The sequence below is a fragment of the Scomber japonicus genome, chromosome 22 (assembly GCF_027409825.1).
Source record: "Scomber japonicus isolate fScoJap1 chromosome 22, fScoJap1.pri, whole genome shotgun sequence".
Lineage (NCBI taxonomy): Eukaryota > Metazoa > Chordata > Actinopteri > Scombriformes > Scombridae > Scomber > Scomber japonicus.
In genome coordinates, this window is record NC_070599.1 from 6,183,023 (window position 1) to 6,327,201 (window position 144,179).

General features: G+C 40.7%; 6 protein-coding genes across 12 annotated transcripts; 4 read left to right on the forward strand and 2 right to left on the reverse strand.

The window, feature by feature from the left end:
• Positions 1-881: 881 nt before the first annotated feature.
• Positions 882-14,316, forward strand: LOC128384001 (equilibrative nucleoside transporter 2). Of its 3 annotated transcripts, none has more exons than XM_053343582.1 (13): positions 882-1,064; positions 5,884-5,940; positions 6,593-6,674; positions 8,433-8,575; positions 8,694-8,833; positions 8,909-9,043; positions 9,260-9,357; positions 9,615-9,684; positions 10,145-10,344; positions 10,441-10,543; positions 10,665-10,750; positions 13,268-13,467; positions 14,152-14,316. In XM_053343582.1, the coding sequence occupies exons 2-13, from the start codon at positions 5,909-5,911 to the stop codon at positions 14,261-14,263; spliced, it is 1,401 nt and encodes a 466-aa protein (XP_053199557.1). In that variant the 5' UTR covers positions 882-1,064; positions 5,884-5,908; the 3' UTR covers positions 14,264-14,316. The 3 variants fall into 3 exon arrangements, with proteins under 3 accessions (XP_053199557.1, XP_053199558.1, XP_053199556.1); XM_053343583.1 differs by lacking the exon at positions 882-1,064 and adding an exon at positions 5,574-5,760; XM_053343581.1 differs by lacking the exon at positions 882-1,064 and having other exon boundaries at positions 5,575-5,940.
• A 3,844-nt stretch (positions 14,317-18,160) lies between these two features.
• On the reverse strand, positions 18,161-39,520 carry LOC128384002 (serine/threonine-protein phosphatase PP1-beta catalytic subunit). The gene is made up of 8 exons (XM_053343584.1): positions 39,403-39,520; positions 24,280-24,411; positions 23,936-24,166; positions 22,984-23,088; positions 22,705-22,776; positions 20,560-20,711; positions 20,265-20,399; positions 18,161-18,765 (listed from the first exon to the last, which is right to left on the reverse strand). Exons 1-8 carry the CDS (start codon positions 39,452-39,454, stop codon positions 18,661-18,663), a joined length of 984 nt encoding a protein of 327 aa, XP_053199559.1. The 5' UTR covers positions 39,455-39,520; the 3' UTR covers positions 18,161-18,660.
• Positions 39,521-43,139: 3,619 nt separating this feature from the next.
• Positions 43,140-54,907, forward strand: rela (v-rel avian reticuloendotheliosis viral oncogene homolog A). Of its 3 annotated transcripts, none has more exons than XM_053343580.1 (11): positions 43,140-43,241; positions 45,022-45,054; positions 45,293-45,438; positions 46,679-46,824; positions 48,586-48,677; positions 49,798-49,932; positions 51,001-51,105; positions 52,395-52,610; positions 52,717-52,797; positions 52,905-52,988; positions 53,494-54,907. In XM_053343580.1, exons 1-11 carry the CDS (start codon positions 43,235-43,237, stop codon positions 54,321-54,323), a joined length of 1,875 nt encoding a protein of 624 aa, XP_053199555.1. In that variant the 5' UTR covers positions 43,140-43,234; the 3' UTR covers positions 54,324-54,907. The 3 variants fall into 3 exon arrangements, with proteins under 3 accessions (XP_053199555.1, XP_053199553.1, XP_053199554.1); XM_053343578.1 differs by lacking the exon at positions 43,140-43,241 and adding an exon at positions 44,481-44,709; XM_053343579.1 differs by lacking the exon at positions 43,140-43,241 and adding an exon at positions 44,481-44,709 and having other exon boundaries at positions 53,497-54,907.
• A 147-nt stretch (positions 54,908-55,054) lies between these two features.
• On the reverse strand, positions 55,055-57,208 carry c22h11orf68 (chromosome 22 C11orf68 homolog). Of its 3 annotated transcripts, none has more exons than XM_053343586.1 (2): positions 56,991-57,208; positions 55,055-56,482 (listed from the first exon to the last, which is right to left on the reverse strand). In XM_053343586.1, the coding sequence occupies exon 2, from the start codon at positions 56,432-56,434 to the stop codon at positions 55,694-55,696; it is 741 nt and encodes a 246-aa protein (XP_053199561.1). In that variant the 5' UTR covers positions 56,435-56,482; positions 56,991-57,208; the 3' UTR covers positions 55,055-55,693. The 3 variants fall into 3 exon arrangements, with proteins under 3 accessions (XP_053199561.1, XP_053199560.1, XP_053199562.1); XM_053343585.1 differs by having other exon boundaries at positions 56,987-57,208; XM_053343587.1 differs by having other exon boundaries at positions 56,995-57,008.
• Positions 57,209-58,383: 1,175 nt separating this feature from the next.
• Positions 58,384-63,715, forward strand: drap1 (DR1-associated protein 1 (negative cofactor 2 alpha)). The gene is made up of 7 exons (XM_053343301.1): positions 58,384-58,654; positions 59,259-59,331; positions 60,304-60,397; positions 60,580-60,705; positions 61,807-61,897; positions 61,995-62,083; positions 63,102-63,715. The coding sequence occupies exons 1-7, from the start codon at positions 58,613-58,615 to the stop codon at positions 63,286-63,288; spliced, it is 702 nt and encodes a 233-aa protein (XP_053199276.1). The 5' UTR covers positions 58,384-58,612; the 3' UTR covers positions 63,289-63,715.
• A 6,223-nt stretch (positions 63,716-69,938) lies between these two features.
• LOC128383382 (mitogen-activated protein kinase kinase kinase 11) lies at positions 69,939-109,812 on the forward strand. The gene is made up of 10 exons (XM_053343013.1): positions 69,939-70,695; positions 91,315-91,495; positions 95,543-95,691; positions 96,815-96,990; positions 98,193-98,439; positions 101,460-101,576; positions 105,267-105,438; positions 105,530-105,642; positions 105,842-106,462; positions 108,725-109,812. Exons 1-10 carry the CDS (start codon positions 69,939-69,941, stop codon positions 109,321-109,323), a joined length of 3,132 nt encoding a protein of 1,043 aa, XP_053198988.1. The 3' UTR covers positions 109,324-109,812.
• Positions 109,813-144,179: the final 34,367 nt, after the last annotated feature.

A 144,179-nucleotide genomic window follows, 5' to 3' on the forward strand; every position in this document is an offset into this window, starting at 1 on the left:
CATATTACTGGAATTTGGCCTATAGTTATAATCTACAGTCCAAAAAAAGAGTTAAAAAAAAGGGGGGGGGGGGGGGGGGGGGGTAAAAAAAACGAGTAAAAATAAATCTAATATTGATATATGACCTGATAATCTTATAGGCTGCATACATGATGCATCATGATAATTTACAGTTTAACTCTAAACACAAGGAATTATATAGTATATATGAATAGTAAAACACATACCAAAAAAAAAACCCCAATATGTACATGTATATGAAACTTGAATTAAGAATAAATACACATAAAATTCTATATAACTTTTTATAAAATAAATCAATGCCTATCAGACAACACATAAGCCAAAATCGGTCTATAATATCGGCTGACTGCTATATCGGTCTGGCTCAATCTGACATATTACTCATCTAATAACATGAAAGCATTTTAATGTTATTACTTTTAGTTATTAAGCCTGCACCACACTGTCTTTTGGAGTTACACTTAGTTTGCAATATCTTCATTTGGAAATGTAAGGCTGTAGAAGTAGCCTATGAAGTAGTATAACATAAAAATAATTAAAATAGTATTAATTAGACAGTTATAGATATTGCAGTAGTTATCTTACCGTGTGTGTGTTTACCTGGAGCAGCTGAACTCATGACGCAGCGTATGAAGATGTGCGTTCATGCTGTAATGATGTGAGTGTTTTGCATGCTTTTCCTACTATTCCCAACAGCTGTTATCTGATGCTGTCAATCAGGTGGGGGAGGGTTCGCCTATTAGCCCGCGAATCTCCTGACAAATTGCTGTGACGGGACTGACGAAATTCGACACAAACCGGAAGTAAGGTTCCGTAGGACGATAAAAAAAAAAAACAGCGCTCACGGTGCTACTAAACTACCGTGGCCATTGTATATCTCCGCCGCCACGTGCATGGACGACAAATAACAAATACACATAACGTTTAATATAAGCACCCTCATTCAACCACCGTTTGGACCATTGGGATATCTTTAAAGTGCTTGAATTGACGGTGGAAACATTATGAAAATACAGTGACAAGACCAGCATTTATCAAAGGTGAGTCTGTCACATTCCTACAGCACGTTAGCTAGCACTCACGTTAATATATGGCAACATTGTAGTTTATTCAGAAATGTTTTAGTCGTCGTTTTTTTTCATTTTATTTTTTTTTAAAGAAGAACAGATGTTTACTTCACACAGCTCGGTAATGAAACGACTCTTGTTTGCTTGTCTCTTGTATTCGTGAAATAGGGTTAGTATAAAATTAAACTCACTGACTTACATGGCTTTTAAAATGTACTTAATGTATAGGCCTATGTTATTATCACTAGTTTTATTGAGTTAGGCTACAATTGTGTAATATACACAGTTGCGTCTTTAATTTAGCCCCATAATACGTGCCCCCACATAGCGTAATAATATATTGCAACATTTCCTCTAATATCATTTTGCCATTCACATTTAATTATATGGTGTTTAACTACACCTCTAGGGATTCAGTTGCTTGGGAAAATGACATCTGTGTCTTAAATAGCCTACACAGTAAACTATTAAATCACTGCATTCAATATTACAATACACCTGTTTGTACCACTTCAGCCATGATTTGGACCTACATTGTGGGCTTCAGTGTACTCACTAGAGAATACATACTGTCCCCTTTTACTACTTATGTATTTATTACATTTATTACATATGTGTTCACATGTATTTTGGTGGTGTTGGGAGCTACATGGTATCTGATAGACACATGGTCTGTGTGACTCAGTCTGGATTATGGAAAGGAGCTCTAATCTCTTGTGACTGAACAGTGAGACGCTTTTTTGAGGGTTAACTGGTAAGGTGAGAGACTGTTATTACTGGGAACAAAAGCAGCAGGGAGAAGCTACTGAGGTCAGTTAACCTTCCTTGACTACTTTTACTTAAAGGGCAGGTCAAGTCATAATGACAGTCAGGTGATCTTCAGAACGTGGTATCAGCTTTTTCTCTTGCTGCAATCACTCTTCCTGTTCATACTAGCCATTAATATATGAAATCCTAATGTGCTTTCAATCTAAGTGAAAACCAGTCCTACAAGATTCAAAGCAATCTCAGTGCTAACATACTGTAAAGATTCCTCTGCTATGTGCGTTAAGGTTAAATGTGACAGGGAAGTAATCATTGGGAGAATGATTTAGCATGTGCCTAACACAACACACAACTACTAATTCAAGAGTATGGAGGGAAAACCTAACCAAGTGTTTAGAGACTACTAATGTATCCAGCATGCCAACACCGCTTTGCTGGTGCCATCAGAAGTGCCAAAAATAGGCAACACGGCACAATCACTTAGGTCAGTATTTTACAATAGCATCCTTCAAAACTTTCATCTGGCTTTGGTCAGAACATCAGCACAATCAGCGGCAGCTGGCATGTCACCTCCCTGGCAGCTTGAAGCTCAGTGGCAGCTGGAGGTGCCACCTCAAGTACCACAGCTACCTGCCGCTGCTGCTAAATGAACTCGCTCTCTCTCAAATTGTTTTCTTCAGGCTCCATCTTGCTCTCCTGCATCCTAATCTGGGAGGAACCGTTTGATATACTGTCAGTGGAAACGCCCACCAAAAAAAACAGGATCTTTTAACACAGACTGTTTTTTGTCACTGGAAAAAATGGCTGAGGGTATGTTATAAAAGTTTTTTAGAAATGAAAGTAGGTTGAGAGAGACGAGGTTTCGTAGTTAGCTGTCTGGAAGCAAATGAGATGTTCTCCTTTAATGAAAAGAGACACTTTGCTGCTTTTTCAGTCTTGTTTTGGTCCTTCATGCTCTCTCATCCCCCGCCTTGATATCTTCCTCAAAGCTCTCAATCTAAACAAGCACTATCTGCTGCACGGTAGTGACTTCCTCACTCTTACTGTGTATGCTGCCAAAACTATTAAACAAACTATAATTAGTAAGAACTTAGCAGTGATTTTCCCCACTTTAAAGTTTCCGTGTGAACCTTTCTTACGAGATGCTGGATTTGAAGTTTTAAAGCGGATCGACAGTCGCCCCACAAATGCTAATGCCTTAGTAAAATCCCACTTCAGAGTTCTCTCACGTTTAGTGTGTTTGTCTCAATGAAGTGGGAAGTCTTTCACATGAAACAATAAGGCTACTTATCCTGTCTGCCCTGAACATACTGCTGGTGACAGGAGGAGGAGGGGGGGTGCAAGGAAAGAATGGGAATAAGTTAATATCTATAGGATTGATGCTGGAAGAAGTTTTGCCTGTTTTTTAGGAGAGGAAGTTAATATGAGGTTTCAGCTGTCTGCTTTCGGCCAAATCAAGGGGTTCTCTTCCAAAGTTACAGTCTGACCTGAAAAACTGTGAGCCGTTCCTACAACAAGCTTACACCCTGACATTTTAAAACTTTGACTTCCGTCTATAATCTTACAAATAACCTGTTCCTATGACTGAGCTGTTTGTTTGTGAACCAGTATTTGTTTACTGGTGACAGAGATCTGTACTACTGGTTCATCTTTTTATGTCCAAAACACCAGATCATCATCAGCACTGTGCAGTGTGATAACCAACCTATCAAACTGCTTACAAAAATGTGGTGCACCCGTGTTCCATAAGAAAGGACACTTGTGGTCATAGACATATTTTAAGTAGCTTATATCAGGCTGAGAGTGGGATTACACCAGCTGACATTCCTGTTGACATAGTAGACCTGTTGAGAACTTGTGTTTTTTCAGGTTTCCCACAACCCCATATTTTTAGGCCCTGACTCCAGTCCTGAACAGGTCGGCTTCAGCGCGTCCCCCTTAAGAACCTACAGAAAAACGCCCAGAAGCAAACCAAATACAAACCAGCAGTTTGACTGGTTTCATTTAGAGACGTAATACTTCAGTCCAGAGCTCATACTGTGATATTACGTCTCTAACTCTCACCTCATGCTGTTTTCCCTTCATATTTCCTTCAGAGGAGCAGAGCTTTATTAGGAGAGCTTTGAAGCAGCAGGCAGTCTTCTAATTAAATTGTATCCGCTGTCTTTTTCTCCTCTGAGCATTTTTTATCACTTTCATAATCTCTTTTAATATAAAAAAGACACACACTCTTTGGTTGTTTTCTGTCAGGTGTATCTGTATAGTTTTTTGCCTCGTTCATGATTTACCAGCCTGCTCTAATTAGTTCTGCTCTGCTGCCTAAAACATGCTGTCTGGTTAGACTGTAATGACTTTTGGCCGAGGCGATACCCTGTCGAGGGAGGAAAAGAAATCTGCGTCCGATCAAGCCGTGAGCTGCCGTCTCACCTGATGAGAGAAAACAGGCTTTTCTTCTATTTGAGCTGCACATCACTTGTTCCATGAAAAATGAAAAGAACGTTCATATCTGTGTGAATGATGTTGACTTAACTGAGCTGTATGAGTTTAAAGCGTGAGCCCTTTTTTTTTTTTTCGTAATGCCCTTCGAGAATAACACAGCTGTGTTTGTGTGTCTGGTTACCAACGTCTGTTGTGCCACACCTGTTTTTGTGGATTGGCAAACTTTAGGGAAGCAAAACTCCAATGGAAACCAAAAAAACCCAGTGGACCACAGTTGGTGAATAAAAAGGAACTGGTCGTGTCACATCCTCCTCATCCTCCACAGCTGCAACACACACACACACATACACACATTGTCTTTTGATATACTATTCCTCCTGAATTTGTATTTGTGTGTGAGGGTTGTCGAGCTGTATTTTTAAGGATTCTTGCTGATTCCTAATGTGAAAACTGTGAGTGTAGCTTAATTTTCTTGTCTAGTCAGATCCTCTCAACAAGTCGAAACAAGCAGAGCAGCTGTACCTAAGCTGCCTGGGGGAATGTTGTTGGTGTGAGTATATGTGTGTGTGTGTGTGTGTGTGTGTGTGTGTGTGTGTGTGGGGGGGGGGGGGGGGGAGAGACTTTTCCAGTTAGTGAGTCAGTTTTCCCCTGTAATCTTGTAGGTCAACAAGGACTTCCAATCAGGCCAAAAAGGACATTTAAACTTAAAAAAAGGCATTCATTTGGAAATCAATGGCATTCATGAGTATGTATGCAGCGAGAGTCAAGCTCTGTGTTGTTGCCTGGGAAACGGTTGCTTACTCTTCTAAGGAATAGGGCATTGTGTAAAGTGTGCACATAGCAAGTGAGTGGTATAAAAATGATGATGAATGTGTTATCAGAGCAAAGGCAAAGGTTAGCAATAAGTGGTCAGTTAAGCAGTAAATGCACAGAACAGATTACAGTGTATCAGTTTATAAATGCTGTAGCTTCTCAAGGCTAAGAAGTCTCGTCTGTTGTTTCCACAACTGCCCGAAAAGTGACAATAACCAGGCTCGTTTAAAGTGGACCGACCCTTTGTGGTGGACCAGCTAATCTCATTTTAGTGTCAATCACCTGAGATTGGACACATGTTTGGCTGCTCAGCATCTCACTGTATACACACGAAAACAGACTTTCAGACTAAAGTTCATATTAAAGGGGAGCGGTGTTTGCTCACAGCCTCAGGGTTCTGGTTCCAATGTCAAAGCCTCAGCGGAAAATCACTGAAACTGCACTTAGTCAGGTCATTTGATTGGACATGTAGTACACTCAGTGGCTGATTGACATTAAACTACAATCGGTTGGAGAGTTTAGTTCATTCTAGTGCTCAAAAGTCAGTGTAATATAGCAGGCTTAAAGACTTCATGATCTGACTTCAGTGATTTTCTAATACTGCAGCTGCTCTGTTTGGAGAGAGCCGCCCCTCACACCCTCTCGCCAGAATGTACATAGATTCCTGCATCTCTAATTAGGAAAACCTTGGCAAAGAGAGTCAACATAACAAATCACGTGTACTGTAATCTGTGGAGATACAGCTGACTTTTCTTCCTGTATGTGGTCTCCGTAGTTTCACCTGAACTTCCTGCATCGGGATGAAGAGACGAACAGACGCTCCTGCAGACAAGTGAGTTGAAACCAAATATAAATAAGAAACTGTCACTTCTCAATATATTTGCTCTCGACCACAGTTTCTGCCAGAGTTTTTGCTCTCGACCACATTCTCTGTGTGGTTTCTAAAACAGGTTGATGCTGCGGATATTTTAAGAGATAAAATTAATAGGAAAAATCAAGTCATGATTAAACTAAAAGCAAATTTCAATCTAAAATGATCCTTTTAAAATTAAAATGAACACAGTTTTTTTTAATGTGAAGCTGCTTTATTCATGGTTTTTACTGGTTTTAATCAGGGGGTTTGTTTTGGAGGGCAGGAGACCTCTGTGTATAATTGAGCACTGACTGAATCCTAACCAGGACAAGATTGGTTGTTTAACAATGAAGACAACAACTACTTAGCAACATCAAACTTTTATTTTGATTTGAGAAAACCCAATTAGCAGAAGAAAATTACATATTAGGTATTTAAATCTAAATGCTTAAGTGTAAAGATGAAATAGAAAATTGACAATTGAAATAAGAAAATGGGGAAAAACCCAACAACAGTAAATGGAAAATCTGAAATGGATTTTTTAAATAACCTTTTTTGACATTTTTCAATCAATCTTTCTTATCCAGGCGGACACTTTTTTCAAATAACACCCTTTACTTGTCATCTACAGAGGCTACTTAGTGGGAGTCTTTTTCTTCATTCTGGGCTTGGGAACGCTGCTACCATGGAACTTCTTCATGACCGCTTCATTGGTAAAAAAAACAACATGGCAATTGCTTCAAATGATCTTCTTCTCTGCTGAAATGTTTTAATGCATTAAAACCTATAGATTCAGTCAATAAGATGGTCATATTTCATACTTTTTCCCAGTCAGATCTTCAATAATCTGAAGTGAGAGTGTGTAAGTTACAGCTCTAATGGTTCTAATGCTTATGAGCAGAAAGCTGTTTATCTTATTAAAGAAATTTCTAGTGGATCTACAGAATGAAACTTAAGTAAACATGATGGATGGGATTAGGTATATTGGTGTTATGTAGCGAGTGGTTTAAGTGATTTGTTGACGTCTTGCATGTTATGTAGGGTGTTAAGATGTCATGACCCATAGGGACCCATAAATCCACACAGTCTGTCATATGACCATGTGGGTCACTGCACATGTACCCATGTGATGCCTCTTTTCACACACAGTACCTGCATCTCCATCAGTGCCTCGTGAGCACTTTGATTACCGCTGAAAGTACTAACACTTCAGTCCAAGCTATTTTCAGCTGCTTTGCTGATAGAAAGCAGAGGGCTGTGAGAGTGGCCAGCATCACCGTCAATGTTAGCCTCAGGCAGCAACCCAAAAAGAGAAGCAGTGTTATTATATTGATGTGATGTGTCATATGCACTACATTATCTACATATCTGTTCTGATCAGCCAGCCGCACTGCCTCCATTATGGAAATGTTGGTTTATGCTGACAGAGAGCCACTGTGATCAGTGTCACAGACAATACACCCGTGTGTTTGTGTGTGTGTGCGTGTGTTCCAGTTTCTCAGCTGCTAATGAATAATAAGTCAGATCTGAAGATTAGTATTGCCTTCAGCTACAGTAGTTTATCACGTCCCTTAACCTGCTTTGCGGTCACTTTACAACCGTATTACAAGTCTGGATTATTTTATTAGAGCTTGGTGGCCTATTACATTGTCATTATAGCATATATAAGGTGCCTGAGGACTGTCTTTAAGTTGGGCTGCATTAAAACTGCATTAGTTCTTTTGGGTCTCTTTTGTGTTCAGTGTTCAGACTTCAGTCAAATCACATATGTTTCTCAAATCAGATCTTTAAGACAGACCGTCCCCACTATTACTTACAAGCAATCAGATTAAATGTCTGTGTCCAGGCATCAGTAACGATGAATGCATCAGTAACTACAGGGCGTGTGCAGGTGATGCTTTTCAACACAGAAGCATGAGAAATAGAGATCCATCATCCCCCAAAAAGTGCCAGCTGAAAGTTTATTTCATCATGTCTGTCTCTGTATTGCTGGTAGCAGCATGGAGTCTTCTCAGCTGTTCTCATGTACTTTCATCATTCTGGATTTGATGTTGTTATGTGGTGTGTCGCGACTCACAAGTGACACAAAAGACACCTTGGGTTTGTCTGACATGACTGAAAACAGCTGCCTGCATCAGGAAACACGGTTGGGTGGTGAGAGGGAACAAAAACAGTAAAGTCGAGGGTCTTAAAACCAAAAACAGTTGAAAGATGCTCCCCATCTTCAGTCAGCTGATCATTTTAAGTGTAAAAAAAAAAAGAAGTTTATTGGCAGTTGCACGGTTGTGTAAACTGGCTAAAAAAAGTTGCCCTGAGAACTGTACAATTTTTAAGTAACAATTGATCATAACATGTATTTCCTTTTTTTATTTTTATGTACTATATGTTATGCTTGCATGTACATGAAAAGGAAGCCAGCAGGATAACTTAATGATGTAATAATGTTTGTCTTGCCTCCTCTGGGTTTGCAGTATTTTCAAGGCCGCCTAAACAAAACAGAATGGAGCAACGGCACAGCGGTGCAAAAAGAATACTACTTCAACAACTGGATGACCCTGCTGTCCCAGCTGCCCCTGCTGCTCTTCACCCTGCTCAACTCCATCCTCTACCAGAGGTCAGCCATGTGCTGCTGTGGGAAGGCCTAAATAAAGAGGATTCCCGATTGAGTGTCAGAGTTCATACAGTTTCAAGTGTTTGCAATGATAAACTGAGTGTGTGTGTGTGTGTTTCAGGATATCGGAGGCAATGCGCATCGCAGGGAGCCTGGTTTTTATCCTGCTGCTCTTCATCCTCACAGCAGTGCTGGTCAAAGTGCCCATGGAGGAAGATCGCTTCTTCTCCGTCACCATGGCTACTATCTGGTTCATCAACTGTAAGTCAGAGCGAGAGAAAACTTGAAAGCCACAGATGAAGATGAGCGCATGTCTGATCAAAATGTTGTCCCCAGCGTTCGGAGCCGTGCTGCAGGGTAGTCTGTTCGGACTGGTGGGTCTGCTGCCACAGAAGTACAGCGCCATCTTCATGAGCGGCCAGGGCCTCGCCGGGACCTTCGCTGCCATCGCCATGCTGATAGCCATAGCCAGTGAGCCCACCCACACACACACCCACACAAAAAAAACAACAGTGGGTGCCTAATCCCCCAGTTGCCTAGTAACAGGGGACATTCAAAATTTATGTGGAGCTAGTTAAATCAGTATGACGCCACACAACACCACACAACACACCCTGCTCCATTTCAGACACGACAAGACCGGTATTGTAAGACTCTTAATTAGTAACGTGTGTATTTGTGTTTCAGGTGAAGCCGACTCTGAAACAGCAGCGTTGGGTTACTTTGTCACGCCGTGTGTGGGCACCCTGGTCACACTGTTCAGCTACCTGCTCCTGTCCCGCATGGTCAGTCAGCCCTTAGTTTACATGACTACATTACCCACAAATCCATTCAACCTCACCTCAGCTTATCCCTTTGAAGCTGGTTTAATTCAGATGTTTCTATGTATACAAAGCAAAGCAATATGATCACATTTTCAAAAGTGGTGGTATTTATTTTTTGCCAATGTATGAAATTGTATTGCACACGTTTCTAGATTTCTCTTATACTCTGTCTTAGTGTAAACATGTAAACAGAGGTATTTAATTTGTGTCATCTGCAGGAATTTGCTCAATATTATCTGGACAAAAGCATCAAATACGAGGCGGGCACTACAGACGAACTGCTGACAGGTGAGATTCAGACTTCTTCTCACGCCTGCTGGGTTTAATGTAATTGTTGTCCTCATTCTCAAGTGTGAGCTCTTCACAACCGGTGGAATTAAGATCATCAAGCATTAGTCTGAGCGAGTGAACCTCCGCTGGGTTTTTTTCCAGCAAGTTCATAATTCTGTCCTTCATAGTCTGGCCAAATCAAATCAATTCAGTGGAACATTATCTCGTTAAGTCAGTTGACCCTCTGTTTAAACAGTTAGAGTCCTGGCAGCACCCAGACAAAGACTGAGTCTGTTACACAAACAGAGGCCCACACACACACACTCACACACACACTCTTTGTCAGTGTTTTCCATGAATGCTAAAAAGGCCCAAAGTGGCGCACTTCCTCAAATCATTCACTAAACCAGACACCATGTTTGATATATGTCCTCCAAAGCACACGTTGAACAATGAGGGTTTTTTACTTTAATAACAGAGAGCAGCACAGTGGAGAACGGTAAGGTGAACGGCCACGCTAACGGCTCCGTGCCCGGCAGCACTACTACAGACAGCAGTCCAGCCGAGGCAGAGGTGGACCTGCACCCCAGTCCAGACGGGACCAAGCAGTCCTTCCTACCACTGGAGCAGGCGGAGAAGGGACAAGCCAAGGCCTCGGTTGTAGAGGTCTTCAAAAAGGTCAGACCCAACTCAAAACTGTTATTTGCATGTTAGTAATGAGTTAACTTTAGAAAAAAAAGTATTTAAAGAAATTGTTTTTCTTTGTCTTTGCAGATTTGGGTGATGGCGTTCTGCGTGACGTTTGTGTTCACAGTCACTCTGTCCGTCTTCCCTGCTGTCACAGCAGATGTCAAAACATCCTCCCCAGGAAATTGGGGTATGACTGAGTCATAGTTCACCTCCCTGATGAGATTACAACTTTGCTGCATTTAATACATACTTACTGAAGTCTAATTCTATTTATATCCTGTTGATCTTGTTTGTTATTCTCGGTCCAGAGCGCTTCTTTATCTCAGTGTGCTGCTTCTTGATTTTCAACCTTGGTGACTGGCTCGGCCGGACAATCACCACCGTAATACGCTGGGTGAGTATTGAGAGAAGTGCAGTTTTTCTTCTGCATCCAGTTTGTTACCACTAAAACTGATCATTGCCTTATTTCCTTAAAATATTAAAAAATTTTCAGACATCTTAACTAAACTGCACTTCAGTAAAGTACTGTCTCTGCACAGGCCTGCATTGTATTACAGCAGCTGTTTACCTCATTTACATGAGTCTCTAGTATGAAAACATAACTAATTTGACTACACATACATGCTGGCTCTTTGAAAACTCAAAACCAGCACAAGAGCAGGCAGTTATTACCTATCAATTCTGCACATTTTTACAGTGTTCATTTGGTGTTTATCACTTCCTGCTTCTGTAGCAACTTCATACAGTAGCACTGAAGGAAAGTAAACACAGTTTGAGATTAGGATGGATTTCCGTATTTTGGGGGCAGCAGTATATTTTGTATGTGGGAAATCTCAGTCTTCCTCTATAAACCCATTTGAATTGAATTCATTATTATTTGCTACTACTACTACTACTAATAGGAAAAAGGGAATTTTACAGTCTACCACAGTGTGTTTGGGTTGTTGTGTTTTTTAAGAAGCAATGCTTACTTGTAACCCCTCATCACTGGTTATCAGAGAATGATTTTATTCCTCGTTCAGTATGAATACTTTTTAGAAGCCTGAAAAGGAAAATTATGAGAGCTGGATGGCAGAAGAGGATCGGAGAGTGTGGGAAGGTTTGTAGATGTGATTAAGATATGATGGTGCCAGGTTGTGAAGGATCTTGAAAGTGAGCAGAATCTTAAAATCAATGTGGGATTTGATAGGGAGCCAATGAAATTGCTGCAGGGCAGGGGTGATGTGTTTAATAGAGGGAGTTCTGGTTATGATATGAGCGACTGTGTTCTGTACCAGTTGGAGTTTGTGGAGAGATTTCCGCGGAAGACCAAAGAGGAGAGAGTTGCAGTAGTCCAGACGGGATGTGATCAGGGTGTTTACCAGGATAGCGGTGCAGGTTGGTGAAAGTGAGGGACGGAGACGATTGATGTTGCGTAGATGGAAGTATGCAGACCGAGTAACACTATTGATGTGGGCTTCGAAGGATAAAGTGCTGTCTAGGATGACACCCAGTTTATTTACCTGAGGGGGATGGAGGAACAGTGGAAATGTTGATGTTGATGGAGAAAGTGTTACTGAGGTTGATCTGGTACCGATGAGGAGGACCTCGGTTTTGTCGCTGTTGGGTTTGAGAAAGTCGAGTGAGAGCCATGATTTAATTTCCAGTAAGCAGTCGGATAAAGCTGTGGGTGGCAGAGTGGAGGTAGGCTTAGTGGAAAAATAGAGTTGGGTATCATCAGTGTAACAGTGGAATTGAATATGAAACTTCCTGAGAATGTGACCAAGAGACAGAAGATAAATTATGAACAGGAGGAGGGCAAGGACAGAGCCCTGGGGAACACCACTGGAGACTGGAGAGTAGCCGGATCTCGTGTTCAGTTGAACAAACTGTGTGTGACCAGAGAGATCTGAATGAGGCCAGAGGGATGTCAGAAGCCACCAGGAGGTCATTGGTGATTTTCACGTTTAAGATGGGACGAAAGTTGTTCAGGTCATTCGGATCTGCGCCAGGTTTCTTGAGTGTTGGAGTTATTGCAGAAGTTTTGAGTGAAGATGGAACAATAACAGAAGTCAGTGAGGAATGAATGATTTCACTTATTAAGGAGGACAAGGCAGGTAGGCAGACTTTTACCAGGTGGGTAGGTAGGGGGTCTAACTGGCAGGTGGACTATGATTTATGGATAAGACAAGATATTTCGGAGACAGTTGGCAGTTTGAAGCTGGCCAGTGGAGAGATTCTATAATATATAATGATAATACATGTTTATTAATGAAGTAAGAAATGTCAGTTTCGTATCTAAATTAAGCAAATGAAATACTTATTTAATACTTCATCCCATTGATACAAGAATCATTTAAAACTTGAATACTGCCATAAATGATTTGCAACAATGCCTAGAATGGGCATCAACAGATACTAAATTCAGTCCAAGGTGAGAGTGGTCATTAAACTGCTGCAGGGAACATGACTCAGTGATTGAGTCCTAACTGGAAATGACCTCCTTCCTCCTTCACTGGAACAGTAATAACACATAAACATGAAGGTATGCTGTGATAGTGTGATTTGGTACTTGTTCCTATAATTGTTACTCTTGCAGCATAATCATGTTGTTTTTCCTGTGCCAGTTGGGCCTGTCTCTCCCACACAACAGTTTTTCTCAGCTCCCACGCCTACACATGAAAATCCCTCTCATGGCCTACATCCACATGATTAGACACTCCCCCTTTCTCTCTCCCCCATCTAGTTTCTATGCAAGCCCCAACAGAGTCATTTTCCCACCCTACATTGTTCTGTTTGTCCTCTATGAGAGATTTATATCGTTGTTGTCATTTAATCTCATACTCATTTTATGTTCTCACCTTTTCCAAATCCTCTTGTCACTCTACCTAATCTAGTTTATAACCCCGATTTGCTCTCTCTCTCTCTCCAGCCTCGTAAAGAGTCCCGTATCTTCCCGGCACTCGTCGTCTCCAGGGTGGTGTTCGTCCCTCTGCTCATGCTCTGCAATGTCCAGACCCGCTCCTACCTTCCTGTCGTCTTCGGCCATGACGCTGCTTTCGCCACCATCATGATTTTCTTCTCTCTGTCCAGTGGATACTTCGTGTGCCTCTCCATGTCCTACGCACCGCAGTGAGTGCACACGTCAACACTGAGCACATATGACGATAAATAAAGCCAGTGTAAATATCACTACATGATGAAAGCTGTAGCCTTATCAGTGCACAGCTGCCAGCATTTAAAGAGCTGTTTGATATTAGATCACAAGTCAAACCTGTTTAGCAGGAGTTGCTACATAATTGTGACATTTTAGTGGAATATTAACATGGGCACATCATTTATGGAATTTGTTTGCACATTCATCTGCTAAAATTACATGTCATTAAATCCCAAAGTGTCTACCTACAAGCAGGATTTGTCAAATCACAACTGGTTTGGAGTCTGATTGTGGTGCAGTATGGAAGACTTTTTAAAAATTTCAACCAGGGAAAACATATCCAACACATAATTATTCCAAGAGTGTTTTTCATGTCTTCAGACATGGGTGAAAGGAGTCTTTAAATCTTGCTATGCAGCAGCATCATAATTGTCAGATCTTGGAGTGCCCTTGAATGCACCATCAAGGTGGGTCCCATGGTAACACAACATAACGGAACACACAAAAAACCCCAGTAAAGGTGGGTGATTGTTCACTGTGTTGACTCACAGATGTTAGCATAGTGTGTTTATATGACACGAAGGTAGGGTTGTGATTTCTGATGTTTGTCTGAGACATTTGAAAGCAACAGAAACAGCTGACATCTGCTCTGTCTTCAGGTTGGTGGAGCCCAAGGATGCAGAGACCGCAGGAGCCCTGATGACCTTCTTCTTGGCTCTGGGTCTTTCCATTGGAGCCGCACTGTCCTTCCCCCTCCGAGCTCTGGTCTAGACTGTAGTGTCACACACACACACACACACACACACACACACACACACACACACACACACACACACACACACACACACACACACACACACACACATATAAATGTGTGTGTGTATATATATGGACGGGAAAATGTAATAAATGTCCACCTCCTGTTTCCCATTCATCTGTGAGGTGGTGTGTGTGTGTGTGTGTTACAGCATGACCGTCATTTATGCGGTAATACTGGTATCTACTAGCCTGGGTATACCCATGCTCTCATTCCAGCAAGATTCTACTTTGCTCAGAAAGTTAACATGGCGTGGCGGAGTTTAGCTCAGTGGGAGGAGCGCCTGCCACATGTGTTGAGGCTGTAGTCCTCGCTGCAGGCGACCCCGGTTCAAATCCCACACCGAGCGGTCCTATCCTGCGTGTCATTGCCCCCCTCTCTGCCTCCTGTTTCCTGTCTATCTCTACTAACCTGTCCATTAAAGGCAAAAAAAAGCCCAAAAAATATACACTTTAGAAAGTTAGCATGGCCACCAAGACAAAATTTTCACCTGAGAATGGGGAGGCGGTTTACATCCAGCATGGCGGCCACGGAGGTGCAGCAACCGTTCCAAGCAGCAATAGATTGTGTGCTAAATAAATTGGAAGGAAATTCACTTTGAAAATAGAATAAAAACTTGATCTACATGATTTTTCCTTCATAAAAAGGATGTGTTTGCGCTGCTCCCTACAGGCTCTGAATACATCATCGTCTATATGATTGGCTGTAAATTTGTCCAGTAGCGTACAGAAGCATTTGATCAACATTCCTTGATCCCGCCTTAAATACGAGGAAATGAACGCTCCTCGCCAGAAGGACACACACACACACACACACACACACACCTGGCAGTATTCCTTTTAGAAGAAGGGAAGTGTGTATGTTATTTTGTGACAACCTAAAAGAGGATAGAGCAGCTCCCTGTACAGTCAACTTTTTGTGTTAACTGTTAATTTCTAGATTTATTTATGTTTACTTTGTTGTTAGTAGTTTTTTTAGGCTTTATGCTAAATGCATATGTAGAAGGGAAACTTTAGAAAGACTGACATGATTGATTTTTAAAAACTTAGAGGCGCACCACGCACAGTAAAGTGAGTTTTGATATCAGATTGACTTTTTTTTTTTTAAATTCTACTTTGATTGATGGCTTGATTATTTGTTAGATGAAATGTTTTTGAGTTACTGAATTTTTTTGTATTTTCTAATGAAATAGCTGTATGATAGAGAAGTAGATCAAACAAAAAAAGTGTTGTACATTGAACTTTTGTACTGAAAATGACCAATGAGATACATTTGGCCAATTCCTGTTTTTCTCATCAGTCAACTGCGTCTCTAATACAGAGGCTGCTACCGCCATCTGCTGCTCAGAATACTTCAGCTGCATTTCCTGTTGCTTAAAAACCTCTAAGTTAAACATGACCCTCTGTCAGGACAGAGAAAACTAATAACTGACGATACAGCAACTGTTTCAACTGACAGACCTGTGATCACTTCAGTTTTTTTCAACTCCAGTGTGGTGCTGTTGTTGTAATCTATGAATGAACAATAGAATCACACGTGGACATTGGAGTAAATGTAAAGCACTACGTAATTCTTCCGTTTAGTATTGTATAGCTGTTGTATTGGTTACTTTCAAGCAATGTGCCATGCTTCAATGACAGATAACACTGTTTTTATTGAGATGTATAGAAATTAATATATTGCCCCAGACAGATGTAGATTTATCTTAACACTATCATCATTTATATTGATTGGATTGATCAATATTTTTTTAAAGTGCTCATAAGCCTTGTCTGTATGCTTAACATTAAAAGAGTGAATGTGTTTTTTATTTCAGTGAAAATGAGAAGCTTGTAACAGAAGTTTTCAAAGCTGCTGATGCTATAATGTGAAACTAAGGGCTGAATGGAGCAAACTAAATTAGTGGCATTATACAAAAAAAGGCATGACTTCTATTATGCTGCATTCACATCCAATTTACTTTACACTCATGCATTAAGAAATGGTTTGCAGCAAGCTAAATATGGTACGATGAGCCACAAACACACATATAAGGCACATGCTTTTTGTTTTTAACCATATTTCACACATCATGTAAATACAGTGTCAGAAATAGAAATATGTGAACTCAGGTCATGTTGCAGTGTTTTTTTTTGTTTGTTACATCAGGATTCTGTTGTGTCACTTTATACCATACGTCAACATTAAGAAACCAATAGAAAGAATGAAAACTGTGATTAGACTTTCCTCTTTTCTTTCTTGTTCTGAATATCTTGTCAAAGAATGTAGACTCATTTAAAATGATTAGCTATGGTTCAGTTCTGTCATAATCAGCCTTAATCATAATCCAACCCAGTTTCACAGGTTTGTGTTGTGTTTACATCCTCATCATATTGGACTGACTATCACAGCAGCATTAATACTTCATGTAGACTGTTATGTGCTCCATTTAAAAACCAGACACACACACAGAGGACAGTGATTGTGCTACTGGACCATGTCTCATGAGTTATAGTAAAGGGAATTGATACTTCTGCATGTTCATAATGTATATGTGTAGACTTCACTGTAAATAAATGGATTGTTTCAGACAGCTGTGTGTGTGTGTGTGTTTGTTGCCGATGGAGAATTTAATTTGCATGGAAACAAATGTCCTCACTCAGAAACCTGGAATTTATTTTTCTTCTTAAATGATCTTTTGTCTGAGCAACAAACAGGAAATAGACTTATTCTCAGTGTAGCTTGACTTTTTTGTTTGTTGATGTCCTTACAATCATAATTACCATATGTATTATGGGATAGTATGAGCAAAAGGATATTAACTCAAGTAACTTCTGTCTAAAGACCAAAACATGGTACAGCACCGTACGTGGTAAAAGTTAGGATGATTTCCAGTGCCCTAAAAAACATATTAGAACATAAGTTGTTTTTTTATTAATTATCATCATTCATCATTAATAGATACTAAATCAAATTGTACCTACATTGTACTCAAACACGGTTTATGTTTCTTGTTTTTGGCAGGAAACTAACCATATAAAGCCTCTGTAGTCACTAACCAGTGGTAGTATACTTATGTTTCTTACAGATGATACTGTTCATTTATTTTAAGAACTTATATTTATTATATTTTATATTCATTGTATGTCATCATGAATAACTGAATTTTCCAGTTAAGAATTTTACCATAAAGAATACATTTAGACTGTAAAACACAGTAAAGCACATCACTTCTAGAGGGTATCAGTCTTGTATCAAATAGTGAATTCCACTGTATGCAGAATGCTGCATGTGTCTGCAGTGTTATATTTCCACAGCTCAATGTCAGTGTATAATGAACAGTTAGTATTGGACTACAGGCCTGCACACAGGTAGAGTATGAGTAGAGTACAGCTGTGAATGGGTCAGTTGGGTTCTGGAGGTGGTGGTTGCAGCAGTTACACAGGGTTGGTGTGGCCTGTGTGAGGTGGTGGGGTCCAATATGAAAGTTTAACATGGGACCTAAAATCCCTGGTGACACCCTTGGCTGGTTTATAGTATCTTATAGTATCTGAGTTTGTTAAAACCAAACCTGCAAAAAAATGCTGTTTATTCAGTTATCTGGATAATGATCAGGAGCCTTTAAACCTAAACCACATACATGACGTCACATCCAAATGACTCATTTTTAAAAGGAAGCATCAACAGAAATGTGTAGATAAAGTTATCATTTTAACTGAGAAAATGTGACCTCAGTATGGTCAGATATAAGCAGTTCCACCGATTTTTATATCATAATACTCAAAAATCCAATCCAAATTTAGTCTGTTCTTTTCATAGATCATAAGTGTACTGGGTCTTTAATGATCTGGCTGAAAGAAACACACAACAGGTGGATTTCTTCCCTGTATTATTTATTGAAAACCCAGCAGCCGTCATTAATACCTGTTGTGTGTGTACAGGCAGGGGAGTCAAGAGATGTGATGAACTAAACTAGTTGTCATTCTGTTGTAAAGAAAACAAAAAGGCAAAAAGGACAAAAGACAAAAAGAAACACTCTGATATGCTACAGAATGACATCCTTGTACTGTTTTCTCATTTTTCTTTCAACACTTGTTTTTTTAAAAACATTTCAAGGTTACACAGATGCAGAGAAAAAAAGCATTGAGGAAGAAGAGGAGAGTGACAGCAGTTCAGAGGGAGATAAGAAAAAAAAAAAGAGTAAATGAAAGACTGGTTTGGTGTGTGTCTTTTTTTTAAAATAGTCGTGTTCGTCTGTTTCCTCCTCTGCCGAGTGTTGCTCTGACTTCTTTCGTGTTGTGAAAAGCCAACAGGAGACAATCTCTGACAATCATCTCTCTCGCTCTGCGTCTCTTCCTCCCTTCGTCCTTCTTCATCGTTTCTTTGGGGGTTGGGCTGTGCGAGGAGGGGTGACGGGCCGACCCGAGTTCATCCCTCCGTACTGGTACTTGGCTTTCTTCTCAGATGGCTTCAGGATCTACACACACACACACACACACACACACACACAACACAATTAGCTTTTAAATTCAAGAATGGAAATGCTTTCTGTCTTGTGATTGGTTCCTCTAAATTCAGTGGTATGCAGTCAGGTGAGACAGAGTAGGCAATGCCTCACCTAGGCTAATGAGAAAAAAGAAAAAGAAAGAAAAATTATATCATTTAAAAAAATATATATTAATTTTTTTTGTTGATTTATTGTTGTAAAAATTAAAAAAGTAAAACGTGAAATTTGTTGTTTTAACGATATAAGGAATGTCACTACTGAGGAGAGTAGTGGCAACCCAAGGTCTCACAATGCTCTCGTCACCGCTGTGTAATGAGTCCGGCTAGCGAAGATGGATATTTCTCATCTGAAAAGATTTTCAACCTTGACTTTTGAGGGGGGAAAAACATAACATTAACTGGGAACCCCTCCCCTGAACTAAAGGATGTAATCTAAAAGGAAGGGACAAAAAATTGTGAGGACTTTCCAAACGGAGAAAAAAGAAAGACTGGTTGTGTGGATGGAGTCAGGCTGCTTTCCATGTCTACTTTTTTTGGCGGGGAGTGACAACGTATGGGTCAAAGAGGGATATTATATTATGACCGCTGAAGCATTAAAAATCCACAAATCTACAAATAAAGTAAGTGTCCCCCCTACTTGCTTGCTAATGTGTTGTATGGTACGCCGACACCAAAACTTTTGTTTCCTCTCTCCTTCTTTTTCAATACTGCAGACAGCGCAGTTGTCCCTCTCTCTCTCTCTCTCTCTCCCTGGTTGTGAAGTCTTCCTATGTTGTGCCCTTATGTGAGTGATGTCATAAAATAGCTATTTTAGGCCAGAGAGAGGTTTAATGGTATGTGTTAAAGAGTTTTTTTGAGAGTAGAAGTTTATGATGGACCATTGAAAGTAGCAGGTCCACTTACTACTATTTATTTTATAGTAGTATTAACCCTTCTTTCCAGAGCTTTCAACTATATTTCCTATGGAAACGTTCACTGTGACCAACGTTCCACACTCCAGCTCACATGTTGACAACTGATCTGAACTACATATTGTGAGATGTGGTGGAAAACCCCAGAAGGGAAAAAAAAAAAAAAAGTTAGTGAACCTTTGACTCCCTCACTTTGGGTTTCGGAGTATACATTTGACAAAACAAGCAAGTGGAAGATTTATAAAAGACTTTTTTAAATGATTGTTATTGTCTAACGATAAAACAAGTTGAAAATATCAATTAAGTTGCGATCTAATCTGAAATTGTTTGAACGGAAAGCTCTGTGAGAAAGGAAATGATTGAATATACCGTCAGAATGTGGTTCAATGAAATGAGGAAGTTAACACAAGATAAGATATTCATAGTTTGTGTTTGTGCTACAAATGCAAAATCTATGTGGTAATGTCTCTACACTGCAGGAACACTGACACCATTCTGGGTCAAAGTATGATCACTAGTAACCAACGGTGCAGTCAAGTGCTGCGTGGTGACCTCTCACCTGGAAGGAGCACATCAGGGTTTCATCCACGCTCATCATGCCGCCGGCGTTGTCGAACTCTCCGCAGTAGTTGGGAGCTGAGAACAGAGTCACCAGCTGTCGCTTGGCAAAGAACTCATAACCGTCTTCTACCACCTGGGGGCGTCAGACACAAGCATTGACTCAGTATGGAGTAAGAACTTTACATGAGGCTCTGTGTTACATGGAAGTTCAGTCCTGCTTGAATGGTTAAATAATGAGTGAGTGTGTGGGGGAGTGTGTGGGGGAGTGGGGGTGGAGGGGTGGAGGGGTGTACCTGGTGGGCTCTGCAGATCAGGTCCAGGTCGTGACGGTTGAGGAACTTGCTGACCACATCAGCTCCAAAAGTAAAGGAGACACCGCGGTCGTTCTCTCCCCAGCCCTGGACGTCCTTGTCTGGGTCTGACCACAGCAGATCACACAGCAGGCCTGGAGGGGGGGGGGGGGCAAATTAAAAATAACGCAAAACATAAAAACACAACTACATTTCTACTTTTTGGATCAGATGAGACCTGCGATAAAACACTCAAATCTGGCTCACAGAACAAACCGTCACATTTCAGGCATTTCATTGGGCATTCAAACTTTAAGGCTGCCCTATGTATATAAACACACATACATTGTTAACATCCAGACACAGAGAGTCTCCCTCAAAGACCATAAGAGGATCTAAGAGGACCATAAGAGGATCTGAGAGACAGGAGCTGCCAAAGTCTGAACACTGCCAGCCTTATAAGGACAAGAAGGACCAGGTTTGATGAAGACGGGCACTAGGACTGAGAGGGGCTCAACTTCAACAAGTTTCCTTCAACTTCCAAACTGCTACACTAGACTTAGGAAGCAAAAGAAAATCAAAGTTACATCAAACTTTTTTGTGCCCTTATAAAAAGGAAGCACGTTATGTTTTTTTCTCATTTTCAATCATATGTTACAATGTTGGATGTTAATGTTAAAAGTGGCCAGCGTGTCAAAAAATGGAGGTAAATGTATCTAGAGGTAATCCATGTGAGGAAAAAACAGCAGCTTCACACTGCTCTGAACGCTCTGTTTCCAGCTGTTTTTTCTACTTTTAAGACGAGGTGATGTCAACTGGTGACAGATGTCTTTATATGGTCATCTGTTCCACGCAGAGCTCACCGGTTGATTCTCCGCTCTGCTAACATCATGGTGTTCTTTCACTATTTTGGGGGGGGTGGTCACACTGAGCCATGACCGTTGAGCTGGCATGTTGTGAGTGTTTTTCCTTTCCACAGCAGTGCTAAGTAAAATAAGTGTTCTACCTGTTATTGGAAGTGTGCAGCTCTTCATCAAACATCATCATCATCACTGTGTCTATTTCTGCTTCTACTATTCCTATTTTAGTATTTTAACTGATCTGCTGCACAAAGAGCTCCAGATGTCTTTATATGTTCATGTGTCCACTAGTTTTTAGCACCACTAACAAAACTGCTAATTTAGTGAGGAACACATTCATTTCCTGTATATTCTTCATAATAAAAGTCTACTATTCAGCAGGAAATGTTTGCATCAGCGGTAACTTAACCTGACACTGATACGGCTGCCACTCTGCAGGCTTCTGAATAGCTGGCGAATCAGAACAGAGTGGGTTCATTGGGAGGGGGGCCTTAAAGAGACAGGGGCTGCATTAATGGCTGCCAGTATAAGATAAATTAAGACTTTTTTTCAAACTGTGAATCATGCAAAGCAACTTTAGTAGAGTTCCAGAATAAAAATGTAGAGCTGGGAATGAACATAATAGGTTCCCTTTAAACAATCTGATACCCTCTGATGCAGTTAATAATGCATTATGTGTGACAGCTGAACAGTTTGCTAAATGACTTCCTATAGTAATGTGTATAAATGCCCTTTTTTAACCCACAGCAGCTCTGCTAACTAGTCTAACATGCTCTGTCACGTAGCACAGCATCACTGAGCCAAGCTGCTGGCTGCTGTTTGTTTATTCTGCCTGCTCGTGTTATCACTATCACTTTCACACAGTGTGATAGGACGTTTTTGGCAGCGGGTCTAACCAAAGCAAAGCAGCAAGATCGGAAGTGGATCAGGCTTTAAATAGCCAATAAATAATCCATTGTTTAAAAAAAAAACAAAAAAACGCCTGGATCAATCCTGATACCCATCCTGTGACAATCCTTATTTACAAGCTCTAAATGAACTAAAACTCCAATGCAGAAAAGAAAATACTTTTACTTTAGTAAAAATAGGAAAGGAAATATAAACATCCTTTACTTTAGTAGCTATGAAGTTGTGATACAGCATGTAAAAATACTCCATTACAAGGTGTAGTAGCTGTGATGAAAACTCTAAAACAACAAGAACTCTTTTTCTCCTCTGGAATTGATGACATAAAACATCTGGCCAGCTGTGTGTTTGTTTGTGTTTGTGTGTGTGTGTGTTGACCTACCTGTGTCAGGAACGTCTGTGGGTCTCATGATGCGTCTGATCTGTTCCATGGACTGCAGGTCAGGAGAGAGTCCTGTGGGGACAGCATGACGACACAAAACAATCAGTGTTTTAAATCTCTTTATCAGTCCGTACAGGTATTAACTGCAGCTTATATCTGTGAAGCAACAAACTTGTCCTGACCCATTTCCTTCACGGCAGATTAGTAAACTCCAAAAATATGCTGTGAATTTATAGTTTAGCAGTCAGTAACATGCAGCATGATCAGCAGTGTGTTCACCTCCGTGGCAGCAGAAGATCTTCTCGTCCACTATGGCAGCGATGGGAAGGCAGTTGAAGCAGTCGGTGAAAGTCTTCCACAGCTTGATGTTGAATCTGCGTTTACCTGCACAATGAATAAGACAGAGCTGATCAGTCTACACACACTGGGATTTATAATGCATCTGGATTCAAGTCTGCTGTCCTCTTTCAATTATATCCACAGTGTTTGCTGAAGAGCTTGAAGATGGAAAATGATGCTTGGCATGTGTGTAATACTTGTCATTACACATCTCGCTAGTTTACACTGTTTTACAAGACATGAGGAAGTTTTAAACATTTTTCAATAAGAGCTGCAATGAGAAGTAGACTAATCGATAAATACATTGACAGAAAAATAAAAAGGTTTAACAGTGACTTTATGAGGGACATCACTTTTGGTTTGGAGAACTCAGCATTTACTCTGAGTGCAATTAAATCATAACCAATAGAATGAAGACTGAGATACAAAATACAAGTCAAGTTGCTCCTCTAGTTTTACTTTAATGTATATTCACTGTTTGATTTAAAAAGAATGTCTTTGAAAAGGACCTGTTGTTGTGTGCCATTTTAACCATTAGAAGGTCAAAACTGATGAGTCACGCAAAAAGTGAGCTGGAGCCGCTCTGCTGAGACAGACTGCTGTATTTTGACTGCAAGGCTTAACTTTGACAAAATCTTGACATTTGTTGTCATCACAGTATTTCTGAGTGACGATTATCCACATTTACATAATAAAAATGGGATCGTCCTCTGCAGCAGGTTGAACTCCATACTAAACAGGGTTTATTTAAAGGTTTTTTTTTGGCCCACTTCTCTATAGAAACTTGTGCTTAGGTCACATGTTTGTGTGCTGTGCTATACATTATGTAACTGGATCCCCACAAAACGGACTGGATGGGGAACTGAAACCAGTCTGAGACAATAACGCTCACACTCATCATAGAAGCCGTAGATGCGGTTGATTGAGGCACACTCATGGTTGCCCCTGAGCAGGAAGAAGTTCTCTGGGTATTTGATCTTATACGCCAGCAGCAGGCAGATGGTCTCCAGCGACTGCTTCCCTCTGTCCACGTAGTCGCCAAGGAACAGGTAGTTGGCCTCTGGAGGGAAGCCGCCATACTCAAAGAGCCTCAGCAGGTCTGTGTACTGTCCGTGGATATCACCTGGGATGGAGGATGGAGAGGAAGTAGGGATGAATGGAGAAAAGAGGTAGATATGCTACAGTTTAGGAGAAGGAAAGGGAAACAGGAGGTTCTGGAAGGATGAAAGTACTGACCACAGATTTTGAGCGGAGCCTCCAACTCCAGAAGGATGGGCTGACTGAGGAAGATCTCCCGGGACTTGATGCAGAGGCCGCGCACCTCAGCCTCCGTCATCTGGACGATCTTCCCTGGACGACATCCTCGCACTAGAGAGGGGAGAGGAAGAGTGAAATAAGAGCATCATTAGTAAACTCATCCCGCTTTTCAGGCATACGGCAAAGCAATCGTAGAGTTCTCAGAATCCCCACGCTCGATTTCTCTTCTCAGGGATGAGTCTGACACATCACCTCCTTCAGGGTGAGCTTTTAAAAATGCTTCAAACTAAATATGGGAGGCAGGGTTGAGCCAACGGACGGGATGGAAATAGCCTGCATGTGGGTGTTGTTGATGTTGTCGGGAGTGTTTTTGGAAGCGTTTCCTGTTGTGTAACTCAGAGGAAAAGAGAAGGGTTGGAATCACTGTGGTCATGTGACAATGAGCGCCAAGACTCCAGGCTCTAAAGAGCGGTAATAAAAGTCTGCAGTGCAATTACAGATGTTGCTGAAAACTTTCACTTGTTTCCTGTTCCAACTTCCATCTTGAGTAAAAAATAAATAAATTCAATGGTGAGAGATTTTAAAAGCCTAAACTTACTTCTTATACTGTTTAGATGTATTATATGGTTATATTCTAGTATGTACACATACAAAACATGCAGATGTGTGAGCTTCAACAACACAAGTCTTCTCTAAACATTTCCTGCTTCTGTGTAGAATATTCAAATATTCCCTGGTTTAGTCCAACAATCTGCTATATGATGGAAACTAATTACAATATATACAAAACACACAACACAACAAGCATGTTTTAAAAAAAGAGAATTAAAGGAAAAAACTATAACTGGTTGATTAATTGATTAGTCAATTAGACTTTTGGTTTGAGTTGTTTTCTGTCATACATCATAGTAAACTGAATATTGGATTTTATATGGTTGATATGATAAAAACAAGATTTTGAAGATGTCTTGAAAACAATCATAAGTCACTACTCTATATGATTTTCTAAAAATATATAATATTAATACTAAGCAGTTCATGAGTTTTGTGACACCAGTTCCAATACAATAAGCCAGTCTCTGTACCAATACCAACATTATATTTTCAATAGCTTATTTGAAAGAAAACACCATAGTTAAGTTTAATGTTTAATCCCCATACAGATACAATGAGCATCTGTACAAGGACTCTCATTGGGTAGTTTTGCTCATTTTAGATGCTATTTTCCAGGCAAAGAACATTCAATGCCAACTCTCTGCAATAATGAACTGTGTAACTGTTGCTTCTCATTGCTCCTTATTTATATTTCATAGTATTCAACACATTTTTTAAAGTTCATATGGGTATGGGAATGAATGCGTACGTGTTATGAGTGAGATGTATTTGGCCTTGTGTGTGCACTAGTGTTATGTGTATGTGTATGTGTGTGTGTATATGTATGTATGTATGTATGTATGTATGTATGTATGTATGTATGTATGTATATATATATATATATATATATATATATTATATTTCTATGCATAAATTGGACTGCTCAAATAGAGTTTCATTGCATATACTTGCAAGGACAATAAAGATCTATCTATCTAACTTTAAATACTTTAGACACATTTCAGTGAGAAGTCCTGAAGGTGAACTATAATGATCTAACTTTATACACCACTCTGCTGAACGGCTGTTGGCTGAAAGTGTTTGGGGAATAAAGAGTGATACAGAACAGCTGTGCTACTTCATCATCTTGATAGACAAATTATGTAAAATAGTTTTCACCAAGCTCAGTATGTTCAGACACATACTGCACAGTCAGCACTGTAATAGAACAGTAAGTGAAAGCCAGGACAGTAAATATTTTATCAATATATAATGTGTATAATATAATGCATAAAAGTGGCCCGCTGAGTAAAAATGTTTTCCTGCTGAATAAAAAGTGTTGCACTATTCATGAACAAAGCTCCTGCAAGTCAGCTACTAAAAACTGGGAAAAAACTGTCGACTGTGTACAAGTACGGCTACTGTCCGCTGACGACACCGCTGCCTTTGCAATTAGAGATTTTTAACTTTCCCTGCAGTGTCTCCTGTGTGTTTTGTGACTGGCCCACGTATCTCCCCCGCTGTGCTCAACGTGAGCAGCAGGATCGCAGACTGCTTCTGTAAACCACCGCAGAAGTGGGCCAAAGCTGACTGAGACTGCTGCTGTCAGATGACACCTCGGGAACATGATGGAAATCCCAGCAGGCGTCACTTAATAAGTAAATCAAACAGACACGGGCGGAGGAATCCTGCAGCTCTGTGCAGTTGGAGGAGTTTGTTTTTGTAAAGAGGAGAGAGAGCGAGAGAAAAGATAAAAAGAAGTCTCCCTGTGAAAGTGTAGCACACTCCTGCAGGTGACTCCCTTGAAGCACTGAAGGCATTTTACATCCACTTTTAAAAGGACGACTGTGCGTGTGTGTGTGTGTGTGTGTGTGTGTGCGCGCACATGTGCAACGTGACCCTGCTATTTCTGCCTTAAGCGAGAACCATAAACACTCACTGCTCTGTCTCTGATCGCCTGGGACCAAACACAACCTGCTATCACACACACACACCCACCTGGAGGGTGAGACCCAGGCTGTATTTAGACTGTCTGAAGGAGGGATTTCACAGGTAAACACACACACATGAATAAATCATGTGTGGCATTAATGCTGCAAAAAAAGTCAGGGTCAGCATGCCCTTAAAAACTTCCTGTGGTTTCAAAATATACTCCTATGCAAAAACTTACCCTTCACTGAGCACAATATACAAGCAACGAGAGAGTGTGTGTGTTTCCTCCTAAATGTGTGTGTCGACTGTCAAGAGAGTGGATTTCACACCCCTCCCTTTCAGCTCTGCAATCTGTGCTGGCTCAGCTGACAGAGAGAAAGAGAGAGAGAGAGGCCTGATATAGGACACACACACACACACATACACACACACACACACCAGAACCAGCACCACTGACCTCACTTGCCTAGGAGGATACACTTTCATCATAGGGTTAAGTTCAGGCCTAGCCGGTAACACACACACAGACACACACAGTGATCCAGTGACCTTGACTTCAGATTGTACCGCCATGGGATTCTGGGGCGGTATCCCAGCATCCTTTACTCTACTGCCACTGCACTGCAGCTTCCCCAAGTGAAGAGGAAGAGAGGGAGCGGGAGATACCGAGGAAAGGGAGATACCGAGGAAAGGGAGATACCGAGGAAAGGGAGATAACGGGGAGGTGGTGATACCCCCCCCCCCCCCCCCCACACACGAACACCACTACCACCTCATCTGATCACCATGGCAACCCAGCAAGACCAATTTCCAGCCTGCAAGGTGTTGGTGAGCGGAGCTGCTGCTGAGAGAGAGAGAGAAATAGAGGGAGAGGAGCTGATTTGCAGATAAAGTGGCATCTCGGCCAAACCCACGCCCTGCATACCAACATGTAGCACATCTGACAGCAGTGATGGAAACAATCCAGTTTTCATGTGAACACTGCTGGTTCATGTCTGACCCATACAGAATTACACATTACTATTAAGAACTTCTAGCACAGTTCAAATAGTGCAGCGGTAATGATGAACACTGATATCCATCCAACACACATTAATCACTCAGCAGCAGAAACATTCTGTCCAGGCTGCTCGACACACACACACACGATCTCACGCACGTGTAGCAGGAGTGACAGCAACAGGTAGCAACTTGCTGACCAGCTAAGTGTTTTGGATAGATATTAATTATCTGGTTGGTGAAGAGTGTTTGTGAAGTTTGTGGGTGTGTTTGTCTCACAGGAAGGCAAAGTGATGCATCGTGAGGGTTTTCTGTGTCATAGAGCTCCACTGTTATCCGGAAGCTATTAAAAAAACACAATGAGCTGTTTTTAAAGAGAGGCCGGCCTCATTTAAATGAATGGCAGGGCCGTGTCCCGTCTTGTACGATCTGAACGCAGCCTCCTCCATTGATATGTGGTTTATTCTCCAATTACTTCATCGTGACAGATAGGCAGATAACTTGTAGAAACTAGACTGAATAGCGTAGCAGCATTGATGTGCAGCTGTGTGTTTTGATAGCTGCTAAATTTCAGGCTGGTGCTAGTTTGATTTTTTGATGAGGAGCAGTTTTTGCATTATATTATGAATGGATGCAAAGAGAAAATGACTTTAAAACACAGAGTATAATAACCTGTGTAACTATGATTCAGATGTATTTGTAAATAGAGCACATGAAGGCAAACTAACAGTCAAATCCATGTAAATAAAAGTTTAAAGCATATGCTGTGACAGTGACAGACAGAGCTAACAGATGCACAGTGTTTATCAGCCAGCGTCACTGCGGTCTCAGAGGCAGCAGTGGAAATGAAGCAGGTCTCTCTGGTTAAAAACAGCTGCCGGGCTTCATCTCATGAAGGCGGCCTCATCTCAAAGCCGACTGGGGGGACGGGAGGGGTGGACCGGTGTTCTCATCGACTGGCGCTTCCCAGCTGCTTCTTTATGTACGATTAGTTCAAATCTACCCCAGAGCCCATCGCAGTGAAACCTCTCCAATGTTTGTGAGTCATCTCTCCTAATTTGGTCAGGTGCAAGAGATGTTTTCTTAAGCTTAGGAGTTTGGGTTTGGTCACATGCGCACACACACACACACACACACACACACACACACACACACACACACACACACACACACACACACGGGAGGCTTGAAACTCAACGCTGTGCCCTTTCTGAAGCAGATCACTTTACTACACAGTCTACTGCTTTATCTCTTTTTCTCTCTCTTTCTTGCCTCTTCACCCCTTTCCCCCCCTTCATCTATTTATCTTTAGGCTGCATTCTTGGCTGTGCCTGAATTCCTGGGTCCTCCTCCTCCTCCTCGTCGTCAGTGAACCGCGCTGACGTCAGAGCCCCTGTCCTCTGCCTCACACTGCTCCCAGAGTAAGTCTTTGCATTCCAGGCAGCTCGGAGGCCGTTCAGACCTGGTCAGCTTGGGCTGCCTGACGCTACAGTCCACACAGGTCAGAGCATCTGCAACTACCGTCAAAACCCTTAAGCTGAGATGGAGCTGAAATGAAATCTACAAGTTTTCAATAATGGGTTCTTTGTAGTGTCAGGACTGGAAATGAGTGGAGCGCAACATTTTAAACAGAGCTACAGCTGATCCCTACACAAGAGCAGTTTTGAGGCATTGAATTTTAACTATTGCTATTCATACTCAACAACCAAAAAAAACTAATCATACTAAAAATGTATTATTTATCAAGCAAAAATACCCCAGAATTGGAGGATTTGCTGTTCTGTAACCCACATCTCAGGATCTTGTCTGTATTTAGACTAATTAATTGATGTTATTTTTTCCATAACAGCTATAAATTGTCGTTTCCAACTTGCATCCTTTCCTATAATCAATTGAATGAATCCTTATATGGTTATTAATTGGAATACTTTCTCCACTGTGAGAAGGAGGAAGTCAGTAATTACTTTAGAGCACTGCTCATTAACGTTTTGTTACAGTGGACGACCTTTCTCAGCTACAAATGAGCCAATGTTCCCGATTTACAGTCCAGCTGTCTGATAGTCACCAAGTCAACTCACTAAATATTTGGGGAGGATCTCGAGTGCTGCCCAACCCGTCATTGTGCTGTACGCGTTGAACCACAAACACCACATTATAGCTGTGCAACCTGACAGACTGAACACTCAAATGACGCTATGACAGATTTAAAGTTCTCTGGAAAACAACAAAAAACCCAGATGGAAAACAGTTGAGAACGAGCCTGCTTGTGTGCAGTGTAGGAAACACAGCTAAAAGTATTGGAGTGAGTCACTGAGGTTCACAAGTTTACTTTCCTTTGTCTTTACAGTTACCAATTCAAAAAACCCTACAGAAGCTAAGGATATACACAAATATACAGCTTGTAAACATAAATGACAAATCTAAATGACACTAGAGTGTAGTTCTCTAAAGGGAGGTTTGGTTTTCACTCATTTCTTCTGCTTCATTGGCTGCAAACTACTTACTAAAAGGGTCAAGGAGGTCAACTATTTTTCCATTCACTTAAAAAAAAAGAGCAGAGTTCACTTGAGAGAGAGTGAATTACAGACAGGATTGCTTCTTCGGGGCTTTACCATATATGGGCGTTACTGTATGGAGGGAGGAGGGAGGAAGTAGGCTGTCAGGACAAAGAGGGAGCGCTTGAAGGCTCTGCTGTATCTGATGGGAAAGAAAGGAAAAAAAAAGAAAAGAGAGAGAGAGAACAAGACCAGCCAGGCACGGGCCCAGAGCTCCATCACTGAGAGAGAAGGTCCACAACAATGTACCGGCTGTCAGCTGCAAAGAGCTGCGTAAGCCTGTTCACATCAACAGGAAAACACACAAACACACACACGCACACACACACACACACACACACACACACACTGAGGTCAGCGCAATATCAGCAGCATAAAAACAAGGCTGACCCGTATAAGTCAATTATTCAACTGGTGTGTTCTGGCTTGGTTTGCACTCTGTTCTTTGCTTTAGTTGCAATAAAAAGCGCTCCACAATGAAAACTGCATGACGATACAAAGTCTGTTGAGACTGTGTCCACTTCAGTGTGCTGCTGGGATGTTTGGTTTTTACTCTGCCCTACGACTTGTTTCATCTTGTCTTCATCTTCCTAAGTTTTGGATCAGAAAGCTGCAACATCTCTGCAGTGTAGTTATAAAGTTCTTCCAAACCTTTAGACTTTAGTATTACTATCAATATACTTTGACATTAACACTATTTATTGATGCTTTACTTTAGGAAATGTTACAGAGATACATGATGTCTTTTACAAGAGAGACCTGACCAAAATACACTATATCAATGATTATTGTAACTTCACAATAACTTACCAGCTAATAACTGCAGTAAATTCATAGTGGTATACTGTAAGTATCTTAAAATCATAGTTGTATTGTGTTGTGTTGCTATAGTAAACCCAACACCATACTACTGTGAAAATACATTTTAATGTAAAATTATAACGTACTGTAATTATTATCTGAAATTACTGAAAATTCTCAACAATTCATAGTAATAGTGTTTTCATGTTAACCACTACATGACTGTAAAACTACAGTATTTTATGGCTAAATGACTGTACAGTGCTGAACCCTAATCACAGTAATTACCCTTAAATTTGAATTCATGTAGCCTACTGTAACATTTGGAATAGTAGGTGTGATTACAGTAATTTATTATGAGAATTTAGTGTACTGTGAAAACCTGCTGATTGTTAACATGGCACAGTTACTTTAACAAGATAAGATAAGAAGTATATGAGAGATAAAAACTATTTAAAACAAGTGTATCATGTAAATGCAACATCTCTGGTTTGACTACAGCTTTTTTGTCCCAGTTATCTGTCAAATCTAAACAACTTTATTTAACAAAAGCTCTTGTAAAGACCTACAACAACTTTCCCTAAATGATAAAAGCCAGATTTCAATATTTTAAAGTGTGATCTGAACTACGAAGATATTTCTTTCAGCACCAAAAAAAAAAAAAGTGTAACATGAAGAGCATTCATTTGATGTTTCCAGTGTGTTTAACTGTGGTTTGATCCTCATCAACTACTCAGTAAAAAGTACCTGGTACTGGGCTGGAAGTGGAACTACTTTTTGTTCTGATTTGATGAGAGTAGGGAGACTGAAACAAAACAGTCCATTTGTGGGCACGTAAAACCAAAACAAAGCTGAGAGACGCTAAACCACAGATGAGAGCTGCACAGACTTGAAATGGAAAGTTCAGACAAAAAAAAAAAAAAAAACAGCATGATTTTTCATTTTTCTCCGAAATCGTCAAGCCAAGACATTCAGAGGAGCCACTAATGTGTCGAGCAGAGCCCTGAATTTAAAGCAGGTATGACTGTGCATGTTTTAGTCACTGCTTGTACCTCGCAGCACCGATAAAGATGCTCAGTCAGACCTTTTTTAGCTCTCCGTCTCCATTCTTTCCAACCCTGGGCACGAGTCCAAAACCTCTCTCCCTCCGCTCCCGCGTCTCACTCTCTCTCCCACACGGGGGCCGATGGAAAACAGTGACCCTTCAGTGAACGAGAAAACAAGAGAAACTCTGGCGAGGAGAGAGGGAGAGAGAGGGAATCTTGAGGCAGAAATCCCGACTGCGGTGGCATTTTCTGAGCGGCCTTTGCAATTTTCAGAGGACGTTTTGTTCGCCTTTAAGTGCCACGGGTGAATAGCTGTCTTTGTGGGGCTGAAGAAAGGATGAAATTGAGAGGGGGAAAGAGCGAGAGAGTGGGTGGGTGGGGTGGGATAAACAGGAGGCATTGGTATAGACACAGAAAGTGGGGAGAGATAGAGAGGAGGATGAGATGAGAGAAATGTTGCTTGAGAGAGAGAAAGTGAATAGAAGGAGAGAGGCGGAGGAGGGGGCGGGGGGTAGCTGAAAGGCCTGGGTGAGCTCTGTGCCACGTTCGGTGCCAGGGGGTGAACGCTCCCCCGCCGCACAGGCTCCACCATTGTTGTTTCCATAACAGAGTGCCACGCCAGCAGCCGGAGCACCACGTAACGCGGCGGTGGCCCTCCACGTCCGACCAAAACAAGCAGGGTGACACCAGTGTGGAACGAAGGGGAGAGAGAGAGTGAGAGTGAGAGTGAGAGAGAGAGAGAGAGAGAGAGAAGAAACTTATTCATATATTGCTATTTCACCTTTAAAGAGAAGAAGAAACTGTTCAGAAACTATGACAAACGTCTCATCTTTGTCCTCAACATTAATCCTCCAGTACAAGACCTTACACACAAACAGCTCTGGCAGTGAAACAGTTGTTGTCTGTTAGTGGTGTGGCTCCTGCTTGTATACCTCATAGAGCTGAGCAGACCTGACAGAGACAGTAATGTCATTAAGGGCTAATATTTAGTAGTTTCCCAGAAGTTACAGCGACAGAGGACAGACAGAGTGGATCAGAGTGGGCCTCGTTGGGTGACGTTATGTCTCTGGAAAACAGTATTAATTGAATATATTAATATCCAGGAAATCCACTGTCCTGTCTCACCTCCAAATGGATGCACCTCTAGGAGTACAGAAAGCTGAGCAGCTGTGTGAATTTAAGAAGATTCTAGGCTACTGCTTTGTTGGCTCTGATGGTTAGATTTTGACATTTTAGTTTTGGTTACTTGTTTTTCCTGTTTTCCACACGCACAAGTTTTCTGTCCAGAATTTTCACAATAAAATGCCAAAATTGTTGTCACACATTTAATTTGTTTCCTCTGCTGATGCCAAAACTGAGGTACAAACCAAACTGGGGTCCCCTCCATGCGCCATCACCACCTAATATACACAGCACCAGCCTCTATGTTTGGTCTTATTAAAAAGTCTTTATCAGGCACTGCTGGGGCTGCAGCGAGTGGAACGTGGACGCAGACTGTCCAAAAAGAAAAAAACTGCACAGATCAACAATAAAAGGACAAACTCCATTTCAGGAAATAAACACGAACCTGAGCAGCTCTTACACAGAGAAATCCTCTTAGGAGATTTTATGTACCCATACCGAGTTACAACTTGGCTCACGACTTAGCCTGTAAACCAAACCAAACCAAAAAATAAATAAAAGTATGGACCTGAATTGCTACTTTCCATCCAGCCCCCACCTCCCCTCTCCTCTGTGTTGCTGGTGGGTGTATGTGGCTGTTGTGTTGATTGTGCCACGGTGCTGGCGGGGTAAACAGAGGGCCTGTTGTGGCTAAAGCACGGGCCAACATGGGCTTAGCATGGGCATGTTGGGAGAGCTGGGGGCCCGTAATAGCCGGTGTGCTGGATGGATGGCAGCACATAGACAGAACACTAGTTTAAAAAAAAAAAAAAAAAAAAAAAAAACTAATGGAGGGAGGAAGAGGAGGGGGAGGAGTGTGGAAAACTCAAATAAACAGAAAAATATAAGGTTGGCCTCTCTCTGTAAACTGCACACAAACATGCAGTGAGTCCTTACAGAGGACTGACATCCAATGAGCAGAGCCAAGTGAAGGATTTCTGCAGATACTGTGAAAAACGTGACGGTGCTGCGACCGAGCGGAGATATTTCACTGTGAAACCTGAAACACGCGTACTGACAGTCATATTAAAAATGACAGATAACTGACTACAGTGTCATGCTATACAGTGTGAACCTGCTGGGAGCGGATTGATTACCTCTCAGCGGTGAGGAGGACAATCACTATAGTATTTAAACATCAATACACAGTGGATGAGATGAGATGAACATATATGGGTTGGGGTTACCTCTCATTTACAGTGTTGATATAAGTAATGCCAAGGGGACGATCTATGCTCTACTGACTCAAGACATCACCTGCAATCTGACTGCATGATACCAACATCCAGACTTATAGATATATAAATGTTAACTAGTCATTGTGAAAACACTCAGGCCACGTCGCTGATTGTAAACGGTGTTGTCAGTTGATCAGGTTTAGCCTGTCAACCAGTCAGACGACACCTGTCAACCTCTCCACCACACAAAGGACACGTGCGTAAAGAGATTCACATTTACAGTCATGTAGTCACACAATGAGCTCTGGTTTTGATTGGGCATTAGCAACACATAAATAGAAATACAGTCAGTTTACCACATGATATAAGGGTTCATTTGTGAACTAAGGTGTAGCCTGTGGAGTTGTTTTCGTGGTCGTACTGAAGGGTATGTGACAGGTATTTGTTTATTTGATAAAGGTCGTAGCGTCTTCATTGTAATCCTATCATCAGCGTAGTGAGACAATTAGAAAAGTTGAATACTAGAGATCTATAAACAACAACAACAACAACAACAACAACAACCACCACTGAGCTTGACGTCTACTGTATTAATGTATTGCCCTTTTTACACCCCCCCACCCCCGTGTTTGTGTGTCACCGAAAGGGTAGGTTAATTTCTACCAGGGACAGCTGTGCCTGTTGACATTTAATAAGACATCAGAGAGCTCCTGTATGTGCGTCTGTAGGTTCTCTACTGGCACCAGTGCACATGGAAAAAGTGACAGAAGCATCCCCTCTTGTTAACCCTTAAACAGGCCTTACTAGTTATGTCATTTGCACCTCAAGTAAGGAAGGAATGAAGGAAAGAAGGAAGGAAGGAAAGGACGGAAGAAGGAAGGAAAGGAAGGAAGGTAGGAAGGAAAGGAGGGAGGAAGGGAAGCAAGGGAGGAAGAAGGAAGGAAAGTAAGGAAGGAAGGAAGGAAGGTAGGAAGGAAAGGAGGGAAGAAGGAAGGAAAGGAGGGAGGAAGGGAGGAAGGACAGATGAAGGAAGGAAGAAAGGACAGAAGGGGGGAACATTTACCCTAACAGCTGAACTTAGATCTGAGGAAGGAAGGAAGGAAGGAAGGAAGGAAGGTAGGTAGGAAGGAAGGTAGGTAGGAAGGACAGAGGAAGGACCCGGGAGGACAACACAAAGGTTAAAGAGTCTGTATCTCCTGGTGCACGTTGTCTGTTTAAGGGTTAAGGAAATCCTTTCACACCTTTAAAGAAAAAGAAGTAAAAACATTAAAACTCTCCAGTGCGGCAAAGTGAAAAGATTTGGGAGCTTCTGCCAGGAGAAAGTCACTGCCAGGAGGTTTGGTAGATGTCTGCATGATAGCTGGCTTTAGATTTGTAATCTAGTGGAGTAAACTAAGATGAGGGATATCAAGATTGCACCAGTGAGGAAAAGCCTGCGAGAGGTCTTTGTATTGTTGAAAGGTCACGTCTTAAAATAAAATGCAGGCCTTACAGAGACAAGGGACACACCAGCCACAGTTAGTGAGAGTACATTTACGTTTCTGTGGCCCAAATCTGTCTGCTGCTGTTAGACTAACATGCTTCTGCCTTTTTTGTCCTTTTATTAAACTGAAATAATGTCCAATCAGGTCTGATCACCTAAGATGATGATTTATTTACAGAAGTGATTACACACCTGCCAGTAACGTCTCCGCTTCTAACGTCATTCATTTTTAACTTGACATAGCTGTGAAAGATATTGCAAAGTGTCATGTGGTCAAACATACAGTTACAAGCCAAGTAGGGCTGGCTGGCTTTCTAACCTCAATACATTTCTGGAGCCAAACTAAATATGGCGGTAACACTGAGTATAGAAAGTCAAGTACTAAAAGATGATAATGAATGTTTGATCAGATTCATAAGCAGAAACAGTCCATTAACTGATCTACTGCTTCTCTAATGGTAATATTTGCCTCCTCTGACTAGCTTTGGGTTTTGAACTGTTAGTCAGGACAAAACTAAGTAAATGAAAATGTCAGCTTTGGATTCATGAAGTCACGACAGGCGTTTATGTCTATTTTCTGACATTTTATAGACCAAACATGAGCATGATTGGTGACATTGCATCTAGTTTGGAGTTAATTGGGTCCAGTATGCAACTTACATAAGTGTGGTGTGGAAAGTTGAAGCTTCCAGCGCAAAAACACTGAGAACCAAACTTTTCAGTGAAGTAGTAGTTTTGGTTAAACTTCTGATATAAACAGTTTTTGCATATTCATCAATTGTGGATTTTTCCAATGAGGGAAAAGAAAGATGAGATTTGATGTTTTGTATAATATAACTGCAGTTTTGGGGGACAAATCATTACTCCAAGCTAGGGACGTTAGGTTAGTGTAGCTGTCAACTGGACTACTTCACGTGTCTCTCTTCTGCTAACAGTAAAACACAGCAGACACCATGTTTATCTTTAATTACCTCATTTATATGCACTCCTGTCACCTCAGTTAATGTGTGTTACTATGTTTTGCTGTCATTTATGGTCGCATTACTCTCGTCCACTATCTGTGGTCAACCACAAGCAGGGCTGAGTCCTTTGTGTGTGTGTGTGTGTGTGTGTGTGTGTGTGTGTGTGTGCGTGCTGCTCACACACAAAGCGCAGCAGAGGAGAGACAGACAGTAAACCAGGTTAAGTACTTGAGTTGATGACAACTACATTTGTTATGCTACTATAAGTGCAATAAAACTGTTGTGAGTAAAAAAACAAGAAGAGTAATTTAGTCTGTGCAAAAGGTGGACAAAGAAGTGTGTGTGTGTGGGGGGGGGGGGGGGGGGGGGGCTATTTATCAATTTGAATTCACAGAAAATGTGCTATATTTTGTACTGTTATCAGGATAAAAGGTGTTGGTCATATCACACCGTCCTCTTCCAAGCAGAGTATTTACAGCATGTCAGGAGGGAGCTGTGAAGAAATACATCATTGTTCAATTTCTTTAAGAGATTTTATTTGCACCAAATTTTGGTTTGGATCGGGAAGTATCAGCCTTCAGAAAACTATTAGTGTGAAGCCTGCCTCTCATAAGCCTGAGTCTGTATATTCCCACCAAAACTGAGCCAGTTGGATACACACTGGCTGGAGATGGAAAGAGAAAGTGGCTGAAGAGAGATGGATGGTTGGATATATTCACTGCTCACATCTGGAAGCTTTTAGGACCAGATCCCTCCAATTTCCTCCACTGAGGTTTCCTAGTCACCGCATTAAAAAGAAAAGCAACTAAGTATGTAGCCAGTTAACTAGCTGCAGTATAGTGTTACCCAGCTGACATACAGGGTCACGCTGCTTTGTTACTGTACATAAACACCAAGGGAATACAAGCTATGATGTAACCAGTCCCAATCAATCCAGATGATTAAGTTGTACTGACATGTTGATCTACACCGTGCTCATTCATTAGCATGCGCTGACAAACTGTGTACATTTCTGTGAGTATCTGATTTCCAGCACGTTGAATCTGTCTGTGAGACAATCCCTGCTCCATGTTTGTTCACCACTGCCTCAGCCCCCCGCATGTTTACTGAAGACACAGAGGGACACTGTCCATCTGTGTTCTCAAGAGAATGAAAGGCATGAGAAAGACAGGCGGATGCGCTCACCTATGTCAGGATCCCTTATTTAGCACTGCTAAGAGAGTCACCCACTGCTACCCAACACATAACAGCGATGTGGGAACAAAAACAATGTTTTCTTCGAAAGTAATGACCTTACTTTTTCTGCAGCATTTACACACTCATAAACTAAATGGTTGTTAAGTAGTGTCACTCTTCAGCTGAGAAGTGGACGCACTGTTCAGAACAGAAAAACAACAACTTTTAATACACTGAGTCTGGTTTGGCTGTGATATTAACTGTGCAGGGAATAAGGCGAATGAAAGTTACATAATATTGAAATGCTTACTGGGTACAAACTCTGCAGAGTTATTTATAGAGGAATAGCATCAAGGTCTGTGGTCTGTGTAAACATTACTATTCAGCAATGTTCACATATAAACACAATAACGCTGTGACTAGCCTTCTATCCACAACTTAAGACTCTTTATGCCAAATCCCATTTAAAAACTCCAACTTTTTTCTTATCAAGGGGGCAAAAGATACATATCCATACTAGAATCATAACTTTAGATCTCTTTTGATACAAGGCAACTGTGTTCAAATGTTCAGCATACTTACTTTAAGCCAAGCTTTGCTGTGGCTTAAAAGCAATGTAGAACTTTTAGGAGTGATGTGCACCAGAAGCTGCCGCCCACCGAGGTGTGTTTAGTTGTAGACAGCAGCACAGTTTTAAACAGTGAGACTTGTGTGTTATAAAAGCTTATTAGCTAGTGTCTGCATACCAAAGTGATGACACTAATATGATGTCATAAGGATACTGCAACATGAATCAAAGCAACAATTGATGATTGTGGTTTTAAAAGGTTACTAGAGGTAGTCTCGGTACATATAACAAACACTCTTTTCCAGCTAGCTAACGTCCAACTTTGTTACCACTTAACCGTCGTACCACTCTGCTAACACACTTAAATATCACTGTATGAAAGCATAAAGTGTCAACAGATGTAAAATAATGCTAACTTTGTGTTAATAATGTGATAAGTAAGAGAGGAGGAGGAGGCTAACTAAAGGTGTGCCTGTGATTCCTATTATACCAACAGACGGGACGAGTCACTCCAACACCGGGCTACGCTAGCGAGTCAAGCGGGCCTATTTTCCTGCCAACCGGCGTCAAAAGCACCGCAAATAACCACGGAGGAGTAATACCGCGAATATCAAGATTATATGTACAGAATATGGTTGCGGACTCACCCTCTAAAAGCCTGGAAATCAGCGAGTCCACGTCCAACTCCCCCTCCGCCATTTCTGTAACGAACAGCTCTGCCCGCCCGCCGCAGTCTGGAGCAGAGCAGGCGAGACAAGGCACCGCCTCACCGCAGCACCAAGCACCGAGAAACAACCTCCTCCCATTTAAGGCTATTATGACGCCTTTAGGTGCCCCTCGGATATTTTAACTTCTAACACAGTGGTATGGATAAATGAACAGTTTCTAATCTGCAATGAATGACATCACCAGTGGCGATTTTAGACCCTTTTTAGGGGTGCTCGACCTCCCTTTTTTTTTTTTTTATCTCAGCACCCCTAAAATAAATCAATTATTATTGTATTTTTTCCCCCCTAAAAATTATTTTATAGAAATGTAATTATTTTATACAAATTTAATTATTTTGCAAGCCTGTCTATTAGAGATGGGACAAACTCTAATAAATGGTTTTATTTTAACAGCTTTAATGTACTTTAGATAGTTATTAATATATAATATTTGCCTCAGGGTTAATTAACTATCTATAGGTTCCTCTCTGTAGCAATCTGTGATTGTTTATTCTCAACCATTATTATTATACACTATAGTGGAACACTCTACTATGTATTAATATTTCTTGTTGTATTTACGTTATTCAGTGAAATGAGTAGTTTAGCAGGGGGCTTGAACACTTGCAGGATATTGTATGTTTAATTTTTCATTAGGAGCTGAGCCCCTCTAAAGGTCTGATCCTAGAATCAGCCCTGGACATTACTGTTGTGTTTCAGACTGATTTGTCTGTCAAATCTTGACTCAAGGTCCAATTACTAGCTTTCATCGCAAAGTCTGCACAAGTCAATATTCAAATTTCAAGCTAATACCCGATACTATTTCGCGCATGTGTGTTCGATTTCTGGATGTATTTATCCTACCTTGAATGCAGATATTACTCCATTAATTTACAAAATTAATAAGCAGGCTCTCAGAACTAGTAAAGGAACAAAGCCACAATGGTAAAAATACACAATTACAAGAAAATGTCCTGCATTTAAAACAGAACCTAGTACATGGATGGATCACAGTGCATACATTGGGTGCAGAGTGGGAAAGTGTGCTAGAAGCGAGTCTAGACAGACAAACATAGATATAGAGAGGAAAATAAATTCATGTTCCAATTCACTCTTGTCTGCATTTGAAAGTCACACACAGACCTACACTTCTATTACATAGCACTCAAATGACACATATGCAAACAAGCTGACAGCAAGGAAACCCAGTCCAAAAAAAGAATGGGACAATCCCCACTTTTTACTTTTATGTACTATTTTGTTCTTGTTCCCTAAAGCATCATACAATCTCCAACTGCACCTGAATGCATCAGTAGAACCAGCAACAGGTTATGACAAAAATAAATAGTGAATAGAATAATTTCTGTTAAAAAGAAAAAAGTGAGAGAGAAAGACAGAGAGACATTTAATAAACTCAGGTGACAACTTTTACAACAATTACATTTTTAGTCTGACCTAATTTAATTTGTGGTTACCTGTATAATAGTGACAGTCTTTGAGTGTATGTTTATTATAAGCCAATTCCACGGATATAGAATACATTAGAAATAGACCTAAAGAAAACTTGCTTAGATTGTTTTCTACAGTCAGTCAGTCTTCATGAGGGTACAAAAGCAAAGTGAGGGAATGTCAGCAGATCCTGATTTATTCGCCTACAACGCCCTGTTCTGGCCACAATGTGAATTTGTGTGGATTTCTTTTTTTTTTTTTTATTAACTGTAATGAGGCGATTTAGTGATTTCTTAAAAACAGAAACATAACAGGATTTCCCTTTCAAGAAAAACAATGACGAAAAATAATCATTGATAAAAATAGGTTGGCGTTTATTGTCACAGTTCTGATGTTTGCGTGGGCACCAAAGCAGAATGGAAAGCTGTAATGTGGGTCAGTGCGTAGGTCTGATTTAACATCGTCACAAACACTTATATAAATACAAACAGCTGCATCCTGTCCATTAAATCTCTGTTTACATGATAAAAGCAGGAAAATAAACTGATGTACTGATCAGACATGGCTCCTATCCGAAACTGTCCACTTTCTTATGACTAAAGCCAGAAACTGTTATTGCCTCTCCCACACACAACTTATTTTTCTCTTCCTTTCAAGTGCGTCATCTGGGTATTTCCGCACTGTTTTTTTGAGTGGGTGGTGGTAAGTTGCACTGCAGAGGAAAAGGCAGAGGGCTGTAGCCGCGTCAAGTTCAGTACAACACCGGAAATCACACGTCTATACATTTCAAAGTTAAAGCATGAAGTTTTGTCTTAAGTACCACAAACAGACTCCCCATGAAATACATTATGTAGGAGTTGTCATTTATTTTCAAGGTCACTGTGTGATTTTAAGGTACAGTTTAATTATGAAATGTGTTAATATCAGTGTCTATTCTTTATGCAACTGCCAAAGTATTGTAGAGTTACCTGAACCTGCTGCACAATTATGATTGTTAGTCATCTGAGTTTCAGCTTAGTCACCGTGGTAAAGAACCTTCATATGAAAATATTATGAAGGGCTGTAATGTCAAAATAATGTGTAGACATTTTGAAAACTTATACTTATATCTCCAACACAAGTCAAGTTTTATTCATGTAATTATGAAGCTTTTGTTTTCTTTGACTTTTTAAACTACTTTATTATCATTGAACTGATAAAACAGTACAATGAAATTTAGTTTATTATTTTAATTGTCTTAAAATAATAAATCATATCTCAAAATCAATAAGCGTCCTAAAATAAATAATTGCCTTAAAATAGTAACAGAATAATAATTGGAAAAAAAATAATTCTTTTGACAATAATAATTGAAATAAAGTTTGTTTTTTTTTATTTGTACTGTTATCAGGATAAAAGGTGTTGGTTATATCACACAGTCCTCTTCCAAGCAGAGTATTTACAGCATGTCAGGAGTATTGTATTGACAATATAACCTCAGCATGTTATCTGTTACAAATGCAGAAGTCACTAGTCATTAAACTGTGTTCCCATTCTATTTATATGCATCAATGAATCACACTGTCACAAACTAACTGATTGCCTCACAGTGAACCTGTTGCATAAATGACTCAACACCATGAAAACTGACATTTAGATCAGTGGTTCTCAAAGTGAGGTTAGGGGGGTCCTTAAAGGGGAGGGGCAGGGGTAATCCCAGCAAAAAAAGAAAAAAAGAAAAAGAAAGTTACAGTGATTTATTGTAATTTATTGGTACTATAAATCCATCCATAAATAACATAGTGACAGATGGTGTGACTAATTTAGTGATGGGTTTCATAGCTACACTTTCTGTAACACATTCAAAAGCAAAAAAAAAAAGATCTTTTGGGGTGATGATATTTGAGAAGCAATAATCTAGGTGAAGTAAATCAGATTGTATTGTCACATGACTTCTGGTAAACGCTGATCTCACTGTGTTGACTTTGTGAACAGCGCATTACGCAAATAAACAAACCAAAACCAACAAAACCCATAGTTGCCTCATAATATCTCTCTCAAGTTAGTATTGTACTTATGTTCTCTTACCGGAACTGTGTGTGACTGTGTGCAGCTTCACCGTGTGTGCAGCCTGCAGCGCGCGCGCGCACACACACACACATACACACAAATACACACACGCACACACTGATGTGGGTGGAGCGACCCAGGCGACAGAGCGGCTCTGTCAAGAAGTTTTTTACATTCAGCGGTGTCGTGTTTGCAACGTCGTTTAGCTTCTAAAACACACAACAACAATAACAACAACAGGTACAGAGTGGTGTAGTCGGACTTGGACACAGCCATGGACGGTGAGTGGAGCTGGTGTTATTTGCTCGGCTTGTTTCCTCAGCTTAAGGACTGTAGGTGAAACTTGTTGAGGCAGTTGTTTTGCGCAGAGGGGAAAGCCCCGCTGCCAGGAGCGCTCCTCCCGGATACTAAGCTAACGTACAGTAGGAAGTTTGACTTAACTTACTGGTTTTATTACATATGTGAGCTATCTCATAGTGAAATTTGACATTACACGTATTGTAAGTATTCCTCTGTGTATGACTAAGTCGTCTAGTATGGTTGAATCAAACTGTCGAGCTGCCAAGAGGCCTGTCTGGTTAGTCAGCCTCATGGATTTTTCTGTAGCGACTAGACACACCACACTGCGTTAAAAAATCAGTCAATTAAAGGCATAACCGTCTATTTCGGGACGCTCGCGATTATTAATCATTTTTTAAAAACTTGTAGGATATTGTGAATAACTTCTGATTAATTCGGCCAACATGTAACCCACCATGTAGCATTGACTTCACTTAAAACCCTTCCCTTTATAAACGGTGCACGCTGCTCGCAACCGCCCACCTCAGCTTTACTGGACGAAAATTATGGAAGTTCTACAGCACAGTTTCGTATAAGTTGTGGTTAGATGCGGGCTGTTTAGTGTAAGTGTATGCTGATGTGAGGAATATCTTGTGACAAGGGAAAAACTGCCAGTTTCCATATATATAGATATTCTTGTTTAAACATTAAATAGAAAGATGGAATTTTGATGTATTATTAGATTTAACTGTATCCACATTTTTTCCACATCAGTGTCTCTAAATAGATTGACATTGTTGATAGACATGACTTATGTTGGATTTATATCCATGTCTAGATTATATATATATATATATATATATAAGGAGAGGGCAATAAAACCCTTAAATGAATCCATATTACTGAAAAGTCAATAAACAGTCATAAACCCATGTTGAAGCAGTGATTCCTGTATTAAAGCAGTTAGAGTGAAAGTGAAGCACCAGATGTCTCAGAGGCTTCAGCTGTGTTTTGATATTAGTACATAGAGTGATATTACCAATTTATGGTGAAGTGGTGGACAAATACTTTCACTTTCACAACACTAAAGCTAAAAAAAGTAATCATGGTTTGTCTCTCAGATAAATAGCCAGCTGTAAGAGCCATATTTATTCACATCAGGTGAATCTGCTAAACTAGGATAGTGCTGCAGTGTGTGAAAAATGATCAGATACTATAGAATCCACATTCTGTTCCTTTGGTCTGAAGCCTTGAAGCAGGCATGTTACAACTTGGAAAGCATCCCACTCACAATTTCAAAGTGAACAAGTCCTACTAGCTGATGGGTGGAGCTTTGACCAGCAGATCTCATGTCACTCCTCGCTTCATTCTTTGAATTTTACCAATTCATTCAGCCAGCACCTGAAACTAGAGCACTGCCACTCTATTGAACCGCTTCAACCACAATGGAGGTTACTCGCAACAACGCGGGTAATCTGACACCATTATCACACCCTGCCTGTCATTGTTTGTTTTATCGTGCACTTCTTCTATTTCTTTGCGAGCTCGCCGGTCAGTTTATGACAAGTTGTTATATTTAGCAGAGCGTTCCCTGTATCTCAGCATCCTTTGACCTCTTTGGTGGCTTGCACCGTCTCGTAGGTTTCCACCCTGACCACACCGCAAATGACAAACTCTTACAGAACCACAAATATGTGCTGAAGCAGTTTTCTGGATTGTGACCTGCTGTTCATTCAAAGCTTTAACATACTTTTTTTTCTCCTTCTTTTCTGTCCTCTGCAGTGTATGGATGGGGGCCGGCCCAACCCAACCCAGGTAAGAAGCACTTTCCCGAAAATGATCCATGTTTTGTACGATAAGAGCGCTGATAATGTCTGCAAACCTATCTTGAGTAAACATTTCAACACTCTGGTGCGCCGTTGCGTGATGACAGAATTATTTTTGAGTTGACGCACTGATTCATGGGAAGCAGCTGTAGACAGGAAGTGGGTTTTTTTGTATTTTAAACTTTTTTTTGTCTTTTTCTCTTCTCTGTTTTCCACCTGTCCACCAGTCCAAGCAGCAAACCCCTTCATAGAGATCATCGAGCAGCCGAAACAGAGGGGGATGAGGTTTAGATATAAATGTGAGGGGCGTTCAGCCGGCAGCATACCTGGAGAAAAAAGCAACGACACCACCAAGACTCACCCAGCCATTAAGGTGAATTTGCACTGTATGTTTTTGGAGCTGTAATCCATTTAGTGTAGCTTAGATTACATAATAAGCTAAAAACAAACTGGAAACTTGATTGAGATGCAAGCACAAGAGTGTTAAAGCAGCAAAGGGGAACAGGCCAAACACATTTGTGCAGAAGAAGGGATAGTTGCAGTAAAAGTAGTAGTTGATTAGTATCACACTGACAAAAAAAGTAATGAAACAAACACAGAAAGTAAACTTCTATCTCTGGATTTTGGACAACAAAACAAGACATTTAACGATACCATTTGGACTGAATGATTCATCATTTGAGTCTTGAGAGAACAAAATAATCTCCACTAAAGCTCCACAGCTTTTTTTGTCTGCAGCTTTTGCAACCCCTGTTCCTAATCAGCAGATCAAGTTTGTTTTCATTGTGACTCATATGACCTAATTATGAAGCAAGTAGACAACCTTGAGTTAGGATTATTTAGTCAAACTACTATAACTGGGAGCAAAGATATTAAATGCTCAGATTCACATGTTTAGATGCTGTCTCAACACATACATGTAATGAAAATAGATACAAAATATTAGAAGTTAAGATATGCAGTAGCAGTATGCAATTTAACCAAATAGTTTCGCTTTCTTGTCGAGAGTGAGATGAGAAGATTGACAGCACGCACAGTAAATATGTAGCTGGTCAGGCCCTTTTCTAAGGATAACAATCCACCTGCCACCTACCTCCAAAGTTCATTATTAACATGTTCTTTTATCTTGTATGTGTAGTCCACACATAAAAAAGCAACAAGCTTAACATTTTACAGGGGCTATGTGTGTGGGTGTGTCTTAGCTGGGAACAGCCGAAACTCCATGAAGTTAACTTCTCCTGGCCAAGAAATAATGTAGCACATAAAACATTGCATTGAAAAAAAAGAAAGAAAGATGAATTTTAATTTTGTAAGGATTAAACTAACATAGATCTGTCACAGGTGTCAGTTAGTGAGCTGGAAGGCAAATCCCCTCTTGGCAGGAAAGTGACTTAAGTCTATTGCTCAAATATGTCAAACTATTTCTTCTGAAGACTTTTTCTTGAGAATCAACTCTGGTACTTTTTTTCCTTGTGTTGTAATTTCTAAAAATATTGCTGCCATTATAAAAAAAACTTCCATTTGAGCAGTATCGGGTCTTAAACAGCAAGCATTTAAAAAAAGAAAAAAAGTGCCCTTGGGAATCAGTGATGTGTAACATATTCCACTTGCAGGTGCACAACTACAACGGCCCCTTGCGAATTCGCATCTCCTTGGTGACGAAGAACGCACCGCACAAGCCTCATCCCCACGAACTGGTCGGGAAAGACTGCAAACATGGCTACTACGAGGCCGACCTGCAGGAGAGACGAATACACAGGTAGAGTGGAGAGAGAGAGAGAAAGAGAGAGAGGGAGGAGTTGTTGTTGTTTCCGTGCAACACAGATATCACACATGCACCTCGCTCACTCAAGAGAAACTTTGGGGAAATGATGCACGTTGCAGTTTTCACTCCAGTGTTGAAAATGACATTGAATAGCCTCCGGGCAAAGCTGCAGTTCCACTTCACAACAAGGACGCACTTGTTTGAGATTGACCTAGATAAGGACTTTACCATTTTGTGGGAGGGGACGTGCAAAGTGTGGCCGCATTTTGGGTTTGGATATGAGTAGAACATTAACAGCATACCTAACGACAAGCCATGTTTGCTCTTTGTTGTCTTTTCACTCTAGTATCGAGCGTGACAATGAACAACAGAGATTAACAACCTACTTGCATCAAGAGTCTGGAGATTTGAAAAAAAAAAAAAAGAGTGATAGTCAGTGACAAGAGAAATTACATCATTTTAAACTTGTCATTGCATAACTTAATCCAATCAGTTTATGTGGGCAGAGGGAGTGATGTTTGTCTGCCTATCTTTATCACAAGAGTGATGAAAGTCAAACAAACAGTGTGTACTGCAGTCTGCTGCCAGCACTGTGATAAACACTGAGTTAGTGCACTGCTTTATATTAGTCATTTGTTTTTCACATGAGAAGATTTATACTTAATTTATAAAAGCTCCATATTTACAAGTAGGGTTAAAATAAAGACATAGTAAATATTATCTAATATGCAATGTAAGGAGAGGGTCTTTTAAGTGAGAAGTGTAGAATTTCAGTTAAATAGTCGTAACGTATATACTACATATAACAATATAAATGACACATGAGGCATAAAAGTCAGAATAACTGAAAGGCCAATCACTAAATATGAGATTTAAGAAGTGATTTGGTGCCACATTTCAGAACTATGATACTCTCAGAGGCCTGGTGGATATTTTTCAAAAAGTAAGATATCTATCACGGTTGCCAAACATTGTAATAAAAGCGTCTTTTGTAAAATTATAGTTATAAATGACAGTTTGGGTTAAGTTTTATGATTATCTTAGGAGGGATTGAGGCCAGGTTTTTGTTTTGTTTTATTTTTTGGAGCAAGCGCCAGACTCCTGTTGATATTTGAAATAGTCAGGAGCACAGCCAGTAGGAAGGGAGGTTTTCACTATTGTGTAGTAGATCCAGTACTTAGTAAGAATTTGGCATGGGTGAGATGATTTTTAAAAATGATCAATTGTGTGAAAAAGTTTGAGGAAAGCGCTTAAATCAATCTTGCTTTCTTAAGATTGTTACACAGTAGGATGTAAAATATCTTCATCTAATGCTAGTGCACTTAAAGTCAAGTATTTTTCCATGTGCACTCTCCTAATCTGTGTTCTAGACTTGCAGACGTGGTCAGTGACCCATAGTGATGATGCTATATTATTTTTAAATCTGGCTTTTGCTGGGACTCAAAGTGGATGTGCAGAGATTCAGACTGTTTACTATGGTATTATTCACAAAGCAGGTTTAACAAATACTGCCAGGTAAAATGTCAAGGCTGTTTTCTTTCACAGCCACAGCCCGGAGGTATGAGAGTGATTGAGTACATAAAGACAAGTGGGGTTAATGGAGCAAATACTCAAAGCACATGTAAACACAATGAGCATAGTTCTGTTGGGCCGAGAGCGTGTTTTATTGTAAAACTATAAGAAACATTATACTGAATAGACAGTACAGTAGTATCGCTTCAGTGGTTTCTGACTCTGACTGTGTTTTGCTTTCAGTTTTCAGAATCTGGGCATACAGTGTGTAAAGAAGAAGGATGTGAATGAAGCCATCACTTGCAGGCTGCAGACCAATAATAACCCCTTCAACAGTAAGTCGTCATGGTTGGAAATGACTGTACGACACAAACCGCTTCATGGTCGCTACCCTTTCGCTTGTTAAATCTGTCATCCTGTGAAAAGCTACTCTACTCTTAAACCCTACTGTAAAGAGTTTTACTGAACTGGAAGTGATATTTCTGGTGAGGGCTGAACCTGTTCTAAAACAAATTACAATTAATTTGACTGGTTGCAACACGATTTGCGATATTAGAGGGAATTTTTAATCATTATTCTCACTTTCTTTGTTTTCTCAAGTTAGTAGAATATGATGTGCAGGTCAGGACATTAAATTTAAAATGCTATCTTTACCTTGACGCAAATGTAGTCTTTAACAAATATTGCACCTCCTGCCATTTGAAAATTGCAGTGGGCCATATTGCGATTTTGATAAAATGTCGATAAATTGTTCAGCCCTATTTCTGGCATAAACACACACTTTTATAAAAGTATGAATGTAAACTAAAAATTAAAAAAACAACCCTAAAACTTACTAAATGACTTTAAGAGTGAGAATTTATGGTATTTAGATACTAAAAAGTAGTTATTCTTCCTACTAGTGTACTTTTTTCAATTAGCTAGTATTTTTTTCGTTAACTAGCTTGAAAATGGCTGCTTTAATGCTGCAATGATAAAATACTGTTGCCAGCAGATGCCTTTTGGCTCATTTTAAGCTCACTACTTTTGCATTTAAATTTTACAGATACTGAAGTTCCTGTTCACACAACACATTATATGTAGTATTTGAACCTGTAGCCAGTATAGCCTTGACCTCTGTCTGTGGACTTAGCATAAGCAGTGATAGCCACCTTGACTAAAAAGAAAGATAACAGCACACAGTTCAGAAAGTCACACATCATAAAAACTATTGGAAGAATGTCTATGTCACAGTCGTGCCGACATAAACATAACATAGTTACATCTGTAGATAAAAAATGGACTCTACATAGAGTTACAACAACAGGGAGTGTCATTTGTTACATTTGCTCTTAACTGAGAGTCAGTTATGTACTGATAGCCTGCATATGACAGGATGTAGTGCTATGCCAGAAGACTGCTGTATCGCCTGACTGTGTGCACCACACCCTTTTCCCCGCTGTGTTTTGGCTGCAGTTCCTGAGGCTAAGGTGTGGGAGGAGGAGTTTGACCTGAATTCAGTGAGACTTTGCTTCCAGGCCTCCATCACTCTGTCAACAGGGGAGTTTATCCCACTGGAGCCCAGAGTATCACAGCCCATCTTTGATAACAGTGAGTGCACAGTACACACACACACACACACACACACACACACAGGATAAATGTTTAGGTAGAAGCTGATAGTATTCAATATCTTTGAACCATTTAATTAGCATTTTTCCCAAAAATCACATGATTTCCGTGCGTTCCTCAGGACTTTGTGTCAGGGTAAGCTGATAAGTGATTGGATTTTGAGAGAAAGCAGCACAGTCATTCAATATAAAGTTCACACTTCAGCCTATACGTCCCCCCTGCAACCTTTAAATCCCCAAAAGACTTTTTGTTCCTCTTGCCTGATAACTTTTCTTGTCAGCCTAAAGGTATTTTACAAGAATTAGCCTGAACAGTAACGGTCCCTTTCATAAACCGTATCTTCATTCTTATTCAGTGGTTGTGACCTTTTTGACTCAGTTCCTTTCCCATTACACAGGGGGGACAGTGTTTAGAGCTTCGGAATACGTCATTGTTAAAAAATAAGATGCGTGCCAGTAAAACGCATTGACATTTCATATTAATGTGAATAATGATCACCAAAACATCTTAACAAACTACACACCTCACAATAAATAGTTTCGTTTTTTTTAATCTCCACAATTTTTGCTTCTTTTACATTCGATGAGGAAGATCACACAGATTAGACATCTCACAGAGGGTCTGATACATAGACTTTTTTTTTTGTCCATGTGAGTTTTGTTTCACTTTCTAAATGCGTCATTCATTATTTATATACTAAAGCAAGGACAGCTTTTTCTAAATGAATTCCTTCTGCGTCTGTGGTCAAATTAAAACCAGACAAAATACAGAAGATGCATGATAAAAAATAATGAGGTATGACAGCAGAACATGTTGTGGTGCATTTATAAAAATGCATAAAGAGTAATTCACTTACTAACTGTTGAGCTCTCAAAAGGCTTACCAAGTAATTTGCAGTTAGCAGTTATTCAGTGGAAATAATTATATTATTTTGGCTGCCTAAAGTGTTTAGTATTGAATTGTCAGCCACAGCCCAAGAAGTCTGGTATTAATCTGTAACCTTGATGTTCCATTTAACTACCTGTTAACACTTTGTCTTACTCACAGGAGCCCCAAACACAGCTGAGCTGAAGATCTGCCGAGTCAACCGCAACTCTGGAAGCTGCAAAGGAGGGGATGAAATCTTTCTGCTGTGTGACAAAGTGCAAAAAGGTACAGTGCTGTATGACTATGCCGAATGCGCTGTTGCGATGAGTGTTGATGAGTTAATTACTGTAAAAAGAATACTGAAACACACTGCACAAGCCTTCATATTTAAGGAGCCATAAATAGAACTCATAACTGTGAAGCTTGACAAATCATCTAGAGCGGAAAAAAGAGTGAAAGTCACACCCACAAGACATCAGTGTGAGTTATTCTGACACAGTACAATGAGAACAAGAAACGTACAGTTACAACACTGAGTCTCATTATAAGGTATAAGTGGTTACCTCAGTGTTCAGAGTGTCTCTCAGTGGAGATGGTGAAATAAACAGCCTCATAAATAACAGTAACACATTCACAGTCCAGTTTTCTTCTCTACAGCTGCAGATGGAAAAAAGTGAGTAACATAGTCACATAAAATGCTAATTTTCACTTAAAGTACACAGTACTTTATTGGGCATGTGATAGTTTGCCAACTTCATTAAGTGTGTTTTGAAAAACTTTAACCTACTGGTTGGTTTCATAAATTACTCTTTGTAACTTCAAATTAAAGGCTGTTTCTTGTTGCTTACATGTATTTATGTAAAAGTCTATGGTACCAGTGTTTGGTTATTTGTCCTATGACACAATGACATTCATGTTGTACTGATCAATATTTTTCCTACCAATGAATGCAGTTGTAAGCGTTTAGTTCAACAAAGGCAGCCCTCACATGACCCACTATATATACAAACTTTGGGAAGTGATATTTCTGGCCTCCGCCGCTGACACGTATTGATTGAGGTTGTGGTTTCATTCCCGGTCACGAATTTCGCTGCGAGTAATGCGATGCAGTCAAGTTATGTTTGAACATGGGAGTCGTGGGATGCTCCCTTGAGTCCTCCATCTTTCAGTGTAAGCTGCTCCAACATTACATCAGCGTGAAAAAAAATCCCTTGAGTCCTGAACTTCGGACGAGATGATAAAACTCCGGGGCCCTCGTGTCTTTAGGAGAATGCCATATTTCCACAGCAAGCAGAGCTGTCACATTTTTACTTTGAACATCCCACCCCTCTTACTTCAAGTTTGACAGCTGAAGCTAATTACGTGGCGCGGAAGATGTTGTCAAAAGATGTGTTGCATAGCGGGGAAAGTGATGTAACACTGCATGAGCTCTTGCTCTCTGTCAACAGTCACGCTCACAGCTTGCCTTTCAGTGAAGCTAAAGAGAAAAATGCCTTTTATGTGATCAATGCCTGATGTTGATTCTTCTCAGCTTTAATATCTCCTCATATTACTCATTTTCTGCTCCCTTGCAGAGGACATCGAGGTGCGTTTCTTCCAGGACACTTGGGAGGGAAAGGGTACTTTCTCCCAGGCCGATGTCCACAGGCAGGTGGCCATTGTGTTCCGCACACCGCCGTACCGTGACACTAACCTCACCGAGCCCGTTAGAGTCAAGATGCAGCTCCGCAGACCATCTGACCGCGAAGTCAGCGAGCCAATGGACTTCCAATACCTGCCCGCTGACCCAGGTAAGTTATGTGAAATCTCTGGCTTGGAGTATTGAAGATTTCCTCAAACACATTGAGTAACTTTACAAACTCAGTCTTAATTATTTTTTTTAAATGTTCCCCATAGATGAATACAGGCTGAGTGAGAAGCGAAAACGTACAGGGGACATGTTCCAGAGCCTGAAGCTGGGGCCCGTTCTGTCGAGTGGTACGTTGATGAGATTTGTTTTCTATCTTCCTGTCATCATGTAGTTATGTAATAGTGATATTTTGTGTAGTTGCATCGTAATATAATCATGACTGTTGGGTTTTCAGTGTCCATTCCGACAGATAGAAGACACATTAGCCCGGCGAGGAGACAAGTGACAGCCAAGCCTCAAACAATGAATACACAAACTGGTGAGTCTGTTTAATGTCATCATATGGTGATTTTTTTCAATCACTGTTGACACCGGCTGTGATTTCAATAGAGCTAAAATAATTGGTTGATTAATCAGATTAAACTGACAAAATGTATCTACTGCTGATTTGATAATAAGATCGTTTCAGTCGTTGATCCAGCAGAAATGTCAAACATTCTCTGGTTTCAGCTACTCCGATGTAAAGATATGCTGCTTATTTTTGTATTTATATTTCAGTGTTATGAATGTTATAAGTTGAATATTTTAAAAGGAAGGAAAGGCATTTTCATTTTTTTCTTGATTTCCTTACATTTTATAGACCAAAAAGTAAAAGGGATTAATCAAAAAATAATGTAGTAGCTAGGTTTTATTCATGTGTATAATTTATTATGTTTAAAATCTTTTATGATAAAAACAACTTGCACAAAGAATATGTTCCACCTGCAGGGCAGATGAACTTAACGTGCTTGTTGTGTTTGTTGTGTATGTGTGTGTTTCTCCAGCAGCAGTGGTGCCCCCTAGTGCCACAGGAGCGAAACCACAGCCCATGTTCTCTTACATGCAGCAAGGCCAGCTCTTCTCAGCCCAGCCTAAGGTAGAGGCCTCCTCCTCAAGCTCCACTACAACTCAAAGCCAAACATGGAAGATCATGGAGAGCCTGAACCTGGGCCCTCAGCCCAAAGCCACTGCAGTGCCCAGCTTCACAATGAGCCAGGCACCAGCCTTTTCCTCCACCACCACCTCCACAGCCAACCAGGACTACACAACCGTCAACCTGTCAGACCTGCATGAGTTCTTTCCCAACTTTGCTGGAGTCATGTCCCAGGATTCAGGAGCTTCACAGGGAAGCATGGCCCCCTCCCAGACCAGCAGCCCCTTGACCCTCCAGGGCTCTCAGTTCCGGGATGAAGCACCACTGCCAGTGGATGATATCCCAGAGTTCCCCAGCTTTCCAGGCCAGGCTCCAGGCACCCTGGACAGCCTAGACATGGAAGACTTTGTGGACCTTCTGAACCCCCGCCTCATGGGTGACAGTGGAAACAGCACCTCCATGCTTGCCCAAGCTTCATGCCAACAAGCTTCCGCTCCCAGCTCCTCTACTGCTGCCCAGAACACTTCTGACCCTGCCAGCACCCCAGGAAGCACCTGGATGAATTACCCCCACAGCATCGTCAACTTGCTCCAGAACGAGGGCATGATGGACCTCATACCCAACAACAACCACCGGCCCGCTGTGCTGGATGAATTTGATGAATTGATGTCAGCTGACGAGGATCGTCTTATTTCCATTTTGAATAGCCAAACCGGTTTTGTGTCAGGACACCCAACTTAAAGGTTGTCCACATGATTTTTATTTTTTTAAACAGACATATTAACAAGCCCCGTTCAACAGACATCTTGCATCTTCCCCTTTAGTCTTCTGAACTAAAACTGCTTTGCTATTAAAGACATAAAATGGATACAAGGTGGACATGAAGGGCTTGAGGAGACAGAATGTAGCACAGGTGCTCACTGAGGACTCGCTTATTGAAATACCAGCAAAGATGATTTCCTATTGAGGTTCTTGAACATGTTAAGCATGATTTTGTACTGTCATTGTACCAATTGGGCAAGTCTAGTATGTAATTGTGATGTTCATCGTCTAGAGTGAAATGTTTCACTTTGTCTGCCTGTTTAGAATAAACAAAGGGGCTGGTTTTCTCAATAAGAACATTAGTCAGATATAGAGGTAAGCGTGCAAATCATGTATTTTCAGTAATATCTCCAATGTATTACTTTTGATTTTTAAATGTTTCACAGGATTTCTGAAGGTCAGCAGTAACACCACTTTCTTCATACAGGTGCCTTTGTTGAGTCTCAACAAAATGTAGTGTTCAGAACCACATGAAGGTCTATGTGTAAATAATTATCAAACAAGCAACATTAATACCTATAGTACATGCTTATAGCAGAGAAATGTACCAGATGTTCACTCTTCATACTCAACCTGTCAGATATTTTAGTTTTTTTGTCTGGTAATATAATTTGTGGTCTCTAATCAGTTTTTCTACAGTTATTTTATGAATGGCTGCAGTCTAACTCCAGTCTCAGACCTGAAGGTCAATTTGCTATACTTTGTAGTAAAAAAAAAAAAACGCTTTAAGATAAAACTGTACTGTTTTATACTGGTGTGACTGTATGCAGATTATACTATACGATATGCGATTTTTGCTTGTAACAAATAATTTGTCAAAATCCAAAACACTTCTTGGAAATAAAATCACAACATACAGTGGAAAAATGGTCATCAAAAGTAGATTTTATTTGGCAACTCTGTAATTGTTGTTTAGTACAAATGAAAGAATAAATTATACAAAATGTATGTTGTGAAAAAGAAATGCTTCATTGGATGCAAATTCTCATCTGAACCAAGTGCGTACAAATCAAGGATTTCTACAGCGACCCTGTCACGTAAGTATTAGTGTGTTACAAACAGAATCTCAAGAACACATACAGAATATTCTTATTCATCATGAATATATTCAATTAAAAAAATAAAGTGTGACAATATTTCAGGTCACTTTGAAAAATAACAGCATGAGAAGACAAAACTGAAATAAGATTTAGTGCTTCTTTTTTTTTTGCCAAAAAAGAACTTGAGATATTTCAGTCAATGAAACACAGATCACAGAAATAAATGCCTCATTAATCTCTTGTTTAGGCTTATGTTACTTCAAGATTGGTGACTCTGTTGATGATGTGGGAACGTCTAGGTACGCACTCCAGGTTAAATTTGCTCTCATAAATGGTTGGGCAAAGCTTCCAGCGGTTGTTTCGGTAGATTCCCAGGTACGTGTACACATCCGGCTTGTAGGTGAGAGGGCATTTGACCCCTGTAGCGCGAATAACAGAGTCCAGCCTAATAATCTCGCTCTCGTCGGTGAAGTTCTCATTGTAGGCACAAATGACCTGCTTGCACTCTCCCTTGGGGTCATAGGTACTGACTTTACATGTCCAGACCTTGCCATCCAGGGCTGCTCTGGCCACGCACTCCCACGCATTGTCCAGCTTGAAACCAGAGTCCAAGTGCATCAGCCATTTGCCCGAGAGAACTCCGTAGTTCAGGGCCAGCTCCTTCACTGTCTGGAAGCTTACAGACCGGCCACTGGCCAAAAGTTGCTCCCAGCCCTCCTGGAGACCGTCGACATCCCCACTGTCTGGAGAGTAGGTCGGGCCCCGCACAGCAATCCACCCCACGGGGCCCATACCACCTTCCTCATTACCATACCTGGGCACTTTTGAAGGCCTGTTACTCTCCAGCCAGCCATCGAACTCGGATCTGGGAGTTCTCCTCGAGTCAAACACAATCCAGGGGTCCATGTCTGCAGCCATGGCCTGAGCAGCGTAGGTCTCTGCAGAATTGGGGGCCATTTCGCCATCTACGGGGGCCTCCTCCTCCTCCATGATGCTGTCAGTGTGAGAGTATCAACCCAAATCTTGGTCGGGGTAATCCTGTTGAAGAGAGGAAAGTGTAGTTAGTGTATTTTAAGTGTGTTGTGTGTTTAAAAAGCACAGGCGAGACCTCGGTGTTAGTTTATAGTTCCTCTGTCCAAGACGCTGCACTACTCGCGGATGTTTACGATTGCTGCTAGTTAGTTAGCTTGCTACATTAGCGTGACTTGTTAAATGTGTAGCTAACGTTATCCAAACATTTAATTCTTACGCAATAAAATACGTTGTTATCAGTATCATTCGTGTTTACGCTCTCGTATGTTTACAATAAATATGTAACTAACCACGCAGAAAATACATTTGATAGCTCGGCTCCGTTACTGTAGCTAGCCGACTAGCTAGCCAGTTTACCTATCCTCCTTGTTTATCCGGACTAATTGGTTGAATTATTATTTAAAGCAGGCTGTAATTAATTATAAAAAGCACGGTTTATATACGGAGCACTAAATGTATCTCACGCTGCTCACAAACTGTAAACGTTAAACAGTAAACGGCTAAAGTTACCTGCTGACGTTCAACTTTGTTGTTCAGTGTTCTTCCGCGCAGGCGCAGTTCCTTTTCTCCGTCTTCTCCCCTCCTCTCAGATATCATTGTTTTTGTTTTGTTGTTCAATGCAGCAGTGTTACATTATTATCTCCCTTTTACACATCTCTTGTACGGAAATTATTAATATACATCATTATAGTTTTTTGTTGTTTTTATTGTATTTATACTTATTTGTTGCCATTTTACAATGGACTTGACATAAGAAAGAACATTAAAAAACAAACAAAACAAAAACAATCAATGTCATGTCAGTTTCATGAAAGCAGTGAGTGAAAAGAATACAACAACAAACAAATAAACAAAAATAAAGATCAATACGAATACACACAAGAGGTTTAGTTATTCAGGTAAAAATTCAAAGCGTTTGCATAAATCAATAGTTTTGGTTAATTTTTGATTGAGTGGCGTTTGAAAAAATGTTTCATTCAGTTTGTTTAAATGTGGAATAGGATTTCTTCAAGAATTTCATTTTATGAATGTATTATTTTGCTAAAATAATAATGAACAAATTAATGATAAATTGTTCATTGCTGGTGAAGTTAGGACTTTTGAATGTGACTAACGAATCATGTTCTTTGAGAACTTTACTTAAGTACTTTTTTATTTTTATAAATTATTTCTGTTTGATACTACTTTATACTTCCACTTCACTACATTTCAGAGGGAAATATTGTACTTTCTTTTCCGATGAAGATTTGACACAAAGGATAATATAACACACTTTTAAAATACAACACATTGTTAAAGATGAAACCAGTGGTTTCCAATATTAATATTAATTAAGTCTTTTGCTGTCTGACAAAAAGCAGTGTGTAGTCATTTCAGATGTCTGAGTTGTTAACAGCTCCACCAAATAGCTCTAAACTTTAGATTAAAGAAAAAGTCCAAAAACTTAAACAGATCTGTGTATCTAAATTTTGTTTTTTCTTCTTTCATCTCCCATTTATTATCTCAAGACCCTTCAATTTATCTGGTGACCGTTTGAAGGGCCCAACCCATAGGTTGGGACTAAACTAGTCAACTGTAGGCCTATATAAAGTAGTAACAACTATCTGCATGATGCCTTTTTAAAGTAGCTAAAGCTAAAATGCTGCATACACACTGATGCTTCAGTATTAATAATCTAATGATGTCATATATAATAATATATACGTCAGAGGGACCAAACCACTACTTCTAATGTAGGCTAATACTTTAACTACATCAAGCTCATAATACTTATGTACTTTTACTGTAGTATGATTTTAAGTGCAGGGTATTTACTTGTAATGGTGTATTACTACATTGCTGTACTTTTATGTAAGTAAATTATCTGAATACTTGTTCCACCACTGATTATTACATTGTATTTTGTGAACAAGTTGTGGGACATAGTGAGTTGTAAATAGACGGCGCTGAGACCCTGCGGAACCAAAGTGACCTGCCAAGCAACCGAGAACGAGTGACGACGACGTGCTAACGAGTTAGCCGGATAGCTACCGCTATCTGGTGTGTGCGCGGTGGAGGCGATTTATATATGATATAGAGTAATAATCCAGAATATATTGCATTTTATTTTAGGTTAGCCACCCAGGTAATTTAATAATGCCCAGCAAAAAGAAGAAATACAACGCCAGATTCCCTCCGGTAAGTTTAAACTTTGGCCGAACCGGTGTTAAGAGTAGCTAATGTTAGCGCACTATCTGATGGAAAGCTAACTTCTCTAGCTGCTTGAGTGGGATTTGGCCTGTTTTGTTGCATAGAGAGCTAACAAGCGAACTAGCAGACGCAAACTCTTTGACCACTTAACTGTAAAGTACACTAGTGAGAGTTAACAGCTCACATTGTGCCCCAGTGTTTGTTAAGGTACTTGTAAAGCGTGCGGCGAGAGTTAGCCAGCGAGTTCATTAATTAACGTTGTTTTTAGCATGACGAGCTAAGTGACGCTGAGCGACAGAAATATGAGCTAATTTGTTGTTTGCTGCTGAATAAGTTGCAAACTTACAATACTCACACTACTTAAAGTCTCATCAACATGTCTGAAACTTGTAGTTTTACATAAGCTTGCTATTAACGTCCTCTTATCATATATACTATTCTGTGTTGGGGCAACATGTTAGCCTTGGGGTTTGGGTCCATAGAAGGCTATCTTGAGGTCTATTTATGATTAGCTGTAAAACTTTGTAGTGTCAATGTATTCATGCTGGACACACACACACACTTTAAATCAAACCTCCTTCTCTCATTACAGGCAAGGATTAAGAAGATTATGCAGACAGATGAAGAAATAGGCAAAGTGGCTGCAGCAGTACCTGTTATTATTTGTATCCTTCCTGCCAAATGTCTCCACAGTCCAAGTGAATCTATATATATGTGTGTGTGTGTGAGGTGTGAGAATGTGAATGAAGCAGTCAGTGCTCCAGCAACATGCATAGATTTAAGTTGTGCTAGAAATCCCTACAGTGGGTGTTTTGTATGCACATTTTGGTGTCTGATTTGTCTAAATTGTTGCATTCAGTTAGTCAGGAAACCTTCAATGATTGGTCTGACACGATTACCCAATCAATCAATGAACTGTTAATTCATTGACAGCAACTTTTTGAATGAATTACTCATCAAAGTCATAGATCAAGACAAAAAAAATGCAAAAAAGTATTACAAGGTAAATATCTGGCATTTCATTTTTAAAGGTTAATCAATTGTGATCAGACTCTATCAGGTGGTATTTCTCATAACTGTTTCTTGTGACGGTCGGCCAATATTGACCTATCACATATATATCAGTACTGGTGAATATATTATCCGATGAGCGTCAATATATTATTTTTATTTTTTAAAGTTATCTAGGCAGTATTTTCTGTATATTTGCATTTTCTTCATAATTCAACTTTACTACATGCATAGGTTGTTTTTGTTTGTTCCGGGGTGTTGTTTTTTTAAAAATGTTTTATTCATAGCTAATTCCAATTAATAAATTCCCAGAAAAGTTTCCTATAATAGTGTACTGATCAATAGTGTACTTTATACAACAAAGTTTATTTTTATAACATTTGAGGCATCTTTACAAAAAATATTGGTATCTGCCTCAAACATCCAGTATCGGTCAGACTGTAGTGTGCAATATTTATTGTAATGATTGTGTCACATTGAACCTTTTCTGTTAAACAGCAGCAAGCAGTTCATGTTTTTAATGTTCATATTTGAGGGTTTTCAGGCTCTGTGCAGTTCTAGTCTAATCTAGGCTGTGTAGGAGTGAATCTGCTTAGTTTTCTTAATTTCCTTTACCATGACATCAGCGAGAGCCCTGGAGCTTTTCTTGGAATCATTGCTTACGAAGGCTTGTCAAGTCACCCAGTCTAGGAACGCAAAGACGATGACGACGTCACATTTGTAAGTTTCCGTGTTTTTGTGTGTCTTGATGTAGAGTCTTGTCTATAATTGAGCTGTGTTGGAATCTAACCCATCCTGACTGACACACCATAGATAGAAGTCATATTGAAGTGTGTTATCATATGTGTGTTAAAGTCTGTGTAGGAAACAATGTGCTGACTGAAATATGTGTGTGTTTATAGAAAGCAGTGTATCGAGCTGGAGCAACAGTTTGATTTCTTAAAAGACCTGGTGGCAACGGTGCCAGACATGCAGGGCGAGGGAGAGGAGAACCACACCGAGGGGGGAGGAGAAAAAGTCCCACGCAGGTATCTCTCACACAGACACACACACACAAAGCACCACAACTACCAAGGCATGCTAATTGGATAAAGGAAACATTCAAACTGACTAAGTATAAACATAAACTTCTTTCATTTCACACTTGTTTCTCGGTTTCTGGTTTGCAAGTAAGAAACACGTGTTTAATTTTGCCGAAAGAGTTTTGACACATAAATATGACTGATTTGACTCAGATGTTTGCCTGACCACTAGTTTTTCTTTTCGTCCCCCTTTAAGAGTCTGTCAGTCTCATAGAAATCCTACTAACGTGCTAGATGGCATGACTACCATCATCACTCTTTTGTTCTTTTATCAATGACAAATCAATTACATTCATAAACGCATTAAGGCTTGTAATTACAGGAAAAGCACAGGTGGAACTAATAACATTAACGCTGGCTTACTTCCAACACTTTTTGTGATGCAGTACAGCAGTTAATGCTGTTATTACACCAGTGTTTGACAACATATCTGCTGTGAAAAAGTCTCTCTTCAAGTTTGGCTTATTTCCACTTTCTCCCTGTGGTCATGTGCTCCACAGAGTGAGAACTAATTATTGTTGATTGTGGAGAAAAAGAAGCAATATTGATAGTCCCATCAAATACTCGCACAGGCAGAGAACTTGGCAGAGAGTGATACATAAATTAAATGAGTAACAAGCCGTCTTTTCACTACAGAGTGTGTCTGATTCGATTCAGATGAAAATGGTTGTAAGTGCCTAATATTTGGATGCTGTCTCATGTTTAGGGATGAAGCGTCTTTGAAGAAAAATGGCTTTAAATCCAACTAAAATAACATAGTGATACCGTTTTTAAAGTCTAAAATGATGTCAATATGTTTTTAAATGTAATAATGATTGATAATTCTTTTATTATCAAAAGGAAGAAAAAGGTCTTCCCTGAAAAATCTTTTTTAATGACAAAATCAGTGAGTATGTGATCAATTGTTGCTTTGTGTGAATATATCTATAAAGGGCGAGTAGTAACTGTAGAATCTTGTAGCATGACCATGACTTAAACCTAAAAAAAACGCCATTCCCCAAAAACTAAAATAATAGCTTCTCTTTAATTTTTGTTTGTTTCCTTCAGGGGTCGAAAACCAGGGTCTGGCCGCAAGAATGGTGGAGCTGGTTCTAAAGGCAAAGACAAGAAGCTGTCTGGCACAGAGTCGGAACAAGAGGTGGGGAGGTTAATAGTGATCTACAGTTTGTTTGATTCATGTGTGCATGTATGGTTTATATCATAAGGCTGTGTTGTGTTTCTCGTTATGGAAACAGGACGACACGGAGGACAGCGAGACAGACGGCGACGAGGAGGACGGCTCTCAGTCAAGCACAAATCAGCAGGCCGCATCCAGGTTTCACAGGTATGGTGTCACGATACATGAGAGTCGTGAGATTGGACAATGTGTCGGTTATTTAAATGGTCCAACAGTATGAGAAGTTGGAGCCAACACATTTGCAAATACATGGTTTTCACTGGACAGCAATATTGTTTACAGTCCTTCAGTGTGGTTAGAGACACATTTGAGCTCCTTTCAGACATGAACCACTTGATGTAAATGTGAAGGCAATTTCCTCTTTTGTCAGTTTGGCCTGAAACTCTTTTTTTTTTTCTTTTTGTGGTGGTGGTGGCAGCGTATATTCAATTTTCATTCATGCCAACTAAAAAAAAAAAAAAGAATCTAAAAATGTATCACTGGTGCAGCCTGTGAGAAAATACAAAAACAGTCCTCTTCCTTCACATGCTTTTCCCCACTCGCGTTCCAATTACAATTGGCTGTGCACAATTGGCTGTATTCATAAAGGTCCTGCCATGTCAGAATATCCTTTCCCAGCACTAAATGTGTCCCTGAACACTCCTGAATGTGCCTCAATGGGTGGGACCCCTCAAGAAACGCTACGACAGCACAGCTGAGACATGCAACAATGTATCAGCTATTCATGACCATTATTAACAGCAGATAATGACACATTTACATGATTAATGAATGGTTTGGCCGCTCCTGTAATAGATGTAAAAAACAATGTGTCACCTGTTTTAGATAGAGAGATGTGGTGGAGTACTTTACCACCTCAAACAGGGAGGTGGTGCTGTTTTCCCACTGGAAACAATGTGAACACCTTTGCTGTGTCCTGATTTCACACTACAGGATTTGAGCATGTAGGGTGTTCTTATTTTCCCATGATGCACTGCACAAAGGAGATGAAGGCACCGTTATATTTTTGGAAATTGGCAGTGACAGTCCAAAGTCACAGTTTGATTGACATGCAGTTGTAGTTTCCTGTTAGTATAACATGTATACTGTTATGAATTGGAAGTTTTTAATTGGAATGGACATGACTCCTAACATCTGGTTCACACCTTTGCTCATGCCCCCGCAGCCCTAACCCACCCCCCAACTACATGCAGATGGGCAACATGGTTTCAATGGGCAGCATGGCCCCAGCACAGCCCCAGAGCGGCATGGCCTTCGTCCCCCACCCCTCCATGATGAGCGCCGCACCGCCTCCCCCACCGCCCGCGACGCACAAAACCGAGGACGACGACGATGAAGATTATGACTCTTAGCTCCCTTCTGCCGTCTACCCCACCCCCCCTCCCATCCCCTACCCCCCCTCACACGCACGCACTCACACACAAACACACACACACACGGTCTCTCTTTCAACGTTCTTTTTCGATTTCTTAAGTTGCTCTCACGGCGGCCGCTCTCAGCAAAGGAGGGAAGGACTCTTCATCGCAGCCCGCTGACAGAAAAGCGCTCGACAGCTGGCTGTGAGAGACGCCGCCACCGGGGAGACAGGAAGCTGGTTGTATATTATGTGTTTTAATTTTCAGTTTTTTTTAAGAGGAAAAAAAAGGTTTTATTTTATTGTAGAGGAGAATCCAACCAGGATGTTTTTTAACAAGTAAGTTGTTCAGTTTTTGAAAATGGCAGTCGTCACTGTTTTTCTTTCTTTTTTTTTTTTATGTCTTCCCATGAAGCCCCCCCACCCCCACACACCCCTCCAGCTCCCCAACCCCTCCCGTAGACAGGATAGGTGCGGTTTGTGTCGCCTTGTAGCGTTTTTTCTTTTGGCACTTTCCTTTCTTCTTCAATCCTCAGTGATACACATGAAATCAACATATCACTCAAACCCTCAGGTTGGCTTAAAAAAAAAAAAAAAAAAAAATTCAATAAGTTAAAGCCTTTGATGCTCCATACAAAGACTGCGACTTTAGATTTGTTCAGGGTAACAGTGTGTCAAGTATTCAGAAGGCGATCAGCACCCGTCTGAAGTAACAGAGTTGGTCGTCTCACCCACGAAGCTGTTATATTACTATGTTATCGATTGGCTCTGAAATCCAGCGGTTAGAGATATGAGCCCCACTTCCCGGCTTTGTCACAACTCGCTAGTCAGTCCAATTGTCAGGCTGTAACATAAACAAGGAAGCAGGTGTATTTTTACTATAGGTTAGCTAACCGCAGCTTTTTTCCCCTCCAATTTCTTTTCTATTTTTAATTCACGTTTTTATCAAGAGAACTGTATAACTCCATCACCGCTGCCCTGAAGTCAACCATATCAACAGGTTAAAGATTCCCATTCTGTTTTTGTTGTTTATGACGCTGTCTTTGCTCTGACGGTCACACCTGGTATATAATTCTTTATGATCATGAACATGAAACCCCCCACCCCCACCCCCTTCTCTCAATGTCAATCATAAGTATACTGTGACACTTGGACCATAACTTTGTTTTTAAAGTTGTTTGTCTCCTCTGTCCTCTTTGATTTCTATTCTGGCCACCCCCTCCCAATTATGAGTAACTCTCTTCTTTTATGTTCAACATTTCCCCTCCCTACCCCCCCACATTTCCCACCTCTTTTAGATTGTTTTAAATATATCCATTGAAAGCAGAGATGGGGCTCCCATTTATGTGTCAGTCTCAGTATGTAATGTTGACACTGTATTGTAAACTTTTAACATTCTTTTTATTTTGTATGGGTGAAATAAAGTTCACATTTCAATTAAAAAAAAAAAAAAGAAAAAAGAAAAGCAACAGTTTGGGGTTTGTTGTTTTGTGTTCATCGAGAGATGAATAGCCTCAAACGCTCTCCTCCACAGCTTTAGATACATTTATGTGTTTATCACCAAGGGCAAAGCTTGATTCCTGCTGCATCTTTATGTAAAACATTTCAAAGCGCCTTCCTTTATCTTTCAGTTTCACAGCTGTAGAAGACACCATTTGCCCTCTTCACACCTTTTTTTGATTTTCTGTTTGATTATTTGTGTTCTGCAATTTTCAGAAAAAGTTTCCCATGAATGCATTTCATGTTGATTTACCGCCCTGTGGTACAAGCAGCCTGTTTAAGACAAAGGCTACCTCTCCTCTGCACTGCAGCCTCCTGGCATTTGAATCAGATAAGTACAAGACAGTACAGGTTTACGGGGATGGGTGTTCACAGAGAGGTGATTGTTACCATCATACTTAGTTTCAGAATGGCATGTCCAACCCCTTTCCTCTTCCTCCTCCTTTCTTTATTTTTTTAAACAGTCCATTTTGTCCTGTAAATGCAGCTACCTCCTCTACCCTCCACCCATCACCCACCCAAGCAAGCAAGCAACCCCAAGCCAGGGCTGCAAAAACAACTGCATCCTTCCTGCACAAGCGTTGACTCAGCGGACTGAGAGGAGGGTGGGGTTTGATATATATGTGTGTGTGTGTGAGTGTATATGCGTGGGGGAGGAGGAGAAAAGGGAGGGAAAGAGGAGGAGAGGGGAAGGGGGGTGGTGGGGTGTAGGTGGTTGGCTTTAGGAGGTCGGTGTCCAAACAAACGGTGGCCGTGGGGCAGCAGGGAAGGAGGGAGGGGAAGGGAGAGCCATCAAAGGGCTAACAGAAGGAAGCACACTGTTTCCACACAGCAGCCGGCGGGGCCAAAGGTGGCCTTCTGATTCCCACCCCCACCTCCCTCTTTCCCCTCCCCAATGTAGCCACTGGTTTTTAAGAGCTCTTTTTTGGAAATATGGGAAAATGTGGCAAAGAGGAATTCCATGCCATTTTCCTTTAAGAATAAAAGCCTCTCATTGAGTGCGTAGTTGAAAAGCTGGTGTTTTAAAATGCACCTTGTGTTTTTGGCCCTGCTGTGGGCTTGATCAGAGGACATGCTGGGAACCAACTCATTAATATGCTCTCAAACCTGTAGGCTATTTCTGCATACTCTTTAAGCGTTACATCCCAGCTTCACCCTGGTAGGTGGTATGTGAGATATTCTGTCATTGAGGCAGCGACTGTGGTCATATTAATGAGCGCGGCGCAGCACGGCAAACTTTAATTATACTGCGCATTTCATAGATGGGGAAAGTCGCAGCAAGCACATACAACCTACTCAATGACTAACATACAATGCTCATTACTGAGAAGAATACCAGTGATAGATGACCTGCGAGGTCAGTGTGACTCATACAGTAGCTTTTAATAATCTTAAAAGGCCTTTCAAGAGCTTTATATAGAGAAGAAGAAGAAACTTGAAGTCAGTGCTGTGATTGTAATACATGAAGGACACTTACCTCTGAAAATACCATCTTAGTGATGTGACAAATTAATAACATTTTTCTATTTTTACATGCAATACTTTGTTTGAGATGGTTTAGCAAGAACAAGCAGAAATCTATGTAGTAAAATATGGATGAATTTCACATTTTAAACCTTTAAATTAACCATTTGCTCAAAGAAAACCTTTGATATATGGAATAAAGCGTTTTTACAGGATAAACTAAATACTCATGGTGCATCCAAATAATGAGATACTTCCACTGTGACTTCAACATCTTGACTTACAATGATAGTTTTAATTGTTTGTCATGTCTTTTCATCAACTCAAATCTGTATGTTTGCATTGCTATTGACATCAGAAAATAGCCAGTGTCAAACAGTCAATCAGTCAAGTAAGTAGTGAAAGGAGAGTCTGGCTTGTTGAGGCAGAACTACTTTGCTGAGCTTCAGTGCTTTCACCATAATGAGATGGTTCTGGAAAATAAAACTTTTAAACGAGCTACATCTGACTTTATCTTAAGTGGAATTGTTACAGCAGTAAATGTGTCAGCTCTTTGACCCTGTCAGACTGTGTAAAAAGCATTAAAGCAGCCATACGCTAAAGGCTTTTTTAAAAAGTGTTGCTTGAAGAGAAGCTTGAAACTCCTTTTTTTGTTCAAAGTAACAGCAGACAAAAGAAACTCTGGAACAAATTCACAGAAATCTAACAGCAGCAGTTTATTCTCTCTGCTTTGACAATGGGGATAATTTGTAATGAACTACTGTCCCTGAGTGTGCTGAGTGGATGTCACCAAAGCCTAGTATCTCCACTGATTCAGCAGGAAAGCACTACAGGATACTGTTTTCACTTCAGGGCACTTTAGGACACTCCTATCTGCATTGTAATGCTCATAGGAACAGAAAAATGGAGGTTTAGTTGAACAAAAAGCAGTTTTAAACATACTCCAACCAACATATAAAGTGTTACTACATTTATTTCCCGCATGTATGCAGAGTGTGTTAACTTAACACTGCTAAAGATACATAGTGACACACCAAATGCCAAATAATGACACACTGACAGCCTATTTTCAGGAAAAATGTGATTTGTGTTGATCATTTTTTGATATCTGCACATTTGCCTACCTATAATTGAATTTACATTACTTTACTAATGACTGCGTATTACTGTGGTGCATTTTGGTCAATGTCATCTGAGCATTTTCACTTTCTCAGGTTAATTTTCCACCTGTTACAGTGAATGTGTCAAGTCAGCAAACACAAGGAGGACTTCTGGTATGAGTTTCAAAATAAAAAGTAAGATTACAACACATTTGGCAGATAATATGCACTGTAAATCAAAGAACAAGTGTTCTATTCACAAAATGTCAAACAATGAAATGACTATGCTGGCCTTTTAAATATGTACGGCTGTTATCAAAGTGCATGAACTTTTGCTCTTTTAAATTGAAGGCATCGCTTCCTCTTTAGTATTTTCTGCCAACTTGATACTCTTTACATTTCTGTAGAGTGTAAAGTTAGCAGGAAGTGGCCAAAAAAGTACAGGAAATTAATACATTCAGAATAGAAGTTCCATAAATACATATGTATAGGCCAGTCTTTCTCAAAGGAGGTCCCAAATCATTTATTTCACTATAATTCCTTCCATAAGTAACACAAAAAAGGTTTTTAGCATCAACTTGATATCACACATACAGCACTGCTACACTTGTACTATAAATCACACTAATGCTGAGTGCAGATGCTGTGGGATCCCCATCAACAGCAGTCTGTGTTATCATGGAGAACAAAATTGAGAAAAAAATGCCTTAAAAAATCTATTGAGTTCACATTTAAAATAAATCAGTAAAGAAAGGAAGTTTATAACCTTTCTTGAACACATTATCCACATAATAATGTCTCGATACTGACTTTATGATAATATATTATGTCATCACACGCAGTCGTTGTCCCTGATATTTGAAGTTAGGCTAAATGTGCAGTGTGGAGGCATCAGTTAGGTTGATCATTGCCTAACCTTAACCCTTAACCCCCTTCCAAGCGTGTACGATAATCTACAGTGACTGAGAAATGTGCGAAAAACGCGAAAACCCTCCTTCTCTAGAGCCAGTGTTTGGATTGTCCATTCTGGGCTACTGTAGAAGAGGACCCGCTCTCTATGTAAATATAAAGGGCTCATTCCAAGCTAACGAAAATACATGGAATCCTATTTACAGCTGATTATACACAAATTAAAACACACTCACGAATATTACATTACATTTCTGGCACCTTTATTAAGCTTAATATGCCTAATTATACTTATATTTTTCAACCTTTTAAATTCAACCCTCGACAGACTGCATTTGTTTTCTGTGTGGCGCAAATAAAGCGTTGTCGTGTATCGTGCTTTTATTTTGACGGTGGCGGCGGAAGTCGTATTACTCCTCGTCGTCGCTAGCTTGACTGTGGCCTGTGTCATCTGACTCTTCCTGTAGGGAGAGAAAAAAAAGTTTTGAAACCCCACCCTCTCTACTGACTGTAAGCACACACGTAGAAGTGGTTCGAGGTCCTGGCGAGTGGACACTGACGGAGGAAGAGGAGTGTGAGAAGAACTTATGATGGAGTTATGGCGCTGTTTGGATAACCAACTGTAACAACAACACCACCGAGCGGGGACGAGGGCCACGCAATGAACTCCAATTAGGAAGCAGCGGGATATGTTTTTACTGCGCGTTTCACTCTGGAAAAAGTAAAGTCAGGCAGGTTTGGATAGCTCTTCCTGTTACAAAAGTCGACAGTTCCGAAGTTTCAGTGTTGTGATAAAGTCCGGCTTATTGACGTGCTTCTGCTCTCTTTACACCGTCAGTATGGATACTCTCTCGCAATGGGATGCGGGATTTCTTGCGGGAGCGCCGCTAAATTGCGGTCACACGCGGTTATTGGAGATGTGGGTTTAATAATGCGAACTGCTCAGCTCTGAAACTTGTCGTGAAACACTGGTTGGCTGGACTCAATGCTCCTTTCCTGCTATTCTTCTCCGTTTTCTCAGCGCTTCCTGCTTGTGGTGGCCACTGCACTTAATGGCTAAAAATACATGAAAAAGTCAAATGGACAGCTAAATGCAGCGTGGACCTCACCTTGGAGTTGCAATTGGAACACTTGAAGTGCTTTACAACGAGCTTTTGGTGCACTTTTAGCACCTTTCTAAATCAGGATTCAACAGGTGCCAATTGAATGAGGGGAAGAGAAAAAAAGAGCTAATTCACCCATAATGAGGTGATTCAAGAGTCTCTTAAATACAGGCTGGTGAAATTATATTGTGCTCAAACCATGTGTTGGGAAACCACACACCACATCACTTGAATAGAGAGAAATCCAGTGGAAGCGGTGTGCTGCCGTTCCCAGCTTTTGAAACGCTTTATCAGACGAGAGCGATCTCTAGGCCGATTGTGCATTTTCAAAATCAAGAGCGTTTGCATTTAATGTCAAGACGAATGAAAGACACTTGCTGTTCGGTTATCTTTGAATCCTCTCTTGCAGCCCGCTTGTTGGTCAAGCTTTTGAACACATTTCAGTGGTCCCTGATGAACCAACAAGAAAGACAGGAAAGGGAGCGAGGCGCAATAAAGTACTCCTTTGTACTTTATTTTCAAACCCTTGGGGTGCAAAATCAGATCCAGTCAAAACATCTGCGTGAGGCTCCATGGAGCCACTGAAGAACATATTCAGTCGAGGCCCGCTGTCGAACTGGAAAAATTTGGATCAATCGCAAAAAGGGAACTTCACCAACCCAGTGTGGACGGCCTTATTTGACTATGAGGCGTCCTGTAAAGATGAGCTCACCTTGCGTAAAGGTGACCTGGTGGAAGTCCTCTCTCTGGACTCTGAGATATCAGGGGATGAGGGCTGGTGGGCGGGGAAGGTCAACAACAAGGTGGGCATCTTTCCCTCAAACTATGGCTCCTTCAAGCCCAGTGGATATGGGAATCTTCCGGGCACTGGTGTGGTCGCCGAGCTCAGCCCGGCCGTGGTGGCTGAGCTTGAACCCGCGGATGTGGATTTTCGGGAACTGAGCCTGGAGGAGGTCATCGGGGTCGGTGGCTTTGGGAAGGTGTATCGCGGTACATGGAGAGGTGGGCTTGTGGCCGTGAAGGCTGCCCGCCAAGACCCGGATGAGGACATCAGCGTGACGGCGCAGAATGTGAGGCAGGAGGCGCGTCTGTTCGCCATGCTCACCCACCCCAACATCATTGCCCTGAAAGGCGTTTGTCTTCAGGAGCCCAACCTGTGCCTCATCATGGAGTATGCCTCTGGTGGGCCGCTGAGCCGGGCACTGGCGGGCCGTCGTATCCCGCCGCATGTCCTGGTCAACTGGGCTGTACAGATTGCCAAAGGGATGCTGTACCTGCACACCGAGGCCATCGTCCCTGTCATCCACCGGGATCTCAAGTCCAATAATAGTAAGTTCACTATCCATCAAGCCTACACTGCAAGTCATCATCAATCAAACCCAGCCTATCCCCAATCTGTCAGAGTAAAATTGGTGAAAATAAATGGTGGACATATTTACTGCACTCACTGTGGCAATAAACCCTGTGGCATTGATGGAACATGGTGTCCGAGTGTATGTAAAGCACCAGTGGTCTCTCTCACTGCTTACAAGGCCACATCTAGAACAAAGGCAACCTTTTTAACTCTGTCCTCATACTGTAAGGCCTGTGCTCCAGTAGACAAACATCTCATTAGTCTGGGAAATTAAATCATCTCTTTTTGATTCTCAACGTAGCGTATTGCTGCAGTCCGATCTGTTGCTAATACGTCAACTGTTATCAACAGTTGTTAAAGATCGTGACGGTGCATTTAAGGACAAGATTAGCGTTTAGGGACAACACATCTTTTTGAGACGTAGCCCAGTCATGTGAATCCCAGGCTGTCAAAGGTAGGCCAAGGCTACTGAGTTCACAGACTGAGAGGCCTGTGAATATGTGTTGATAGGACAAAATGCCAGACCTTTGCTACAAACTGTCGCAAAGGTCAGGAATTCAAGAGTCTCTGTCTCAGCACCGCTTTGGACTTTGATGCCATCTGGGGAGTATTGAGATGCTCTTGCGTCAGTTTCTTTGGCGCTTACGGCAGACACGTAGGCATTGGACCTTGTCATTAAAGCTACATAGCAGGGAGATGTATTGCTGATAAAGCCTTCTGCCCTCCTTTTGAAGCATAACAAGTGCTTCTCTCAGCTCTATAACAGAGCTTTTAAGCGAACCTCCACACTGAGCCACCTGAATTTTACAGCAGCCTCCCCTCTGTTATTATCATTCTTGCCATGCAGCATATAATCCCTGTCAACTCTGTGGCTGTATCTGTAGCGGTACAAAAAGATTTCCAACCTCTCTCAGCTCATCCTGTCTGTTACTGCAGATCCTAATTGCCAAAGTGCACTAAAATAGAAAAGATCAGGCTCGCTCCATGTTTAACTGACACCGCAAAACATTCAGCGCTGTAGTTTCTAAGAGGACGACCTCGGTTGGTAGAAGTAGAAGGTTCACTCCGTTTCAAGGTTTGTTTAACACAAAGAATCCCCTATTCAGCACGTTCTAAGAATACCTCTCTCTCCAAGACTCCTTTCAACATTTCCATATTTTTCACCCTTTTTTTTTATCGGCTGCAACGTTTTGAACGAGCACTAACTGTTTCTGTCAGTCACAATCATCAAACCACTTCCTAGCCTCCCTCCTTCCACCTTTTTCTGTTCCACTTCAGCATCTGCTCACACTCTGTTTCACCCCCCCTTCACCCCTGAATCGGGTTCATTCCCAGTAGAGGTAGACCTTCGCCGCTGGAAAACATCTCCTGTCGCGCAAAAAGAAAGAGGAGTTATGTTAATATGGTGTTTGTATATGAGGCTGGCCAAAACCCGAACACAATCCCTCTCTCTGTGCGCCGGGAGATCGTATCACTCTCTTGCCTCCTCCTGCCTCTTGTTTTTTAATTCTTCTCTGGATCTTTGTCCCTGGCCTGCCCCTACATGTCTCCATACAGCCATAACCCTGTTGTGCCACTGAGCAATATCCTGTTGTGGTGGTGGAGGAGGAGGAGGAGGGGGTGGGGGCGGATGGGAACAGAGGGGACGGTGTGAGTGAGTGTGTGTATGTGTATGTGTGTGTGTGTGTGTATGGGGGGCGGGGGTTCTGTCAGTTTGACAATAATGCGCCTCGCTGTACGTTGAAGTGCTGACAGGTTTAACTCACAGGTGCATCTCAACATAAAAAATGCAACCTAATAGAATAGTTTAAAAGGGAATGAGACGGAAGGCTAGACGGTACAAAATGTACCAAAGCATCAATGGTTAGACCTCACATAATGGTGTCAGTTCCTCAGGAAAACTAGTGCAAGTTCTTCTTTCTTTAGAGCTGCCATTTTGCTGCTGCCGTCTGCGGTCATACAGGGAGAAATATGTCAAGGAGGAGACAGGAACCTTATTTCCAACTTTAGCCTCCTGTGGACTATAATGCAATGTGCTCATAACTAAAAAACATCACATTATTCTAAAATATCATGTCAACCTAAGCAAGATAATGAGGATATTGGCCACCAGCACAGCTCTACATTTAAAATAAGCTGACTCTTGAGCATTAGGCCTGGCCGTTACACAGATGGATTAAGGTGAATGGTCATTATCCCAGAAGAGCCTTGTAAACAAGAGCCAAGAGTTGCAGCCGAAGCTAATGAGCGACCGAGCGCATTGGCCTGTGTGGAAGATGCTGATTAAACAGGATCATTGAAGAAAGTACATGCATGGTGGGACGCTTGGGTCCAAGCCAGAGGCCATAACTGGAATTCCACCAAAAGTAAATAGAAAATAGAGGAGAGAGGAGGCTCTTTGGGTCATTATTGTGCCCGTATGTCTGCAGATGAGAGCTAATTCAACTCCAGCAGGGTTACTTTTGATTGCATCCTCTCACATTTATTAGTATTGTGTTGTTTTTTTTTAATGGTCTGCCATACAGTTCTACAGTAAACACTCTATTTAAGCTCAACTGAAATCAAATTGCATGTTTTTTTCTGCTTCAGCATAGAGACCTGCTTTCTAAATTACATGTTATTTGCTCCGTTTTGAAAAGAAAAATATCCAAAATGTACATATTTTTTTTATCTTATTTTTTGTTGTTGTTGTCATGGCATTCCACTGTGGCTTAGTACATGTACACTTTTATAAATTCACTTCATTTCATCCATCACCGTTCTATCATTGGCTGATGCTGACGTTAACAGTCAGACCAGAGTGGTCACTGGAGCGGATTGCAGCTCCGAACCAGACAGCAGCTGCCACACAATACAAAAAAACAGCCTCAGACTTTGAACTGTCTCATTTTTATCTACAAACGAGGACAAATCTTACTTTGGAACTCGGTTTGCTGAACGAACCGCAGAACAAATCAAACAAGTGCAGCACAAACATCACTTTCTTTACTAGATGTCTTTTAAACTATTGAGCTGAAGCACTTTAAACGGCTTTAAAACTGTCATAATTGCTCGGTTTAGATGTTAGATGAGGGGGGGTTGTGTGTGTGTGTGTGTGTGTGTGTGTGTGTGTGTGTGTGTTTGTGTGAAGCCCTGCTCGATGAGATGCATGCGTGTGAATCACTTCCACACGCAACATAGCTATTCTTGTTCTACTGCATGTGTGATCTTGCTATTAAAAGCATTCAAAGGAGGAAAAATCAAAAGTAAAACTACTTGCTTTACATCATCAAGTCTACATGGCAATCACTTTATTTTTGCCTGTTGAAGTGTGACAAGTGTCATATTTCAGACTGGTCATTAAACATAGCCTACAGTCACATGCATATAGCTATTGTAGATCTACTGCAGCCTGTAATATGTAGTCAATACTTTTTGCACAAGTAGGCTAGAATAACACAGCATCATATGTGTATTGTCTACGCTCATCACTTGTTGCTATAGTCTCTCAAAGGAGGAAAAAATCTAACAGTAAAAAAGAGCCTATTGGCTTCACACCCATTGATGGCAGTTATTTCATGACATGACAGTTCTATGGAAAAATGACAGAAGCTGGAATGTTTCAATCTGGGGATGGTCAGGTCATACACGGCCTGGCCTACTGTGGTGTGCACTGTACTGTAACTCAAACAAAGACGTGGACTCAGCCTGACTCACTATACACATACATGGATTAAGTGAAAGTCACTTTCCTGGTGAGCCAGTTGATGGAACGGTGATCTCACATAGTCTGTGATGAAGTGCGGAGGTGTTTTTAATTGGTTTCAACTTTGTAAAGCTTTTGCTCGTCCAAAGTCAACAGGATCCTGAGTGCTATCTTACAGTTAAAGAAGGTTGCTTTTTAGAGGAAGCAAAGAGTTTGAATTGCTTTATTTGTTGATTTGGTAAATATCTCTCAAAGTGTCTTCAGCTGGTGGTGATTCACATGTTTGGAGCATCATTCAGTTTTTTTTATCTTTTTAGGTCGCTCGCCTCCATTTCACACAGTTTAGCCAGATAAAAAAAAAAAAAAGTAACCTAAACACGTTGCCAAACTCCAAACGGGTAACAGTGAGAGCCTGGTCCACTATCACTATTAAAAAACAAACTGTCATCCATACGCTGCCAGTTATCTGCACAAAGCCTCCATAGACCCAAAAACAGCTATAGGCATCACCGCATGCCATAAAACTGTGCAGAGGCTTTAGTTAGAACTGTGTGGGGAAAGTGCCAAGCTAAGCACTTGCTGGGCTGGAACTCACAGGCCCCCTTTTTTTTCAGGAAGAAGCCACAGTTAGATCTTGGATCAACATGTCTTTTTTTTTTTTCTTTCTTTTTTTTTTTTTTTCTTTTTCCACGAGTGGACAAACATCTGATACATCCCTCTACCAGCATGTTTTCATTCAGGGCCCCCAGTGCCCCACACTGCAGCGCACTCAAAACATCCCCTGTGTGTGTGTGTGTGTGTGTGTGTGTGTGTGTGTGTGTGTGTGTGTGTGTCTGAGTGTACTGGCGGCTGGGTTAGTGATGTTTGCATGTGTGTGGTGAACTGCCCTCCTGTTACCACTGCGCTTACACACACACACACACACACACACATATATATCCACATTTCCCTGTTTAGCAGGAGGAATTATTAGCCATTATTTAGCCATTTTAGAGTCATTTAGTGAAAAAAAAAGTCTTGACTATGCAGCTGTGTTTTGTTAAAGCAGCTTTTTATGCGATGGGTGCACAAATACTGACGTATAAACCGCTCACGAGAGAGAAAGAACGTGATAAAACTCCTATCTGCAGAATGTAAGAATGTCAGTAAGGCTTGACCTTTGCCAGTCAAATGTTTTATTGACTGCTGCGTGTTCTTCAACAGCCTTCGAGTAGATACACCAAGTCAGCCCAATTCAAAACAGTGTATGTAAAAAACATGAAGATAGTGCCATTAGTTGTGGAACAGAGATGTTTCTGTTCCTGTTAAGCCAAGCCAGGGTCACATATAATCTTTATTATAAAATACATCCAAATAATGAAAGCAACATTTTTATTTTTTACTCTTATATCTTCAGCTGATGTTAAATTTGTCATTTGGTTCATTTAATGACATAGATTCTGCAGCTGGAGCTAGAATGTCTGAATTTGGGTCAAGGGCAGAGCCTTAGAGGAGCTGAGGGTGGGATAAGCAAACAGCAACCGACAGGGCTGACTGTGATTGGCCAGGAGAACATGTCAATTAAGGCAAACTGACCTTGAAACCAATCCCTTGATAAGTCTTAATAGCTTTTTAATGCTCCAATTTTTTGGAATCATTGCCAAGACAAACTTTAGAACAAAAGGAAATTAGCTATTGAGGTTGAAAGAAAGAACAGTTGGAATCAGCTTCTCACTGTATGTCCATTAGAAACACTTTAGACACTTTGCACATACAGAAGCATACTATAACAGTGGAACATGTTATCTATAACTGACTGTTCCTTTGTTTGGAAAAAAAAAATCGACCTTTGTCTGACACCAGTAAATCAGTCTGTGTCATCATGCACACCACAGTTCAACTGACATAATATTAATAACACAAGTCAAATGAATGATCCAAATGACACTTTTTTATTTCCACTGCACTATTTGGACTGATTTGAATGGGGAAATTCTTTTTTCACATTGGTAACACTAGCTTGACAAAAATCATTTGAAATCGAGATCCATTGTTCCAGAACTTTAAATCACATCATGCCTTCACGTCTTCATCAGCGAAGAGTTTACTCAGTTGTCATGTGACAGGAAGGGTTCAGGTCTCTTGTGCATCTGTTGATAATGATACAGTTACATATTGGTCAGAGAACAATGATTGGGCTCATCAGATGTGTCTTATTAGCTGAAAAGCCATCTGCATGTACTCCTAGAACTGAAGTTACATCCATGTAACTGCTGTCTGTCGCAGATGATCATACCTGTTCAACTAATGTTACATAATGCAACAACGGGAGTTCAAAGCACAGTGTGGGAATGAAGGAAGCACCATTCTCTCTGTTACAAGTCAGTGAACCATCAGAATGACTCGGAAGCTGTTATTTTAAGCTAAAATAGTTGCATAATGTTGCTTTAAAGATCCCCTCCAGCCATGTTTTAAGATGGTATTAAGAGGCTCACACACACACACACATGAAGCATGTCTGACAGGATGTGGTTAGTTAAAGATCCACTCCATGTTTTAAGACAGGAATACTCTGCTCGGACTAATAATATGTGTCTAATATGTTTGATTAGCTAGTTAAAGACGAGCTACACACTACATGATTTTTTTGCACTGTACACATAATCACATGAATTCATGTTGGCATATGATGTCATATAATGGAAACAGTGTCTCCTGAGCCCCCATGTCTCACACTATGTTGCTGTGAAAGCCCCACTTCCTACACATATTGCCCCTATTGCCACAAAGGCAGGGCGTTATCAGAATAAGAGTGAGTAGTTACCATTTAGACAGTTTTCAACTTACACGAACTCTTGACAATTTTTTTTTATTTTAAGAGTTTAACTACTACCTCTACTCCTTTCTCACACACGTTGCAAGCTTTCACACCACCCTTTTGTAACTTGCACATTGGACCATGATTGACTCACAGATAAGGTGCGATGTCTCAAAATAGCACTTATACAGTTCAATTGTTGACGTGAGATTTTAAATGAGAAGATGAACTCTGAACACACTTTCAGCTCACGCATTAAGGACCAATATACAAAACACATTTGTACTTGGAGGGGAGGGGGGCGGGGGCGTCTAGATTAAAAGATTAAAAAGAATAAAAAACAACTTTTAAGGAAACTCTGAGATCCACATTGAGCTGAAAACACTACAGCCTCAATGAAAATATCACAGGAATCCCCTTCCTGATGTTATCCTCTCCTCTGCCTCACTGCTTCATCACACTGAACTCAGCTGACTTGTAATTAGTTTGTGTGTGTGTGTGTGTGTGTGTGTGTGTGTGTGTGTGTGTGTGCATGATGTAAAAGCATGCGTGAAGGGAGGGGTGTTTTTACAGCTACTGTATGTTTGTACAGTTTCTGCACAGATATAGACATGAATCCAGTAATAGTACATGCATTCTGTAGAAGAGTCCACACCACGTGTACATCTGGCTTCATATGCTGGATGGGGCTCATCCTCCGGCAAACAGGAAGTGTTTTCCATGTCAGACAGTAGCAACAAAGTCTCGTTTCAAAGAAAACCCAATAGCGTGAGAACAAATCGCCACCGTGACTGAATGGCGAGGGTAAAGAGCACCAGAGAAATTCAAGGAAAAGACAATTCAGCTACACTGCTTGATTGGCACTAGTGACCTCTGGGAAATGTAGTGAAACAGCAGTGAGCTTTTAAAACACCATAGAAGGAAACACTGCAGAGGAACTTGTGCATTATTGCTGTAATACTGTGTAAAAAAAAAAAAAAAAAAAGTTAGATCAGTTTCCTCTGAATGCGTGAGAGCTGAGAGATTGTTCAGTAAGATAAAAGTGTGAACATTTAAATATACAATATGTACTTTTTTAAGTTTTGCGGATGTATTTTTATTCAGCGGAAAGGCATAACCTCCAAAACGCCAAGTGTGAAGTGCATCGTAATGAAGTTCCCCAGCCGTAAACACGCATGCTACTTCATTGGCAGTTTTTGCTGACTCAGGAGTGTCCTTTGTAAGAGGGTGGGGGGGTCAGAGGGTCTCACCTGGGGAAGAGCTCAGCTGGCTCAGAGTGTGTGTCAGAGGGTGATAAGGCAGAGGGGAGTTCGCTCATCTAATTTAATGCTCCTTTATTTATTTATTATTATGATTATTATTATGTTGTAGCTCACATTGGATCTATATTGTAATATTTGTTTTAATGTATTTAATATATTAAATTCAGGTTGTGTAATGATCAATATGTCTATGCTGACATCAGAGTGTTGATATAATAGGGATTTTGGCCTTATATGTCTATAAGAACACTACACATACACTACACTACATAGGTGTTAAATGAGATATGCCCACACAATAACTACACACTCATGCTTAGTCATGAAAGCTGGAGAACATGCATGTGTGTAGTGTAGTGTAGTGTGTGTATGTAGTCCAAGCAGGATGAGCGAGGGGGGCAGAACAACAGAACTGCAGGGGAAGAGGAGGAAGGGGAGGGATGGGGGGGGGGGGAAGAAAGAATAGCAGACAGTGGAAGGTCAGAGCGTGCAGGAAGTAGAAGGGTTTCCAGAACTCAGCCAGAGTGAAATCTGGTGTTGTTTTTTTTCTCCCCCCCCCACCCCCCCACCCCTCCTCTCTTCTCCGGTTTGAAACCTCGCTCTCAGCTCGGCGCTCTCCTCACCACACAGATCACAAGACGGTTCCCATGCAAATGAGCAAAACAAAAAAAAACCTACATTCTGTATGACTGTGTGTGTGTGTGTGTGGGAGAGAGAGCATGAGTAAGAAGATTAGGACACATTTGTTTTGGAGACTTGAGGAAGGAAAACAGCTTCAGTAACATTGTTGGTCAGTGTGGTAAAGAGAAGTTTGGTGGTAATAGAAGTTCAGACCTTTTTATCTGAATTCAATAAATGTCCTTGATCTTTCTGTTAACCTTCCTGTCCATGTTTTCCACTCAATAAAAAGCTGCAGTAAATGTATAAAGCATTTTTATAAGGCTATTAATATCACGCTGGGATCCACACATGCGACTATTACCAGTCTTAACTCCAAAGAAGATAAAGACATATACTGTGATAAGACTGCTATCATTCTGGTATGTCATAATAGTACATCATAAATACCTGTGTGGTGTTGATATACAGTAGTCCATATAATCATTTGGTACCACTGTTTCCACTTGCCAAAAGAAACAACAACAAATTATCATTGAATTACTGTTTGATTTATGTCATAAAATCAGCTCCATACCATTTCATTGAAAAAAAGTTTTTTACGGTAGTTTTCTTGCATATTTTTTCATTCATTCATTTCTGCCTCCAAAGCAGCTCTGAGATAAATGTTTTAAACCCTGCTCTGCTGACCAAGAAATGTTCAGTCAAAAAAACTAGTGTTCTTACAGCCAGGAACATTTTCAGAACACTAGGAACACTTTGAGCTACAAAGGGGGAAACCCCTAGAGAGACCAGGGTCTAACATCTAGCGTTTCAGCTGTAGTTCTTGTCTCTGCTCTGGAGATAGTACCATCAGGTCAAGGAACTCTTGTGTCTCGATCACAAATCAGTAAACTGCCAGAAGTTAAGAACTCTGTGTTGCTTCATTGTGTGGGAAAACACACAGCGTCTCAAACAATGACGTTATTTTTTTAATCTCTCATCAGTCTAATCTTCTTGGCTATTCAGATGCAAACCTGACTGCACAAAAGGGGACTTTCCTGATTTAGTTCCTGAGTTCACCTCCTTAGTTCCTGAGACTTAAAGGCTTTATATTGCACTGATGCATCTAATTGGCACTAGATTTCTAACATAGTTGTGTTTGATCCATCATATTTACCTCCTCAGAATGTCACCCCTTCCCCCTTCCCCCCTCACCACTACCTTGAACTCAGAGCTTTTGGGGTCAAACCCAGTAATGACCCCCCTGTGTGAGTTTCTAAAAAAATGGCGCTAATGAAGGTTAAATTTCAACACATGAGCACTGGAGGCTTGTTAATGAGTGACTGTTTTCTAGACCTCACAGCGTTTTTACCTGGAACTAGATACTTTGCACAGGGAATCATTTATAACCCCACTCTGACAGTGTTAACATGGGTGCCCAGAAACAGAAAATCCCCTTGTGTTTGTGTGTGGTGAAAGGTGTGTTTCAGACTGTCACCCTCGAGATGATTAGTACATAGCTTGTTTGCCAGAATGTGCTTGATAGAAGCAGGTTTGTACTGGTTGTAGAGTTACAAGTTTGATTTCCTCTTTCCTCTTTTTACACTATATTACACTATAATCGATTGTCGTTTGCTCACTGCTGTATAAATTGAGTGCTTGGTATTGATTTCACATTTTGTCTTTTAGAAACTAAAATCATGTTTGATCAACACACTTCCAGGAATCCAGTGATATCTGCTAAACAAAGGTTCCACTGTTAAACTTTTCCTGTGAAGCAGTTACAGGACAAGTGATGAATGCCAAATCTATCTGTTCAAAATGAAACACTCACCCCTGTGAGGTTGAAAAAGTGGCTTTAAAGCTGGAGTACAGCATCAAATGAACATCCATTACATTCAAGCCCTCGCCAAATGAGTTCACATGATGCTGTTTAAGCCCATCACTGCTAGATGAATCTCTCTGAGCTTTAAAATCTAGAGTCTGTGGTGACTTTCCCCATGCTGGTGTATTGGTAGTGATGTGTTTTTTATATCGACCAGCAATGATTGGTTTGCGAATGTCGACTGGGGCAGACTGTCCTCAGTGTGCTCCGACTGCATTGCGTCACCAGGGCGATGTCTGACTCACGCAAAAAGTGTAAGGAGTCTGCAGCAATGACATTGACAGTGTGGTGTAGCTACTTTCACTGCCAGAAAGAGGAGAAAGGTTCGGCAGTTCTGCAGGTTTGAACTTTTGCTGTTTTTGGCTGGATCATAACAGTAGGACTAGGCCTGGGGCTGGGTATCGCTTAAAACGTTACGATATCAATACCAATACAAGTTCCCTGAAAGTGATACTGATACCAACTGAGTACTTCATTAGAAACCCATTCCACATTTAGTGCACTTTCTTTTATGCAGTGTAACAGGCGTGTAATGTAGACACACTTTAGAGTGTTTAGGTGGCATCTTGACTGCTGAACTGCTGAACTGCTGAATGCGCTAACTCAAATTCACCATGACTTCACCACCATAGACGGGTTGTAGCTGCTGTGGCAGTGGGCCAATCACATTAAATTGAACGCTTGCATTGATTGGTTGTGAGCCAGTCCATACAAATAATCATATTGTCATTTTCACTTAAGGACCATCACTTCATTAAGTTTTTATATTTTTTCAGGCGAGAAAGTAACCATTTAGATTCCCAATAAGTGTATTTTTTTCCTTTAATTCCTTTTGGAGGACACATGTTGGTCTCATAGATGAAAACTATAAATTGTAGTTGCATTGGTTTGTCTGAATGTAAAATGAAGCTTCATGTTTGTGGTGTATTTGATATTGAGAAAGGTCCTATGTCAAACTGGCTGCAGCCAAAATTGGTACATCTCCTGAGGGTTTCATACTCAATCCAGGCATATACCAGGTTTTCACAGAGGTTTTGTGACGTTACCTCATGTTATGTTTCAGGGTTTGGAGTAAAAATCTAGTGTTGAAACAGTCTTTATTAGTTAAAGAGTTTGAGTAATTTATTGAGGACAATTCCATTTGTTAATTCCAGTTTCTCAAACCATATTAGCTGCAGCTACACACATTCACGGTCTTGTCTGCACAATGAAGGATTATTGCTGACATTTCAGATGCACTCATTGCCAGTTTCATAATCAACCTTTCTCAATAGCAGAGTGTCTTCCAGTAACTGAGCTGTTTTCAAGTGTTTCAACACGGCCGCCATGCAACGTGATATAATAACCATATACTAATTAAATAAACATCAGGGGGTTTGGGTTAGAGTAATGAGAACACTTTGGTGTAGAGGGTGAATCTCTCTATTTGCATATCAAAGAGGGATAAAAGACCACCTCAGATTGATTTCATAATCTTGTATTCATAGTTGTCAGTCCTCTACAACTGCTGTCACCAAGTGCTTGCTCATGGGGAAATGTTGGATCTCTGTAAATTAAACAATATGGTTTAGAGCTGCTCTGTGTGAAAAGTGCCCTGAGATAACTTCTGTTGTGATTTGGTGCTTGTATAAATAAAACTGACTTGACTTGACTCAGCTGTGGCCTGGCTAGGAAACTTACTATTGTTGCCTAATTCCCAGTTTCATGAACAACATATTGCATGCCCCATAGCTAAGACGAAACTCCGGCAAAGCGAGTACTAGTTTCACCCATGAGTTGACATCTTCTGCACTGTGATTATGCTCTGTCACTCTCTCTCTTTCACTCTCTCACTCACTGGCTGCCTGGTCAGAGGTTGCCAGACTGTCTGTCAGCCTATGGCCTCGTCCCTCAGGGGACAAAGCTCCCGTTCTTCCTGGGGAAAGCCCCCACCCTGCCGGAATTCTCCCTTCGCCTACGGGTGCAGCGCAGGGGAGGGGGGAGAGGGAGGAAGGTAGAGAGAGCATAGAGAAGGCTTAAGTTGAACCGATAAGGGTATGTACAAGCCAATACAGATATTTTTTGGCTTGGACCGATATTCAATACCTTTTGAATTTGTCTTCTTGCAAATTGCTTTAACTTTTTACATGTTTTGTGTTTTCTTCATGTTTTTTATTGAAATGTTCTTTTCTGGTTGGAAATATTAACACAAAATATCAGATTTCTAGTCACTTCAGCCAATATCAGCTTGATAATACTTCCACAGTAAGGTATCAGTCGACCCCTACCAAAGATTGGGAGCGAAGGAGTGAGGTTGAGAAATGATAGCCTACATAGAAAAATGCGGTGAGAGATGGAGATGTGGCTTCATCGTCGAATTATAGAGAAAACATAATTAAGTGAGGTGCAGAGTGAAGAGGCAGAGAGCGGCTTTGTGGAGCTGACTTTTCCATCTGGCATGCTATCGTGACTGGATGGTTAGAGAGAGACTGCCCTGCAGCTGAAAGGTTACAGTCTCTTTCACTACATGCACTGTATGTTCAGCACCACCACATGTCCTCTCCAATGTCCTTGAGCGGGACGTTGAACCTTTGCTTTCGCTCTTTGTATTTCAGGAGCTGTAGGTGTAATTGACTGTTCACTCAACAACGCTTCTGTGCCTGTCAAGCATTCCTTGTTGGCACGACACGTGCGGTTTACAATGATGGCAGTGACGGATTTACTGTTCCTCTTCGAAATTCTTATGAATTTTTTTAAAACAATGGGTTTTTGCTTTCAGAGATAGACAAAAGCACCTTTCTCATTTCTGTGCTGCCGGTGACTGTCAGTTTTTCAGGTTTATATGGTAACGGTCACAGGAAGATTCCATCACATTTAACTATATGCTATATATATATTTAGCTATATATGTAGCTATCCAGCTAATTAAGGTTATGTTAGCCAGAGTAGTTGGTTGAAAATACTGTTGTTGCCCGACTGATGTTTTCAGCTCACGTGTTTAAAACAAGAATCTTGTAAATAGGATCTTAAACATAGTGGACTCCATGGCTATAAACATTCTATAGTTGCTACGGTTTTTCCATGTTTTGTGAGTTCAGCATTTTGAGTTGCATGTACGGCTGTATTTGAGAAGTTAACACAAGAAAGAACAAGAAAAAGAAGTGCTACTACTTGCTACTACTGCTACTACTTATAGTTTGTGTCATGGTTTGTTTACATAGCCTCATGATTGTTCAGAAGTCTGGAAGCTAACAAATCATAAAAGAGTGGGCTCATCGACAGGGAGGCCTTAAAGAGACAGGAGCTAAAACGGCCTGTTTCAGACAGAGGCTGAACTGTGTGGCTACATTAAAAAAGCAGTATTCAAATAAATATTCTTTGAACTTTGAATCATGAAAAGCTACTTTAGTGCATCCCCGGAATAAAAACATAGAGTTGGAAATGAGCTTTAAAAAATACCACACTCCATAAAGATACTTTTTATGTAGGCGTAGTCATTTTGATTTTGTAGATTTGTGGACAAGACTTCCTTGAAATACAGGGTCATTGCATCGCTAATGACGCCAGAGCAATTTCCCTGAAGGTATTTCACATCATTTGAAAGTTGAGTTTCTCTTTTCTAAGAAGTGATTTTGCATATAAGGCTGCATTTCACACAACTGTTAGGAAATCCAAATAGACTTGAGGTCTTGTTTAATGACGAATAGATGGGGAATGTGAAGATAGTTGCAACACATTTACACATTATCAGTCAGGTAAGCTTTAGTTAAATCATCTCGGGAGCGCCCCCTGCAAAAATTCCTGGCGCTTGGATTCTTGCTAAGCTAACTGTTTGCTGGGTTGAGTCAGTCCCAGCACCAAACTCATATCTGGTACAAGTCATGTCTGCAACTGACACACTCTTGTTTCTGAACAACAAACAATACCAAACAGAGTCCTGTTGCCATGGGGATCTGTCACGGTGTTTATGTGGCGACATTGTTGGTTTCGCCTCTCTATCAGGAAGACGTTTTGTCCGGGCAAGACCGATCTAGTCATGTTACTTGCCGTTATCCTTTGAAGGAGGGGTGGATTTCTTGCTCTGTTTGCCACTTTTGTTAACACACCTTCTGAAATTATGATGTCAGGTTGGAGATAGCGTAGGATGCAGATAAAAATCACATGTATCTTTCATGTATTCACCCAAAACTGTAAATCAAAAGTTTATCAGTGCCAACAAAAGCATACATTGTCTTCAATCCTGATGACCTACATATGGTGAGCATATGTAAAAGACCTCAGGCTATTTGTGTTAGTAGCTATAGCTCTCTATATAGCATGGAGGTCATTAAGGGTGTGTGTCTGTTTTCCCATGGTTCCTGCCTCTGTACTCTGGAGCCATCCTGTCCACACTTTACTGCACTACTTTAAACCTCTCAACTTTTTTTTTTTGCTACACTTTTGAAGATGTCAGCAGCAGACTTAATGCTATGTGGGTCAGCGGCTGATTTGGACACAGTGTGTTGCCACACGCCGTCCGGTAAGCCGCTGACTAATGCGGCAGCCGTCTTCAGTGCGATGGCGCGGTGGTGAGAGGAGGAAGGTTGAACAGGGCTGAACTGTGGATGCACTCAGGAAGTGGAGGAAGAATGTGATGTGGTGCTGCTAAGAGTACTAATATGCTTTTGTTACTTGTGTGGGTTTGCAGGTCTTGTCACTGTCACGTTTGCTTCTGCGTGTGTGTGTATGTGCGTGTGTGTGTGAGTGTGAACAATTGTGTGGTGACCCTGTTTGTTCATGCACGTATGTGTACAGGTAGACTCAATCTTTGCCATAAGTGCAGAGAGACATTTATATGCATGAGTTATGTATATTTATTATGTTTGTGTGTGTTATGAAACTGTCAGAACCCTGTTTTGTATGCAGTTGTTGTTCTTTACAATAAATCTGTCTTTGGATTTGTGTGTGTGTGTGTGTGTGTGTGTGTGTGTGTGTGTGTGTGTGTGTGTGTGTGTGCGCGTGCACCTGTGCAGGCCTGGAGACATTTGCAGGTATTTGCCCTTTTTTCTCAGCATGACTACCATTAAATCTATTTACATCAGAGGATGGATGGACTCCTCTGAGGTTGTCTGTCTTTCTATTTCTTGATGAACAGCATGATTTAGCACCTCTGTGCAGAACCCACACACAGTGAACACAGGTTTTGGTTTTCGGTCTCAATATGGGGGCAGTAGAACCAAACCTGGCAACCAAAGTGATGATAAGACTTCAAGATGTTCTCTAGTCACTGTCAACGCCAAGAACTAGTTTCAATATTATTTATAGTTATGTATCAACTGACTTGCCTTGCCTTTATGAAGCTACACAGCGAGTTTCAGATCATTATTTGTCTGTCTGGCTGCAACTTTACTGTTGAGGTTCACAATCACTTCTCACCGCAGCCCATGAAATGTGTGAAATGTCAGCTGTACACCGGCTAGACAATTTTTTTTTCTTCTATTGACGGGAAATGTTTTAAAAGATTATCTGCAGTTATGTCGTCAAAAAGTTTTGATAGACTTCACGTTTCTATGCACAAGGACTGCTCCTATGATTTAGGCTGCACCTCTTTTTATGTGGGTAGTAGTTTCCTGGTGTGTGCATTCATGCGCGCATGCATGTATCCCTTTGGTGCATATGCTTCCTACTATACTTGTGTGTGTGTGTGTGTGTGTGTGTGTGTGTGTGTGTGTGTGTGTGTGTGCAGAGATTTCTCATACTTTGCTGCTTGTGTGCAGCTGGGTATATTGCAAAAAAATGGACATTATGTGAATGAATGTGTGTTCTGTGTTAAGTGTCTGTGTGTGTTTCTGCTTGCCAATGTAGAATGAGTGCTTTGTGTGTGTGTGTGTGTGTGTGTGTGTGTGTGTGTGTGTGTGTGTGTGTGTGTGTGTACCATTATCTATAATTCTGCTTTCTAGGTCCAGGCAGCCACTTTTAGCTGTGCTCTGTCTCACTCAATCATATGATAACGATCAACATTCAGCATCTCTCTCTCTCTCTCTCTCTCTCTCTCTCTCTCTCCCTCTCCCTCTCCCTCTCCCTCTCTCTCTCTCTTTCACACACACACACACACACACACACCTCTCTTGCTCTGAACAGCAGCACCTACACTTCCCTCCCGCCTGTCTCTGTCAGTGTCTGGAGTCACATGACCCCTGTTAACCTCCGTTTCCTAAAATAGCGCTCTGCTTATTGTGCACAATGAACAGTGAGCGGGAACTGCAAAACGGCTCCTGCCTTTTTTTTTTTTCCCCCATTTTTGTTCTTTTTTTTTTCAAGGAAGAGTTCCACCACCGGGGGCTAATTGTCTGATACCGGCGTCACTTCCTGGAAATGGGGTCTTGGTGCTGCGAGCAAGCACCTGGGTGGAAATAGGGGTGACTGCCCGTGGCTTGTTTTTACCAGACTCTGATCGGCAGGCGGACAAAAGAAGTGGAGCAAGGGATCAGGCCCTGTTGCAGTAAATACCAGCCGCCCCCTCCCTTCAACACCCCCTCCCTGAGGGCCTGTGGAATTGACAGAAACAATGACTCAGCCGTAGAATGGACAGAAATTGATTTTCTGCAAAAAGGTTAAATGAGTGGACACTTTTTTTTTCCACTGTAGAGGTTTTTGTTTAGGCCACTGGCTACTTTTGCTATTTTATTGTTTGTGCCTTCTTCTTGAGGCAGAAGTCGATGGGAAAGTTTGTGATGGACATACCTTAATGTCGTTTCCACTCCCAATTAAAAAAAACCGTCTGGCTGTCTGTTAGAATAAAGACCGTAATGAATGAGAAGTAAAGTTTGCCTTTGCACCTGTCATGATCTTAGACATAACATGCACCAAATCACACAGGCAAGTATGTGTGATTTCAGCAGAACTTTGTGCAGTAATAATCGTGCAAGTATATTATGAAAGAACCATGTCGCCTATCCCCTTTAACGGTCACACACATACACACACACATACACACACACACATACACACACACACACACGGAGCAGACAACACAACCTCTTGTGATGCATTCCTTTGTGACGTCAAACTCGCTGCCTCTGGGCTACGAGGCACAGCACAGGATGTCTGAGAGAGAGAGAGAGAGAGACAAAGACAGAGACAACAAAGAGAGAGAGAGAGAGAATATGTGTATGAGAAAGATGAAATATGTGCGGTGGGAGAAAATAGAGATTTTTCAGCGAAAGACACAGTCGAAAGAGGGCGAAAGAGAAAAAAAAAAAAAAAGGAAAAGAGCGGCGAGCCCAGAAAGTCGGAAAGTGACTGCAAATAGCAGGAGTCTTACTTCCCTATAATAAGTCAAATTCTTTGCTGCTTCTCCTCCCTGCGTTTGACGGCCAGCCTTGCCCTGAACGATGCCCAGCCTGCCAAGCAAAAGGGAAGAGAGGCACGGCCGCCGATCATACTGAGACATGTGATACAGAGTCACACCGCAGCAACCCACGTCCTCTGCATTATATTCTATTTTCATAGAAAGTCGCTAAGGGTTGAGCTTTCCAACGCCGTGCGGTTACACAACATTGGCTGGTTACCAAAACGTGTTTACTTATAGGTTATTATATTTTACAGTGTGTACTTTTCTCATTTTGGATTTCTGTGTTTTTGTGTCTATGTTTGGATGGACTAATGTGGAACTATACTTTCATATCAGTCACCCATATCTGATCGCTCCACGTTACCGCTGAGACTCTATCAGTCTGGATTCAGCCATTGATTAATCGAAATCCTGGCTCCAGCTGTTTTTATATTACTGAAGCATGAAAAGCAGCACAGTTATGGTGAAAATAAAAACCACAGTTTGCAGTAGATTTAAGGTTTCATTAAATTTGGTTAAAAAGTGAGATTCTTTATTCACAAGCTTTTCAATGGTTATATTTGAATAAGTGGTGAGGTCATTTAATGTAATCTAGATGTGATTTGTTGATAGAAACTATTCATTTATCAACCATAAACTACAGTCTTAACCCACAAATCACCAAATCCATGCTCACTGAGGTCATTTGATATAATAAATAGTGTGTGAGTCATTCTGATTGAAAGCTAAAATGAAGAAAAACAAGAAATATTCTCCGTCTTGACATGAAAAAAGTTGAATGTGGCAGATTTCCTATCTCGGATGTCCTTGTGACGAATACTGGGATCATCAAAAACACTGCAGGAAGTGCTTCATCATGTTAGACCACATTCCTACCTGCATGACTTTTGCATAGTAATAATACTTCACTACATCCTTTAAGCATCAAGTCTGGTGTGGTTAAGAACACATACTATGACATGTGTGTGTGTGGTGATGGAAATGGAAGGGAGGTATTTCCAGACTTGACTTTCAAGAATCCAATGAAATCATACTCAGTACTCATACTAAACAATCCCTGCAGAACTCTGGAGATAACTACACAGGTTTGGAATAAAGTTAGCAGTTAAGTTAGTTAGTTAATAGTTAGTTTTAATTAGTTAGTAGTTAAAGCTGTCTTTAAATGACATAAAGACGGATGTAGATACAGTTATAGCTTTGTGCGGTTATCTACAGATGAGTAACAGCTTGCTAAGTGTTTTTGTTAGCAACACTAACAGCCGGACTGTGTGAGTAACTGTCTATGTGAGAAATGGCGGTTTCAATGGCAGGAAGTACTACTCCTTTTGATAGTCAAACCCAGACACAGACATGGTAGGAATATTGTAAGGTTCTACACCACTTTTTTTTGAAGATAAAAAGATTAGCTTAGATTAGTAAAGCTATTGTGCTCCAATTTGTACCCAAAAACCCCTCTTTGTCTGCAAAAAAAAAAAAAATCGCTGAATCAGCCCGGAAGTGTTGATAATGATGGATGCTTTCACATTATAACATAATCAAGTCAAAGCAGCTCTAACAACCCACATCATCATTTTCATTCAAACCACTAATAGGTTGTGTGCACCTGATTAGTGGAAGTGATCCAGTTTGTCTTCATCTTCATTTCAACTGCATTATTTGAGTTCTCTTTTACCACTCTATCACTTTTAAATGTGTTTTTGTTTTAGTGCTTTCTGTCTCGTGTTGCATTCAGGGCACATCAAACTGCACAGTCAGCCACTTTTGTTGCACAGGAAACATGAATTGATAATCAGGTGCTGTATTTTTCATGACAGGAGATGAACAAAAACCTCTTTAATGTGACTCCGTCGTAATGATTTCCATTTGTTTTCTTTGTCACTCGCGCCACAGTTTCCCTTCCAAACAAACATCAAACTTTATCCCGCATCATAAACGATAACCTACCTGTTACCAAAATAGAAGAGGCAAGATTTCCATGAGACAGCCGATGCATATCTGATCATCTGAAAGAGGATACTGCTTTGAACGTGCGTGTAGCTCCGCAGCCGTGCGATGGCGGTCTGCAGGTATGAGATAAGATACAGTGAAGATGGGTATCAGGGTACTTTAAAGGGATAATGTGTTGGGAGACTTGTTGGCCAGTTGAGTCAATTTGACCAATATTTTTATAACTCCTAGACTCCTAAGGGTAAGGTCATAATAGTAAATGATAGCGTGGTGAATTTAGCTTTAACGCATTATGATAGGTTGTTGCTATTGTGATCTGAGGCTGTGATGCAGGAGCGGTGTGGGTGGTTTTATTTCCATATGAGCAGGCAGCAAGATAAAAGTTGTTGAGTTTGAGATTCTTCCAATAAGACTCCAAACTGATCCCTTTAAAAAAAAAAAAGGTTGGAAAATGCTTAATTCCCTGTAGCTGCTTCACAATAGTGGGAAGCTTTCACAGTGAAGCAGCCGCTGTGGAAAAAGTCAAAAGCCTTTCCAAAATAACGGGGGCTGCTATGAAGTGATAACAAGATGAAGAGGAGGAAAACCCCAAACAAGCCAGCTGTGATACACAAGAGACATTGGATTCAGTTAGAAAATGATGCTTCCTCTCTATTCACTCATGTGACCCATATTGTTGAGCCTGTTCTCTGATGTCACAGCGTGTTTGGCTCTGTTCCCGTATAGCATATGATCACAGGTCAGCACGCCAACAACAGACTAGTATAAATGTGTAAAGGTGGGACGTGCCCCTCCTGAGCATGTTATATTTGTTTACAGGCACAGAGATTTGGTTGTTTACACTGATTTGACAAAATGGAAGTGGAGTGTGTCATAGGATATGTGGAAATGTGTTTGAGTGTCAGCTTGGATTGTAGTGGCCTAAACTCAACAGAAAGAGGAAGTGAGAGAGACTGAGAGAATGTGTGAATGTGAGGATAAAGCTCACTCTACAGGACAGGACAGGAAAGAAAAAGGGACAAAATTAAGCTTGAATTTACTTTTGACAATCGCTCACATCTAACCTGTCTTTTCTTTTTCTTCTTTCCCTCTCTCTTCCTCTCCAGTCCTCCTGGCTCAGCCCATAGAGAACGAATGTATGGAGGGTTTGACGTTGAAGATCACTGACTTCGGCCTGGCCAGAGAGTGGCACAAGACCACCAAGATGAGCACTGCTGGCACCTACGCTTGGATGGCCCCCGAAGTCATCAAGTCCTCCACGTTTTCCAAGGGCAGCGACGTGTGGAGGTGAGTGCTGGCGTTGTGTGTTTCTGTGTGAGTGAGGATGGTGTGTCTGAAGCCCAGAGATATTTACCAGCAGGGTAAAATACAATGAGTCCAAAAATAACCTTATCTAAGGAAATGGGATGTAGATTTAATCAAAGTAGCTTAAAGTGATAGTTGAACATATTGGGTTGTTACAGGTACAGACTAAGTGACAATGTAAAAGAAAATAATAATAATAATAATAATAATAATAATAAATATTATCAATTTAAAAAAAAACTTTTTAACTATATTTTTTTGTTGTATAAAGGAATTGATGTTTAATTAGGCTTAATGTAGGCTACACCCAGAATAATAGACCTATTGGCTCAATGACTTGGATTTATTTATGATAATCTGCTGAACTAGTAGGGTAAAGGTTGGTTTTTGTCGTTGTACAATGAGGATTTAATTTGAATGTAATATTAACAGTGTTTAGCAGCTCATGTAAAAAGAAAATCCCACAAATCTCACATTCCAACCCTGATTTGTTGAGAGTGAATCAGCAAACCAGCACTTATCAGAACTGTTCAGATAAATACTTTGAAATAAGTTACAGGAACTTCAGTTTATCTCCATGGAAACACTGACGGGCTTAATCACAGTCTCAGAATGCAGTTGTATCCGGCAGACTTGACGTGATGATCATGAACGTATCACACTACATATCACACTACACAAGTCTGTGAGCGCTCAGTCTGGAAGTTCAGAGGAGCAACATTTAAATTCAGCCTTAGTTTAGCGTGTTAGCATGCTAACCGTTGCTAATTAGCTGAGGCTTATGATGAACCAAAGTATTGGACAGATTGAAATTTTGACCTGATGGTGTCACTAGATGAAAGGTTATATTGGTTTAGATAGTTCAGTAAAAGCTAAAAAAGTCAACCTGCAGGTGGCGCTACAGGGAAAGTCAGGGAATCACTGCATCAGTAGATACTTTTTCTTTGAGAAGCATTAGATGACAGTTTCATCTATGTGTTTAATGGAGCTCTAAAATAAATAGTAGAAAATATAATGAGCTGTTAGATTTAATATATACAATATATATCTTTGCCTCAGGTGCATCAATTTTGACAATTCTTTTTTTAATCTGTCTCCCGCAAGTCAACCAACTTTATGGCAGTGTAATATTAAAACATGGAATATAGCCCAGTGACATTCAATATTGAGATGAGTCTTTCTGTATGAGTTGAAGTAGTGTAGAATAATCATGTGCTGCTCCTCAGCAGGACAGCGGACCTGCCACAGCGCTCTATGGACAGAAAAAGAGAAGAAAAGGGTGAAAGTGCAGAGAATTGATGGTGGGAGACAGAATGATGAAGAGATGGAGGGACATAGTGATGGATTGCGGCACAGCCGCTGCAGCCATGTGATGGCGTCTCTTCAAAGAGCTGCTCTGTGCTTTGTTGTGGGACATGTGTAGTGCACACTGTCCCATTGTCTCCAGTATAGACAGAGAAGGAGGCCACACACCAGACCTAACCGCAGCCCTTTATCTGTGAATAGCTCTGTGTGTGTGTGTGTGTGTGTGTGTGTGTGTGTGTGCGCCAGTGTGTGAGTGTGTGAGTGTGTGTGCATTACATACAGTATCTATGTGTGTGTTTTGCCACATCTACACAAAAACAGAGAAGAGTCTCTTGATTATGGTTTATGGTAATATAACAATGACTTTAACAACTGTGTGATTTTCTTTTTTTGAGAGGGGATTCATGATTGCTTTTAAGTGCCGTATAACGAATTTGCATTTGAAATGAAGCAAGCAGGGGGTGAATTTGCTCAGCAATAGGTGAAAATACAAATAATCTATTAAAGCAATAAACACAGTCACGGCTTTGCTGCCTCGTGGTTGTAGCAGTTATTCTCATATGCTATGCTTTAATTCTGTGGATTTGGACCTTTTCATCCATTCTTAAACGTCTCTTTGCAGCAGCATTCAGAGCCTATATAAAAGCCATTGAGCATGCGGTTACAGAGGAGCTTTTTGAGACTGTCCTTGAGAACATCAAAAGGATTCTGTATGATACAAGCTGCTAAAATAATTTTCTAGTACTATAAGGAACTTGATTTAGTAAAAGTGTACAGTTTTTACTACCCTAATGGGCTCAGTGCCATCTCACTATCTGACACACATCCTCTTGGTTTCTATCTCCCCCGTCTATCGACAACAAACCCACGCAAGCTCATTTTCACAGCAATCACTGCACAATCTGGAAAACAGTAAAATGAGCAAGTAGCAGGCGGGCAAGCAGGCAGCCCCGCTCTGAAAATGAAGGGTAATCTTTGTTCTACTATTCTTTCTCATCTGTCCACGGCCACTCGTCTCCAAAGCCACCACGCGGAGACGACGACCGCCTCGGGGCGAGCCGGCGAGCAGGGTTTCTGCACAGTCACAGTGTGTGGAAGTTGTAATTAAAGAACTAAATAAAAAAAGGCTGCGGCCTGTGCTCTCCACTTAGCGAGCCTCCACAGTGCGTTCAGTCAGGTCTGGGCAAGGGCTAATTGACAGTGTGGGAGATCCAAGTCCTGCGCCACGCTTCATCTTCTTAGGACACAGGGCTGCTCCCATTGTGTGGGCTCAGAAGTCCTGTGTGTGTGTGTGTGTGTGTGTGTGTGTGTCTGTGTGTGTGTGTGTGTTTGTGTTTGTACAACTTCTGCACGCATGAGTTCACATAGCTTTGTGAGCGTATGTTTCAATCAAGCAAAAATATTCCATTGCACATACAGTATGTGTCTTGGTTGTATACTGTCAATGCTATGATAATGAATGTAAGTTATAATTTATCTACAAAGCAAAACGTAGGAAAAGCTACCATAAAAGTCCATAAACAAGCCAGGGTGTAAAGTTTTTATCTTGTGATGTCAGCTCAGAACTAAATGAGGTGTTTCTCTTCTAAAAACATCATCATATACAGTATTTAAATAGTAAGGACATTGGTGTCACTCATGTTGAAACATCCCATTTTGTAATTTCAGTATCTATGTGGCAAATGTCTCTAGACATGAGCCAGAGGACAAAATAATTCCATGAATTGGTCTGGTTTTGCTAGATTTTCAGCAGCGGTTCCCTCGCCAAACATGAGGATTAGCCTTATGTTCAGTAATATAATGTGACTGACAGTTTAGTGTGACGGGATTTGATTAGTTTGTCATTTAACCAATTTATTGTATAAAAAAAGTAGACAAATGCCAAATGTATATTTAAACCACCCATAATGTCTAAATGTAGCTAAATATAGCATAAAGCAGCACTAATCAATATTTTAATTTTAACTATGGTTCTTATCAGCTCTATAAGAGGCTTTTTAGCTCTTTTAGCTCATTGTTTTGGTTTTCAGCTGGTAAACTCCACTCATTATCATCGCCTACCTACTTGTCTGTTTGCGACTAGCTTAGTTTAGCATCTATCGACTAAAAAGTATTTTCCGCAGGAGTTGTTGGACACCAAAACAGAACTAGCAATAGTTTACCACCATATATACTTCAACAGCTTTATAAGATTTTAATATAACTGTTAATATAAGTGTTGTTCTTTCCGTCATCTTCTCTTGCCCCCCAGTGGCTAAAAAAGGAATTGATACAAGCCACTATGCGTAGAGATTGAAAATTCTGGATTCTGGCACCCTCTATTGTTAGCATCACATGGCAGCTGCAAGGATCTGAAACAGGGTCACTGAGTTCAAAGGCCTGAAATCAACCTATAAACTATTGTCTTATTGCCCCACAAACAAATGCAGCTCTAATAACACAAGAATTTTACATATAGTTGCATAAATATCACTCTAAAAGCCATCATCCTTGCTAGAAGGCTTTCACTATGAATAAACTCCAGGAAATATTGAGTTTGCAGCTTTCTCATGAAATTGGTTAATAATGCTGTTGTAATTTATGTGTGCTATTATGTAAAAATGTCTCATATCATAGTGTCTTGAGGAAGTACTGTAACAGGAGGCTAGTTCATGCGTATATCCTGTGTTTAGTTGTGGTCTGAGTGTGCTCTCATACCTTGCTGTCTGTGTTTTTTCCCTCCAGCTATGGTGTTCTGCTGTGGGAGCTGCTAACAGGAGAGGCACCCTACAAGGGGATTGATGGACTCGCCGTCGCCTACGGAGTCGCCGTCAACAAGCTCACCCTGCCCATCCCTTCCACATGCCCCGAACCCTTCGCTCAGCTCATGTCAGGTGGGCAGAGATGCACTCGCTGCAATGCGACTTTCAGTAATCTGGTGTGAGAGTGGCTCTTGCGTGAGATCAAATATCTGTCCCCAGCACGCTTTTCTTTCCATTTCCCCAAAGCTGGGTTGAAATTGAGAAAAACAAATTCCAGTATGTTGTTAATAACGTGGCTGTAGAGAGGAAGTGTTTTTGTGCTAGAGCCACCTTGTGCAATATGTTTGTGCCCGTACGTTCTGCAGTTTCGTGCCAAAAAGAAAACCCGCACAGTCACCTGGACTTGCTAACACATTCAAATCCTCATATCCTCCTTATTCGTGACACACATTTCCCTTTCTACTTAAGCCCCTTCTCTTGATGTCAGCTTGTCTTTTACGCTTGTGTTTGAAAAAAAAAACAGAAGAAGAGAGATCAGTGCACAAAACCACCGATAGCCACCTCAGAGGATTAATTAATTATCGGATTGGTTTTTGATCTGCTTGTAATGCCCAAAGTGTTGCAGCAAATTATGCAAAACCCCCCGCAGCAAGTTAATTAAGCATAACACTTTGAATAAGTGATCAGCTTGACTCTAGATTGTGCTCACACAAGTGCCTGAAATATGTGTAAATAAAAATTAGAGGCCGTGCAGGATACTCATCCGGTATGAAGTGTAATGAGTGCAAAAGCATCCGCCTCGATAAGTCATTGACCTTATTTTAAAGTGTTCAAATCCTAATTAACGCCGATAAAATTCACCTTTTTTCAGTGCAGATCTGCATGTCTGAGGATTATGGTGAATCAGTGAGCGACTTCCTTCTTTCACGTCCCTTGATTCAAGAAAAGGCTTGAAAGAAGTGAAACCGTGCTGGAGTCAAGTGAACGTGTCTCACTTTACTGTCAGATATTTTCCACTCAATTTTGAGGAAACAAGAGTTTACAACCAAACTAAATAACCTCTGTGCAATTTAAGCACACAGCAAGATTTTCCAGCATGAAAAGCCATTTATCCCCTCTAAATTCATCTATTATTTTAGTGTCAGTGTGTGAGGACAGTCAAGCGGTTCTAATAGTAACAAGTGCTATTCTGTATTTGAATGCTCTCATGTGCTGTACTGTGGTTTCTAACTGTGTGTGCTTGTATGTGTGACAGAATGCTGGGATCAGGACCCCCACCGCAGACCCAATTTTAGCTCCATCCTGGCCCAGCTGACGGCTCTGGAGCAGCAGGTGAAGGAAGAGATGCCGCAGGACTCCTTCCACTCCCTGCAGGAGGACTGGAAACTGGAGATCCAGGACATGTTCGATGAACTCCGGGCTAAAGAGAAGGTAAGAGGCAGTCACTTTTAACTTGATTTAGTAGCCATTTTTATACTTTGATGTTTAATCAATCAATTTACTCTCCTTTTAATTCAGGACTCAGGCGTGAATACATGTTGGAACATCTGTATCAACTTTAACACACGTTAGGAAAGGCTACTTAAAGAGAAAATGTGTCTTTTGATGATAATGTTAAGTTTAAAAAGACAAATAGCTTTCTTGATGATACTGATCTGCTCTTCCACAAAGCTTAATCCACTCTTGGCATTCAGCCGGATTTGTTTTAGGTTATTGGATTAAAATATGTAATAATATTAAATCTTCCTTAGTCACATGTTGTGTCTATTTTCAAAGTGTCTTTGTAGCCTGTAACATAAAACGTTAAAGTAGACACTCGACAAGTATTGGAGTGTAAGGATGACGGAGTTTGGGTGATTGTGTGACTGTGATTGGTGCATTGAGGAAAAGGGGCGGTGCTTAATAACAGTCGATTGGATAATTCCTCCAGAGGAGGCAGAGAATACCATGAAATTATAGTAGAATATGTTTACAGTACATATGGAGTGAGACTGAAGTAAAAGGTAAAGAATGAAGTTTTATTTCTCTGTGTGGTACTTTCCATAATGCTGTCAGACACCTACAATAACAATCTGAGCCTGTTAGAGTCAAAAACAAGTGGGTGTACATTGATGAGGCGCTGCTGCCCTGTCGGATTACATTGCAGCCTGTTTCGTGGCTGCTGGCTGAAGCATTCTCTCTCTCAATTCTGGACCAGTTTCAAAAATTGTTGTCCCCATTAGTCACTCAGACACAAAAAGATGGGAAAATAGGGTGCAGGTTAAAAAATACTGAATTGTGTTATTATATATGATATTGGTGCTATTTTCGCCACCAGAAACAGAAGTTTGGGGTGTCATATAAGATTCCCAGAGAGTAAAGCCAGCATACTGCAACCTTTTCACCTTGGGATCAAACACTAAACTACTGGGCATCAAATAAACTGTCAAAAAGCAGTTGTGAGTCATCTTATCATTAATTTTGATCAAAGGTTTGAACACAACCAGCCCTCTTCAGCTTCTCATTTCACACTACCACCCAGGAGGAGATAAGCATGTAAGCCCGCACAACCCCTGTCACACATGATTGGGACTCGATGATACTGAACAGCCTCCTAACCCCTTTCATCCTCTTGTGTTTCCCTCCTCCATCAGGAGCTACGATGCCGCGAGGAGGAGCTGAAGCGAGCGGCGCTGGAGCAGAAGTCCCACGAAGAGTTCCTGCGACAGCGCGAGCAGCAGCTGGCCCAGTGGGAGCAGGACGTGTTCGAGCGCGAACTCAGCCTCCTTATCCTCCACCTGAACCAGAACCAGGAGAAACCCAACGTGAAGAAGAGGAAGGGCACCTTCAAGAAGCACAAGCTGAAGTCCAAAAATGGGGAGAAGATCAGCATGCCCCAAGGTGTGTGTGTGTGTGTGTGTGTGTGTATGTAGCAGGAATGTGTCAGTGAGTAGTCGTTACGAGAAATCCTATTTCAATGGCCCATTACTGGCTCAGACTCAAGAAGCAACACAACAACAATAACAACAACTGCCAAAAAGAGGAGAGACAAGGAAGTGAGGCAGAGTTTTGAGGTCCAACTATTGTAATTTTGCAGCTCGGCTTTACTGGAGGGTCCTATCAGGGCAGGACTAATGGAGGTTTAAAAGCTGATATTTTGAAGAGGAGGCTGAATACAGGCGCTATTTTCTGCTGTCATGCATCAACTTTGAAATTGTTTACTTGTATTTTTATCACCAAAAATGTGAAAAGTGAGAACCCTTTAAATATGTTCTCTCACAAAGTATTCTCGGCATACTAAAAAAGCCCCTGAAACAACATTGAGACCACCGTTAGACAGAGGTCACAAGGTACAATCACAAGTTCAGACATGCTGATATCTGCACTGACCAACACACTGGCTTTTTTCTCTTGTTTGTCCTTTCATACTCAGCTGGCTGCTGTTTCTTATGTGTCCCCTACTATCACAAAGTCACACAGCCTGCAGCAGTTCACATCCACTGTGTTTCAATGCGTGTGTGAGTGTATTTTTGGGCTGAGCAAGCATGCGTAAATGCGCCGTATGTGTGTATGTGTGTGTGCGTGTGTGTGTTGTGGTTAGGCCTTTCCCAGCAGCAGCAGGGCGGTGATGTGGTGGTGGGGGGGGTTGATGAGAGGGGAGAGTGAGCCAACCACGCCTCGACACTTCCTGTCCATGGATACACTGCTGGCTGGCCTCTCTAACTTTCTCTCTCCCTCTCTCACTTATTTTCTCTTTAGGTATCCCTCTCTCAATCCTCTCTCTCCCAGTCCCTTTCCCCTACAGCTCCCTAGTTAGTGTTTTTGTTCTCCTTCGAACCTTTCCCTTTCTTTTTTCCTGTCCGCTTTCCACCAATATTATTATCTTTTCCTTCCTCTGTGTTTCTCTTGCACTTTGTACCCGAAAGAACAACGTGTATGTCATGTCTTATCCTATATTGTCAATAGAAAGCATAAATGTTCAAAGACATAAAATATTATAATGATTTATTCTTTGCATCACTATTTCTAAAGTGGTCGTATAGTCGCTGAATATACAGAGAAACAAATGTGCCAGTGATAGTGAGATAGCTTAGCAACAGCGTTGTGTGGTGCAGCTATCATTTAAGTCACATTTAAAGTAAAAGCAAATATTATTATAGAAGAAATGTGTAAAATTCTACTGTTTTTTATCTTCAGCCTTGGTTCCTACTTCTAAACACCATGAAGCCTGAGTCAGCTTGGTTTACATGAACAGAATATTAGCTACTTTTGCTAAATGGCCAGCAAGCTAGTTAGCAAAACACTAATGTCAACAAGCTAGTACCAGCTAGTACTTGGAGTGTGATATGTGCCAGAGTGCAACATTTTTCTCCATCAAACAAATCATTAATGCTGTTAAATTATAAATTTACCGTGTGTTATCTTAATTTAGGAAGTTAATCCTTTAATTTCTTTATTTGCTTCCTTGAATCTATAATTAGTGCAACTGAACTATGAAGTCGTGATGTGAAATGACTTGAAAATGTATAACTCATATCTCATTGAGTCCATTTTATGTAGTAATACTTTTTTAATAATTTTTTAATTTTGCAGTTAAATGTCATATTGAATCATCTTTAACATCCTGTAAATGTAAATAAATAAGTGATTTTAGAACATAATTTAGTCATTTGAGGACACAAATGAAAAATAAATGGGAGGGATTTACGGAAGTCAAATGAACAAATTACAGATTAAGTTAAGGTCATGAGTTCATTTGACGTAATGGTTCATAATTTGAGGACATGAATAAATAATTTGAGTAAATAATTTATTACAAATGTTCCCTCCTGATACCGACTTGGCTATGAAGCTTACTATTAGCAGTTGTGCTTTCAACTATAAGCAGCAAGCTAGCAGTAGTTTACTACCTCTACCACATGTTGTTAGCCATTGCTAAGGCTTGCTAAATGGAGCACAACAAGTGTTAGGCTAAATCTTTGGTAAATCATTTGTCAAATTAGTAATTTATGCAGTCATTATACTTTTTTGTCACCTCAGTTTAGTACTTAATACCATTAAATTATTTTATATCCTTCCTTGACTTTCTAACCTCTCCTCTGGGATTATTAAATTGTGATAGTGGCATCATCACTTTTAATTTAATTTCCCACACACCCTCAGTACAAATCATTTTTATTTAATGTAGTTTTATTTTAATGTACTTTAGGTTTTGACTCTTAGATATATCATTCTATAATTGTTTATATATCTTACTATCTATATATCTTTTACATGATAATAAATATACTCTAGTTGCCCTTTTTCAGCTTACTGGATGCTGCAGAGGTGACGTTCACAAGACAGACTCTAATTAAGCAATTTGAAAATCTGACTTATTAATTCAACAGCACAAATCACTAATTCAAAGGCAAGAATTAAGTAACCCAAAGATGCAAATGACTGAATTGAGAAGGAAAGCACTTCATTTGAAGGAATGACTTATTCAAACTTTGCCTCCTGACACCCGCTGGGCTCTGTAGCTTGTTATAAGTAGTGTTAGCACACAGTGAGTAGTTAGCTTGAAGATGAAACGGCCAGTTCCCCATCAAACACAGCACAGCCATGAGCCACGTAACAGTAAGATTAAATCTGCTGAGATGTCTAAATGTTAGGAAACACTTGGCTCAGAACACATTTGTTACCAAGCTAAGACGTACCACTACCATAAATGACAATGACAGTCAGTATCAGCTGTTTAAAATAAATGAGGAAGCACAAAAAAAAAAGAAGGTTTGCAGCCTTAAAAAGAACTGACAGCTCTTGAATGTATGACTGTGAAGTTAAGCGAGTAAACCCATACGTGTGTGTATTTTGGTTGGCATACATGTGGTTCAATATCTTTCATATACTTTATTTGTGTGTTTGTGTTTGTGCTGCAGATTTCATCCATAAGATTACGGTGCAGGCATCTCCAGGCCTGGAGAAGAGGCGCAACTCTCCTGATTTGGGTTCGGGCTCCTCACCCTCCTTTGGCCCGCGTTTTCGTGCTATCCAACGTGAGTGCAATCGTTTTTTCCCTTGGATACACACTCGCATGCACACACACAGGTACAAAGGTGCACATATGTGTGTGTGCTTGGAGTGACATTTAAACAATGAAAGAATGTGGGATCTCTTGCCCTCTTACGTGCACACATAGACTCTGTTGCAACATAATATCTCTGTTTCCAAATTCTCTCCTTTCATGTGCTCTCAACCACCCACTCGTCTTTTTTTGCCTTCCCCTGTTTCCCTGTGGGCCCCCTCTTTCTCTTTCTCTCCCCCTCCCTGCCTTACTGCTCTCTCTCTGTCTCTCACACACACCCTTTTCCCTTTTCAATAGTCTGTTCCAGTCCAAATATTATCTGACTTCCTCTCAGCGGCTCAGCACTTCTCAGCAGCTTTTTTTTTCCACTGCGGCCCTGCTCTGCTCTCTCTCCCTGCAGTTACTTCACTGCTGCAGCGGGGGGAGCCATTGAGCTGTATTTTTCCAGGCACAGTTTTATATGCATGTAGTGGCTACAGTGCGGTTTACTGAATTAAAAATAAGCAGGGAGGAATTCATTGCTCCAGGAGAAGGGGTTGAGAAGGGTTGCAGCAGCAGCAGCAGCAGCAGCAGAGATTTACAATAGTCTTCTGCTTGTCAGCCTCTTAGACAAACGCTCAGAGATCCTTTCCCTTTTCCGAGGGAAATTGTTGCCAGTAGGTCACGGGGCGTCTCAACAAAACCCAAAAGGAAATTTGTGGTGTAGCAACAGGCAATGAAAGAGATTTTTCCGAACAATTACCACCAAGCGTTGACATAGAGGCACAACTTGTGGTAAAACATTTATCTGTAAGTGGTTAGTAAATCCAAAACATCTGCCAGCTTCATTTATTCATTAAATAGACTGTTGGTTTTCTTTACTTGTTAATGACTCTGCTTAATGGCAATCACTAAGCCATGAGTGTGCCCGTCATTAAAATGTGTTTAGTGGATATTTATTCTTGCCCTCTCAGTAGCAAGCAGTGATTTATTGCAGGGGCGTCCTAAACTTATTTGTCTAGAGAACTGCCAAATTGATTTGCGTTAGTTCACAGAGCTCCATTCAACCAGATTTTTGTTCGATTTGTATTTTATTATCTGTGGAGGCAGAGTTAGTTTTGGTTCTCGTGCTCTGTTATTCTCGTCTGGTTCTATTCCTCATTTCAGTTGCAGTACCTGATGTGTAAAAGTTCCTAAATTTATATGAAAATCTAAATTAACCACTGACAGTCAGTTCAGTATGAGGTGATTCATTTTAATAATTATGTTAATAATTTTCACTTAAGATTTTCCTGTGACCGATCAGCACCTGATCGAAAATACTGGCTGTGCATGGAGGGTTCTGTTTCCTAAATTAATATGTTTATGTAATGATTTAACCCTAACCCTGAGGACAGTAGGACTGGGTATCAGTACTCAAAAACCTTTAAGCTATCAACCGAAATAAATCGATATCAAGTGGTATGGAAACGTCTCCTGTCAAATGATACCTGCAATCGATCCTTTATGCAACCAGAGCTAGAAAATATGACTATTTGTATGGACTTGCTCACAGCCATTCAATGCACATGTTCTTTGATTTAATGCAACATGTGATTGGCCCACTGCCACAGCAGGTACAATGTGGAGGAGTGGTGGCATTTTAAAGCTTCTATTCACCTGATGGGTATCAAATGAAGTACTCAGTTGGTATCAGTATCACTTTAAGGGTACTTGGATTGGTACTGGTATTGTAATTTTTTGTACCCAGCCCTAGGGGACAGCAATATTTGTCCAAACTGAAAAGGGTTAATGATGAAATTTGGTGCAGATATTCACGGTCCTCAGAGGAAGAACCCTATTGACTTTAGTGCCAATAGATGAAAATCTTCACTTATCCAGTTCTAATCTGGATGAGTTCAAATATCTCAACATTTAGTTGATTTGTTGGCACACAATTTGGTACAGAGATTCATATCTACCACAGGATGATTTGTAATAATTTTGGTCTCACACCATCATCAGGTCATGAACAAATTCAGTACATTGGTTAATCAAATATCTGCTAAGCAACTGAATTTGTGTTTTGTGTCAATAATCAAATGTTAAGCTAAGAGGTGAAATTGGCAAACATTGTGCCTAACCTATTATGAGCATACTGTAGTTAGCATTTAGCTCAATGTACCTAAATACAGCCTCACAGGACTGTTAGCATGGCTGTAGCCTCATGTTGTTTGATATATAGCAAGAAATGAAAGCCACCTGTGTTGCTCATATACTGTAACAAACAAGTCTTCTTCCCAATGTATGGCTGTATTAGATCTGCCCCATGCAGATGATGAGCATATAAATATTACAACCATCAAGACAGATTCATTCAAAATGTGACATGAACTGTGACATATTGCAAAAGAAAATGTGTTTCTGGAGGAATATGCTGGGAAAGGGGATTTTTTTTTCAACCCGTGGTCTGATCTTGATGAAATTGCAACACTGACACCATCACCTGACTTCTGTGCTTGCTTTGAAAACACTGCGTTGGTAGAATGATGGGAGGCAAAGTGCATCAGCCAGGCCTCCAAATCTAAAGGCCTAAGGGTACAAAAAAGGGCAAAGAAAATAATATAATGTGTCCATTCAGAGACTGTACTCACTTTTTCCCATTTCAGAAGGTGAAATGAACTGACATGAATGAAGGAATCAGTGGAAATAAGAAGCCCCTGAACTCAGGGAGAAAAATCGCAACTTTTTTCCTAGGATTTACATGACATTACTGTCATATCTATATCAGTTTAGTCTCTTCTTGGGACTAAGCTGTCAGGTGTTAGGTTGAGAACATTCCAGCACTGTGCTCTGTGACAACTGACCTAGCTACATTATAGCCTATACAGTAACCCAATCAGTCTAGCCTGAGCCCAAACCAGAAATTGCCAGTGGGTGAGGAGAATAGCATGATAATGTGAAACCTGAACTTGCTCTTCATCTCATCTCTTTGGTGACTTTGGCTCATTCTTTTCACACTGTCTGATCTATAAACCATTTAGAGGTTCCTCTCCTGACTGTATCCACATAATGAAGTAATCATAACTCTTTTTTATAATAGATTTGGATTTAAACTCTGCAGAAATATGAATAGTGTGTTTAGTTTTAATGAGATGTAGCTGTATGAAATAGTTCATTAAAGGTCCAATATACCACATTCAGCCCCACTAGATGTCCACAAACAACTATTTGCTATGTAAAGATGAAGTAGAGTAATGGCCTGAGCAGAGAATGAAGTTGCACTAAAAAATACAAGATATATTTCTGAAAACATTTGAGGCGAGATATAGGCGAGGCAGTGACAGAATCTTGATTCATATTTGATCAGTGCTGCCTAGTTTGACAGTTTGAGCTGAGTTTCACAAGTTGTCTGTTCAGATTCGGCTCTCTTTTCTTTTCCCCCCAACTTTATTAATTAAACGACACGCACATTTGTTTTGGTCTGAGATGCTGGCGAGTGTGATCTCTAGTGGGGCTGGATGTGGTATGTTCCTCTTAAAGGTCATTGTGTTGGGAGATGATTGCAGGGCTGCATCGATTTGTTGGTGAAACTTGGCTTTTTAAATCCTCACCTCATTAGAATAAAGCTAGGCACCGTGAATACTGATGATATGCGAGCTGATATTAATTCTCTTCTGTTTTTCTCCATTTTTCGGTGCAGTCAGTCCTAGTGACAACAGTAGGACATTTGGCCTGAGCTCAGTCTGGCCCTTAGAGGCCACCTCTCATAAACAACCCAATGGAGACCTTAGGTTGGGACCCCACTGGAGGCCCCAGAGCCCAAAAAGTCCCAAGAGTCCTAAGGTCCTGCGCCTTAGTCCCCAGGAGAGCAGGTATAGCACAGCATTTCCCTTTTGATTAATTTGCAAAAGAATTTGTTCCACTTTTAATTCTTCACCTAAATGTTTTTGAATGTCTTTCCAGTCTGTCGATGAGAGCCAAGCTGCTGGTGTCTGACAGCAGTGAGAACGGAGAATCCAAGGATGACTTTGAGGAGTACAGACCCTCCACGCCATCCTCTCCCCCTGCTCAGAACGGTATCTGACGCCCTCCATCACCAGTCTAACTGCCAGCCACATGTCGTCCATTAGCCACCATTATAATTCACACTGGCATGAGCGTGAATTATAAATAGAAGCTAAATGAATAATACATGTGTTGAGGAGTTTCTTTTCTGTCTCTTTCTCCTTCTCTGTCTTTTAATACTTAATAAAAAACACTTTTCTGTCTGTGCAGGCTCCTCAGTGAAGGACAGCCTGCGGCTTCCTCTACCTCAGGGAGACTCTGGCAGTGAGGAAGGGGGTTACTCCCCAGCTGGCTCCCCCAGGCCTGAGAGGGGTTCCTTTAGTGGCTTAATCAAGAACACCCACCGGGCCCTGCTTGGCGGCGGCTCCATCCTGGCCTCCATTGGACTAGGTCGATGCCTGGATATCCCGCCTAGGGTGCCCCCTCGAACTAACCCCCCGTCCCTTGAGGACCGCACCCCTTCTGAACCGGAGATCTCGGTCCCAAAGCCCCTCATTTCAGACCCCCCTGTGGTAGATGATCTCATCACCTTCTCCACCTCTGAGCCGCTCCCCAGGCCACTCTTGGATTTAACTCTACAATACCAAGAACTGAAGCCGTTGCCCCTGACGCCGCCTCCACCGAACCCCCGCGAGAGGTGCGGTCACCGGACTCCGCAGACTCCACACAGTCCCCAGAGCCCCAGGACCCCCCTGCAGCACAGTGTGGCCAGCCCGGGGGAATGGAACCCATGTTTCCATTCGACCAATGGAGAAGTTGGCTTTGATGCCTCGGAGCACAGAGCTGACAGGAGGAGGAGGTCCAGCCAAGGCCTGCACGCCTCTCAGCTAGGTGAGTAAAAAGTCCTCTATTTGTGGATCTACTTGGGACTAAAAGTCAGGATTTCTTGGCTTCTGCTCTTATTTTGACAGTTCTTTTCAACTGTATGGAAATGTAATGCTAAATCACTAACATGCCCCTTCCAATTACAGTCTCCCCTCCAGCCTGAATCTATGATTTACTTTTGATTCATCCACATTTCCTCAAGAGCACTAAGCATGTTTTAGGAGTACCCCCACTGAAATTGGATCCAACTTGAACAATGTACTTCTTCAGCACGACAATGTTTGCCTCACAGTTCTCGCAGAATTATTATTGTGCCTTTTTTTAGCCAGATCTTTATGGCACAAGGGAGGCTTCAATGCTGCACAAGCTTTTTCATTTACATCAAAGCTTGTCTTCAGCTATTTGCATATCTCAGGTAACAGCTGGCCCACTATACTTCACTGCTAATACTTGCTAAGCAAAGCTGGCATCCAATCTTCTGTTGTTTTTCCCCTCTTTTCAAGTCAGTTTTCATGCGAAACATCAGGCGGTAACAGCTGAGGTCACACAGACAGAAAGTACTGGATTGAAAATTTCTAATAATCTATTCTTGACTTCGCCGCTGCCGCAGTATCTTTCTGGCCACTCTGTCATATGGGTTGGGAGTCTGGCTTGGAGCTCAGCAATGTATCCTGGGTGAATTTACACTCCAGTTAGAGCAAATTCTCACACAGAGGAGTGCCAAATGTGTGCCTAAAGGATCCACACATGATATAAAATCACATACTAGAGGGATTAGCATTCATTTACACCCTGAAAATACATGTGAAAATAAGCAATTTTCACTTCTTTTGCGACATATTTAGACTTTTGTTCTAATTCATGTCAGTTTCATGCTAACATACATTATCTACATATCTGCAACACTTTCATTTACAGTACATTTACATGAATTCTTTGCATTTCTTAGAAGCACTGACACACTTTAGAGCCGTGATGACGGAGGCCTGTGCATCGCTTGTTTTAAGAGCGAGCGAGTGGGCTTTTTTTTTACGAGGGCTTTAAGAGTGCCCTCTAGTAACATTTCACACTCTATATCTGGTCCTCTTGACTCACAAAGCCTTGGATTCTCCACAGAGAGGTTCTTACAGCTCTGCCCCTAGGTACGTAGCAGACATGCATCGCCTGTTCTGCAGACTAACAACCGTGATCTCACAAACCGTGTGCGCTCATTACATCGGGCCGCGGAGAGGCAAAGAGCCACACATAATTAAACAGCGGAGTGTTTTAGCTAAACATCTTATTATGTTTATTGACTGTAATGACTCAGGCTCAGATGCATAGACAGACTGCCACAAGGTTGCTGGCGGTGAACGTGTGCTCGAAAGAGAGAGAGATGAATTCAGAGGAGTCCTTCAGTGGCGTTCTTCGTCTGCTCTCATGTGACTCCTGATTGCTCTTTCTTGTCAGCTGAATGGCTTAGCCGCCTCAGAGAGTTGCTGTTGATGTAAATAACGCCATTTGGCAGACACATCACATTTGGAAATAGCAAATGTTCATTCAAGCTGATTTATTCCGAGTTTAATGTTCTTGTCAGTGCTAATTTACAATCGCTGTTTGCTTCTGTTGCGGCTCTGTCAACTAGTTACACAGTGCTATTTTATACTTAATTTAGACTAATTACATCAACGTTCTGTGCTGTTGGCTGTTCCATTTCTTTGCAACAATAATGTCCTGCTTTCATGTTCGTGGTTGGATCAGTTTCATCATGCAGGTTTTCTCGTGTCTTATTACAAAGCAGAGTTTGGACTGGATTACAGAGCAGAAAAGAGCAGTGAGGCAACACCACAGCAGGTTCAGACTCATTTGGAGATAAACAATTAAACCCTCCTCAAGCAAGAAAGTGAAGGATATTATTTTTGTGTTTTGTGTCAGAGTTGTTTTGTGTCTTGTATAAAAGGGTACTCTACCAATTTCAGACAGAGGATTCAGTTTATTCCTCAGGCAGAATAAGAATGACAAACTTATCTTGGATTTTGCTCGAGACTTCAACTACTTGGTAGAGAATCTGTGTACTGAAACATGTTATTAAGTTGCATTGTGGGAATTGTAGGAACCAATGTTTTTGGCATTCTAGGGACTAAAAGTTGAGATATCTCAGCCTTTGCTGCGTCAACTTTTACTGTTCTTTTTGAAATCTGTCCCTTGCAAGTCTCTTAATTTTATAAAAGCACAATAGTAAATTTGTGGAATAGCCTTTTAATGCTATTTTCTTTCTGTTATTTCCAGTTTTGGACCTGCCCTTGTGCCAAGATACCCAGGACCCTGATGACAAACCAGTACCCTATGCTCTTCACCCCAACCCTGCCCTCTGGAGCCCCAAAACGCGCCGCCTGGAGGTCAGCGTCATCCCCCGACCTCGTCCCTCCCCCATACGTCCCCGCATCGACCCCTGGAGCTTCATCTCAGCCGGTGGTGGGAACTCAGCTGGCGGCCGCAGCCCAAACCGCTCAGACAGCATCCCTCTTGGCTTCCAGCCCTCCCCTACCAACCCATTCACCAACTGTGACCCCTTCCCCTCGCCGGACTGCGACCCCTTTGCCCTTAAGGCCGACCCCTCGAGCGGCTCGGATGCGGCTTCGCCTTTTGACCCCTTCTCGGCTCCTTTTCCTACCTCCCGTTCTGCCCCCTGCTCCACCAACGGCTCCCCCACGCTGCCCACATTTCGCATACCACCCCTCAATCCAGCCGACTCGCCCCTCATCGACCTGGGATGGGCGGCCTGCGGCAAGCCCCTGGATGGCACCAAAGAGAGAGCTCACCCCCGTAGGACACTGGGGCTCAAGCCCTTCAAGTCACCAACGCAACTCAGAGACGACAGGTTCTGAACGGCCTCGCCCCCCATGGCATGAGGCCGACTCTCACTTACGGATGTTAAAAACTTTGGTTTTCATCACAGGAACACAGTCCTGGACCCTTTCCACTACTTTATCCTACATTTTAACGAGGATTTAGAATCTTAAAAAAACGCACACTCATCATTCAACCCGCCGAGGGAGGTCTCTCTCATGGGAGCCCCAATCATTGCAGGTCCTATTTATATGCCAGCCTGCTGCTTTGGGAACCTGAAAGCCAGTGAAAGCCAGTGAAAGATGGTCCTTTTGGATTGTGGGATAGTTGCCTGTGAACCAATAGCTGGTGCCCGTTTCATTCTCCCACTCTGTCTCTGTTTCTCTTTCCCTTTGAAGGAGCAGAACACAGATCACTAGTCCCATCTTCAGATTTATCAGACTGCTCATATCATCTGCTTTCATCTCCCTCCCTACCTTTGAAGCATTGTGACAATGCAGAGGTGGATAAGGCGACTTGCACAGCTTCATCTGCCTCTACCTCTCTGCAGACTGAAAGCATTCAGGACAATGGAAAATTGGAGTGCCTTATTTCGTGAAGTGTTTTTAATATATATCTTTTCAAGGTTCCTTGAATGGTTAATCTGGTGCGTAGGGAAGATGCTATGAATTTGGCTTAAATTTGCAAAGCAGCTTAGCATTGCTGTGGAAGAAAATGTCGTGTGTGTGTGTGTGTGTGTGTGCGTGCATGTGTGCATATGTGTCTAGACTCATTGTTCAAGGAAAGCTTACTGTTTTTTCTTTCTTTTTTTTTTGGTTAAAACAGCGTCTGCCTGTTGCATTATGGGAGAAAACACTCAGAGTGAATATTCCAGGCCTCTCATGAAATTCAAGACAAAAACCATGACCCATGCATTCCACTTGGAAGCAGATAACATTCCAGTCACATTCTCCGGGAAATGCCGGGGATTGGATAGATTCGTGCGGCTGGCAGTGCGACAGAGCACAGGAAACAAGACGGGGGAGCCCTCCGCATTCCCTTCATATGCCAAAGAATGCCACTGTGACAGTGTGAGGGCTGGGACAAAGAGTATTTGCAAATGAGTTGTTTTTACCTCCATGGAGTGCCAGACGGGTGGGGTTTGCCTCACTGGACAGCACAGATAGTGTGAAAGTTGACTCAATCACAGACAGTATTTAAACCCAACTTAAATATACTTCTCTATGATGATTTAACTTATGTGGCACTATCCAGACTTTCCTACCACCACCCCTCTGATGCTTTAGGAAGGTTCAGCCAAATACTTCAAAGTATTTGCAAATGCTATAATATCTAGTGTCATTGATTCATTTGTACGGTTCACCAGAGTAGCCTCACAAAGCTAGCCCACAATTCTACAGATGGACTTGCTAAGGTTGCCATTAGTCCCTTCCTTTAGTTAGAAAAAGTATAATTCTGGATATGTTTCATTCTTTAAATGGAACCACCAAAATTAGATGTAGTAATTCCACAATTTGGGAACTATGCTCGCTCACTTTCTTACATACAGTTACAATGATATCTTGTATCTGTTTGTTCAATCTGAAGCTTGAACCAGGAGAGAGTCAGCTTAGCATAATGACTGGAAAAATGAGGGAGGAAACAGCTATCCTTCCCCTGTCCAATGCTAAAAAAAAAAGAAATGTACGAGCACCTATAAAAGCTCACCAAATGTCATGTCTTGTTTCGTAGTTCAAACCGAGCTGGTGAGTTGTAGTCTGACTTTGCGAGGCTAGAGAAGCACAACCCTAAAAACAAAAACAGATTTCCCTCCCTGTTTCTGTTCAAAAGAAATCCACCCAAAAACACTCCTAAATTGATCTGGATCCTGTGGATAAGTGGTCAAGCATTGCTGAGACGTTGAGTCGAGATGTTGAAATCATTCCAGCATAGCAACAACATTCAACAATCATAGAAAACACAACAGGAGAAAAAAACACAATAAAGAATTATAGGAATCCAATCTGTAGAAGCTGACATATACATACACACACTGAGAAAAGTCTCTTATAGACCTGAATGAACTGCAGCTACCACTGGAAAAAAAACTTGCCCTCCTACTGATAGCTCCACACACTAACTAACACATCCAGACACTCTCTCAGGGGGTTTTCAGACAGCATACTATCTCTCTTTCAGAAAGCATACAGGAAAATGTATGAAATGTCTAAGAGAAGCAGACGAGGCAGGTTCAGGGAAAAGTGGCTGCAGCAACAAACAGTTCATTGTTCATTAACATCCTGGAATATGCTGAACATCGCAAACATGACGCCTTACTATATCCAAGCATTTCATTAATGGCACTCAGCTGGTGTAGGTTAAGCATGTAAGCGACTGAAAGAGATCTACTTAGAGCTCACCCATGTCACACCGTTCCTTTACTTGGAGCGGTACGAGGGACAAATACTGATTGGGTTCATCAGTGACACTGTGTCATTGGGAGACAATAACGCCTTTGTTCTGATGAAGAGTGAAAACCTCGTCTCCAAAGGGGGAAAGCTTTGTGATTAGCCTAATAATCCTGCAAGACGAACAGAAGAGGCTGATAGTGATAATTAGCCTCTTGATAAGAGCAGGGAGCATTAGCAAAGCGTTGAGATATTTGGTTAATTAATTTGCCCCGATGTTATGAAAAAATGCCCTGCGTCTTTGCTCGCAAGGTGCCTACTCGCTTCCTGCATCATTTTGATAAAAGACGTAATTTTTTTCCCCCTCTGTTTTGCATTAAGTTTTAAAAACAGGTCTTTCGCCTCCATTGCTCCCTTTTCTCTGCCGCCGCTGGCCGCTCAGTTGCTGACCAGCTGAAATCTTTACCATCTATCTCCTTTCTCCCTCAGGTGATGTGGAAATTTTCTCTCTTTTCTTTCTTTTTTTTTTTGGTCTTCTTACTCCTATTCCCTGTGCTTTCTTCTTCTCCATTAAGTTTTCTCGAGGGCAGTTTTGTCCTGACACTGCAGAGCCTTCGCATTCAATAACGGCCAGGTTTCTATCTGGGTAAAAAAAAAAAGAAACAAAAAAGAAGAAATGACATTTGTTCTAGGATAGAGCCCATTTACAGAGAGGGTGCTCATTTTACAGAAGCAGGGAGAATTTGATTCGAAATTGAAACAGGAACTTTATTATGTATTTCGGTGACGCATTAATGTGGCCAATCATGATCCACAGGACAGCAGAGGAATACTGAGCTGGAACAAAGTGTGGCAGGTTGTTAAGGTTTCGGTATGCTTAAAATGAATTAGGTGGTATGGTGCGATGTCAGTTGGATAACAATGCCCTGAAAGGTTTCATGGTGTTGCATTTGGTTGTACACACAAACAAAATTGGTGGAAGTAGTTGAGTCAGAAGTGGAAAAAGAGGGCCTGACAGAGAGGTTCAAACACTGCCTTCTCACACCTCGGTGCACCTGGCAATTTCTGTGTCAAGTGGGCATGATTATCTGATTGTGCGTTTCAGAAAGCGACTAAAATTGTGGGCTGCAGCCCCCTAGATTATGGTGTCAGAGGTTGTTCCAGATGCAGTTCGATCTGAAGTAGTTTATTTAAAGCTTTAACCCAGAGGATCTACTTGATTTTAACAGCACATTGACATTATAGTCTATAACTCTTTGAAGATGTACCTTGCAGACACACTAGTAAAAGCAAGCACTCTAAAGCTGCTATTCAGAATCTTGACAGGATCACCCAAACAGAGGAATTCACCCTACCGCTCCTCCATAGTTGTTTTATATTGACCTTTAGTCTTGTCAACTCACCTGCCATCATCTAGACATGAGCGGTGCGCCTCGTCCTTCGTGGTGTGCAGAAGGAGGCGGTTTAATATGGAATTTGTCTCTCTCAGCAGTCTTCCCCTACCTTCCTCCGCTCTTTGTCCTCACCACCAACCAGTGACAAGTGATGAGTTATTGCCCCGTCTCCTCGTGTCAACACACAAAGCCACGAGAGCTATCCTCTGATAGTCATTATGCTCGGGTAGCTGTTATTGTCAGCCGAGCCGTGTGAGGAGAAAAGTTACATGGAGGAAATTGAGATGATTGAAACGTCTGGCAGATTATTTCTGTCACAAATTCCGTGTGTGTGTGTCAAATATCCACTCCAAGCTGCCACTCAAGTCTCGTCTGTATGTTCTCTAGACTTTAATTGTAGCCCAAAACCTGACGCTGAAAAGCATTACCTGTCGTTTTCCATCAAGCTTGCGCAATGAGTAATTGACTTGATGAAATATTACTTGCAAAAACAGCAGTCACAGTGCTTCACACGTGTGATTAAGTTAGGTGGGAATTCTTTAGCTCCCTGTAATAACTTTTAAAAGTGCTTTTGAGAAACCTACCTGCTTTAAAAATGACCTGTGCCTCTAAATAATTTAGAATACTTAAAATAATTATGTTCCCGCTCTTTAGGCATAATCTGAATCTGACAAAACTCTTTGGTTTCCGTGGGAATGAGCATGACACGTTTTAGGAAATCTTTTGTGGAAGCCGATGTCCAATTTTTGGGTTTTGGCTGTCAGTCGTTGGAACAGTAGCTGCCACTCGCCTGCCGGAACTGACAGCCAGCACTCCAATAAGAAACTCCTTTGCGATGCTCTGCTCTTCAAGGCATCCGTCATTGCAAATCAGCGTCACGAGTACAAACTGACAGGGAGAATAGAAACGAAATCTCCACAGGAGAGCTGAACTCAAGTGATATCTGATCACTCACGAGCCCCCCCAGCAGCAGGAAGCAGACATGATTTGATGATCTTAATTCAAAGTTGAAGCTCCGACCATTGCCCCCTAATCAGTGAATATCAAAGGGTCAGTACATTACATGAATAAAAGCTAATGAGACAGCACAATGGAGGAACCCAAGGCTCTGACCCCCTTATGCCAAGAGACTACATGTGAGCAGTGGTGGGGTGAAAGTGTTTCCTGATGCAACCATTCATTAAGCTTAAACATGCTCACCCGGGGGCATTCAGTAATCTGTAATAAGCTTTAAAAATAATAGTGCCAACCCTTTACTAACCTGACATATAATTGTTTAGGTCAAAATTCTAGTGCAAACATGGACATGCTGTTAGAAATGGTCAATCCATGCTAATTTTAATCTCTCCCTATTCAAACACCAGATTACAATGATATCGGTGCACCATTTCATGTCTGCAGTTGTATTGTATGGAGCCCCAAAACTGACAAAACATATTATCATTATTATATTATGTAAGTCATACTGTAACATAAGTAAAAAATATAACTCAAAAGATTAATTAATAACATTTTTAATTAAATAATTCAAATGTTTATTTTCTGCCTTTTTAAAGATTTATACTTTTGATATGGTTGTTTAAAAAAAGCAAAAAGCTTTTTATTTTTGTCCTTTAATACCAATCAGTTTACATGATGAATTAATTGTACTCTTCTGCCCCATATTTCTTTTTACACCCCATTTTTAATTATTTATTGATATATTTTGTATATGTTTATTTTTTTATTTGATATTGAGTTATATTTTAGACTTTTTTTAAAAATATATTTTTTACATTTGTTAGTTTTGGGGCTCCATTACGCAAATCTTCTATGTTCTTTGGCTAAATTCAGACCTAATAAGTAAAATATAATATAAAAATATATTATAGGCTGTAAATATTTGTACGTGTTGCTCTGACTGCAGGACATTTAACATACCAGACAAAAGTGTTTTATTGCGCCAGGTGTATAAATACTAACATAGCTGTGTGAATTGAGTTTAAGTGAAGTCTTTCATATGTAACAAGCTGGATCTCTGCTCCGTCTTTCTGTCTCTGACACTCTGCAGATACATCATTTCATTCACTTTCGTAAATGTGTCAAAATGGCCACAAGGGAAATAGACATATATCAAAGCGCAGTGTGTTTGTCACAGTGAGAACATGGTGGCAGAAGCTAATATTTTCCTCTGATTGTGATGAAAAAAGACATGCTGTTATGATTGTGTTGAACAGCTAACACTGAGACTGTAAACCCTGTAAGGTGCAGTGTAAGCTGAAAGCTTGTGCAACATAGATGGCCTCACACTGAGAAAACAGCTGAATCTTGTTACTGCACAGCTTTCCAGGTAGATTAGCCCATCTCCAGGATAGAAACACTTCTATCAGCGAACTTTGATGAGTCAGTAAACATAGTCATTTGTAGTGTTTGGCTTTAAGGATGTCATGAAGTCAGGTCTGTAGAGGGCTGTGTCGCTTAAATTGTGACAGATTCAGTTAAGGCATGTTTTCTGTCCTTCCTGGTTACTGAGATATCTGGAGGTGGATTCAACAAGGATGGAGGGATAAACTGGCTTTGATTTTATTGATGAAATTGTATCTTGGCAGGTCAGTGAAGACTAAATTCCGAGAGCATGAAATAGATGGCCTGGCATTTCAGTGGCTTCAACCCCATATATCTTTGCTACCGTTGCTTGCTTGTTTGTTTGGACGTTACAAATATATCTGGTTATCAGCTTCGCTTCAGTTGTCTCACAGCCAGCCATCAGCGCGAGAGACACATTATCGCTCTTTCTGGCTCGTAATAAACTGAAAACACCTGCCCGGGCCTTTGTTTGGTATTAACAGGCCGAGACCAAATGATCAAATATGACCTTTCGGCGGCTGTACAGGAATTGCACAACCCAATGGGGACGTGGACGAAAGCCATGCCTCCGAGAAGCGCCACCAGGTGCATAAGCTAATGCTCAGTCTCTCAAAGTGTGAATATTATTCCTCATTTTTTTTTCAGTCTGCGCATCCAAGGTCACCATCTGCTGTCCTCGTTCCTGTAACAACCAAAACCTGAATGAATGGGAGCCACGAAAAGGAGGATCAATTGGTTTCCGAGACCGTGGTGATGGCTCTTGGAGAAAGCTGGCGGTCTGTTTATAAAATAAACATGGATTTTTATCTATGAGGTTATTAAGCCCAAGGCCACACGCTCACCCCCCACCCTACCACCACCACCACCACCACCACTCGATGGCATACAACAGCCCTGTGGTCATGATTATTTTTTCTGCCTAGCTATTGACACTCAATTACCTTGTGATCTTCCTGGAATAGAAGCCACTCAATCTGTAAATTTCTGTTGCTAGAGTGTTGAATGAGTGTGCTGCAAACCAATTGGTCGAGTAAACAGCCCTCGTGTCTCAAATAAAGAGAGCTTAAAATGATTTATTGTTGTCTGCTAAACAATGGTAGCAGATAGAAGGAATGAGACAGCCGACGTTGATGGCCTTTCTCCTAATCACAATTTGCCATTTTTACATATTTCTGAACGTAAGATACCACGTGAGCTAGTATTTATTTTGCCAGACGGTGCATTGAAGAGGCACGTTTGTATCCAGCCTGTGTGTTGTATAAAATTGGCCGGTGTACCATGGCTGATATCTTCCTTCATTTTGGACTATGTGAGGTCAGCACTGCTAAGATGGTTCTCAGTTGGTTTATGGCACAGATTGACGGTCAGAGTTCATCACAGTCGAAGTAGCAGCATTTATCCTCCTTTGTGTAGTAATGGATGTTGCTCTGAAATGGTGCTTTTTTAAAAATGCTGGTGTGACCAAGCCTTTCTGGGTGGCTATATACGATGGTAGATTTTTAACACACAGGCATTCCTAAAATTTGTTCCAGGAATAATTTTGTTAAATGTGAACTTGGATGGTAGACCAAACAATGTCAAGCAAAAAACATTCCATGTAAGTCAGCAGCACCATGCTCACTCCTACTGTTGTAACACATTGGTTAGAGTTAGGGTTAGGGGTTAGGGGTTAGGGTTAGGGTTGATTCCCTTGTAGCATAGTGATTCCATAGAGTGATAGTCCTGGTTGAGGGCTGAGACTAAAGGCAAAGGGTATAGTTTGGTTTTAATTTAGGTAGAGACTTTTTTATTGGACGGCCAAAATATTTGTGTATGCGTACTAACCCTCTTATCACTCTTTTCTCTTTCATATGCACATGTGCGCTCACACGTACACACATAAAGCATAAAACACAAAAAAAATAATAAAACACAAAATGTATACTGAATATGAACTTGCTGACTTGCCAGAAACTGGACTTATATCGTGATTTTTTTGAGACCAAAATTAATATTTAGAAATAAACATATCGTAGACTGTCAAAATAAATCTGTAGGTAACGTGCTGCTGTAAGGTTTTCTAACCTCACCGGGGATTCTGTCCTCTCAAACTTCTCTTTAAATCATCTCAAACATTTCTATTTGTATTATTGTTGGTTCAGCTCCTGAACTTATGTCTAGATCTCACCTGAGGGGCTGCAGCTCACCTAGCTGTGTGCCTCTGTGCTGCTCAGGCTTCTATTGGCAGGATTGTCATAATAAAATGCTGCTTAACAATCATAAACAGATCAGTTCAACAAGCTGTGGCTAATTTAGCTTATAAATAATGTTCATATCTTAATGACACATATGCAATAATCACTCTGCTCTTTATCCACTCATGGAAAAGCAGAGAGATTGCATTAAATATTCATATTTCTCTCTCTAATTTCAAAGATTAATGCTTGGATTGATTGCAAAACATTCTTATTATCTAAGCTCAGCTGTTACTGACACTTTGCTTTTTCTTTAAGACTTAATTTGCTTTTGGGATAAATTTTCACCAGCAGTAATAAAGTTGTCGAATCAAATAGCATGTCTGAGCAAAAATCACAAATTAGCCAATAATAAATAACGCCTGAAATGAAATATATCAAATGATCGTAGCTTTCTCCACTGAAGTCAATCCTGTGACCGTTTGGACCATTTAAACAATAAATACTAACCCATCTCGCCTACTCCACTACTGCTGCTGTTGGTCAAGTACAGCTTGAAGTTGAGGGTTGCCAGATCATCGGGTTGAGTACTCCCCCCCCCCCCCCCCCATCCTGCTCTTTCACTCTTCATCACAACAGTGCACTCTTTTTTTTGTTACAGGAAACACACAAATCCAGCCACTTTGTATAGATTTTACCGTTAACATTACATGGAGTTAAAATATATATATAGGTAAAAATACTGACAGGGACAATCCAGCATCAGGTTGATATGGGTAGGGACATGTGCCTACCTCTGTACCCGAACCTATGCCCATGACTACAGGTGACATTTAACCTGATTAGAGTCTTCAAATATAATTAGGGGATAAAGACTTTGACTGAGGCTTTAGGGTATTTAACAGCAGGTGATCTCTTTCAGGTGCTTATGCTTGAGCTTAAAAAATTGAACTCCAAATGATCCACAGAGGCAATTTTAAACAATTTGGATGGTACAAATCCCCATGACTCACTGGTCAAATCTCCTCCACTCACAGCATTATAGTACTGTAAAGGACTTTTTCTTTTTTTTTCTTTTTTTCGTTCTCCTCTGACAGCTCCCTAACAGCCAGCTAAGGACATTTACAAAAAATTCTATACAGGGGGAGAAAAGTGGATATTTATAAATGGCCATCTTTTTTTACACACTGGATTAAAACTATTTCTCTTTCTAGATGGCCATGGACACAGTCTACATTAGGATGATGGATTGATTGCTTCATATGAACAAAAAGTTGTATAGGTTTTCACTGGAGTATTTAAGATGTACGTATGGGTGCTTCACATGAGGCAGATTGACTTTACATTCCAGTTCAATTTGATTAAATCTGTATCCAAATGATAAGCCCAATTATATATGTGTAGCAGGAAATTCAAGAAAACTGCCTGATAGAGCTTGAAATCTAGTTCTTCCCAAACCTAAATCTCATTCTGATGTCTCCTTGGGGCACCCATACTGAATTTTTATGTGCATGAAACTGCTAGATGGAGATGAGGTTTTTGTCATTACTTTAAAGTGGTAGACATGGTTGACCTCCTCTCCATCTTTGTATCTATTTGCTTTTATTGTCTTTGTTCCAGATTCATTTCCATGTCTTTTTTTGTTTTTTTTTTTTGTTAAACGTGTGTGTTCATTACAACCTAGGCGATGTGATAACGCAATTGTTGCATTGTCCTGGCAGCCATTTTTACATCTCTCTCAGAACTGTCTCTGCTCATGCGAGTCGGAGGTTTTGCGGTCGTCGGGCTTTGGAAATTCGTTATTGTTGCATTTTTGTGAAATCTCGCACTGGGCTGGGCCTAATCAACTGTTTTTATTGTTGTGTGTCAAGAGGATTATTTCTGTATACAGTATGTGAAAAATGTTTTTATTTCTCTTGACGATTATAATGGGTTTTAACCTGTGGAAAAAAACAAAAAACAAAGCAAAAAGCTCAAAAAGAGATAAGACCAAATAAAATGTAACACTCCTGAGTTGGTTGTGGTCTCATTCATATTAAAGTGGAAAATGAAGAACAAGAGAATTTGGTGACTCAACCTGAAGGCTTTCATGATCAGTCAGTTGTTCCTCTAGTGAGATCAGCCAGTCATAAAACTGCAGACACAATTGTTTCCTTTCACCAGTTAAGTGTATTCATTATATTAGTGTTATTATATTTTGCAATTATTACAATATTATTATTTTAAAATTCTTAAGTTTTGTATCCTATTTTTTATTTTATCTGTATAGTTGTTCTGGCCCATTTCTGCCAATGTAATAAAAAAAAGATCCTGTAAGTCACAATATGACTTAGTATCTCAATACAATGAGAAACTATCTCAATGTAATGAGATGCTACCATAAGATAAGTCATTATTTTGAGATAGTACCTCATTATTTTGAGATATTTAGTCATTACTTTGTTACTAAGTCATTATATTGAGTTACTAAGTCATTATTTTGAGATGCTAAGTCATTATAAGAAAGTTTGTCATTATAGACTCATATCACATGATATTCATCAACTGACAGTGTTTGTCCAATGAAAGCTTCTGTATGTAGTAATCTGAAATTCCTTCTCATTAGCAACACCTGTGGCCTGTATGCTCGCGCGCATGCTCGTGCACGACCATTACAGGCAACGACCTACCCCTCCACCATCACCTGTAGCGCGCTCACTTAATAAACATATACAGAGAGACTCCTGTTTAGCTGTGGTTGCCACCGCGAAACTTGCAAAAAAAATTTACACCTGAAGTTCAGTTGTATATTTTTTTGCATGGTTCGCGGTCAGGTTAATATTACTTCAGGTCCTGAAGTAATATTAACCTGACCTGACCCACAAACCGCCATTTTTATTTGACAAACTGCGTTTATTAAACACCGGTGGCCTCTGTGAGTTATGGCCGGGGAGCGACGCGAAATAGGCGGGAAGCAACACGGCAGCAGTGCCCAGTGACTGAGAAGCTAATGTGAACTTATTACCACCTTTGGACTAGCAGCAGGACAAACAGAAGGGGTAAGTTATGTTCTGCTTTAGCTCTAGAGTTTGTTTCTTGCTTCTTTATCAATGAAATAATGTTTTACCTGCTTGTGCTCGGGTGTGCTCGTTTACGTTGTGTTGTAGCATCATGCTGGTTGTTTGTTTACATTAGTAGGAGTGAAGCATGGCACTCAGGAGCACACTCAAACATTACACCCCTTGAATTTTAGAGGGGAATTACATGCAACTAGGGAAGGTCTCATTTTATTATTAGTATCCATTCAGTCATTGACAATAAAAAACAATGAATAGGGTGGATAAGGGTAATGTGGGACAACTAGACTCCAGTGTATTTATCTCTTTTTCTATTCAGTTAATTTTATGCAAACTGCGTAAGTTGTATTGTGTAACATTACACATGTGAACAATAGAAAGGTTTTAAAAAAACTAGTAGGCTACTAGTTTTTTAACCTTACTGATGAGAAAGCAAAAAAAGCAGAAAGTTCAGAATCATAAAGTTTTGGCTGTTAAGGCTAAAGTATTTGTAAGCCTAAAAAATAGTGTCCCAGATTACAAATTCTACAAATTCGGAAACGATTTGACACACACTAATATTGACATTAATATATTTTCCTTTTCAGTGCAATATCTATAAAACTGTCTTCAGATTAAACAAGGAAACATCTCAGGGATTCCATAATATTAGGTGTTGATATAATGTATTGGATTCATATTTAAATATGGTGAACAAGTCAAAATTGCAAAAAGTGTCTCACATTACTCTAATCCACCCTAAATGCAAATGCCTTTGCGATGTTATTCATAGAACATGTAATTGTTAATCTGATTCTTGACCTTGGAAACAGCACTTGACAAAATCACTCCATAAGGCATAAATTAAAACAAGCAAGGTTCATTGGAAATGATGGCTGTGTGTGCACCTTCTATATCTGTAACTGGGCATAATGATGTCGGCAGTGAGACCTGGTGCTGTACAGCTGCATGACAGGTGATGACAGGATGATGACAGCTGGCTTGTGTGTGTGTGTCTTTTTAAACAACATGAATTTTGGTCCGCTCCTGCAGACCCTCACTTTATTTCACCATGTTATAACTTTGTTACACCAGATGTTCTCAGTCTTGCAGTCTTTGACTTGCCATCTTGAGTGAAGACAAGATGTACTACAGTAGAAAAGATAATGAGGGCTTCTCTTGTGTTTTTGACCTCCAAATAGACACATGACAGGTTTTTTATTTGATTTAATCAGATTTTTCCCCTCAAGGAGAAGATTTAAGGAAATTATGATGAAGGTGAAGCTTAATATCAGGGTAACTCTCTGTAGAATTAAATAACAGAGGAATTAAGCTGTTTCTCATTCAGTTGGGGACACTGAAGAACACCAGGGACTCCTTAGAGGCTCTGAGCCATTTAGTTGTTATTAACTTAAGAGTGTAGGTGAGATTATATGCATCTGGATTGCAGATACATCTGATATGATAGTACTTGTTTGTCTGAACACTTTGCGCCTGGATATCAGAAACTGAAAAGGGCTCTGAGGAAATTACAGCCAATCCAGTTCAGCAGAAAGTGCAGACAGCAATCTTCAAATAGCAACCCTCTCTAGAGAGAGGTCATCATCTCAAATATGAATCTGTTTGAGGAATGAGAGGAACAACGTGGGGAGTAAGGCGGGCTGGGTGGACGGACACGCTGAGACACGGCGCTGCACTTTACAACGACTCTCTCCCTTCTCATCAAGACTGTCAGTCAACTGGATAACACAGAGAATGGGGAATCAGCAGCGTCAGCGAGGACGTGATGGAGAAACTCTGCAACGCCTGACCCTCCTCTACCCCGGCACAAGTCTCCAAGGCTCTTGTTGCCATGGACACTGTGAATGAAAGTCTGTAAAACGCAGTGATGTAGCTCTGCATTGCCTTCACACCGAGCAGTCAAGCACTATTTGGTCGATTTAAATATATTACTTATGTGATTTATTTTGCATATTTTCTACTCCATTTAAATATGATAAACAATATAGAATATTTAATACATTGTATAAGGAGTACATCAAACTTAAAGGTGCAGTGTGTATAATTTAGTTGTTCATCTAGCAATTAGTGTATAATCACCTGTAAATAAGCATCATTGTGTTTTTGTTACCTCAGAATGAGCCCTTTATATTTACATTAGGAGCGAGCCCCCCTCCAAGGAGGCTGCCATGTTCCTACAATAGGCCAGAACGAACAAACTAAACACTGTCTCTAGAGAGGAACTTTTGTGGGTTTTGCAGCCACCATATGTTTGTCCTACATGCTTAGAAGGGTTTGTTGGTATTCAGTTATTGCAATCTCAAACCTCACTGCTAGAGTTCCCTATTAATTGATTTTTGACCACTTGGGGGCAGCAGAAAAATTTTAAACACAACATGTGACATATTAGCACCTTTTATAAAGTTGTTGGCAATTTTGTGTGAGCAAACAATTGTCTTTTTCTGGCCATCTGCTTAATTTAAATCCAATCTTCCTTCCAGGAGCTAATGCTATGTTCACCAGTTAGCCTCTATCTTTGAAGGTAGCTGGTTAGCTGCGTACAAAGATAGAGACTTTGTAGTTAAACAGCTCCAAAACAGTGAGCTGAAAGATTACACACACTCACAAGTAGTGCAACCTTAAATATAACATTTTATATTGATTTATAGTTACTTAAATACCTACTTAAATTGTATTTATTTAACATATTGATTTTAATGTAGCTTTGTATATGTTAGATGTGTCATAACAACTTTGTAAGATGATTATATGTCAGTATTGTGTTGGTAACTATATTTGCTGCCACAAAGTAAAGGATGTACAAAGAAAACTGGATTCATTCCTATGTAAGTTGCCCTGTGGCACATGAAGCCAATAAAGCCACTTCCTACTTTAGGGTCAGCTCCATCCTCTTGTCAAAATGTGGCTATTTCTCATTATGTCTGGCTGCAAAAATCCAAGATGCCGATGGTCAAAATGCCAAACAGTCCACAAATAGTGGATGACATCATGGTGGCTACATCCATTATTTTTATACAGTCTATGGTTGTGATGCTCAAAAAATGAATCCACTGAGTTATTGATGTCTCTTTCACACTGCAAGTCTATGGGAACAAAGTCTGTGTGGGCCCAAAAGCATCACATCACCTCCCAGTTTTTAAAAAGTACTTAGAACCACTGCATCAAACTTTCACTTGGATAAAATAAAATAGAATAATCCAACATGTTCATATATTACACATGTTGTTGAGCCTTTGTTGAATATACACATATTTAATCCTTTTTTGTAATTTAATCCCAGACATCTTTTGAAATTTTTCCTCAAAAGATAATGTTCAGCATCAGATGTAGATACAGCTGAGCATCAGATGTTTTAATTTTCAGCTCATTTCAGTAATCAAATCAGACTCTTACTAGTGAGGGTCTTCTATTCCCCAAAAGAGACAGTCTTATCAATGTTAATGAAGGGTGGGAATGAAGTTCTCTGTCTCTTTCCATTTCTCAGTGCTCAGCTGCCTTTGAAGTGAAACAATTCTGTCTGGCAGAGAAGCAAAATAACATTTAAAAAAAAGAACAAACTCTGATGTTTCCTCAAGATGTGATTAAACTTGATTTCTAATCCTGAAGCCGTGAAGAAGTCTTTTTTCAGATGTTCATTACTTTATGAAGTTGCAAAGATAATAATTGTTTTGGGCACTTTTATTTGCCTCAATCAGGGCATTGTCAGCTCTTCAGCTGGTAATCTTCTGTCTGAAATTGATTACAGACGCGAGACGAACAAGAGAGGAAAGGATCGGTTCAGCCTGGCGAGTTACATCACCCCACCCACCCCTGCCCTGGCAAGTAAGAGCACATTTAATATAAGCAAATAGAAGTTGTCATGAATATCTTGCAATTACCTGTATTTCTGCTGTAATTTGTCCTGATCTTCAATGTTCTTTGATGCCATGACACATAAACAAAGAATAACAATTGAGTTTATGCTTTAATGAATTTAGTTAGGATTAAATACATATTTTAAGGATGTGTTTGGCCCTGTAGATTAGCGTACATTCCATACTAAGACATAATTGGAGTCAAGTAATCCAAACAGTCTAATGATGATCATATGTAGGCTTTGTTCTGTTTGGCTATCAAAAGAAAGAAACGTGTTGATTAGAAGCAATATGAGAGGACCAAAGAAGAATGTGCTGCATCTCTTGGGAGAAGGGGCTACAAAAGCTTCTGTGAAACATTTGGGAACAAATATATAAAAGTCCCAACACCAGCGCTTTGCTCTGTAGGATGGGCCGCAACACAGACCCCAAAGTGACAAATCAGCAGCCCTCTTCTGCACTTTGTAACATTTGTTTTCATATGTCCACAATAAGAAAAAGTCATTGAACAAAAGTGGTTCTGGATTTCTGGAGTTGTGGACAGATGAGAAAAAGTTGAACTTTGGGTAAAGAAAAGATAACTGTTACTTTTAGTAGAAAAAGCAGTGCATATCAACAGCCTGACGTCATGTAAGCTGTGAAGTATGAGGTGGAGTGAGCATCGAGGTTTGGAGCCTCAGGGTCTGGATGATCCGCAATGATGGAACAATCAATAGATTCCAAGTAGTAGGAGGAAACACGACAAAAGAATATAAGGGTAATTGTGAGCTGGGTTATACAGTTTATCTGTATATTGTATATCAACAATGGAGAGACTGATGGATTTGCATTTTGTGAATGACTAAGTCTGAGAGCTAGAGGCTGAATGATAAGAGGATAAAGTTAAATTCAAATAACTTTAAGTGTTTAATTCATGAAAAATTAATTCTGGTAGATAACAAAAAAAGGAAGGAGCACTTTGAGGATCTTCTAAACCTGACTGACATGTCCTCTATGGAGGAGGTAAAGTTGGATGTCTCAGGGGAAGTCTCACTGAGATTTGTCCTGTGTCGCTAAAGGCTCTGGACATTGTTGGGTTGTTATGATGGCACACCTCTTTAGTGGTGTAAGGAGATCGGGGACAGTGCCTGTGGACTGGCAGACAGGGGTGTCGGGTCCTATTTAGGTTAGTCTGGACTGATTCTTCATTTTTTGAAATACCAGGCAATCAATGAATGTCATTTGCTACTGGAAGGTGAGCTTGTGTAACTCAGGTTTGATAGAGAAGCACACTGATGGAGTTGGATGGAGAATTTTTTTTACCACAAGTTGTAAAAGAAGGTCACCCACAGGTATCACACGTGTGCACTGAGCAAGTTGATGTATTTCCTCTGATGTTCCCCAGCTGTTTAAACCCAGTACTGATGAAAGCTGGAGACCTGTACTGCGTGTCTGAGTCTCTTTTGTAGCTATGTAAGAGTTCATGTTTTTGGACTTGACATGAGATGTTTTTGTTTGCACAGCATTCGTGTGTGTGTGTGTGTGTGTGTCATAGAGTATTCTATTTACCAATCTACAGTTATGTCCCCCCCCCCCCACAAATTTACATTGCTGCAATAGGTAATGCTTTATCTTACTATCATATTTTTAGGGTGGTAACATGCATTTTTTAAAATATGGAGCAGTTAGATTTTTCTTTTTTTTTCTTTTTTCTTGATCAATTGCTTGCTCATAGAATGTTCCGTCCCTCTAGGTTGAGTACTTTCAGATATGTACGGTGTACAGTATAGGCACTTTTAGAGACCTTATTGTGTTACATTATTTATTTGAGACCTTATCGTGTTACATTATTTATTTGAGAAGCTTTATTAGTGGCCTGCATTTAGTTAGAAATGAGACTGATCAAATCCACTATCTGTTGGAAGGTGCTGTAAATGTTCACATCAGTTCTCAGAAAGACTGCAAATGAGTTATTTTAATGAGTGTGATTTAAGCAGCAAGTCTGTTTATTTACTCTGATGTTTAGTAGGTGTTATTGCTGCTGTGCGCTGCCATGAATTTTAGCTTTTGATAAATAAGCTTCACCATGTAGATGCTCCACAATCACACAAAAACACAAAATCTGGAACCCCCACTGGTGCAGCATGACCCGAGATGAGCCCTGTACACTCCACAAGAAAAATCACTGAACTGAAACGGCGCTTCATACTAGCTTCACTTTTATTTGCTAATCCAGGGTTGTCTGCTGGAGCCGTTGTGTGGGCATAAAAACAGAGCAGTCTTTTCTGCTGATGGAATGCAGGTGTAATTCTCCAGAGGTCACAAACTCATTCTCATAAATGTAGGTGGTGTTAATCAAATCAGCGAGCCTATGTTAAATATAAATCCACATGAAAAGGTTCTAATTAGCCTCAGAAGTAGTTTCTCAGAGAACACTGAGGTCAGGGTGAGCTTCTCTCTCTGCACTGGAAATGGCAAAATTAACATGTGCGTCATAAGTTTAGGTCCAGCTGACAAGAGATTCTACCATTAGAAGGGTGTTTCCCTGCGTCAGTGTCAGCTCACTTAACTGAAAATATATAGTACTAATATATCTATCTGTAATTATACAACTGTTTGCCATTACAGGTGTATAACATGCACCTGTCAGTATGCTATACCTCCCCCCTACCCCCCCAAAAAGTATACAGTCAAAGTGAAATTGAGGTGCACAAGATCTCCACCATTTCTATGACAACTCCATCCACATGATCTGTGCTATTTCCAGCCTTTGTTTTAGAAAAAAGTCAGAACCTCAGGCTTTAAATCTGTTGTGTGCCAATCTGATGTGTGATATGTGCTCACACAGCCAAATTACACAAAGTCCTGGTAGTGTGTGAGCCTGAGCAGGGAAAAAAAAAGAAGAAGCCAATAGTGTGATAAGACTGGCTTACAGCAAACTGACACCGGAACAAAGATGGTCCCTAGTGCTGTAATAATGGAAAACCAAGACGTTTCAAACCAAGGATAACAGAGCTTGTTTTCTGTAAACCTGAACCACAACTCAGGAAAAGATCAAATGTAGCCATGCAGCCAGCAGTTGAAAGTGTTTGTTTTCTATTATACTGTAAAGATTTGTGTTTTTATTGTAATGTTAATGTCACAGTGAAAGAGGAATCATCACTAAACCACAGTGCATGCTCTGAATTATAAGGTAAATCTTCTCTCTGCATGCATTTATCAGACTGAGGAGGATATGCAGCCAGTTCTGTTTGTGCACATGTAGCCACCAGAGGGCAATGTGTAAGTGCACAGCCACCTCCTGGGCAGCTACTGCAGCACATAATCACATGAGACTCTGTGCACTAATCTATTCTATTTGTTATCACTGTAGCCTGCCAGTTTGCCGCTGTGGTTTCCCCATCTCACATCGTCAGGAAAAAAAAAAACAAAAAACAAAAACTGTGCATCAGGTCAGAGGTTGAGCATGTTTCCTTTCCTTCACTCATCTCAAGCCTCCTTGATGAGCCGTTGTCAGAAATAGCTTCTTGTGGCGGGGCTGACTAATGATGTTTTTAGGGAAAGTCGGTCCTCCCACCGCAGAGAGCCGCACACATAACCGAGGAGGGGGGTGATTGACAGATTGAGATCATGGAAATTTCAGACAAAAGGTCTTTATGGAAATGTATGCAGAATTAAAATGTTACACAGTCAGTCTTCACTCCTTATCATAACAGAGTGAATATCAAGGCAAGAAGAAAGGAAATCATGGTAAAAAATGTCGTTTTGACTCCCAATAATTGCTGCTACTGTTAGGAGCTTTGCACAAACACTAACCCAGATTAGAAAGGCTGACTTCAGACATTCTGAGGTGCTGATATTTGCTGCAGTAGCCTCTTACAGATCAAAGAGTCACTTTGCAATTTGTCACAACAGGCTTCACCTGTCTCCGTGCCAAATTGGCCACTAGTCTTGGTCGCCTTTGACGTGCCTATATCGTTAGATTAAGAAAAAGAAATCATCCATACTCTCGTCGATTTCTCAACTGACCCACTTCAATAGGAGCATGTCCGAGATAGGGCTGTGAAGTGCACGCCAACAGTGCACAAACAATTACACAGCACAACGCCGCCACAAAACCTGACTGTTTTTGTGGCACCCGATAAGAGAGCCCTGAATAAATGTGCCTGCATGCATGAAAGACTTGAGAGGGGGAGAAGTGTTTGCAGGGTAAATATTGCAGTTGGCCTTCGTCGCATGTGTACCGAACAATTACATGCTTCATTGTTGTGACAAAAACGGGCCGAGACAGCAGATATTTGCTGCTAATTTAGCTTGAGAAGTCCCCAGCAGTGGGGGGATAAATCTCATTGGATACTGTATGTCAGCAGCTCCACTCTTTCTGCAGGCTGCCGGCTGTAAAAGGCACAAGTAGCTCAAATGTAACTCTGCAGGCTGAAGGATAAAAATGACTCAGCCGCATTGGACACAAGGTTTGGTCTAATTACTGTAATGCGGCTCCATTGTGGATAATCAGATCTTTAGGTTAATTTAATAATGGATGTGAGTGCAACTTGTAATGTATTTTTCTACGTTGTATTAGCTCCAGCCAAGCACAGCCTATTCTAACTACTCCAAAGTTATCTCTGCTGCAACTGTCGACTACACGAACGTCTATAAATCAAGCTGTCTCTTTGTCTGGCCTGACTTTTTGTCTTGCCAAGATGTAATTTTTCTCACACTCATCTTTTTATGATAAAGTATCAGTCAGCGGAGGTACACACTCAGACAGACGTTCTTTAATCACATTTGTGAGCCTGGAAGGGTCAGACAACAAATGCACTCTGGGACATCACAATATCCGTAGTAGATTTTAATCAGAAGGGTCAATCTTCAGCCCATCTCCATACACGGTGCAAAATCAACAGATGAACTAGAATGAAAGCCATACTGGATGTTGAGGCAGATAGATCTATTATTATTTTCAAATACATGTATCTACTTAATGTAGTTTTAATTAGCTATAGATAAATCTGCTGATTCTTTTTTATCAAGAAATAGATACATTGTTTGGTCTATAAAATAGTCAGATAATAGTCAAAAATAGTGACAGATAGAATTCAGACAATTCCCAGAGTCCAAAGTGAGACCAATACTCCAAACCCCAAGGACATCGAGTGTAGGACCAGAACCAGTAAATTCATGCTTTAAAAATGAATTAAACCACAGCTGCAACTCAGTGAAAAGAAAATAATTGTCCACTACACTTTTGGAGAGATCAGGGAGACTTCTTCAAATGCCCTTCTACAGTTTGGCCAATAGTCTAAAGCACTGAATTATTCACTTAATTATCACAGAGTAAAACCAGCAAATATTTAAATGTGGAAGCTTAAACAAAGCTGGAGCTAATGAAGTTATAATCCTTCATTGATTATCAAAATGGTGTAACTATTGAATCAGCTGATGATTTCAGCTTTACTTTTAAGGTGTGAATTGAGGACATTTTACAACTGAAACATAACTGCTGCCTGTGTAATAGTGACGCAGTTTCTAAATGACCTCAAATACAGATGATGTTCAAAAGGCTTCAGAACAGCTACAGAATGGACTGTTTTGTGAGCTGCTGTTTCCAAGGTCAGTCCAAGGCATTTGTGCACTGCAACACTCTTGTTAGGATGCCTGGGATAAGCTGGCGGTGTTGGTCAAGGTTTAATTTGGCTTCTGTACTACAAAGCAGAATAAGTTAAATAAAACATTGATCTGTCAGAAAATCAAAGAGCAGGAAAGACAAATGGTGGTAGAAGGTGATAGCAAAGGAGAAAAAGAGAATAAACTGACTGAGATTTTTTCCTCCTGGACTGTGAAGAACAAAACTAAGCCTAAAAGATGAAGAATCTGATGATATCATCACCACCAGTAGGCTGTGCTGCTGCAGAGGGCTGATGATGCAGTTCATTTTTCTCCCTGAGGCTTTGTCCCTGGGGATTTGAGAGTCCATGTCCTGATTCATGACCAGCAGTGGTGCAATTGAACATCTTAAGAGGAACCAGGGGTATACAGTACAGCGTAAGCCTTAATAAATAGTGCTCTTAAGAGCCATTCATACCCTGTCCTGAGCGCGGGGAAATGATGACGGATTGGTTTTCTTTGCTGTGCCTCATTTCTTATCCAAATGAAATCCGGGAAGTCCATTCATCCCGCTTAGGAGATAATAAATTGGTTGAGTTGTTGGCTGTATATAGAGCTCATGAGTTGACCCACCTCTGTGCTTACTGTGTGCTGGTTTCCTTTACTTTCCTTCTCCACCTCCTGCTGCTTAGTGTTGTTGTTGGCTTTTTATGTTCATCAATCAGTATAGAAAAGCTTACAATAGTAGAGTTTTATCGTTCACATAAATGCATACAAATAAAGCTGAATAAATAAGCTACCACAGCTAATACCACTCTATCTCACTTACATGACTTGTACTTAAAATATTCATCATAGGTGTATTGTGTTTTATGACTTCTACTAGTATCATTCATTCATTTTTTCCACTGTTTTAAGGAGGTGGAGCTGTCCCAGCTTGCATTTGGCACCATGACCAGTATTCCTGTTTTTAAAATAGGACTTAAAAATCTTCATTATAAATTGCATCAGAGACAGAGAGTCATCCTTTTGTTTGGATATTACTAATGCCTGATTTAGGCTAAGCTATTGCACTTTAGGGGTTTTTAACTGAAAAATTATCTTTTTTTAAGATGCTCACAGATTTGCAGCACTGTCCTCAACAGCCAAATGTAACAAGGGATAGTAAAGGGAAATTTCTATAATGTAAAAATGTTAAATGGACTGTACTTTTATAGCCCCTCTCTAGTCTTCCTAGCAATCAAAGTGCTTTACAATACATACACATTCATACGCTGATGGCAGAGGCTGCCATACAAGGTGCCAACCTGCTCATCAGAATCTAATCTAATGCACATTGACACACACACCACTGGCACAGCATACTTCAGGAGAAATTTAGGGTTCAGTATCTAGCCCAAGGACTCTTACAAATGTGGACTGGAAAGGCTGGAGAATCGTACCACCAATCTTTCCATTAGTGGATGACCTCCTGAGCCGCAGCTGCCCTCATGGTGTGTCATAGCGTATGTAATAATGCCCAAACCTGGTAGCTAGCAGCTTGGATTGAGAAGAGTTTAAATGGACTTCAGTGGATTAGACGATGGGAGGGTTTTAATGTCATAATACATATATCCAAGATACAGTTAAATTGTTTTTCTGTATCTACCCAGCAGACCTAGCTGTCAGAGAGAAAATTGACTGAGTGTGTTGAGAGGACTTTTTTGCCAGACCAAGGATTAGTTAAAAACGTTGACAAGTAACGCATGGACTCGAGAGTGTTGGCCAGTAGTTGTAATTTGGGAGATATTAAAGACTCACTGATAAGAGATCGAATTGCGTGTGGCACAAATAGCTGTGCATTGAGGGGGCGTTTACTCAGGGAAGAGAATCCCACACTTGACAAGTGCCTGCAAATATGTAGCGCTACAGAGTGGAGAAAACACTGCAAGGACAGATGGTGGAGGAAGTTCATACACTGAAACCACAGAGGAAAAACAAAGAAACGAGATCTGCTGTAAGTTTTGTGGTGAAACCCAGAGAAACAACAACAACAAATGCCCAGCTTTTGCCAAGAAGCGTAAGAACTGTGGGAAGAAAGTCATTCAGCTGTAAAATGCAAATCAAGAATGGAGAACAGCAGAAAATGCAAGCCAGTGCATGTTGTCTCAGAGCAGGACAGAGATACATGAGGACATTATGACCATAACAGAGGTAAATGGGGACAATGAGACCAAGTCAAAGAAAGCCACAGTCACTTTACAAAACACTGGTTTATTTCCAGACAATAGAGCTACCTGCAACACCATCCCAATGCATCTCTCAAACCCTGACACACAATTGGAGCACACAGAGAAAGTGCTTGTGATGTATAACAAGACCAGGTTGTGTGTGCTTAGTAAATGTAAGGTCAAGGTCAGAAACCCCAGAAACAATAAACTGAGCAGACAGGAGTTTAAAGTGGAAGGCCGGGAAGACAGAGTTCCTTTACTGAGCAAAGCAATGAAGTTAATTAATGTACAGTAGGAGAATATCCTGGACATGGTCAGCATAATGGGAAAAGAATGTGATAAAAGAAGACACCTGATGATGGAGAAAATCAAAACAGAGTTTGAAGATGTATCCACTGGTTATGGCTGAGGGTTGATATAGCATTGAAATAGACAATGTTCCACCAGTGAAAGTGAAGAATGCCAGTTGGTATGATGGCACCTCTTCAGTAGGAACTCTGGAGAGTAGACGGATCATCACACCAGTGGAACGTGGCAGACAGGATAAGCAGTGTGGTCTCAGTGGTAAAATCTTCATAGACCCAAAACCACTGAATTGGGCAAATAAGAGGAGGCATTTTCCCCTCCATACAATTGATGACATCCCACATCAAAATAGAGGAAGTGGCTAATAAATTTAGCTAGTGCAGGTTTAAATAATCAGTGTAACATTGATCCACTTAACACAGCATTTAGGAATCTTGTTTACCAGGCTTGTTAATACTGCTGTGTGTTAACGTGTGTATGTGGCAGTAGCTGGGTCATGTGGATGAGTGGACAGTGCAGCATCCTGCAGGTCATTTTGTCATTGACTTTGATGATGTCACTGATGATGGAGTTGACAGAGTGATGTGTTGATGCCAGTCTGTAACTACCCAGCTTGAGGCTGAAGGAAATAGACTCCCATTCAAAAAGGCTTAGCTTCTCTCTAGAAATACTAAGTCATTATGATTTCAGTCTCTAAATTCGGGCCCTCTATTAAGTGTGCTGGTGGTCATTTTGGAAATGATTGCTCTGGTAATAAGATTTAAAGACTTATAGTAGCTTTAGGTGTCTGCTGTGTGGGCAATGATTGACAGCCGTGATTGAGAGTTTGCTCACCTGCTGCTCTCCCCGGCTCCAGGACCAAAGCTGAACTTTTGTTATATTTAATGTTTAATGTAGCTGCCCTGTTAGCACAATTTATTTAAAGTAGCTAATGTTAGCCAGGGCTGTTAAGTTTTGATTTCAGCTTGGAGTGAGGATTTGGAATTTCTCTGTCTGAGGTTTCCATCATGAAGATGTTATGTGTTAGCTCTCACTGATGATGTACCTGTCATTATTTATTGTTTACTGTTATTGTTTCAATATTTATCTGAGATTGTAACTAATGAATATAATGTGACAGCAGACGGGAGATATTGCTCTTCAGACAGCTAATAACTACTAAAGCTCTGAGCTAAGTCTATTTTCGCCTCTGATAGCAGGTATTGTGAAACGGTGATTGAAAAGGAAAAGTAATTTTGATTCTACTGAATTTAATTATATTAGTTCTGGTAATAGCTCTAATAAAGGCACTCTGTCGCATTGGTGATAACTTTGAAGCACCCAGGTGGAGGATTTGACAATTATATATTCAGGAGTGACTCACAATTAGAGGAATGTTAATGATGAAATCCAAGCAGATTTTTAAGAAGCCACTGCCACTCCTTGATGTAGCATGTGAATCTAGAGTATTTGCATCAGAAGGTGATGATCAAATGTTTGAGTAAATTAGATCCCAAGAGACTTGATGATCCTACGTGATGTTATGATTATGCTAATTTCCATAAGAGTTTATGTTTATAAGGTAAATGTCCACACAAAAACATATTGTCACTTTGTTTGGATTGAAGCATCTTTGGTAAACTTGGCGTTAATGCAGTTACTCTGATTGTCAGCTAACATCATGAGAGGGTTCTGTGACGCTCAGTCTTCATCCTGGGAATGATTTTGTTCCACATTCAGAATGTATAATGAGTTGTTACAATTAACATATCCAGTGAGACACAGATCTGAACAACTAATGGTTTATCAACTGTGACGCCGAGGGGTGTTGTAGTTAGCAAGGGAGACATTTCTCAGAGTGAAAGTTGGGTGATGGTTAGAGGCATTTTCTGACTTTTATTGGACAGTTTGACAGAAGTGACAGTGAACTTATGAGGAAAAAGGCTTCTTATAGTTTATCTGTCACCTATAAATACAATTGAATATATTCACTTTAAAAAAAAATGACACTATATTTGTAATGCTCAAGCTTTAGCTGTACTTAGATGTAAAAGGAAACCACATTACATGTCAGTGATTAAAATGTAGCAAAATGCAGAATTAAAGTACAGAAAAAACTCAATTCACAGAACTCCTTCTACTGCACACAATCTTTGTTTAGCTTTCTTAAAGCATATATTGGTAGAATTTGAACATTAAACATTATACAAGCAATACCTTTTAAGTATCAGATATTATTATTATTATAATAAAAAATGTTACTAGATCCAAGGTTGTTGTCAGAATCAAACATAAAAACATAAAAATGTTTTCATTTTGGTGAACCAGCTCCCACAAGGAGGAGAACCACAGAGACACACATACACTGAATATGAAAGAGTGGTTTTATTAAGTTGCATAAAACACAGCTCAGACATAGACTTGTTGACTTTATCTGAAACCTAACTAATACTTTATATCATAAATGCATGTTTTTAAATGCTGGATGACTGTCAGTTATCAGATTATGGTAACTTAGAAATGATTTAAAATCAAATGTAGTAATTCTCATAGTGGCATAAAGCAACATAGTTCTGCTTATATATACACAGTATCTGCATTAAGCCGTTATAGTGACCTTGTCCATGTATGGGTCTAGTTATAGTTCTGCTACATTTTCATTCCTGTCAATCACTTTGATGGTTTCATTTAGTCTTTTGATACAGTATGAGGAACTTATAGGCTGATAACAACCATCTAAAGAGGCAACTTCTTTTAAGGTGCCTTTGAACCACTGTTTTGATCTAAGTGATAATAGAAAGGCAGTTTTTCAGATGAGAACGATGAAGTGATTTTTAAATCAGACATGTTAAAAAAATATTAAAAACCCTCCACAAATCTAGTGATCTTTGCAAAACAAGTCTAGAATTACATCAGCTTAGCATCAACTTAACAAATGAGGAGTGTCACAGTTATCATTCAGGCTCATTTCAATTCCACTGACGCTCAGAGAATATCTTCTGATGAAACTATTAATTCATTTCTGTGCCAGTAAATCGTCAACAGTCAACAGCACCTTCAGTCAAATATTGAGGCAGGACACTTTCCTGGCTGCAAACAGAGGTTCAACTTATGAGCATCGTGAGACGCTGTGATAAACAATCACACAGGAGAAAGCAGAGCAGCAGTGATATTTCTCTATTTTAAGGTGTAATTCAATATGGCATGCCAGAATGTGTCTTTATTCAGTCCCATTCAGATTTTAAATTTCATCATTCCCTTCTGCTCATGTTACTGATACATTTTCATTTGTTCTTTTATTGTGACCATCATGGAAAATATTGAAACGTTAGCTGAAGCCATTACATCTTCCCCAGTCTTCAATGATGTGTGTGTGTGTCACAGGTACACACATATTAAAGTGTACATGAAAACACACAGTTTTTCTCACCTCCAAGCACACACACATACATGAACAACACACAGCACTTGAGAAATACGTCACCATACATTGGTCTCCCATGGATACAAATAATGTGCTCAGACTCATTAAGACACACATTTTCCAAATATTTAACCTATAAAAAGTTTTAAAAAGAGTGTGTCATTAAATCTGGTAGCATTTGAACTGTTGGATTTACCATTTTCTGATAAGTAACGGTAAAAGTATGAGTAAGTCAAAGCATTAAATAGTGAAGGTAATTTAAAGGAAGCATGAGTAAGTATAAATGAGTAAGGCAGCTTCATAAAATAAGCACAGGTAGACAGAATATCAGATAGGTCAGACTACAGTGTTTAACTAGTGTTTAACTTGTCCACAATAATATGAATAGTTTGCAAAACAAACATTTCCCTCTGTTTTGGCCTCTCATCCACACACAAACAGCATTTTAGGTCACTAAAAGTATTGTAATGCCTGCTAAAGTGCAGCTTTTTAAAAACTGTAAACAATGTGCCTTAATATCTTCTCTCTCAGCTGGCCAGTGTCTGCGGTACAGAGCTAAATCACTTCCTAAAAAGCTCTTCACCCGTTTACACACACACACACACACATACATACACTCATTAGCCCAGTGAGAGCGCAGGGTGGTAATGAGTGGATCCTGGTTGCATGATAGAGCTGAAGTGTCTTCGGAGGCAGCGAGGTCAGCCGGATGGCGCTTCAATGCCACGGCAGTTTAATTAAAGTGTTCTATAATGGAACTCTATCTGGAATAGACCTTAATGAGCACCTAGTCGTTCTATGTGTTCTTAATTTGTTCCACATAACTGAGGCCATGAATAATCTCAAACTGTGAATGATTATCTTAGGCTAGTGGGGGGTCAGGGTCGGCTGTGGAGGCGAGGAGGGGATTATTGGTGAAGTGTGTTTTTTGGGAGTCTTTTTTTTTTTTTTTTAAAGCTTTGTTCGGTCCCTACAGAGCTCAGAGGGGATGGAGCCAGCTCAGCTTTGAGGTGTGGACAATGCAGTTTTTGCGAGCCTAGACGTTGACTTTACATTCCCCAAACACATGCACACGAGCATAAGGATGATGGTTGCCATGGTAACTGGGCAAAAATAGTCGGGGAGGGATGGCACACATACACACACACACTCATCAACACACAAACCCTCTCAGAAGCAGAGTGATTTTTGCAATCTCGCCACATGTTTGTCTCCTCCCTCCCCGACATCTCTCCATCTTTTGTTCCTCACCTCTCTCCTTTTCACACACTCCGCTCGGTCCCTCTCTCCTACACACACACACACACTGTGTGTGAGCGTGTACTGTATGTGTGTCAGACGGTGTAATCTGCTGACAGCCAGATTGATAGGTAAGTGTGGTGTGTTTGTATGGCTTCATTCCAACAGCGGAGGTTTGGAGGCACCTACCTGTTCATCCATCATCCTCCCCTCTGCCCCGCAGTCTAGCTTTTTCTCTGCAGTGACAACCACTTTCTCATTCACACACACGTGCACACACACATGCACGCACACACTCATGCTCGTGCCCCTATATATTTAGACACACATGCACGAGCACACCCGCACTCCCTACTGTTTAAAAATACACTCTTAGTCACATATGTATTCATGGACATGCATGTGTTCACACTCATACATACATACAAAGACACACTTCAAGAGACAAACTTCAGTGAGCAGACACACACACATCAGACCATGGCCACTTGTGGGGACATTACATTAATTTCCTGGAGACTTGCCCTAACCCTAACCTTAACCACTGACCCAAAAAATATTTTTTTCCTAATTGGGGACTCAAATTTTGTCCTCAATTGGACAAGCTGTCCCCAATTAACTGGTCTTGAGTCTGAAATTTGTCCCCAAACATAGCCTGTGACTGAACACACATACACCCTTGTTCTTACTGTATAAGGCTTTTACTTACTTTTCTGGAGCTCCCTCTATGCCCCATTTTTCAGCCCCTGCTCACCATCTTGTATCCAGTTATTTTATTCAACACCCCCACCCCCTCTCCACCCTCTTCATCCCCTTCCTGCTGCATTCGCAGCTCTGCCTGGCTCCCTTCCATTCACGCACCGCTCCTTATACATATTTGACTTGTAAATTGAGGCTCTATTTGTGTCATGCCCAAGAGGTGCTGTCAATTAGTCTAAACACCGTGACGCATCTTGTGAAGAGAGACAGAGAAAGTAAGAGAAGAGTGTGAGAGAGAGAGAGTCAGAGAAGAGTGTGAGAGAGGGAAGAAGGGAGTGAGGGAAAATAACAGTGAGAGGAAGACCAGAGAATAGGGAAAAGAGAGAGCAAGAGAGACAGAAAGTGAAGTAAATAGAGAGAAAGAGAAGGAGGCAAGTTGGAGGCTGTTGCCCAGTGCAGCGGTATAGAGGGACCCCCCCGGTGGTTGAGCAGATCCCAGATCAGTGCGAGTGTCATCAGACAAAACCTCCACTCCAACCTACTGAGCATCTTGGCAAGAAGCACGGATCAGTTGCTCAACCCCCGGAGAGCTGCTCAATGTAGGGGGAGTGTTAGTATTCACACTGGAGACGCTGGTGCACACGCTGACTGTCCGGCATATGTTAAAGAAGCCTGCTGGGCGAGGTGTGCACTCACATGATGATGTCAAAAAATGTAGTCACAACACACACGGTCAGGGGTGCATTAATGAACGGGCTAACCTGGGATACAGCCCCAGGGTCTCTAAAAATTGAGAGTAATTATGTAGGCTAATTAACACTCGACTCGACGCTGCACTACAGTGACATCTGGTGGTAAAAGTAATGGGGATGGCGCGACACCAAGAGACCCCCTCCCCCCCTCCCCCCTCCCCTCCTCCCATATCTTTCATTTTGATACAATGTAACAAAATCACACCATATATATCCAACACGCAGCTTAGTAGACGGCACACAAAGCGACAGGCAAGACAACACATAGCCTAATAGTTAGCAACAATGAAGCGTTCACACCCAAGTGGCGTTGTAATTGTGCGTGCACGTGTGTGAGTGCATGTTGGCTCATTTGCAAAAATTAAATGCACAGTTGAACATAGTTAATGTTAGGCCTAAATACATTAAATATATAAATTGCTTGCAATATGTTTGATTTGTTGCATAGCCTATGGAACAGTTATTACTAGCATGTGCTGATGTAATTGTGTGTGTTGGTGAGTATATGTTAGCTCATTTTCAAAAGTGAAATGCACATAATTAATGGTACACACATTGGTACATACAATGGTACAAATAAATGGCACAGAGCCAAAGATGACTTTGTATTGAGTTTTTATAGGCAAGGTGTCAACCACTTAGGAATGGGGGGCTCATAAAGTCCTTTAGCTGGGTTGCGGGGGTGTGGGGGCCTCATAAAGTTCTGTAGCCCAGGAGCCTCCAGTGATGTTAATGTGGCCCTGCACATGCTATGAATGAGTAATTATATGATGTGCTGTAGAGGGAGGTAAAACAAATTGAGCAGATGTTTGGAGGTTATAGTGGGAGCCATTGTGAATGTGAGTGTGTCAGGTATGACATTTTGAAGCTGTGGATACACTATTATTATTTGTTTTCTCACCATCCGCACTCATTTTCTCCCACCACGCAGTTTCTGTTGTCGGGTCACATGTCAATAATGGAAACGAACAACACACTTGTAGATTGGCTGTTTGCGTGTCACTTGTAGCATGCTTGGGGTTCTTTCGTGCAACTGAAATTTGTGTATTTGTGATGTGCTTAAATTTAAGTGAATCTATCAAACTGTTTTCTTATTGCTATTAATTGTTTTATGGCCCAGGTGTAACTAATAATTTAATAATTAGGAGTTCCAGTCACAGAGGCCTGTTACTGTGCTTATTGGCTCTCTGGCATGACATATAGCACACATAAATGTCATCATTAATGCTATTAATTACACTTGTGACATGTCAAATGATTGTCATGAGAAATCTATTATCCTGTACCCTGACGTGGAACCAAACTAATAGGGAAGATGTCAATCACGCAGTCTGTAACCGCCCCCAACAGTCCAGGGAAGAGGGTGGATGATTATCCATATTGTAAACACCTGTGTGAACAGATGACATGATGTCTGTGGTAGTTTTATTTTGATGTGGAATAGGTTTTATGATCAGCAGCAGATATTTTTCAGAAAATTCAGACATCACATACTTTGCTGGAGGCATGTTACACTTTGTTTCTTAGTGTGTGATAGTTAAGTAGGCGAGGTGTTTGAGTTCACAGCATGGCCTTATTATATCTTTGCTTACTGTTCCATATAACAAGTGTCCTTGATGCTACGGCCTCCAGTATTAGAAGAATTATGCAAAGGCATGAGAAGTGGAGCTATATATTCCCTTGACATAGTGCATGCAATTCATATGGGTATAATTGCTATGGATGCTAGCTAAATGTAGCTGCAAATTTAACAAAAAAGCACTTAGCTAACAATGGGTGTTTTAGCATATTTAGCATGTTATTACCCATTAGCTGACTCCTAAGGTATTTCAGACATGAGGTCTTTTGAGTATAGACTTAATTGTTATGTTGCATGAACAAGAGGCATTAGCTTGCATGGCTAATGTTAGCTACATTATAGGTTGGCAGTGTGCTGTGTGGCCTAGAAAATATGTAGAATGGGTTTCCTTCCTTATAAAATCCTGCTTATGATTTAACATCCATATTTGTTTAGCAAGCAGTCTTTGAGCTGCCTTTTGCTGTCGTGTCTTTGAGCATTATCGCTGTCACCTGCCGATTAGTGGAACAGCGTGATGATTATTTTTCTGTGTTTTTGTCAGAATTTGTGTTGAGTCACTGCGTGCATGTGTGTTTATGTGTGTGTTTCAACATGTACACAAGATAGTGACATAAAGGGGCTCAGCTCATTAAAACCTGACTCCACAGGTGATATCAGCCTGTGTAGTTAGCTCTGTCTTGATGTGTTTCTCAGAACTCCAGCAGCAGAGTTGATTGTGCACTCTGCATGTTTTTTCCAGGTGCCTGCAAACTAAGCCAGGTGACAGAATATGAGGATTACCTACCTGCTTGTCTTTGGGGACTTCAAACAAAGTCTGTTCCTGCGGGAGCCCCCCCCCCCACCCTTTCTGTCGTAAACGCTGCCTAGGGGTGCATGATCACACACACGATTAAACATGGTACAACACACAGACACACACAGACACAGCGCATTTGAGCTTCTACTCAGAGAGGCAAATAAACAAATTGAATGTGAAGTTGCATCGCCTCTCTGACGCTCACATGCGCCCACACGTGCACGGCTACACGCCCGAGCACAATGGCGATAATTTGCATGGCAGGGGCGTCTGCGGACGTGGTGTCACGGCCGATTGTTTGTGTAACCGCTAATGCCATATTTCATGTGAAAGCCAAGTTTACTGCAGAGCTCTCAGCCAGCGGGGAGACGACGCCACAGCTTTGTTTTTTTTGTCTTGTTCCATCTTTAATTTGATGAGTGTCGAGCAGAGCGGGGAGGAAAACAAAGCTCCGTCTGTGGGAGGAGTGGAGCAGAGGGTGAGGAGGTCACCAAGTTTAACACAGCAATATTCTAGACATCTTTATCGTAGTGTGGTCCATTCATGCGTGCACATGGTAGTTTGAGGACTGGCGAGTAAAACGGGAAAAGTGTCCACGGGGCACATCTCACAGTTGGATTTGAAGATTGGATGATGAAATCGCGAGGAAACACTATCCAAAATGGAGTCGACACGTCTCCTTCTTCTTTTCCTTCCTCACCTTTTCAAACCTGAGCTCTATAGTCACAAACACAGCGTGTGATTTGATACTGTCTGTCTGTGTATGAACCCAACCTCATAGAGAAGATGAAATGTTATGAGTGGAAAAATGTGTCACTAGAAACTGAGTTTTTTTTACTGATTTATTGGTTTGAAACTGAATGTAATATTGTGAAATACAATTGAGTTGCTCTGAAATTGTGTTTGATCCTCACTGAAGATTCAACTCTTCATATACTTCCACATTCACTTCTAACAATTCACTCTCAGTTCTTGCAATTTAAATTCAGTTTACTGCCACTGAGGAAGAGCAGCTTTCAAATGATGCTATTAAGATTCAGTTTTTTAATCCAGTTATTTAAGTTGAGCAATTCAGATATAAATGAGTCCGTTTCTAGTGCCATATCTCTGCCAAAATTTGAATCTGTGGTGGTAAGGGCATTGAAATGTATAAAACCAGTTCGAAACAACAGAACTCCACCCTGAAGTAGGTGAAGCAGGTGTTGGTGTCAGGGGATGGTGTTCTGCAGCAGCTTTAAACAGAATGCAGGGGGAAATTGATTGGGGGGAAAAAAGTGGATAACAATGTCTCTGCCAACAGTGGACTCAATAGACCAGAATGCAACACATCACTTTATGAGCCAATGCTGTATGTTTCTTGGTAGAATTGTTGCTGCACTATTAAGTGTTGTTAGAGATATCATGACTGATCATTACACTACTGTGTGGTTCTACTTTGAATATTTGTTTAACTTTTAGCTCTGATGCATTTTTAATGAATTAATTAAAATATCTATTATGTGCCTGTTGCTGCTGCTGCTTCATTGTGCCAGTAAAGCACAAAGTAACACTGAGCTGCTTTATTCCTAAAGTGAAGTATTGATGCCCCGTGCAGTGCACAGCCTGACTGAAGGAGACTGCAGTGTTGTTCCAGTGGAGGGTGGATGATGGACAGCTGTGGGCTAGTGGATCCTTGTGGCTGTTGAACTTGTTTGCTGACAGTCAAAGTAACCAGAAGTTACCAAGTGGGACCAACATTTATACAAGTGTTCTATAAAGCAAGTACAAGACATTCACTTATTATATAGAATCTATCTTTACATGTACAGTTGAACAGAAACTAGTGGTTCCCAGATGATGCATTCTTCAGATGAATTTTTTGGTGCAGTAGAATATCTGGACTTCAGTGACATGGATACTTTTCCTCTAGTGCCACCATCAGGTCACAGTTTCAATGTGTGTACTATTTTGTTGTATGACCAAATACCTGCAAACCCAATGATATCCTAATCAGCCTAGGATCTGCTTCATGTTTAGTTGTATCATTTAGTCACTACTAGTACAGATGTTACATGTTTTTACATGAAGACATAGTCAACTATGGTGTGTGGAGGTGTTTATTTGTGCTGAAGAACATAAGCACTATATCAGAAAATAACACTCTGTGACTACCCCTGCAGCCGCTTATTAATGGAGCAACTCCGTCCTCCCTTTCCATGTCCGTACCTTTTCTACAGAACAGTGGGGCGGAATAATGACGCAGCATTCCCGCCTTCAACAGACTCTCCTGAGAACAGCGTGACCATAAGTGACAGCAAAACACAGCAACGACTCTTAGACTGAGCTGAAATTAAACAAGTGAACATAAATGAGTTAAATAACATAAATAGAGACAGTCTCTACTGTTCTGCTGTCATTTATAGTCACAGTCTAGCTGCTTCTGTCCTCTCTCAGAGGGGGCGGGGCTGAGTCCTAATTACCAGTGTAACTGACGGCCAAACTTATGCAATTTAGACACTGTTTGTAAATGACCCCAGACATGACAGTTCTGTACTGTAACTTCTTATTACTAACTGGCCAACATAAGCCTGTATTACAGTGAATTAATGTATAATATAATATAATAAAATAATCTATGGCTTCAGTTAATGCTAGGAAAGAATAAGGCAGCAGACTTCCTGCTGCTTGAAGAGGTACTTTGTGCTAATTAGCCTCAAATGGAGCTCCTGTGCTATGACTTCACTAATGCAATACCATCTTTTATTCATCTATACATTTCCTCTGTTATGATTAGAATATGTTCAGTTGTGCTGTTTTTTTCTAGACACTTAGAAAAGTGAAAATCTATTTAAAAAATAAATCTTGAATGCTAACACCAGCTGGTCCAGGCCATCTCACCAATAGACCTGCTACCTCTGCAGCATGTGTGTGTTCTTCTCTCAGAAAAGCACCTGTTACATGCAACGTAATACGCCTCTCTGCTTCCATCTGTGCAGCTCACCCACCAAACACTAACTCCACTGTCACGCAGAGCAAACATCCAGACTGGGACTAGCTGCTCACTCGTGTGTTTTTCTACCTTTTAAACTATTTATTTAAAATAAACAGGCTGTAGCAGCAGAGGATCAGGTAGT

Bases quoted from the DNA above. Each gene is read 5' to 3' on its own strand.
- LOC128384002 (XM_053343584.1), bottom strand. From the start codon at position 39,454: ATGGCGGAGGGGGAGTTGGACGTGGACTCGCTGATTTCCAGGCTTTTA. The intron at 24,412-39,402 runs GTGAGTCCGCAA...TCCCCTCTCTAG, and splicing joins GATTTCCAGGCTTTTAGAGG to TGCGAGGATGTCGTCCAGGG. The intron at 23,089-23,935 runs GTGAGCGTTATT...TTCATTGTGCAG, and splicing joins CTACGGCTTCTATGATGAGT to GTAAACGCAGATTCAACATC.
- drap1 (XM_053343301.1), top strand. From the start codon at position 58,613: ATGCCCAGCAAAAAGAAGAAATACAACGCCAGATTCCCTCCG. The intron at 58,655-59,258 runs GTAAGTTTAAAC...CTCTCATTACAG, and splicing joins ACAACGCCAGATTCCCTCCG to GCAAGGATTAAGAAGATTAT. The intron at 59,332-60,303 runs GTATCCTTCCTG...CCATGACATCAG, and splicing joins AGCAGTACCTGTTATTATTT to CGAGAGCCCTGGAGCTTTTC.
- LOC128384001 (XM_053343582.1), top strand. From the start codon at position 5,909: ATGAAGAGACGAACAGACGCTCCTGCAGACAA. The intron at 8,834-8,908 runs GTAAGTCAGAGC...TGTTGTCCCCAG, and splicing joins TACTATCTGGTTCATCAACT to CGTTCGGAGCCGTGCTGCAG. The intron at 10,544-10,664 runs GTATGACTGAGT...TTCTCGGTCCAG, and splicing joins ATCCTCCCCAGGAAATTGGG to AGCGCTTCTTTATCTCAGTG.
- rela (XM_053343578.1), top strand. From the start codon at position 44,685: ATGGAGGTTACTCGCAACAACGCGG. The intron at 46,825-48,585 runs GTAGAGTGGAGA...TTTTGCTTTCAG, and splicing joins CAGGAGAGACGAATACACAG to TTTTCAGAATCTGGGCATAC. The intron at 52,611-52,716 runs GTAAGTTATGTG...TGTTCCCCATAG, and splicing joins ATACCTGCCCGCTGACCCAG to ATGAATACAGGCTGAGTGAG.
- c22h11orf68 (XM_053343586.1), bottom strand. From the start codon at position 56,434: ATGGAGGAGGAGGAGGCCCCCGTAGATGGCGAAATGGCCCCCAATTCT.
- LOC128383382 (XM_053343013.1), top strand. From the start codon at position 69,939: ATGGAGCCACTGAAGAACATATTCAGTCGAGGCCCGCTGTCGAACTGG. The intron at 91,496-95,542 runs GTGAGTGCTGGC...TTTTCCCTCCAG, and splicing joins AAGGGCAGCGACGTGTGGAG to CTATGGTGTTCTGCTGTGGG. The intron at 98,440-101,459 runs GTGTGTGTGTGT...TTTGTGCTGCAG, and splicing joins GAAGATCAGCATGCCCCAAG to ATTTCATCCATAAGATTACG.